Source organism: Dermacentor variabilis, chromosome 6 (genome assembly GCF_050947875.1).
Source record: "Dermacentor variabilis isolate Ectoservices chromosome 6, ASM5094787v1, whole genome shotgun sequence".
NCBI classification, from domain to species: Eukaryota; Metazoa; Arthropoda; class Arachnida; order Ixodida; family Ixodidae; genus Dermacentor; species Dermacentor variabilis.
In genome coordinates this window covers 196,554,705-196,698,883 of record NC_134573.1, presented here as the reverse complement: position 1 = coordinate 196,698,883, position 144,179 = coordinate 196,554,705, and the positions used below count along the sequence as shown (strand labels likewise).

General features: G+C 47.5%; 2 protein-coding genes across 5 annotated transcripts; one reads left to right on the top strand and one right to left on the bottom strand.

Annotated features, from left to right (window-relative positions):
* Window positions 1–46,323: 46,323 nt before the first annotated feature.
* Window positions 46,324–46,855, bottom strand: LOC142586405 (tubulin alpha chain-like). Its single transcript, XM_075697649.1, is given in 2 exon segments — window positions 46,324–46,602; window positions 46,604–46,855. Coding segments are annotated over 2 exon segments (531 nt in total).
* Window positions 46,856–62,519: 15,664 nt separating this feature from the next.
* Window positions 62,520–137,328, top strand: LOC142586044 (toll-like receptor Tollo). 4 transcript variants are annotated; one of them, XR_012829193.1, is made up of 2 exons: window positions 62,520–63,289; window positions 91,844–92,443. XR_012829193.1 is itself a non-coding variant. In XM_075697275.1 (2 exons), the coding sequence occupies exon 2, from the start codon at window positions 132,579–132,581 to the stop codon at window positions 136,140–136,142; it is 3,564 nt and encodes a 1,187-aa protein (XP_075553390.1). In that variant the 5' UTR covers window positions 62,821–63,289; window positions 132,322–132,578; the 3' UTR covers window positions 136,143–137,328. The 4 variants fall into 4 exon arrangements, 2 of the variants coding, with proteins under 2 accessions (XP_075553390.1, XP_075553391.1); XM_075697275.1 differs by lacking the exon at window positions 91,844–92,443 and adding an exon at window positions 132,322–137,328 and having other exon boundaries at window positions 62,821–63,289; XR_012829194.1 differs by lacking the exon at window positions 62,520–63,289 and adding an exon at window positions 90,075–90,325.
* Window positions 137,329–144,179: the final 6,851 nt, after the last annotated feature.

Here is a 144,179-nt window from a genome sequence, read left to right as displayed (position 1 = left end):
TTCTTCTTTCTTCTTGTGTCACGTATACGTGGTGCGTTTTCTTATGTCGATTTTTTAAAGGCCTTTTGTCACAATTACCAGCGTGTTCCGCTTCTTAGGGTTACCTTAAGTAGCGGACATTACATTCTGAATAAGTCGCAAATGCAGAAGCATCTAATTGAAAAAAATCGCGCTAACTGTATTTTTAATTAATAGCTTTAGGACACATGCTGTAATGGCGGAATTAGAGGCAGTGAACTGCAGAACCTATTCAATTGAAACCAATTTGTAACTAGTACCAATTTCGAGATATACGAAGTCACAGTCAGAAAATTAGTTGGTGTCCCGATTACTTCCCACGAGCATTGCATATATTCGCAGTGCAACAAGAAATAAGCTATGACACCAAGGCATTTCTGCCGCATACTTTGACGTATATCTTGAAACTGGTTGGTTCCAACGGAATATTCCCTGCACGTTAACGGACTCATTTCCACCATTTCAACATTTGCACTAAAGTTATTGATTAAAAAGATGGTCGGCACGATTTTGCCAATTAGCAGTCTGTGCACTACTACTCATTTCGAAAGTCCACCTTTTAAATGTAACCCAGGTGAAGAAGCGTAATGCTGGTATCGGCAACCGGAATTTAAAAAGAAGGACATAAGAGAAGACCCTGTCTAATTCGCTGTTTAATTCATATGCACACGTTTGTGTCTTAAAGCGCGCTACAGAAGGATTTGTAGACAAATTATCACTACAGTTAATTCTTTGTCACATTTTATTGAACTATTTCGGGCAGACAGAACAGAAATTGGAATATTTTGTTGTCAAATGCTATAAAAAGATGAGTGGTTTTGCCATAAAATGCGAATTAATTAATGGCAGTCCTGTATGAGTACTTGAAAATGTCTTTCCTTGAATTGCATAGGTCCATTCACCAGAGAACTGTGCAGCCAGGTCTCAATCGACTGATTCTGCTATGGTCCCAGTGTGTGTGGTAAAGACATGTACTGTGTACGTTCCAGAAGTTGGACATGTATAACTATTGTTTGGAGGCTGAATATAGGACCAGACGTTTTGTGGCCTCTCAATAACTCTTAAGCATTGTACTTATGAACAGGCTGTAAGGTCGTTGTGAATTTTCGCCTTTGTTAAACTCATCTGTGCATTCTTTTTGTCTGGATGAAGTGCGTGCTTGCCCGACTTCTGTGGGGTCCACTCCGTGTTTGCGTATCTGTTGCATTGCAATGTTGAGCTGTCGACTCGCACCCGGGCTGCTTCCAGAGAACGCCTGCTTCGGGAAGGCGGTGGCCGGACGCTGTTCGGCGAAAAAGGGAGCGGCAGGGGTTCTCGCGCACTGGTTCTGGAGCCTTTGCAAAGTGTTCGGGTCGGGCCGAGGCGACGCCGGCGGTTCGGGTGGTTCGAGCGGCGGCCACCGCTGGTGGGAGTTACGCAGCCCGGGCACGTGGTGCGCGGTGGAGCTAGCAGTGTGGTCTGGGACTTGGAAGACAACGGACCGATCTCGTCAAGTGCCCGATCGGAGCGACGGACTGCTCCGAGGCCTTTGCTCAGCCGCATTTGTTGATATGAACTCGTTTTCCTTGTTTATTATATAACCAGTGTAACCGCCCCCTCCCCCCCCCCGTTAGTGTCTGTCTGTAAATAAATTCAGTTCAAATTATCGCCATTCAATTATCGTTAGTACCGGAATACCGAAGCAGAGAACAGTGCAGCGGCTTACGAAGAACCGAGAACGAAATAAAACACGAAGAAGGAAAAAGTTGCTCAGGTTCTGACAAATCCACAATTTTTCATGACAAACACTAAATACGCAGCGCAGATGCAAACGCAGTGTCACGTTATTTAGCCTCAAAATGAGCGTCACAAAAATCTTACTGTCACCACCTACACGCCCGCCTCTCGCCGGTTCCTTCCCAGTGAATGCTGCCTGACCCGACTGCCACAGACGGTTGAGGCGGCAGTCTTCGTTCTTTCGCTCCCCGAGTGCACCCCCCCCCCTTCTTCGCCCTCCAGGTGCGAAAGAAGTCCGCGTGGCCAAGCGTCGTCTTTTCAGGCGCCGACTAGGCGGGGGCATCCTATATGATCGGACAGCAGCGTCGCGCCAGCTTGAAGCCGACGTCTCCTGGCCAGCCACAACTTTCGCGCTCGGCATTGTGCTGCCCTGAGCATGCGTGCTAGCATTCGTGGCCGAGCCAGCGCCGACGGGCTCGGCAACATAGGTCGGCCTTTTACGGTCCAAGCTCTTCGTGCTGACATGATCGGCTCCCAGGGATCCACCGAGCACCGCCTGATGGTCGGCCCTCGGCCAATTTTGCTTGGGATGATGCTACAACTTTAAACCTTAGGGCTCGAATAACAGCGGATAAATCACACGGGGACAAACCTAATGGTAAAAAAATAACCTTGACTACGTTCAAGGAAGATTACGCGTGTGTTCTTCAGACGATGACTCTTTTCGCACTGGCCCCATCTGCTCTCCTTCTCACACTTACTGTGTACCAGGCGTTCTTTTCTGATCTCGCACACCGCACGTGCGCATCGCTTCGTGGTCGCAGTATCGGGCGGCCGCGTCTGGCTTCACACTTGTGCACCGTGACCGACGCGTCAGTCCCTGAGAGAGTACGCCCGCAGACTGTTCCAGTTTACCGGATGTAGATCATATCTTATGTACCCCGTTTGAACCAATCCCAGCGAACAGCAATATATCTAGTGCTCCTCAGGCGCCCGTATCCCTGCGTCTTCTCCACAGCAACGCTATTTGGCTGTGACCTACGTTGAGCAGCAGATATGGCTTACTCCAATGAGGAAAGAGCTGATATGGTTTTGGCTCTAGGTGCGTCAACTGGACGTAGAAGGCACGCAGTTGAGCTATTTCAACGCTAGCATCAACGTACGCGTGCGAGCTCAATGAAGATTGTGCGTGCATATGAAATGCTGAGACAGACTGGGACTTTTACGAAGAAACGACATAAATCTTCAATCCTAGGCGAGGACATGGGCACAGGTATTCTATCAAAGTTTTCTTCAGACCCACATGCAAGTGTTCGTAGTGTGGGGGCTGAAGCTGGAGTGTCAAAGTCTTCAGTGTGGCGAGTACTTCAGAAGAGGCAACTTCATGCGTACCACGTGCAGCTGCACGAGATGTTGGAGCCCCGCGATTTTCAAAATCGAAAAGACTTTGCAAACTGCATTAACATCAAGACAGAAGAGGACCCAGGCTTTGCCAACAAAATACTGTGGACCGATGAAGCTACCTTCTCACGTAATGCCTAAGTGAACATCCACAACGCTCATTATTGGAGAGACGAAAACCCTCACTGGGTTTCGAAGACGCATCACCAATATCAATGGTCGGTTAATGTGTGGCGCAGAATTTTCGGTGGCACTATCATTGGACCCGTATTTTTTGAAAACATGCTTACAGGTGAAAGATGCGTCAATGACATCCTTGATGGGGCACTTGAGGATTTTCTTTGCGAAGTTCTATTGGGTAGGATCAAGGATATTTGGTATCAGCATGATGGTGCTCCCGCGCACGGCAGTAGCAAAGCTTGCAAATGGCTGCATGTATTCCCGCCGCAGTGGATTGGACGGCATGAACCCATTGCTTGGCCGGCATGGTCGCCAGATTTAACTCCCCTTTCTCTAAGGCTACGTCAAGGATCAAGCATACCGGTCACCAATCACAACATCAGATAAATTAAAAGAAAAAAATAAGACAAGTCTGCAACTCCATCCCTGATACCATGATCAAGAACGCCTCGAAAAATGTGCCTATGAGATGCCAAATGTACATTGCACCAGATGATGACCTCTTCGAACGCGCATCATTATCAAAGGGCGCTTTTTGATTGAAGCTCACTGGAAAATCATTCCGGTCCTAACGCTGCCTCCCCAACCAACCCCGTTACACTCCGTCGGCAGGTTGCCAGCTCTTGCCCATTTCAAGCATCAAAAAATAAATTTATGTTCCTGTCCTCTTTCGTCTCTTTAGACGCTTTATCGCTCCGGCACCGCTAGGCCAGCAACCCACATTTGCGCCGTCATGCGATAAAAGCCGCATGCCCAGGGCCGCTGTTTTGTAGCGATGCCTTTTCCGATTCTGTGCTTTTTCAGGCTTTTCGCGCTTGGCCAGTGGTCAGAGCGACGGTGTGCCCACATTATCAACGGGATCAGGCGGCTGTGTGTGGTGGATGATAAGAATAGCATAGAATAAGGCATAAGGCATCGCTACAAAATAGCGGCCCAGATACCTACACAAGGCATAACGCCCTGTCGCGGGCCAGTCTCGCTGCAGCCGACCTCGATTATCCATCGCCCGCTTGAGAGCAGCACAATAACAGTGCGCAATCGCCCCGTCACGTGGTATTCTTTTTCATATTTCGCGGGCTTCTTTGGAACGCCGAAAAAAGGACCACGGGAGATATATCGTGTTGGAGACAATTTATTGAGGTTTCTCAAGGTGTTCTACAACTTTGCGTATGACACTTGGGGTCTGCAGCCAATACTTAAAAAGTTGGTTAATTCAGCATAACTAATCAGTTAGTTAAGGGGACAAAAAATAGCCTGAGTAACTCTAAGCCAGTGCCAGCATTAGGCATTTGGTTCAACTCGCGTCCGGAGTGCCTTTCATTTTTAAAACTTTGGCTCAAGTTATGTGGGACAACCTGAATATGCAAGAGCGTGAAACACACTGACGCAGAGACGGAGCTTAACACGACAGCGCTCTGTTTCCAACTATTTTATTTGAAAATGGTTTTACATGTATATCGTTCCGGGGATCACACGTACGTACAACGGATGCGAGAGTGCATTTACATTGTATACAAGGCTGTATGCCGAGTAGCAGCGCGTGAGCATTTCATTCTGTCTATTCTGGCTAGTTGAAACGTCGCTTCTTGCCTTGCTGCGATAGTTTTGTCATAGTGGGGGCTTAATTGTGCTTCTTGGGCGAGAAGTCGTCGGAAGCGATGACAGATGACACGCCACCACTTGCGTTGAGCATGCCTCTTCGCACTGCGTCTCACAGCGATATATTGTAAGGCTTGCAACGTAGCCATGGAGATTGTCCGGTTCCTATTTCTCCAACAGCGAGCCAATGGACTCCGACAAGGACTACACCGTCGTGGAGGGCAAGCGGCTGAAGATAAAATGCCGCAAGACAACCAAAGACGTGAGTGAGCAGGGCCCCAACGGACCGCCTACTCTGACTTACAGGATTGCTTCTGTGCCGCTCGACGTCTCTAAGAATTTAAATTCTGTACACAGACAGATTCCGAACTCCTATCTTGGTAATGTGGCTCCGAAAGGAATTAACGAAGTGCGTTTCAACACCAAGAAAAGCGTAGTCATAGTGGAAGTAGCGACGCACGCCGCTCTAGAAAAATTGAAAACCGTGCGCATACTAGGACACATAGAAGTCCGGTCGTTCGTCGTGCACAGTGGTCGCACTAGGGCAGGTGTTATCTCCGATGTCGTGATTGACATCAGCGACGAAGAGCTACAAAGGCTTCAACAGTGAAGGTCATCGATTTCCACCGCTTCGGTCGCTCGACGAGCGCCAAGCTTCTTTTTGCGGGAGACACACTACCTGATCATATCAAGGTGGGCTACGTGAGACACCCGGTGCGTCCTTATGTGCCCCGACCATTGCAATGTCACAACTGCCTAAAGCTAGGCCATGTCAGCGCTGTCTGCACAGGCCATATGAGATGCCTCCGCTGTGCCTGCAGCCATGACGTATCTTCATGCACAGTAAGAGAAATGAAGTGCTAGAATTGTGATGGACCCCACGAGGCCAATTCCAAGGGTTGTCTTAAACAGAAAAAGGAGAAAAAGAATACTGAACCAAATGAGCAAGACAAGTGTGTCCCGCAAGGAGGCGGCAGCGTGAGTGCAATACCGGAGCAGATGAACGCGTCGTCGGCGTGGACAAGCTGTAGGTCCAGACGAGAGCTCCCTAGCTCCAATTCCGCAGGTCAAGCAGAAGGTAATTGAATCGGTATCGATAGATCTCTCCAAACCATTGCTCCAAGCGAGCTGCGCAAGGCCGGAACTGAATGTATGGTCACGCTTACTGCCGCGCACACGGACCTTAGACTGTCAGCGCGAGCAAGGACAGTGCACTCAGATATCACCATCGGACTCTGTCATCAAAGCCATGCTGCGACAAATAATCGCCGCCCTGCAGCTGCTACTGTCCGGTTAAATACGCCAGTGGCGCTAACAGCGGCAAAAATTATGAACGCTATATACAGTCTCTTTGCTACGCTGCAGTAACTTCTACCTCTTCCCGCGATGACGACTGTGCTGTACTGTGAAGTGTACACGTACGCATTGCACAGAAACAGTATGCTGTGCAGCCCTCATCATATTCACCATACCACCACCCTCCTTCCTCTTCACAACCTATCTCTCTTATTCCCCAAACCCCTTCCCCAGTGTGGAGTAGCAGGCTAGAGGCACTTCACTCAGGCCGAACTCTCCATCTTTCTACCATTAAATAGTATCTCTCTCTATCTCTGCAAGGCACTGCTGCATTGTCGGAGGGATCCTGCACAAACGACTCGTAACAATGTACGGCACATAATGTCATCGTTCCAGCCATCGAACATGAGATCTAACAACGAAAGAAATGGAAACAACAAATCACTGAACTTCGCGATCTCTACATGTAATGAAGATAGTCGAGCTGACCTCTTTCTGAATGAAAGTAATGGAAGGAGTATTCATTCATGCGTCACCTCCTGAGGCTATCTGCCAGAACTATCTCGTGCGTGAGGCAACCATGATGCATATACAAGGGATGAATCTATATACGTATATACTTATCAAATAGTGGCAATCAAGCGCGTGCTTCGAAATAGACAGAACGCCACGATACATGCTAATTTGTTATTGTAATTGTGCTCCAGCACGTCGTGCACACATCGGCCAATATCTCTAATATGATGTATAACGCATGACAGCGGAACCGGGTGAACCACATCTTCCGAACATTCAACGAAGTTGTTCCTGGTTTTTTTTTTAAATAGAATTCGGGTTTTGTTACAGAATTCGGGTTCTGCACAGGGTACCCAATTTGTCTGGCGCTGAAAGTACAACGGTTAATTTCCCGCTGCGCAACCTTTTGTAGCACTTAGCTACGTTTGGTTGGATGTCTCATTTTCTCTTTATTAATTACTTCTCTCCACCTTGCGAGTTTCTGCAGAACTATTACGTCGAATTCTCAACAAGGGCTGTTAAAAAATTCTCGGCGCCAACTGCGTGAGCGGACTCGTGCCACTCACTGCTCGTGCGTTCGTCGTCGTCGTCTTCTGCTCCCACAGCTGACTCCGTTGTGCAAAATAAATGACCAACCCTTCCCTTACCGGAAAATAGGGGTAAGCGAAGCTTGTCTTGTGTGCACCTGTCCTTCGTCACGGTTAAGTAACCTACAGGTAACGGTGCCGGATAACTTCGGCATCCCGCTCCTTCAGCTCTGGTTTTTCTTTTCGTTGCTGTCGGATTGCCTGGACTCCGACGGTTCTAACGGCTGGTTTGCCACGCCGACGGCGAGCCCTTTCATGGGCTAGTTCTCGCCGCCGCTCGTCGAAGGCTGCCTGTACCTCAGGGTAACGCACAACGCGTGGCCGTTCCATCCATTTTCAGAGGCTGAATCGAACGCAAACGAAGCCGGCGCAGCGCGCGCGATGCGGCTCTAACGGCTGGATCCGCGCGCCGACGGCGAGCCCTTTCACGGGCTAGTTCTCTCCGTTGCTCGTCCAAGGCTGCCTGTTCTCCCGCGGAATCGAGACGGCTCTGATTGGTTGCGCGCGTGGCCTGAATGGGCGCCTATGCAGCTGGAATCCTTGCTAATGACACGCTCCAGCGTCGGCACAGCTGTCAACTCATCAAACTGCTCTTTCCCGCAGGTGCTCTGCTCTGGGAGCAACTGGATTTGTCAAGCGAAGCTTGTATTGGCTTTGAAATTTCGGTGGGGTTGTCGTGATCACGCAGAAAAATGACCAACGCTTCAGCTACCGGAAAATGGGGGTACACACACCACCATCTCTCCACTGGCGGTGGAGCTCGCGCTTCGGGAGCCCTGGTCGGTTTTCAGGAAACGCTGCTGCTGTTGATGCGGCCAGTTATTCGCTTGTATTACATTCTGGTGGAGATTGCTGCGGCTTTGCCCACCTTGGAATTGTGCAGCCGAACTCTGCCGTCCATCAGGCCTGATGACGCCAACGAGGCTACACTACCGGCTTCGCTAACCCTTGTTTGTATTGGTGCTCTCCGTCTGCCATCCCGAGTGGCACGGATGACAACGACGTCGAAGATTGGTTTTCGTCATATGAGAGAGCTAGCAACCACCACAAATGGGTTGACACCATGAAGCCAAACGTCATCTTTAATTTAACTGGTGTTGCCAATCTGTAGTTTAAAAACCACGAAGCCGATTTTCGCACGTGGATCAGCTTCAAGTCAAGCGTCACAGAAGTCTTTGGCCGAACGGACGTGTGCAAGCTTCGCGCAGAACGTCTGCGAGGCTGCTCCCAGCAAACTGGTGAGATGTTGCCGATCTACACATAGGACATCGTCGACCTCTGTAGACGCGTTAACTCGACCATGACGGAGGCGGATAAGGCGCGCGACGTCATGAAAGGAATTTCGGACGATGTGTCATATGCTTCTGTCTAAGAACCCTGCCTGGCACTGTGGTTGAGATCCTCGAGCTTTGTCAAAGCTTTGACGAGCTCAGCAGGCAGCGTCTTCTCATGCGGTGCCCATCTGTCTCATATGAAGTCCTGTGGAGCATCGTCACCGCTCCCGACCTTGACCCATTGCTTTCCCAGATAAAAGAGCAGGTCCCCGCGGAGGTCGCTCAGCAGCTTTCGCTGCTATCCACTGCTGGGCAACCATTACGGAAGGTGATACAGCCACACCACACGTCGGATTACGTCTTTGTCTCCACACCCTCGGAAAGTGATACAGGAGCAAGTTTGAGGAGCTCTAGAATAGTTGATTGTTGGGCTAGTTGGTTTTCCATAATTGAAGCAGTAACTTAGCGCGATAGGACAGGATAGGGATAACGTTAATAAAGTGCCGGCAAAAAACCCAGGAACGAGAAAGGTGGACAAAGACAGGCGCTTTTCTTTGTTCACCTTTCTTGTTTGTTTGTTTTCATCGTGCTAAGTTACTACTTCAATTGAGAAACTCTGGCGAGCGGGCGCCGATGGCGAGGTAAATGCACTTATGCTAGGGCTGTCGCACGCACTGTGTCTTTGTCGCCCTAACGGTTAGCTGCACCACTACATCCAGCTCCTAGCTTCATGAGCCGAGCTAGAAGTGGATGATGGCGCACCCCTGGCCAACTTGGTTTCCGTCCTGTCTACCTGGCTACGTCGCGCGATTCTGCCGCCTCAGCGTGAGGTCACATCGGCAGAGCTTCCAGCCTGACCCCTGTGTCTAGCCGTACTCGTGGTCCTCTGCTCTTCGGGACGCTGACGACACATCCTCGTACTCTGGCCACCGACTTCTCGCTGACCGCCGCTCGTAATTACCTCGACGCCGCTCGCTTTCACCGATGCATCGTCGTCCCTCTACGCCCGAACAGGAAAACTAATCAACGCAGTTCCCGAAACCAAAATGTACTGCGTCGTCAACGTAAAGACCAAGGCCTCTCTTTTCTCCGACAAATGTGATCGACGAATGCGTGGATGGCGTCGCTGCACTTGGCCTCGTTGACAGTGGTGCATTAGTTTCTGTCATGTGTGCCAAATTTTCTCGCTTTCCACAAGAAGTTACGACACCATTGTCAAACTTTTCGCTTCGCACCTCCAGCGCAGCCTGTATCGCGCCTGCGGCCGCAAGCCATTCCCGTGTTGTCATTGACGGCCTACTCTACATCGTCGAGTTTATGGTACTGAGCTCTTGTTCCCACAAATTTATTTTAGGCTGGGACTTCCTTTTCGTTAATCACGCTGTCATCGATTGTTCCTGTGCTGAAGTTGAATTTACTTCTCCTTGCGAAGCCGCGTTTGCTGAGGAAGGCGGTGATCAAAGTACTCGTTGAGATAGACATCTCAATTCCACAGCACTCTTCTGCCCTTGCGACGCTGTACTGCAACATTGTTACTGGTGCAAGCGTCCTTTTTACGCCTTCTGCGACGTTCATTCGCCACAAATGTTCCTCGCCGCCTATTGCTCTCTTTGCGATGGCGCCACCAGACTACCCGTCAGCAACCAGTTCTCGTATCCCCCCACAATGCTTCGTCGTGAGTGCGTTTACCACGTCCAGAGCGTGTACCCATTTGCCATCATAGACGTGCCAACATTACCACTGAAATAGACGCGCAGACCTGTAGTCCTGCCCAACGGCCCGCGCCTCCCTATGGGGCGCACGTAAACTGTTTGTCACCGCATTGACACGGTACAAGTACGCCACTGCGACAAAGGCCATATCATGTGTCAACGTTTGAGCACCAAGTCATTGACCACCCGGTAGCTGATATTAAGCGCTGCGTCGTGCTACCTACCAGCAGCCCCTGGGCGTCCCCAGTTCTAGTTGAGAAGAAAGACGGATTGATTCGTTTCTGTATCGGTTACCGGCGCCTTAAGAAAACTCGCAAAGTTGTTTTTCTTTTGCAGAAATGTGAGGAAGCCCTTGATTGCCTCCAAGGCGCAGAGTTCTGTCAACTTACTAGCGGTTATGGAAAGTCCCCATGGCGCCAGACGACTAATCGAAAACGGCGTTTGCTACACCAGACGGCTTATGTGAATTTCTAGTCATGCCTTTAGGGATTTGCCACACCCCCGGCACATTAGAGCGCATGATGTTCTTCTGCGTGGTCCTAAGTGGAAAACGTGGCTCTGTTATCTATATGATGTGGTTGTCTTTTCCCCCGATTTTACCACCCAACTATACCGGCTAGAGCCAGTCTTGCAGTGCCTTACTGGCGCAGGCCTTCAGCTCAACCTGAAGAAATAATGCCACTTAGGCAATATTTCTAGTTTAATAATTGAGAGGAAGCACATTGACTATTACGGCGTTTCCTGTATCAGCAAGGCGTCCTTGGTGATGTCCGATAAAGAAGTGCATTTTTTGCGCATGTGTAACTAAATTTCACAGGACGTGCCCACTTTGTAGCACTGTATATGCTTCATTTGTCCTCCTAACCTCACTGAGCCCTATTATATACCATTTAATACCCACCAATTCCTCCAATAGCACTGCTATATTCACCTCAGTAGATAACGTTCTAACGTTAAACTTTGCCAGGTTCAGATTCCAATGGCGGCCTGTTCGGATGGAGAGGTAAGTTTTAGCACCCTCTGCTGCGTCACAGGTCTGACCGCCGCCGTGGTCAGTTGCTTCGCAGCCGCTGGGGACTGAAGGCCGGGGTTTAATTGTTGTATTCATATAGGAGGTTGTGGCCAAGTACTGCACCAGGGTGGCCAATCCTGCTCTGGTGATGGAGTGCGTTCCCGGTTCTAGTCACCGGGGTCAGGCCGCACTCCAGGCCTGTTTATGCAATTTTATCAGCACGCAGATTTCTTTTATTTAATTCGGTGGTAAATTTCGCGGCACCAGAATTCGAACCAGGGTCCTTTTGCACGCGAGGCGGATGCTCTACCTCTACGCCATCGCTGCACCTACCGCAGTTTTGCGGAGAGACGAGAATTAGGAGTCGGATTCATGATTGATAAGGATATAGCTCGTAACATACAGGAATATTATAGCATTAACGAGAGGGTGGCAGGTCTTGTTGTGAAACTTAATAAGAAGTACAAAATGAATATTGTACAGATCTACGCCCCTACATCCAGTCATGATGACCAGGAAGTCGAAAGCTTCTATGAAGACGTGGAATCGGCGATGGGTAGAGTGAAAACTAAATACACTATACTAATGGGCGACTTTAATGCCAAGGTAGGCAAGAAGCAGGCTGGAGACAAGGCAGTGGGGGAATATTGCATAGGCACTAGGAATAGCAGGGGAGAGGTATTAGTAGAGTTTGCGGAACAGAATAATATGAGGATAATGAATACCTTCTTCCGCAAGCGGGATAGCCGAAAGTGGACGTGGAGGAGCCCGAACGGCGAGACTAGAAATGAAATAGACTTCATACTCTGCGCTAACCCTGGCATCATACAAGATGCGGACGTGCTCGGCAAGGTGTGCTGCAGTGACCACAGGATGGTAAGAACTCGAATTAGCCTAGACCTGAGGAGGGAACGGAAGAAACTGGTACATAAGAAGCCGATCAATGAGTTAGCGGTTAGAGGGAAAATAGAGGAATTCCAGATCAAGCTACAGAACAGGTATTCGACTTTAACTCCGGAAGAGGACCTTAGTGTTGAAGCAATGAACGACAATCTTGTGGGCATCATTAAGGAGTGTGCAATGGAAGTCGGTGGCAACTCCGTTAGGCAGGATACTAGTAAACTATCGCAGGAGACGAAAGATCTGATCAAGAAACGGCAATGTATGAAAGCCTCTAACCCTACAGCTAGAATAGAACTGGCAGAACTTTCGAAGTTAATCAACAAGCGTAAGACAGCTGACATAAGGAAGTACAATATGGATAGAATTCAACATGCTCTCAGGAACGGAGGAAGCCTAAAACAGTAAAGAAGAAACTAGGAAAAGGCAAGAATCAGATGTATGTGTTAAGAGACAAAGCCGGCAATATCATTACTAATATGGATGAGATAGTTCAAGTGGCTGAGGAGTTCTATAGAGATTTATACAGTACCAGTGGCACCCATGACGATAATGGAAGAGAAAATAGCCTAGAGGAATTCGAAACCCCACAGGTAACGCCGGAAGAAGTAAAGAAAGCCTTGGGAGATATGCAAAGGGGGAAGGCAGCTGGGGAGGATCAGGTAACAGCAGATTTGTTGAAGGATGGTGGGCAGATTGTTCTAGAGAAACTGGCCACCCTGTATACGCAATGCCTCATGACCTCGAGCGTACCGGAATCTTGGAAGAACGCTAACATAATCCTAATCCATAAGAAAGGGGACGCCAAATACTTGAAAAATTATAGACCGATCAGCTTACTGTCCGTTGCCTACAAAGTATTTACTAAGGTAATGGCAAATAGAATCAGGAACACCTTAGACTTCTGTCAACCAAAGGACCAGGCAAAATTCCGTAAAGGCTACTCAACAATAGACCATATTCGCACTATCAATCAAGTGATAGAGAAATGTGCAGAATATAACCAACCCTTATATATAGCTTTCATTGATTACGAGAAAGCGTTTGATTCAGTCGAAACCTCAGCAGTCATGGAGGCATTACGGAATCAGGGTGTAGACGAGCCGTATGTAAAAATACTGAAAGATACCTACAGCGGCTCCACAGCCACCGTAGTTCTCCATAAAGAAAGCAACAAAATCCCAATAAAGAAATGCGTCAGGCAGGGAGATACGATCTCTCCATTGCTATTCACAGCGTGTTTACAGGAGGCATTCAGAGACCTGGATTGGGAAGAATAAAAAATTATGGGGTTTTACGTGCCAAAACCACTTTCTGATTATGAGGCACGCCGTAGTGGAGGACTCCGGAAATTTTTACCACCTGGGGTTCTTTAACGTGCACCTAAATCTAAGTACACGGGTGTTTTCGCATTTCGCCCCCATCGAAATGCGGCCGCCGTGGCCGGGATTCGATCCCTCGACCTCGTGCTCAGGAGCCTAATACCATAGCCACTGAGCAACCGCGGCGGGTTGGGAAGAATTGGGATAAGAGTTAATGAACACCTTAGTAACTTGCGATTCGCTGATGATATTGCCTTTGCTTAGTAACTCGGGGTACCAATTGCAATGCATGCTCGCAGACCCGGAGAGGCAAAGCAGAAGGGTGGGTCTAAAAATTATTCTCCGGAAAACTAATGTTTAACAGTCTCGGGAGAGAACAGCAGTTTACGATAGGTAGCGAGGCACTGGAAGTGGTAAGGGAATACATCTACTTAGGGCAGGTAGTGACTGCGGATCCGGATCATGAGACTGAAATAATCAGAGGAATAAGAATGGGCGGGGGTGCGTTTGGCAGGCATTCTCAGATCACGAACAGCAGATCGCCATTATCTATCAAAACAAAAGTGCATAACAGCTGTGTCTTACCAGTACTCACCTACGGGGCAGGAGCCTGGAGGCCTACGAAAAGGGTTCTACTTAAATTGAGGGCGACGCAACAAGCTATGGAAAGAAGAATGGTGGGTGTAACGTTAAGATATAAGAAGAGAGCAGATTGGGTGAGGGAACAAACGCGAGTTAGTGGCATCTTAGTTGAAATCAAGAAAAAGAAAAGGGCATGGGCAGGGCATGTAATGAGGAGGGAAGATAATCGATGGTCATTAAGGATTACGGACTGCATTCCAAGATAAGGGAAGCGTGGCACGGGCGGCAGAAAGTTAGATGGCCGAATGAGTTGAAGTTTGCAGGAACAACATGGGCACAATTAGCACATGACCGGAGTAGTTCGAGAAGTATGGGAGAGGCTTCTGCCCTGCAGTGGGCGTAGCCAGACTTCTGCTGCTGGTGATGAACTAAATTCCATTCTTCTTTGTACGCTCTGTCTGGTCATATTGATCTCCGGTGGCAACGTGGCTCACGTGGTCGGTGACTTTTATTCGAAGGCACTTTTGTTCGGCTCTGCCAATAAATTAAACTTCATTATTGTGAGTAGCACCCATGTGTCTCCTTTTTTGTCCTCTTCTTTACTAAGCGCTCAGCTACTGCCATTCAAGGTGTACCAACAAGCGCATTCCGCCACACTTGTCGACTTCGCCCTCCTTGGGCATGGTATATCCGAAGATTGTATTCTTCCTGTTGCCACCAAGCTCCGGGCAGTTGCCGATTTCCAACACCTTCGTCCTTGAAAAAACTCCTCAGATTCATTGGCCTCTGTTCATACTTCCAGCGCTTCATTCACAAGTTCGTGTCTATCATAGCTCCCTTGACTCAGCTTTCACGGAGCGATTCGAACAATTTTAGTTGGTCGCCTGCTTGTGCCGGGGCTTTGAAGAGCTTGCGTCTTCTCCTCACCTCACCGCCAACAGTTGGTCATTTTAACCGTACTATTATGACTGAAGCACACACCGACGCGAGTGGTGTAGGACTAAGCGCTGTGCTCGTTCAGTGCAAATCTAGATTCACCGAGTAGGCCGTTGCGTACGCAAGCCGGACTCTCACCAATGCCGGGATCAATTAATCTGTCACAAGGATTCTGGCAATCTCCTCGGCACCTGGTAAATTGGGGCCTTAACTATAAGGCCGTTGTTTGGTGTTTGTCGACACTGAAGGACCCTTCCGGCCGACTAGCTTGCTGGGCTCTGCGGTTGCAAGATCGTGACATGCGCGTTCTCTACCGATCTGGCCGCCGCCACACCGATACCGACCCATTTTTCCGTTCGCCTGTGTCAGCTGACAGCGCTGCCTGCCTCCACGCTTTAGACGAAATAATTTCGTTTCCAGCGGGTTGCGACATGGCTTCGGAGCAGCGCAAGGATGCTTGGATTTGCGCTCCACGTCGCATCCTTTCAAACCCATCGACTTTTTTTTCCTCCTCCTCTTCGAGCACTGTACTGACAAGCTCCTCACTTTGAGATCCGGGGTGGCCTGCTGTATGCTCCGCCTTCTATGCTGGTCCACAATACGCACGCGAGGGTGCCTTCAAAACATACAACCGGCTTCACTCCAGGTTTTAATGGCGTGGCATGTACAACTTTGTGCGCAAACACATTCAATCTCATACCTGCAGTGCCAGCACCGCAAGTCCCCTACTCAGCTCAGCATGCCTCCAGTACGTTCCAGCAGGTCCCATGTCCTGGCAGGCCTTTAGATCGCATTGGCATGGACTTGTATGAGCCTCTTCTATGCACGGCTTCGGGGAACCATTGGCATGCACCACTTGACGCGGTTCGCGAAACAGGTGCTCTACCCGCCGCAGCAGCCCGTAATGCTGCATCCTTCCTCTTGCGACAGTATATTCTCCACCACGATTCGCCTCGCGAACTTCTAGTGACAGAGGACGTGTGTTCCTTTCCGTAGTCTTGAATGCACTCCTCCCTGAAAGTCGCATCCTCCATCGCACCACCACCTCCTGTCATCCTCAATCTAATGGCTTGACAGAGAGATTCAACCACACACTTGGCGACATGCTCTCCAAACACGTCGCGTCTGACCATGCCACCTGGGACCTTATTCTGCCTTTTATGATGCATGCCTACAACACTACGTCGCATGCGACTACAGACTTTTCGCCATAGTTCCTTGTGTGAAATAACGGAACCTAGCCGGCGGGTAGTAGCAAGCCAAAGAATGAACGTTTATTGTTTGCTGTTACTGGCTTTATAATGAAGCAGGAAAGGTCACATGACTGGTCTCAATAAGCAAGAGTGCAACACGCGTAAACCGTCCTGCTCATGCTATACACCAGCACGCGTGCTTGATAACACTACATCCCTTCCCCCTAAGCTGGAGTAAGTGAGACGATCTTGCGGCTTCCGCAGGCGAGTCGAACGACGTGGTCGTTGTTTGTCTTAGGCTTGAGAGCTGACTTCCCGTGCGTCCATACCTTGATGAGCTTCTGCTTGCTCGGAGCTGCACTGAGCTTCACCGTTGCTCCGGACTTGGCTCGGCTTGCTAGGTGACGACCTTGCATCGAGCCGTGGCCGGAGTTGGTCTACGTGGCGCCGCTGCGGTCACTCCGGTGTTTCCAGTGTAACCATGCGTGCTGCCGTCGTGGATGCTACTGTCACCGGCACCCACTTCCGAGCAGACTTAAACTGGCGCGACCATGCATGCATTCCAGGTTGAAACTGTGTTGGTGGTTTTGCTGCTCCTGGAACAGGTTCGCCAGAACCATCATTTCCTGTCACCGTTTTGTCTGTGAGTGAAGTTGTCAGCCTGTTTAGGGGACGGAAGCCTAACAGCAGTTCTGATGGCGATTTTCCTCCTTGCAGTGGTGTCGTTCTATAACGGAATAAAAATTTGACTAGTCGCTCTTCCAATGGACCTGCCGTATTCTTTCGAAGCCCTTCCTTTACGGTCCGCACGGCCCGTTCCGCTAATCCATTTGACTGAAGATGGTGTGGGGCTGTTCTGACGTGTTTCACGTGGCTTTTCTGCAAGAAACGAGACATGGTGGCACTTGAAAACTGTGGTCCGTTATCCAATACTAAGTACTATGGCAGGCCAAAACGTGCGAAAATACCTTGAACTACTTGAATGGTGGTCTCCGCTGCAGCGGTCTTCAAAGGTGTTGCCTCAATCCACTTCGTCTCGGCATCCACCAACACGAAAACTTGGCACCCATTCGTGGGGCCAGCTAAATCCATATGCAACTTGTACCATGGTAACTTGTACCATGGCCAAGGAGATGGAACTTCAGCAGGCGGCATTGACCAGCATTGAATACATTGAGGGCAACTTTGAACCAACACTTCAATGTCCCTATCTAACCCAGGACACAAAAAAAGTCTCCCGCTGTCCGCTTCATAGCACTGATACCAGGGTAACTGTCGTACAGTTCCTTGAGCATGCATCGTCGCACCGCATCTAAGGTAACACAATTCGATGACCCCAGTAAATCAGTTCTTGACTGGCCGCGAGCTCGTCACGGCGAGAAAAGTACGGCATCAGATGTTGCGGTGCTGCAGATAACTGCCGCGGCCAGCCGTTTGTGATCCACCCTATGATCTGATGAAGCGGATCGTCCGAGCGACTCAGGTCCGCTAATTGCTGAGCGGAAAGGGCCATTGAATTTAGGCCTCGCGTATAAAGCACGTATTCCTTGGGTTCTTCCTCTCTTCGGTTACCCAAGCATGGCAGAGGTAGTCGAATGAGAGCGTCCGCGTGAGCATTTAGCTGTCCTTGCCGGTACTCGAGGTCATAATGGTAAGCCGACAGTACCAATGCCCACCGTTGAATTCTTGCGGCGGCCATGTACGGAATCGGCCTCTCCGGGTGAAAGAGCCCTGTCAGTGGCTTGTGATCCGTCAGCAGAGTAAAATGCTTCGCCAACAAGTAATGTCTAAACTTGGTAACGCCGAACACCAAGGCCAACACTTCTTTTTCCAATTGCGAATAATTCCGCTCAGCAGGTGTCATTGCTCTCGAACGGAACGATATGGGGGTAGTCTCTGTTCCCCAATTCGGTGTAACAGCATCGCGCCGACACCAACTGGCGGAGCATCGCATTCAAGCCACAACGGCTTTTCTCGTGTTCGGCTCTCCATTGCCATCGCACTGCTTTAACCAGCAGCCTACAGAGCGGAATCAACTTGCTTGCAAGGTTCGTCAAAAACTTGGCGTAATATGTGATCAATCCCAAGAAGGGTTTTAGCTGGCTCGGGCTCGCCGTCTCTGGTCTTGATGCGTTGGTGATGGCTTCCATACTTTCAGGGGGGTGTAAGCCAGTTACGTCGATCTTGTGGCCCAAGAACGAAACTTGCTTCTCGCGGAAGCTGCATTTTTCACATTTCAACTTGGGTCCAGTGTCGCGCAGCCGTTCGAAGACTTGCCGTAGAGTTGAGTTGTCGTTCTGCTTTTCGGCTATAATGATGTCATCCAAGTACACCTTGACGCGAGGGAGGCCTTGCAGAACGGATTCGAGGCGGCGCTGGAACAAAGCCTGAGCCGATGCAATTCAGAACGCGAGGCAGTTGTATGCAAACAACCCTTTGTGCGTGTTCAACACGGCCATTTCTCGTGCCTCGTCGTCCTGTGGAAGTTGATTATACGCATGCCGCTAATCCAAAGTTGTGAACACTTCCCAGTACAGCGATGAGATGTCCTAAATTTTCGGCAACGGGTACTGTTCCATATGTGTCGCCTAATTCACGGTTAGCTTGAAGTCGCCGCGCAGCCCATCACCGTTTCGCGTCATTACGTGCACGACGGGCATAGCCTACTCGGTAACTCTCACTTGTGAAAGCATTCCTTCCTGTACTTCGCGGTCGCTTTTTGCAGACACCATTTCCCGAAGCGCGCACGGCACTGGTCGCGCCTTGAGAAAGCGTGGTACAGCGTGCTCTTTTTTGTGTAGTTTCACGGGTGGCCCCTTGCAACAACACAACCGCTCCTCGAAACTTACCGAAAATTCAGCCAGAAGTTTCGCTGTCGGTACATCGCAATAAACCACATTTATATTCTGCGGCGCGAATTCTTCCAGTAGTGCCATGTCAGCATTCCGGAAAGCTTGGATGGTGTTCCGGTCGCACAACAGAGGCGTGTCGCAATCCACTACAACCAGCGAGCTGTCCACTTGCGTGTTACCGCATTGAACTTTCATGGCCACTCGGTGAAGCAACGGCAGCGGCCTCAGGAAGCACGTCAGGCGCAGTGAAGTCTTCTTCGGTGTTGGCCACCATTCACGATGATTCTCGAATACCCTCCTTGGAATGATACTGATAGTGAACTCTCTATCCACCAGCATGCGCAGTTTCCAGCCTTCCCCGATGAAATCCCTTTCGAATGGCCATGCGGGCTCATTACTACTGTAGCTGTGATCCACTAAAGCGTAGAGCATTTCTTCTCCACTTATGTCATGGCCGTCTAGCTGCTTCACAGCGTACGTTCCTGAAGCGTTAGCGCGACCACTGGAGCACATCCTTTCCAGGTGTCCCTTCCTGCGGCACTTGCTGCACGCCACTTTCTTGTGTCTGCACACTTGCGAAGCATGGTTCGAGCCACACCTCCGGCATTGAGTAGCCTCGGTCATGGATCCATGCCTGCGTCTGGACTTCAGCGGATTCATCCTGCACTTCTGTACGAAATTCACAGCACCGTTGCCGTTGAAGCTCCTCTTTTGCATTGCCCGTACATTCTTTTCTGCGGTTTCCGCTGCTAAAACAAAAGCTTCTGCCTCCGCCAGGCTTAACTTCTTTTGCGACAACATGTGTCGTGAAGCTTGTTCATCACGGATTCCGCAGACAATCCGCTCCCGCAGACAATCCGCTCCCGCAACATGGGGTCCAAGAGCTTATCGAAACTGAAATCCTTTGCAAGACGTCTTAGATCGGTGATGCAGTCCCGTACCATCTCGCCTTCCGCTTGCTTCCACATGAAAAAAGCGTAGCTGGCTGCTATCTTATTGGCTTGGGGATCGAAGTGGTTGTCTAGGTGCTGTACGGCGGCCTCGTAGCTCAGGAGGTTCACCGATTCTGACTGGCACTGGCCTTGAAGCACGCGAACCATCTTGTCATTCAGTGCCGACAGAAGCGTGCGCTATTTCCCTGGATCTGTGATGCTGTGGCCCTCAAAGAAGGCCTCCGAATGGACCCGGTAAGTGCTCCAGCTACTGGTCATATCGTCGAACTCGGGTGGCCTGGCTGCCATCGCGCAGCTATCCCATCTTCGTCGCCACTGAAATAACGGAACGTAGCCGGCGGGTAGCGGCAGACCAAATAATGAACGCTTATTGCTTGGTGTTACTGACTTTATAATGAAACAGCAAAGGTCACATGACTGGTCGTGATAAGCAAGAGTGCGACACGTGTGAACCGTCTTGCTCATGCTATACATCAGCATACGTGCTTGATAACAATACATCACGCGTTCTCAATAGTACTACATCTTCTATAGCTGCAAACCTTCCACTACACTGGACACCTTTTTAGAGCGCAGCTCTTTGGCGTCCGTTCCTGGGTTTCGCGTCGTCGTCGGCCTCGTAACCAGCTCCGCCCCCCTTTCATCCCCCCAGCGCTAGCAGCGACCGACTGATACCGCTGGATGCCGCTGACTCCGCTAGAGAGTCAAGATAACGTGACTGCATAGAACACCGTCGCCGCCATGCAGAAAGAGGAGGAAAGGGTCCCCTCCCCCCCTGTATCGGCGTCAGCGGCATCAGTCAGTCGCTGCTATCTCTTCCCTCCTCCCTTTATCGTGTTGTCCGCTTGCTGCGCGCGCTTCTGCCCCCATCGTTTGCCGCTGGGTGTACACGCCGCCCCCCTCACCCCTCTTCCTGCGAGTCTCCGGTTGTCAAAGCGCCGGCTCGAACTTAATTCCTTTCTTCGCTCCTCCTCCAATGCAACCCCTGTGCGGTGGCAATCAGAGAGCCAGATCGGTGGCGGCGGATCTGTATATGTGCACCGCCCGAGCCGAAATTGCCGCTGCCGTTCGCCCTGTGCGGTGGCAATCAGAGAGCCACATCGGTGGCGGCGGATCTGTATATGTGCACCGCCCGAGCCGAAATTGCCGCTGCCGTTCGCCACTGCGAAATTATCTGCCAGTTCTTTCTGAGCCATGAGCGAGACGACCGATGGAAGTCCTCCGTCTGCTGCTGCTGCTGCTAAACGAGCTGCCAGAGCAGAGGCCCAGCGCCGTCGCCGTCAGAATCCAGAGGTGCGTGCCGCCGAAGCAGAAGCTTACCGTCGCCGCCGTCGAGATGATCCAGGAGTACGGGAAATATAAAAAAAAAAATTCTGTGATAGCGCATACATGTGTTGCTCGATTTCTTTGCCTCAATCTATCGAAAAGGTGAAACAGCTTATCTGCTGCGCTCAAATTTCGCATTAGGAAGTAACGTAATCGTCGGTAATTTTTTCCGTACCGGTCAGACGCATCCGCATGCACGCCTTTCTTTCAAGCTGCCCACCAGGCGTAAGAAACGTCTCCTTCACAACCGCCGACCAACGGCAACAAGAATACCGACGGGATGATGCCGCTTTCTGCCAGATGTGTGGCTCCGGGTTCCAGCTGGCCTTTCATACAAACTTGTGTGCGCAGACGCCACTTGTGAACCACAATGTAAAAGATGTGCCGTTGTTTTTCTTGGACGTTTCCCGGTGGCATCGCCTATCAATTGTTTCCTGTAGAATGTCCAGGCGTCCGTAATTTCTTTCCAGAACACTGCAATAACGCGCTGCCACATTTACATTAATTTCTCTTAAAATGCACAGCCCTCTCTAATTTCATTCCACGGCAACGCAAAAAAGCACAGTGCCTTTCCACTCCGCGAAGAAGGATGACCAGCGAAGTTGTGTATATGGGCCCCTTAATGGCGAATTAACTTCACATCCACTGCGGGTCGGCCCGGCATTGCACTATCTTCGGTATCGGCCCACGTATGGGGTGTGCTTAACGCCTGCTTCACCTCCGCCGCGGGTCGTCCCGGCATTGCACTAACTTCGGGGTCGGCCCACGTATGGGGAGTTTTGCGTCTACACATGGGCACGATCCCGGGGAACTATCCCTTAACAGCTTCGCTGTAAAATTGTTTGCGTCTTTGTGTTTCTGAATAATTGATTAATTAATAATGACGACTAACGCGGGAGCATGGGCGCGAGCGCGTACGTGCACCAGCGCCGAGGGGCGCCAGCGGGCCCGCTGCGAAGCAGGCGCCAGTGCTGACAACGATAGTGGCCCTGAGCAGCTTCGCTGTAGAACACGTCGTGACATTTGCAGGAATTTCCCGTAAAGATACAGAGGCCGCTCATTTCATTCCATGGCACTGCAATAACGAGCCGCCACGTTTACAGTAGCGACCCGTAAAACGTACTGCCTTCGGTAGTTGCAACTTTTTTCGGTAAGTGCAACTTTTATCCGGTTCGAAAATAACCTTTTTATCCAGAAAAGTGGTGTGTGTATTGGTTCATGTGTGGCGCCTGCTCTTTGTAATATTTATTTTATCGTTTGTGAACCGCGCTCTTAAGAGTGCCTTAAACAATGACTTGGTTCAAATTTTTAGATATGTTGACGATTTTCTTGTTGTGATAAAACAGACTAACAACGAATGCTCCGTGACGGTAGCTGATATTTTACCTCTATTCAATGACAATGGCAAAGGTTTAACTTTCACACATAAGCTATCTAGGGACGGTAAACTCCAGTTTTTAGATTTGCAGCTATCCTTACAAACAGGCCACGCCTCTTGGATGTACTCGCCACGTGCACGTAAGGAACTTTTACCTTACGCGTCTGCGCACTCAAAGACTGTGAAACGCGCCATTGCTCTGATGTGTTTAGAATCTTCCTTAATGAAATCTTGTCATCACTCTGCGAACATGAGTTTCAGTGCACAGTTAAATAGGCTGCAGGCTGCTGGTTACCCAAGTGTGGTAGTGACGTCCGTCTCGGAGGTATTGCTTTAGAAACTGAAAGGGAAGCGGCACAAAAGTAACTGCATCTCACAAAAGAAGAGGCTTGAAGTTGTGCCGTATTGCCACAGAGTGGCTCGCAATCTAAAGAATGTCGCCACTAGATACAAAATTCCGGTAGTGTTTTCCGCTCCTCAGAAACTGTCAATGTTGTGCAGCCGTATTTCTAAAACAAGTAAAAAACCTGATTGTGAAAAGAACCACGTGATGTTTGTAGATTGCAGCGTCGGTGTGGTTTATAAGATTCCCTTGTCATGTGACAAAGTGTGTGTAGGGCAGTCAGGCCGCTGTGTTAACGAGCGCCTTAGAGAACATGAGCGATCCATACCAACAGGCACAGGTTCCCATTTGGCTCAGCATTGTAAAACATGCAAGTGCAAACCCATGTTTCGTGATACCACGATTTTGAAAAAGAGCCGTGACACCACCGCCCGAGAGTTATCGGAAGCATTTTTCATTCAGTCATTGTGGTCACAGTGCATTAGTGTGCCTTCCTTAACCTTGTACAGCGCTGAATTTGGTTTTTTGGATTCTGTCGCATGAGTGCGCTCTTGGGATCGGATGTTGGTGACTCCACCGCATGGTGCTCACTGCGCATGTTCCTCTGGTTTGAGCGGTCTATAAAGGAGTGACGCAATAAAATGATGTCAGTTGAGAGTAGCGCCTTGTCCTGGTCGTCTTTCTTGTGCCTGTCGTTTTGCGCTAAACAAAGTATTCATGGATTCGCACCAACTAGCCCACCAACGCATTGTGTTGTCCCCTTTGTCGTTGACCCATGAAGTGCCCATAGGCAATTTCACGAAGTTTTTGGTCTTGGGATTTTATTTCTCCCCACAAAAGGGCTGCTGGAGTTATCAGCCGAGAGGCAATAAGCCAGTCCTACCATTTCATTCCGCTCATTCAAAAGTCGTAAAACGGGCAGTAGTAACATCGTGTTTCAATAATTCTCTGACGAAGTCATGGGACCACAAAGTGGAAACCAGTTTCAGAGATAAGGCCAAGCGCCTAGCAGATTCTGGTTACCCGATGCGTATGCTTACCTCTGTCGCGGAGGGCGTAAGCAGTAAGTGTAAAAGGGCATCGAATCGAACCAGTGCCACTGCTAGAGCAAAGGAAGTTGCTGTGGTACCATACATTCATTGCATTTCACATAATCTCAGAATAATTGCGGCCAAATCGGGGGTGGAGGTGTTTTTCTCTGCCCCTGAACGCCTACAGAAGCTATTCAAACAGGTTAATACAGAGAGTAACAAAAGGCGCGCATGTTCTACTCAACATCGCAAACAATTTGTAACATGCTCTCATAACGTTATCTATGCCATTCCGCTTTCTTGCGGAAGAACATATATTGGTCAAACAGGCAGATGAATCAATCAGAGATTAAAAGAGCATCGATATAACGTCATTAGGGTAATCTCGGGTCATATGAGTATTCATTGCCGAGATTGTTACTGCAAACCCATGTTTGAAAGTATTTCCATTCTGTATAGGGCTCATATAGGGATGGCAAGAGAGATTGTGGAGGCTTACGAAAATTGAAAAATTAGAGGAAAGGTGCGTGAGCAAGCCATCAATGTAGCTATCTGAAAAGGAGATACCATTCCTCGGTTTATCATTGTAACCATTGCAGTCTATGTTTTCACCATGCCTTGCACACGTGTACGGTTCGACATGCACCACTGAATGTTCTTTCTTGCTGTCACATTTGTTTCCGCTCTTACGGTATATATTTCTCGATGCGTGCGAAAATAAAATCTACAGTATAGTTGAAAGTTGAAGCGCTGTCTCTGTGTATCTGTTTCTTTCTACGTCCTCGTTCAGTCGTGCTTATACGCCCCGTCGTACGCGCTGCAGCTACACAAGAACACGGGCGGGAAACGTGCGCTCGCGTGAGCCCCCGCGCCATTTGCTGGCCTTTTTTTTATACAGTGGGCAGGCGCGTCGCTCGACAAGCGGAATCGCACCGTTTTCGCTCACTATAGGCATAGTTACGTAAATTAAAACAAGAAGTGCGTGAAAACAACGGGCACTTTTTACAGCGTATCACGCCGCTTATGGACCAACGCTGTCGGAGCCGTGAAACTGTCCACGTGAAGCGCCTGAACCAGTGCCATGACTCACTTGTTCTATATTCCACTTGAGTCGCCAGACTGGCGACTTTTCTACGGCGCGCAATTGTAGTGAAGACGAAGGCCATGCGCTGTAGCCACACTGCCATCTCTTCGCTCGTAGCGGCGCTTGTCCTTCTGGAGCCCTGATCGCTTTTGAGAGAGCGCTGCTGCTGTGGCCACCGACATTTCCTTGCCTCATGCGCACCCAACAAATGCTATCGCCAAGACAGAACCTACCCCCGGAAGGCGAATGCTAGTTTCGGTCTCAAGGAACATGCGCGCTGCAAGCGGTTGCGGGATATCGTAACTTAATTTTTATTTATCTTTTTGTGAATTTTAAATCAGGCTAAGCGCGGGAAGTGGTTGTCTTCGTGCGTCCGCCGAGCTTGCCTTCTTTCACCTTTGCCACCAGCTCAGCGACAAGTCAGATCGCGCTTGGTCGTCGTCCCAAGTATGAGATGGGAAACAGAGAAGCTCGACCAGGCCTGCAACGAACGGAAGACGCAGGCAACCTGGGGCTCTATAACGTAAAGGTATTCCAATATGTTTTTATTCCAATCTCTCGACGTCAAAACATCGGGAGGTCACCCTCAGGGTTGTCTGAACAGACCAATCAAACCCTCTCTTCGTTCACAGGAGGTCGCTTTTGTTTGCTTGAAAAACGAATAACATTTCCTACACTGAGCGGCTTGTCTTATCTAATTGGCTAACAAGAGGCGAGGAGCACGCTCAAGTGGAGAGGGATTCGATGAGGCCGAGCCAGTGCACTGAAAATGGATAACCGGATGAAGAGAGTGGTGCCGACGTCTGCGCTTGGTCTGCTTTCCCTTACTTAGCATGCGGTGGCTGGTCGAAAATCGCAGTGGCATGCAACGGAAGCCTAAAAACGACCCTAAAACGCAACCTCAGCAAAGAAGAGTTGGCAGAACGAGGTCGTAAACGTGCCGAAAGTGCTCGAAAACGTTACACGGCCGCGCAAAAAGCTTTATTATACGCAAATAAACCCATGCTATCCGGCAGGTGCAAGTAGCCAATGCCTGAGCGATCGGCGCCAGCCATCTTTTGTTCCTTTCGGAACGGGGCAGCCTGCGGCTATTCAGAAGAAAATTCAGTTTTTTTCGGCATATTAATGCATCTTTAACGCGTACACGTCACTTTGACGCTGTGACCTTTTGCGGTTTAGTGACGTCGCGTGACAGGCAGGTCAAGTGGGTGCAGCCCGAAAACTTTTGACCTGTAGCCGAGGGTTAATCGCTAAAAGGCGTCGAATCACAAGTAACTATTTTTCTCTTTATCTGTGAAAGCATGCATAATCAGTGTGTGCACGTCATGTCAGATGGGGAGCAATCGCAGTTTTCGTGACATCGCGCGACAGACAGGTGAAGTATGGGTGGTCCAAAAAAGTTTTTGACCAATCGCGGTGGATTGATCGCAGAATGGGAATAGAAAAGTTTCGAATAGGGGCCGTATAACGTAAAACTATTCCAATATGTTTTTATTCCAATCTGTGACGTCAAATTTGCGTGACCGCAGGGTTGTCTGAACAAACCAATCAAATGCTTCCCTTTTTCATAGGAGGTCACTTTCGTTTGCTTGAAAAACGAATAACATTGCCTGCACTGAGCGGCTTGTCTTATCTAATTGGCTCACAAGAGGCGAGGAGCATGCTCAAGTGGAGAGGGATTCGATGGGGCCGAGCCACTGCACTGAATATCGATAACCGGATGAAGAGGGTGGTGCCGGCGTCTGCGATTGGTCCGCTTTCTCTTACTTAGCTTGGGTTGGCTCGTCGACAATCGCGCGGGCATGCAACGAAAGCTTAAGAATGACGCTAAAACGGATTCTCAGCAAAGAAGAGTTGGCAGAACGAGGTCGTGTACGTGCCTAAAGTTCTCGAAAACGTTACACGGCCACGCAAAAAGTTTTATTACGCGCAAATAAAGCCATGCTCTCCGGCAGAGGCGAGGAGCCAGTGCCGGAGCGATTGGCGGCAGCCATCTTTTATTCCTTTCGGAACGGGGCAGTCTGTGGTTATTCAGAGGAAAATGCACTTTTGTTCGGCATATTAATGCATCTTTAACGCGTACGCGTCACTTTGACGCGATAAGCTTTTGCGGTTTTGTTACGTCGCGTCAGAGGCAGGTGAAGTGGGTGCAGCCCGAAAACTTTTGCCGAATAGCCGAGGGCTAATGGCAAAAAGGTGTCGAATCATAAATAACTATTTTTGTTTTGTTCGATCAAATTATGCATAATAAGTGTGTACACGTCATATCAGATGGGGAGCTATCGCGGTTTTCGTAACGTCGCGTGACAGACAGGTGAAGTGGGGGTGGTCCAAAAAAGTTTTTGACCAATCGCGGTGGGCTGATTGCAGAATTGGAATAGAAAAGTTTGGAATAGTTTTAAGTTATGGGCATTTTGCGCTGGAGTTCGAGGTACACTAGCGGCGCCTGGTGGCGGCGCGCGAAACGTTATCTGGGTAGTACCAGCTTGGGTCGTATTGAGCCCTGGCTGTGGCGAAGCACGTTTCTAGCGCGAGTTTTGCGTCGATTCGCACTTTTTTCTGCCGTGTTGCGAGCGCGAAAAGTCTCGTCACTTCTCACAGACCACGCTGACCACGCTGCGAGCTAGCCGCAGCCTATAGTTTAACAAAACGGACACTCCGTGGGACGTAATGGTGGAAGCAGAAGCAATCGGCGACGCCGATCCGGAGAGATCTAGCTCAGCCTCGAAAAAGCGTCATCGTCGTTACTGCTGCGTCATGGGCTGCCATGAACAAGAAGGCCTGAATCCCAACACCAGATTCTACCGTTTTCCTTCAAGGCCTCGCGAAGCGGAGCGTCGGGCGCGCTGGATAGCTGCAGTTCGTCGCGCTGGGTAAGCGAAACTTCGCGCCATGCTGACTGCTTCGCCTGTCTTGAAGCTTGCTTGATTATCTGCGTTCTAAAATTCGGCCTTTTGCACCTACAGTCCCGACGACAGACCGACATAGCAGCAGGCACGGCTGGTGATTCACGATTCGAGGCCCGGCCACAGCGAAAATTAACCATTCGACCGGTGCGAAGTGGTGAAGTGACCAGGTGTGTGCAAATGACCACAAATGGTCGCGCTGATTAGGTGACAATTCACTACCCCACTACGAGCAGCACAGGTTAGAGAGTTAAATGTGCTCATCCTTGACCTCAAGACAGCACGTTGAGGCAGCGCAGCAAGGTAGTACTGATTGCAGCACATCGGTGTTCGAGCGTTGTCATTAAAAGCTACATCAAGCGAGCAGCGCACGAGCTCGCGCTGCAGCGCGATCCACACGTACGTTACTGCGAGCTCATATGTATTGCATCAGTTACTAAAGGGACAAATGGCCGCTACTACAGTGCAGGCATAACTACTTGCCTAGCGGCATGCAGTCAACAAAGATTGCAGGAGGCCCGCCTTTTCGCGGCCGGCTGAAAGACCGCTGCCGTTGCGGCGCGTACCGTCGTGCGCTCGAGCAGTTCCGTGCACGTGTGCTTATCGCTGCTGTGAATTCATTTATAGCAAGCATTTCCTCGCGTTTGTGCGCCTGAATCAAGCAGCGTGCAAACTTTACCCGAAGTTCAACTTCGTACGCGACTCGCTTCACTTACGATTGAGACCGCGCTAAAAATTCGCCGCTTATTTCTTGAACGGCGTACACGTATTCGGCGTTGCATAATTTCTTGCCTTTACGCAACGTGCCACTCCTGAAAAAATCTTCGGCGCCCGATATTCGCTGCAAGCCATGGTACAACAAAACCGAAAGTGGCGGGTCCATATTGTAAACGTGCTTTCTGAAGCAGACGACCCAGCTTGGTACTACCCAGTTCTGGACAGAGGGCGCTTTTTAGCACCATTTTCGCAGCGCCCCCTGGGCAATGCTGGAGCCCCATAGCGCCCAGTTTTACGTTATAGTGCCCCAGGTCAACCACGCATTAGACGAAGATGGGTAAATCACGGCATCACATGTGTTGCGCAGCTCTGTGGTGTTCGAACACCAGGAATTCCAGTTCTGCTAACTTTTTCAGGTTTCCTAATTACAGCTGGTAAGCACAAATATTTCACTTTATTTTCCGAGCAGGTATTCAGTTGGCATGAGTAAACCAGTTCTGTGCAAGCCTGAGTGGACTGACATACCTGTAGGAGCAGCGTCGCTTGACTGATTCGTCATGACGGCAGGCCGTGTGCATGCTGTTGTTGAAATACTTGTACTGAAGGGCTTGAGTTCGTGTTTGTTGTGCTATACATTTTGTGCAGTATTTACTTTGTCGACACATACAGCCAAGACTAAAGTAAAGGAAAAAGAAGCCGTAATGTTGTATCAAATTTCAAGAACAATGATGGCAAAGCGATGTATGCACGTAATTTCTTGTGGCGTTTTGATGCACCATTACTAAGATATCGTACTGAAGAAGGTTGAAACTCTCTATTTTATCTGAATTTTGGAGCGTAGACGGTACCCTACGCTCCGTTACCTTGCTTTAGGTACAGCTTCGGTGTGTGCAAGTTTTTGAGCACCTGTATTATAAGGAGGAGCAATGGTATTCGTTTTGCCAGCAAAATGTATTTAATAATACCAGTAATACAAGTATAGAGTATTTAATGCTAATTAAATGCGAACTGCTAATCCCCCTGGCGATGAAGATTGCTATTAAGCTTGTTTTTATGAATTGTTGGTTGCTTGCGTTGCTTTTGTGTCAAAATAGTGTACTAATACTCGCTATGCTTTTCTGCATATATGAATATGACGCAAAGTATGACGACAGGCAGATTATATGCGCTTGTAAACACTATAGAAATATGCTCCCTCATTTGGAATGTAGTTTAAATAATGAGCGCAATTATAGGCCACTTCCTGTTCACGCAGATGCGTGTAATCAGTTTAAATTTCTGCGGATCTTTACTTCTCATACTGTCAACGAATTGCATGTACGGTACTCCATCTTCTTTCTGTAAGCCACAGATTAAGTCGCCGTCATAACATACGTGATAGTGAAGTTCCATGGGACCAGCCCGTGATGGTTAATTTTCGCATTGGTGTGAATCTTTTGGAATATGTGTTCGCACATTACATACAAACTTCAGTTGTGAATGAAAATTGTTTCTGCAGATTGACGCTTTCGCACTGCGTGAAGGTCAATCTCTTTCCAGTACGGAACGTGTGAATGCAAACAAAAACGTTCAACTTTTACTTGCGCTGAGTTTTGGCTGACTGAGAAATCGGCCAACTTTAGTTGATCCGTGCACTTCACAACACCCGAACAAAATTAACGACTGATGGTGCCAAGGCGTTATTTTCTTTATGCTATCCCCGCTATATCTGTGGACTAGTTCAACTGCAGCCCTAAACTTAGCCACAAGTTAGGAATTTTAAAGCAACTGCTTTAATGAAATGACGAAATGTAATGTATTACATGTGATATTGGTAGCTAACCACGGTTTGCTAGATAAATATTTTTCATTATAATTGTCTGGCACTTCTGTTTACGAGCGCTGTCTCCGTGAATTAAAAATGAATAGAAGCTACCGACGTAAACGCGGCAGAAAAAAAGCGCTTCATGAACACGACACACTTCAGCGGGTTCTGCTCCGCGATTTGGCCTATGTCGCCGCGCGGCCAGCGGACCTGCAAGAGCACACGAACACAGCCAGCTTGCATGCCAAGTGGGAAAGGAGAGCTTCGCGGCAAGCCTTTCCCGGTGCAGTGACCTGCGGTGCGGTGACCAATGTTGCCTGCCGAGCTTAGCAGGCCACCGAGCCTAGCGGCGAACAAACATTATGCCTGAGAGGGCGTCACATGCTTGCTACACCCCCTTACCCCCAGTTCGTTTGTTAAATTATGTTATTTATTTTATTTTACAAATACTGCTGTCTCAAAATTGAGACATAGCAGGAGTGGGTAAGTACATCAAGATAACATACAATCAACATGTCACATGTAAACGAACTTCGTCTACAAAACCCTCAAGTGGCAATTCTCGGAGATTAGTATGTAGCGTGTTCCACAATTCAATGGTAAATGGCAAGAAAGAAAATTTGAAGCTATCTGAGTGAGCTCGAAAGGGAACAATATTCAAGGGATTGGCTCTTCGCGTTACACGTGCCGAGGAGCCAACAAATGTCACAGGTACGTCGACAATGACAGAAGCATGTACAATTTTGTGCAACATTATAATCCTTTCACACGTGCGCCTATGTGTCAACGGCTCAAGCGATAGCAGGCCAGCATGCAGACAAGGGGAGAAATTGCGATCGTATCGATTATAAATAAATCTAATAGCTTTCTTCTGCACAGCCTCAAGCTTTGATACATCAGATACGCAGTGGGGTGACCAGACAACAGATGCATATTCTAGAGTGGGCCTCACGAGGGATCTGTAAGCTGCTAGTTTGCATTCCTTGGTTGCTAGTTTTAGTGTTCTTTTTAAATATCCAACTCGTTTTAGAGCCCTGGAACAAATGAAGTCGACGTGTTTCTGCCATTTTAAGTTGGAAGAAAAAATTACACCAAGATATTTGAACTCGGTGACAGAAGTCAAAATTTTCTCATCATTACTGTAGGCAAATTTCAGGGGTTCCTTTTTGTTCGAAAAGGTCATTGATACCGTTTTATCGAAGTTGATTTCCATTTGCCAGGTCTTGCTCCAGTTGCAGAAGGCATTGAACGTGTTATTCAGCATCTCCTGGGCATTAACGCTGACGATGTTAGAGTACAAGACACATTCGTCCGCATACAAACGGAGCTTAACAGCCGTGTTAGTAGCAACACTCTCGACATCATTAAGGTAAATAATGAATAAAAGTGGTCCCAATACGGAGCCCTGTGGTACGCCGGAAGAAATACCGACTGAAGATCAGTGCGCCTGATTAAATGAGACAAACTGGGACCGCAGATGCAAGTGGTCTCTTATCCAGCCAAGCAAGTGATTGCCGTGTATGCCTCTGAATAAAGAGTCAAGCTTCATAAGTAACTTAGCATGACATACCTTGTCAAATGCTTTGGAGTAGTCAACAAATATGGCGTCAATCTAGCCACGATTGTTAAGTGTAGTAGCAACGTCGTGAGTGAATTCAATTAGTTGCGTAACCGTGGAAAAACCCGATCTAAAACCATGCTGATGATGTGAAAGAATGTTGCTATCGTTGAGGTACTGTATAATATGCTTATGAATTATGTGTTCTAGTAGTTTACAACAAGTAGATAATAATGAAATTGGTCTATAATTAGAAATTGTTTGCCTAATGCCAGATTTGTGTATCGGTACAACTTGAGCAACCTTCCATACACTGGGAACAGTTTGCGATTCGACAGATTTTTGAAAGATGATAGTGAGATACCGCGCACAGTATTCGGAGTATCTCTTTAAAAACGTGTTTGGAATGTTATCTGGTCCTGCACTTTTACTAGTATCAATATTTAACAAGACGCCATGACAGAAACAAACGTCTATGTTCAAAATACGAGACCCTGCCTCCACCCTAGCTGGGTCTACGGTGCCTGCTATCCAGGCGAGTAACGGTCCGGTGGCCTCCGCCGTCGAGTACTCCGCCTGGGCACCGGTGTTGATGGGTCGGGTGTGGCAACTCCTGGTGCTGCCTGAGCCAGCCTCGCTCCAACCGGAGTGTCCGTAGTGGTCGGCCTCGTGAGTGGTGCCAGGCTCGACACCGTTCCAACGGGTGCCGCACCACTGGCGACGGTTGCCGCCTCCGAGGTGGGTGGTGTTCCGCTGGAAGCGACTGGTGCTGCCGCATGTCCTTTTGCGGGCTGGAACTCAGAAGTGGCAGTCGAGGGTGCTGGCCAGGTCCCGAGGCGAGGCCTGACATGGTTGGCGTGTCTGTGCCACATAGCCCCGTCTGGCATACGCACGAGCAGCGATGAGGCACTGGCATGAGACACCACCTGTCCGGCAGACCAGGGTGGGCCAGGACGGAAGTTCCTGGCGAAAACTGGAGCTCCCGACTCTAGCAAAGGCCCGGGACGGCATCCTTGGTCAGCAGGCAGCTTCTGCTTCAGCTGCTTCAAGAGCACTATGGACCGGAGGTCCGGATGCAAGACGTCCAAGGGTGTCTTGACCATCCGACCCAGCAGGAGCTCACAGGGGGCACGTCCAGTGACATCGTGAGGTGTGGTCCGGTACTGAAATAGTATCCGGGCAATCTGCGTCCGGAAATCCCCAGTCTGGCTCTTCTTGAGCTTGCCTTTGATGGTTTGCACCACCCGCTCGGCTGCACCATTTGAAGCGGGGTGGCACGGCGGAACCATCATCCGGCGGATTCCGTTCTTCGTCAACCAGGCCAGGTACTCTGCGCTGGCGAAAGCAGGACCATTGTCGGACACGATGACATCCGGCAACCCCTGGGCGGCGAAGACCCGTCGTAGCGCTGAAATGGTCGCGCCTGCTGATGGAGTGGTGACAGGTAGAACCTCCACCCACTTTGAAAAGGCATCCACAACCACCAGGAAGTAATGTCCCTTGAAGGGTCCCCCAAAATCACCATGTAGGCGGGACCAGGGTCTCTGTGGGAACGGCCAGGGGGTGATCTCCACATGACGCGAGGCTCGCTGATTCTCCTGGCAGATTTGGCAGCTCTGCAACAAGTGAGCGATGTCCTGGTCCAGGCGATGCCACCAAACATGGGACCGGGCCACCATCTTGGTCTTTTCTATCCCTGGATGACCCGCGTGCAGCAACTGCAGAACCCTGGACCGGACTCTTTGTGGGATCACCACCCTCGAACCCCACAGCTCAGCTCAGCGGCCTTGTGGCTATAGGACTGCTGCACCAATTCCTCTCCGCGGGACACCGCCTTGACCACCTGAGACAGGACTGGGTCCCGGCTGGTCGCTTGAGATACCGCAGATCTGGAGAGCACCTCCGGGTTCGCATGTCCCAGCATGAACACTTCAGCAGGTTCTGGAACAGCATTAGGCACCTCTGGCAGGGGCAGGCGGCTCAGGGCATCAGCAGGTCCCACGTCCTTTCCCGGACGGTAAACCAGCTGTTAACTGTAAACTGCCAGGCTCAAGGCCCAGCGTACCACTCGAGGTGATGCCTGCACAGGAACTGCCTTGTCAGGCCCCAGAAGCCCCAACAGCGGCTCATGGCCCGTGAACGCCTCGAACTTCTGGCCCCACAGATACTGGTGGAAGCGTTCGACACCGAACATGAGGGCCAAACCTTCCTTGTCCAGCTGCCTGTAACGTTGCTCTGCAGCATGAAGCCGTCGAGAAGCAAACGACACATGGCGTTCCTGGCCATCATTGTCCCGGTGTGCCAGGACGGCTCCCACACCGTACGGCGACGCATCTACAGTGAGGACAACAGGCTTAGCAGGATCGGAATGCACCAGCACTGGAGCCTTGGTGATTAGCTTCTTGCTGCGCTGAAAGGCGCGGTCCTGCTCCTTCTTCCATACCCATTGTTGACCATCTCGAAGCAGATGGAGCGGCTGTAGATGGAGTGGTGACAGGTAGAACCTCCATCCACTTCCTCACCCATCTTCGTCGCCAGTGTCACGAGGATCCCATCCTCGTCGCCAGTGTCACCATCCACCCGGGTTCGTGAACAAGGGAGGGCTCGAGGCACCCTCCGATAGATGGACGCTCCGCAGCGTGGTGGTGCTGAACGATGACTGACCGCCGAGCAGCCGTGCTCGTCGGTGTTTATTGCGGTGTGGTCACCAATGTTGCCTGCCGAGCTTAGCAGGCCACCAGGCCTAGCGGCGAACAAACATTATGCCTGAGGGGGCGTCACATGCTTGCTACAATTTCTTTTTAAAAATTTTCAAAAAATTCGATAGTTTGAAAAAAATAAAAGCAGAAAGTTTACAAATTAATAGATCAGCATCAAGAACAGATATCGCGGTTCTGTAAACGGCACACATTAGATCATTCAAAGTGCACAAATTGTTTGTCAATTTAGAGCATACCTGAATTCGTTACATTGTGTACAAGGGGTCTGCAAAAGCTGCCTTTCCATATTACAAAGTTTTTGAGATTCATCTGTAACATATCAATTTTGTCTGCTTTAGATGTACTATTAGTCGCAGTTCCCATAATTGTGATACCATTTTTCATTGCTGTGTTACAGAGTTGTAAACTTGATTGTTTCGTTTTCTGAAAATTTGCGATTTTTGCCAATTTTTAATAAAAGATTGACGACTTAAATAAAAACTTTTAAACCAACAGTCACTAGATTTTAGGCATTTCCTTTAAATGCAACGCAGTGGTTGCCGAGAAAAACGAATTATTCGTTTACATGTATTTAGATAGGAGCACCCCAGCGAAGCTTTCTCTTAAAATATCGGACTCAAACGTCTTTGCATCATTGCGAAGAAATGTTAAAAAGGTCATCATAATCATCATCCTATTTTTATGCCCATTGCAGAACGAAGGCATCTCCCAGCGACCTCCAATTACCCCTGTCTTTCTCTAGCTTATTCCAAATTGCGCCTGCAAATCTCCTAATTTCATCACTCCACCTAGTTTGCTGCTGTCCCTCGACTGCGGTTTCCTTCCCTTCACTCTATAACTCTGATTGTCAGCCGGTTATTTACCGTACGCATCATATAGGCTGCCTAGCTCCATATATTTCTCTTAACGTCAACTAGAATATCGGCTATCCCCGTCGGCTCTGTGATCCACAGTGCTCTCTTCCTTTCTCTTAACGTTATGTCTAACATTTTTCGTTCCATCGCTCTTGAAGCAGTCCTTGACTTGTTCTCGCCCTTCTTTGTTAACCTCCAAGTTTCGGCCCCGTATGTTAGCACAGGTAGAATGTAATGATTGTACTCTTCAACGACTGTGGTAAGATCTCAGTCAGAATTTGGTTATACCTGCCGTATGCATTCCAACCCGTTTTACAGCGAAGCTGTTTACTTCTAGCCCCCATACGCATCCCTCGCGTGCGCTCCCAGGGGGTGCCCTGGACGGCTTACGTCCGTATCGGGGACACGGCACGTGGACAGGAATGGGGTAAGGCAGAGGGGGGAAAGAGTGTGGCGCCTGTGGCCTGCGCTTCTGCGGTCATGACGTCCCGCGCGACAGAGTTGCCGGGGCGGCTGCTTCAGCGGTTGCGGCCGATGCACGGCAGCAGGCGCAGCGACTTGGGGCGGCGCTTGTGTGGTTGCCGTATAGAAAAAAAACACGTCTGATTTCTTTATATATGCAGCCCATGTATGCAGCCTAAACAACTTCGATGGTAGCGCGTCCCCTTAAGAATGCTGCGGCCCCACAAATTTTAATTTCTAAATTTACTTCTCATGGTCACATGTCTAAAAAGTTTTCCCTCTTTTATACCTCGCAAAAAACCCAAGGCGGATTTGTCAAGATTGAAAAAAAAGGAAAGTAACAGTTTATGACTGCGATTGAGGAACCAGTGCAGACGCATTCATTGTGAAGATGAGGTTTACTGTTCCAAATGTGAAAATCGATTTCAAATACAAGGCTAAGCAATTAATGAAACCACCAGTTTAAACATCTGACGCATTTTGGAAGGCAATACCACCGAATTCATTTATGGTTTCGTCAATGCAGTGACGTATTTTGAAAGGGAATACTGCCTAATTCATTTACGGTTTGGTCAACTCAGGCTCTAGTATCGCGCGATGTGGAAGAAAGTAATACAGATCGTCCATGTCAATAGAAAAAGCTGACAAACCGATGTTACCACATGAACTGAAGATGTCTAGCACATTCACATAACTTCTAACAAGGATTGGATGATCAAGTTCGAACAAATTCACATTTTTTTATGGCGTGACAGACGTCTACCAGGTAGCTTCCTCAGAAATTATTGACCTAAAGAACATATCTACGTCCATTGTGCATCTTAAAGCCAGAGAAAGACGTGGAGAAATACCTTCCTATCACCCGATATGCTTTTTCTATAGAATTGAAATTTAACTTCTGTTTTAACTGCTTGGCTGGGCTTTTGATTTTTTTCGTGCAAGCCGCTTCACGACAGAGAAAAGAATATGACACTGTGGAAGCTGCCTTTTCTTTAATAAAACTACTGGGATCCCACCTTCCTTATCAGCAGAAAAAGCTACGTAGACTGCTCTATGAGAAATGTCTGCTACATGGTGTTGTGGTAGATTTGAAGTCCTGTCTCGTTGCCAGCCCCCTTAAGTGGACCAATGTTGCAAAATGAATATTGCTGTCGATAAAATAACGACATCGTCTATAGTTCACCATGGAGGCAGTTTAGGCGTTGTAGCATTCCAAATGCCATTCCACACGTGTGACTACCATTGTTGGTATTATTTAAGGGTAGACTTGCTCATGAATGCTCCATGTCTAAAACGACACCGATACCGCCACTATCAGCACGGGATACGCAGCTTATAAGCAATCATTCGGCGCCGCCCGGATGGGGCACGACACTGTTTTAGACATGGAGCATTCACCGATGCTTCTGTTCCAGGTTAGTTACCTGAATGGTTGTTCTTGCCTGAAGAGCAGCAATCGCGGTCTTTTTGTAGTGTCGTGGCCCAGCGAGCTGCTACTTGCTATCAAACGCTGTAAGAACTTGTTGTGCTTGTTCATATGCCGGGTATGCTTACTTCTTTCTGGAGACGTCGAATAAAATCCTGGGCCCGTTGACCTAGCTGACATTTTGGAATCGTGGCGACGTATCGAAACCGGTTAAGATGAAATTCGATATGACCTGCGAGCCCTTAAAAGTTGGCAGGCATCTGTCGACGGTCAACTGAAACAGTTATCCGTTAGGCTTCAGACTGCTGAGGGCGATCTCGAATCGATTAAAAGTTTTGGCAATAGGTCATCACACGAGTCTCCTGAAGAATGCCATGCTATCTCGAGGCAGCTTAAAACAATAGAGATGCGTTGCGAGGATGCCGAAAACAGACTTCGGCGGTGTAATTTACTCTTCTTTGGCATCCCTGATGATTGAAACGAATCATGGTCATCATCTGAATCAAAAGTTATCAACTTGTGCAGGGAACACCTTGGCATCGCCATCGAACCCACCAAAATAGAACGCGCACACCGCCTTGGCCAGTTCAACAGAGAGAAGAACAGGCCAATAATTGCTAAATTTAAGTTTTTTAAATATAAACAAAGCATAATAGAAAATGGCTATAAATTCAAAGGCACGGAATTCGCTGTTCGCGAAGGTTTTTTCCTCCAAACGCGCATCGCCCGACGCAACCTCATTGCCTTCGCAAAAACCAAGGGCGTGCCGTTGAAGTTAACCCTCGACAGACTGCGAGTAGATAACACTACTTACAGGTATGACTCGCTGTCCGATATCGTGGTACCAATTTCGCGATAGCTAGAACTTAACCCGGTAACATGCGCGTCTGACAGCCCCTCTGCTGCGCAACATACACACATCGAACCTTCGTACCTAGCTTTATCATTTACTAACATTCGTAGTATAATTTCTAAACGCACCGAAATCGTATCGTACTTGGAAAATAGTAACTGCGATATTTTGGCACTAACAGAAACTTGGCTCTGTGGCGACGTGAATGACAGCGAAGTTTTTCCTGATACGGAGGACTACGTCGTTTATCACCGAGACTGACATAATCGAAGGGGAGGTGGTGTCTTGCTGGCAATAAAGGAACACATCAATTCGTTTATAGTACCGATACCCTCCGCTATTGAGATAGTGTGAGTTTGTATAACATCGACACTATCATAAGAAGCCAACAAACACTGAGACCAAGGACAACATAGGGGAAATTACTTGTGCTTAATAAATGAAATAAAGAAACGATAAATTAATGGAAATTAAAGTGGATGAAAAAACAACTTGCCGCAGGTGGGAACCGAACCCACAACCTTCGCATTTCGCGTTTTCTTTATTTCATTTATTAAGCACAAGTAATTTCCCCTATGTTGTCCTTGGTGTCAGTGTTTGTTGGCTTCTTATGATATGACTAATAAAAATCGGGACTCTCGGTTAACCCCCTCTCTTCTCGTTTATCGACACTATCAGTCACCTTACAAAGTGTGTTATAGGCCTCCTGACAGCACTGATAACTTCGTTTCTAACTTGCCTGAGAACCTTACTGATGTTTGTTTGAAATTCCCTAAAGCTGATATATTCATTCTTGGCGATTTTAATTTCCCGGACATAGATTGGCCTAAGAGGCAATTCGCGTGCATCTAATGACTTTGCCCAACTCATCTTTGATTTTTCTTTTGAGCAACTAGTCCTCCAACCAACGCGCATTACTAACGTCTAAGACCTTGTTCTAACAACAGCACCTAAAAGAGCACCATTTCAATCACTGATGGGTTCAGTGACCACTCGTTGTTGGAATCTACAGTTCGCACACCTTCGTGTACACGTAATCTAACAACAAAACGAATATTTGACTATAAAAGAGCAGACTATAATGCCATTAACCGAGATTTACAAAGCTTTTCATCTAGATTTATCGCAACATTTTCTCAACGATCAGTCAACAAAATTTGGTGCCTTTTTAAGAACAACTACTGGGTCTAGCAAATGAATACATACCTCAGATCTCATTTCGCACCACCTGCTTGCTCCAAACCATGGTTTAATAAAACTTTAAATGCGTTAAAGAACAAAAAGAAACGTTTATACAGGGCAGCCAAAAGTGTCAACACGTTAGATTCGTGGAATAAACATAAAACGTGCGAAAAAGCCTACTGCAGTTCCCTTCGTCGTGCAAAGCATAAATTCTTTTCCGATGATCTTCAGTCACTGATAAAAAATAATCCTAAGAAATTCTGGAAAACCATATCTCCTTCAAACAGCACTGACACTCCCGCACTGGTGGATAGCACTGGTCTTCCCATACCGCGAGGGCACTGCGCCATCTGTTTTCAACAACTATTTCCTTTCCACGTTCACGAAGGAAGACCATTCCATTATGCCAAAGGTGGCAGACTCTGATTACCAATATATGACTCCTATTACCGTAACAGCCGCTTGAATCGCTACTTTAACAATCTCAAATTATCGAAAATAACGTACAGCGCAAAGGACAAGGACAGCGATAGACGACATACACAGCGCTGTGTATGTCGTCTATCGCTGTCCTTGTCCTTTGCGCTGTACGTTATTTTTGATCATGAATTACCAACTAGCCCAAGCAACCACCCTAGTTCAAATTATCGACTAGTTCCGGATTTTATGGCATCAACACGAAACTCCTAAAGCATACAGTAGTCCCTTCCAGTACAATCCTTAGTCATATATTTCAGCAGTCACTGTCAACAGGGGAGCTGCCGAATGATTGGAAAGTCGGCAAAATCATACCCATTTTCAAGTCAGGTGACAAGAGCGATGTGAGTATTTACCGTTCCATATCACTAACTAGCGTTCCCTGCAAGTTACTCGAACACATCATTTTTACTAATGTCGTTCATCACTTAGAATGTAATAACTTCTTTTTTAAACATCAGCATGGATTCAGAAAAGGCCTTTCATGTGAGACACAACTAATAGAATTCACTACGGATCTTTTTCAAAATATGAACGACAATGCTCAGACTGACTCAATATTCATCGACTTCTCTAAAGCATTTGATCGCATGGCTCACTGTCGCCTCATTTCTAAACTCTCATGCTTAAACCTTGGCGAAGTAACAATTTCTTGGATAAGAAACTTTTTGTCGTTTCGAAAGCAGTCCACTGTCATTGACCAGTACTCTTCCCCTTTCAGTAACGTAACATCAGGCGTACCTCAGGGAAGTGTTATTGGACCCTTACTCTTCCTGATTTTCATCAATGACTTGCCATTTAACATTACCTAAAGTGTTCGACTATTCGCAGATGACTGCGTTATCTACCGCCAAATCCGCTCCCCCGCTGATCATATTGCTCTTCAACATGACCTTCAATGTGTCACTAACTGGTGTTTGGATTGGCAAATGACCCTAAACACTAACAAATGCAATATAATGACATTTACTCGCAAAAAGTCTTACTCTATTTTCAGTTACTCACTTGGCAATAGTATCGTTGCTCGCACATATTCATACAAGTACCTTGGAATTATTCTAACACCTAGCCTTTCATGGTCATCCCACATTGAGAAAATAACGGCTAAAGCATCACGCACACTCGGATATCTAAAACGTAACCTTCGCAGCGCTCCTTCCCTCACTGGAAAGATAGCCTACCAAACATTAGTGCAACCGCCGCTCGAATTGGCAGCTTCTATATGGTCACCTCATCAGGCGCATCTAATCCATCTTCTCGAGTCGATCCAAAACCGTGCTGCGCGTTTAATTTCCAGAGATTATAGCTCAGTTTCGAGCATATCTAACATCAAGCTGTCGTTGTCGCTTTCATCTTTGGAATCGCGCAGGAATGTAGCATTACTTTGTCTTCTGCACAAAATCATGCATAATGTACGCCTATCTACTTTACTACTCGCTTGCCCTCCCGCACATCTAGACGCCTGCATAATCATCTCAGTTTCCAACGCATCTTCGGTCACACCAATGCATTCAACTGCTCAGCTTTGCCACGTGCGATTGCACTGTGGAATGGTCTTCCTGATAACCTCGCTGACATTAACGACCCATTAACCTTCAGACAAAAAATCACTGCATCTTTGGCTAGTACTTAGCTAAAAACAAGTATCTGTTTAGTTTTGTTACCTTTAACTTCATTGTTATTTATTTGTATAAGCATTTGTTCTAAGGTTGTTTGCTTTACTGTATACTGAAAAGCTAACTACTGTTCGTTTACCTTCCTTTCTTTTTATCTTTGTTTATTTCGTGTCCTTTGTTTATTATTTGATTCTCGTTCTGTTCATATTTATGTAACAAAAAATTGGAGGACGCTTAAGCTTCGCCTTCAAGAGAGGAACGCGGCAGCGTTCCCGTCGACCCGCCAAGGGGTGTAAGACAATGGGCTACGGCGCAGCGACTACGCGCCCCGCATCGGACGCGGTGAGCGTCGAGCAACGCAGCGTTCGGCGCGACAACGAAATGTGCGCCTGAGCAAGTGACGCACGCCTGAGCCGTAGAAACAGCTAGTTTCTAAGGCAACACCGCGTTCACTAGAGGCGCTTTCGTACCGCTTAGTGGCTCAGTGGTAACGTCTCCGTCTCACACTCCGGAGACCCTGGTTCGATTCCCACCCAGCCCATCTTGGAAGTTGCTTTTTATTTAGGAAGTGCCTGCCGTGATTTATCGCTCACGGCCAACGCCGCGGACGCCGACGCCGACACCGACGCCGACGACACCGGCTTTTCTGCGACACGAACTCCTTAACGCTATCGCGTTAAAACGATGTTTTTGCTCCACAATTGTTATCTGTACCGCCGCCCCTCACGCAATACTCCTTCTGGAGCCTGTGAGGTATATGCAATAAATAAATAAATAAATAAATAAATAAATAAAATATTGAATGCAAGAAAATAAATTCACACACGCCTCTTCAAGCTCTTTAATAAACACTCTGCACTGTACATGTGGCAACTTTTTCTGTCTGTCATTAGTTCCATAATAAAATACTAATCATAATTACGATGAATGTAACCATGTTAACATATAAAACATATAATCACCAATTACTCACCCATAAGAAATATCGTTAATCACAGTAACGAGGCAAATAATATCCACAGCATGGACGCGCCGGCAATCTTTTAATGCGAAGCATTCTTCGCCTCATTCTGGGTGGCAGGGAGGTAGGTTCCTGTCTCGCCTAGCTTTAATACAAAGAAAACATTCTGTGACCGAGGTGGAATCGAACCACTGGCGTCGAGTCCGGTACTCTTACCATCACACCACGACCCTATTGAAAAAAAAATGTGAACGAGAATGTTGTACGCGATTATTACTCCGTAGACTCTACGATTTCTCGTAAACTGCACGATTTCTCGTATACTGAACAATTTGTCGTAGACTGAACGATTTCTCGTACTACACGCGTGCACTAGATTGCGTTCTTGCCACTGAAAGAGATTCTCGTACATCATGAACGAATATGTACTAGCAGCGTGCTCCAAGATGAACGAGCTTGTACTACATCCAAAAGTATGAACCCTAAAAAATATTGGCACTTCATTTTCATATTTACCTTATTAATGCAACTACAATTCTTGTAACTGTACTACAGGCATGATCAATTGGGCTGACCTTACTGCAGTGTTGTCTTGCTGTGATGGTTTGTTAACAATTATACAGCGAAGAGTAATTTCGAGGTGAAAAAATGTCAGATGAAGTAATGTCTTGTATTTGTAAATAAAAGAGTATACTTTACACAAGTTCTTTTGCACAGCCATTCAAGCTTTCATTAATAGTGACTTCCTCTGAATTTAAGCAACGGCATGTCATACATCTCACAAGCGTTGTTTGTTGGTCATTCTATTCGTACTTTGATACACCCAGTCTGCTGACAGATGACAAGTGGAATGTGCTGCTTGAGTGAGAGCTTGCAGGGCACCTGGCAAAGTAAAGAGAAGCCAACAATTTCTTTTCACTTATGCAAAAGATAACACATAGGCAAAAGCACCTTCACCTACATTCACGCAGGTAAGAATGCTCCAGCGTTCAGAGTATGTAGGATACTGAACAAAGTTCATTAAATATAAATGGTTTTCTGCAATTCTTATGACTCCTAAAGGAGCATTCATTACTTTGGTGGAATAACTTGTCACATTAGCAGGCCACTGAAACAATGTTATCGCAGTAAAAAAAAAAGAGAAAGACAAACACAGTTTCATCAACAATAATTACTAATATTGGAGCAACAGAAGTAACAAGCCTAAACTGTAGTTTTAGAAAGCAGCACAAACAGGTAGAGCGAACTAAATTACTTAGGAACTACCTTCTGCCAGCAATATAAAAACCGTGGTGGCGTGCTTTGACATTGCACTGCTAAGCCAAATGGCGCAGGATAAAATCCCGGCCACAAAGCCCGCATTTCGATGGCGGCGAAATACAAAAATATAAGATGTATTGGGCGCACATTAAAGAAGCCGAAGTGTTCAAAATTAATCCAGAGTCTACCACTAATACGTTCCTCATAATCATATTGTGGTTTTGGCAGATATAACGCCAGAATTTAGTTTAATAGGGCCAATTGTATATGCATAAGGACAAATACTTATATGGAATCATCTGACAGCAGCTACATTTAACAAAATTTCATCATCATCATCATCATCATCATCTTCATCATCATCATTGTACTTTATGTCCACTGCAGGGCGAAGGCCTCTCCCTGCGATCTCCAGTTAGCCCTGTCCTGCGGCAACCGATTCCAACTAGCGCCCGCGAATTTCCTAATTTCATCGCTCAACCTAGTCTTCTGCTGTCCTCGACTGCGTTTCTCTTATCTTGGCACACATTCTGTAACCCTAACGGTCAAACGGTTATCTAACCGCTGCATTACATGACCTAACCAGCTCCATCTTTTTTCTCCTAATGTCGATTAGAATATCGGCTATACCCGTTTGCTCTCTTGATCCGTACCGCTCTCTTTCTGTCTCTTGACGTTATGCCTAGGATTCTTTGTTCCATCGCTCTTTGCGCGGTCCTTAACTTGTTCTTAAGCTTGTTTGTCAGTCTCCAAGTCTCTGCCTCATGTGTCAACACTGGTAAAATACACTGATTGCACACTTTCCCTTTCAATGATAATGGTGTGCTTCCAGTCACGAGCTGGCAATGTCTGCCGTATGCGATCCAACCCATTTTTATTCTTCTATGAATTTCCTTCTCATGATCAGGGTTCCCTGCGATTAGTTGACCTAGGTAAACGTGCTCCTTCACAGACTCTATAGGCTGACTGGCGATCTTGAACTCTTGTTCCCTTGCCCGGCCATCCATCATTATCTTTGTCTTCTGCATATTCATCTTCAAACCCACTCTTACACTTTCTCTGTTAAGGTCCTGAATAATTTGTTGTAACTCGTCTGCAGTATCGCTGAATAGAACACTGTCATCGGCAAACCGAAGGTTGCTGAGATATTCGCCGACGATCCTTACTCCCAAGCCTTCCCAGTTTATTAGCTTGAATACTTCCAAGCATGCAGTGAATGGAATTGGAGAGATTGTGTCTCCCTGTCGGACCCCTTTCTTTATAGGTATCTTCCTACTTTTCTTGTGTAGAATTAAGGTAGCTGTGGAACCACTGTAGATATTTTCCAAGGTATATTTACGTAAGCGGTCTGTACTCCTTGATTACGTAACGCCTCTATGACTGCTGATGCCTCTACTGAATCAAATGCCTTTTCGTAATCAACGAAAGCCATATAGAGAGGCTTATTCTACTCTGCGGATTTCTCGATCAACTGATTACTGACGTGTATGTGATCCATTGTAGAGTATCCCTTCCTGAAGCGAGCCTGTTCCTTTGGTTGACTAAAGTCCAGTGTTGCTCTTATTCTATTGGAGATTATTTTGGTGAATATTTTATATAATACGGAGCGTAAGGTAATGGGCCTATAATTTTTCAATTGATTAGCGTCTCCTTTTTGGTGGATTAGTATTATGTTTGCATTCTTCCAGTTTTCTGGGACCCTTGTAGTCGATAGACACTTCATATAAAGAGCCGATAGTTTTCTAAGCATTATGTCTCCTGTATCTCTGATTAAATCGACTGTTATTCCATCTTCTCCTGCCGCTCTTCCCCGTTTCATGCCTTGCAAGGCCCTTCTGACCTCATCGTTAGATATAAGAGGAGTTTCTGTATCCTGTTCATTACTGTTTCTAATGGAGGCGTCATGGCTTCTGTGGGTATTGTACAGGTCAGTATATAATCATTCCGCTGCTTTTACTATACCTTCAATATTGCTGATGATATTACACTGCTTATCTTTCAGTGCATACATCTTGGTTTGGCGTATGCTAAGTTTCCTTCTCACTGATTTCAGGCTGTGTCCGTTTTTTACGGCTTCTTCAGTCTTTTTCACGTTATAGTTTCGAATATCACTTATTTTCGCCTTGTTGATCAGTTTAGACAGTTCCGCGAATTCTATCTCATCTCTTGAGTTGGACATTATTCATACGGAACAGCCCCCACAGTGTGGCTGCACTGAGGAGGAAGATGACGACGCGTGCCCGCTTGATGTAGCGTCGCCATTTTGGCCTCCGTTATTTCCCCTGTAAATAAATTGTAAATAGCATTGGGCATCAGCTACACGTAGCATTCATTTTGTGGAGGTGCTGGGCAGATGGCGAGCTCAAGCTTGGACTTCTTGCCGTAGTCAACAGAGAGGCGCTCCATGAGGAGCGAGGTGAAGCCCGAGCGAGTGCCACCTCCAAAGCTGTGGAAGATAAGGAAGCCCTGCAGGCCTCTGTACTGGTCTGGCAGCTTCCTGATCCGGTCCAGCACGACATCCACAATCTCCTTGCCGATCGTGTTGTGGCCGCGAGCATAGTTGTTTGCCGCATCCTCCTTGCCGGTGATCAGCTAGCTGCTTTGGGTGGAACAGCGGCCTGTAGGTTCCAGTGCGCACTTCGTCCACGGCGGTTGGCTCCAGGTCGACGTAGACGGCGCCCGTCTCGCTGAAGAACGTGTTGAAGGAGTCGTCGCCTCCACCAATGGTCTTATCGCTTGGCATCTGACAGTCCGGCTGAATGCCGTGCTCCAAGCAGTACAATTCCCAAGACGCATTGGCGATTTGTCCGCCGGCCTGGCCGACGTGCACAGAGGTGCATTCACGCATCGTCGCCGGTTAGTGAGGACGTGGGGCCCAAAAAAACGTTCACTCCGACGTCGACAAGGAACGTCCGTAAACCGTGAAACAAGTGACCAATGTCACGTATGAAGTCATCCCTGCCGACCTCTCAGCGTCATCGTCAGCCGCAAGTGCCATCGTTCACGTGGCGAGACTAAAGCCGTACCACACGCCTTTCACCGCGGATGTGTATATTAAGCACCCGGACGGTGCTTCTACAGCCGGGGGTGATACGGAACAGCCGCCACAGTGTGGCTGCACTGAGGAGGAAGAAGATGACGTGTGCCTGCTTGATATAGCGTCGCCACTTTGGCCTCCGTTAGCTCCCCTGTAAATAAATTGTAAATAGCATTGGGCATCAGCTGCACGTAACATTATCATTCTTTGTCGTTTCTTTATTAGGTCCTTTGCTACTTGGGAGAGCTTGCCTGTTGGTTGCCTTGGTGACTTGCCTCCCACTTCAATTGCTGCCTCTTAAGCCAGGCTAGTTACGGTTTCATTCATTACCTTTATGTCAACTGCATTTCTCTGTCATAAGGCTGCATATTTGTTTGCAAGTATCAGCCTGAATTTGTCTGCTTTTACCCTTACTGCCTTTAAGTTGACCTATTCCTTCTTGACCAATTTTACTCGTTCTCTCTTCAGATTGAAGTGAATCCTAGCCCTTACTAACCTATGATCACTACGCTTTACCCTACCTATCACTTCTACATCCTGCACAATGCTGGGATCAGCAGAAAGTATGAAATCAATTTCATTTCTTGTTTGACCATAAGGGCTTTTCCAGGTGCACTTTCTGTTGCTACACTTCCTAAAAAAGGTGTCCATTATTCGAAGCTTATTTATTTCTGCGAAATCTCTCCTCTTGCGTTCCTAGAATCGACGCTGTAGTTGCCAATTGCTTGTTCACCAGCCTGCCTTTTCCCCACTTCGCCCATTACTGCAGCATACTGAGTTTGCATTTTTCTCCTCGTTAATTCAACATGTTCATAAAACTGATCTACTTCATCATCATCGTGACTGGATGTTGCAGCGTAGGCTTGGACTACATTTAATCTATACCTCTTGTTAAGTTTGATTACGACTACAGCTACCCTCTCATTAATGCTGTAGAATTCGTCAATGTTGCCCGCTATGTCTTTATGGATTAGGAATCCTACCCCGTATTGTTTCTTATCTGGGAGACCTCTATTGCTGGACACATGGCCGTTATTCAGAAATGTATAAGCCTCACCGGTTCTTTTATTCTCGCTAAGGCCAATGATATCCGAAACAATGTCTGATATTTCCTCAAAGACTCCTGCTAAGCTAGCCTCACTCGACAGAGTTCGGCTGTTGAAGGTTGACAGGGCCAGTTTCTATTGGCGGCCTGACCGGACCCAGAGATTCTTAGCACCCTGTGCTGCATTACAGGTCTGACCACCGCCTTGGTCAGGTGCTCCGCAGCTGCTGGGGATTGATGGCCATGGGTTAATTGTAGGAATCATTTGGGAGCTAGTGGTGGAATACTGCACCAGGGAGGCCAATTCCTGTTCTGGTGAGGGAGTGTATTCGTTGAAGCTTAGCGGGCCTTCCTAATTTGGTTGTATCTCGATTAATATAGCCCCACTCGCTCTCGAAATCTTTCGCCGATGTCAGGCGTCACTCCAAGCCTGGAGGTGTAGTGCACTTGATGAGGTGAAGTTCAAGCTCACCATCGTCAGATTAAAAAAAAAACTTATAGAAGGATTCGAGCTTCCGACTATGGCAACCAAGCATTCGACATAGCACACCAATAAATAAAAAAAATTCGACATAGCTCCGTCAGATAATCTCGTAGGTGGCGGGGCTGCATTATCGCCCACAAATACACCCCAGAGTGCCCTACGTGCCGAAAAACTTCTTTGATTTATCCACGATAGATGTGTTTTGCTGATCGCGACGTGTAACTCAATATACAACGACTTCTAAACGGTACTGGCCTTGTAGCTCCGGAATCTCACGTGCGTAGGCGGCCGTGAACTCGGCTAGGCGAACTATGCAGGCATAGCGACGACCTTTTACAGTTGGGAATACATTCTCGTCATCTACAGGAGTACAAACGGAAACTCACGATAACGAATATAAGTGCAAATGTAGAAGAAGTAAATGAACGCAAACTACGAACTTTTGTTCTTTACTTAATGAAAATCTGTATGTGAACTTTGCAACTGTTGTCGCTACGTTATTATTTTTCTTATTCTTTGCGTGGTACTGCAAACCTTCTCATCAATAATTCTCTTCCTTTTCCGCTGCGATCTTCTTTCTTTTGGGGGGGGGGGGGGGCTCCCACTAGAAAGTCACCGCGAGGAATGTCGGTAGAGTCAGTTGAATTTAATGTAGTATATCTCAAATCCCTGAAAACATGCTTGAATTATCCGTGGTATACGGGTTTCGCTGATTGCGGCAGGTGGCACGGTGTCGTATTTCTCAATGGTTCTAACATCGTGGTTTCAGAGTTTCCAGTACGCATGTGGCCATGAAAGCGGCTAGATACACGATATATTTTCGGCGAAATTGAACAGCACTTAAAAATGTCATACTTCCTAAAATAAGAAATTGTCGTATGGTTTGAACAAATATCTACTTATGCGAAAATTATTGCTATTAGATTTATATGGCCCATTCTGCCTTAGTTTCTTTTTAACCAGATTATGTGCAGTGCAGGTGTTCACTGCACCTAAGAAAATTGGCACCACTCCTTAATATGCATGGTACTATTTCAAGCGACAGTACAAGTTTGCTTTACGATAGTTAGCCTATGCAAATGACTTCGTGACATCACGAACTCCTGGGTAGGATATCTAGTCACAATAGGCCCCCTTTCATCTGTTTTTCACGAAATTATTCAGATAAAGACATTAACCTGAGTTTGCAATTGTTAATGAATCCTGTTTCATAATGATGCATTTATGGTCACTGGTTCAAGTCAAGTCAAAAGAGTTCCTGTTCTGGCAGATTAAGTTCATGGTCTTGCTTGAGAAAGAGCTTACTGTTGGCTCGTCGTATGGTGCAAGTCACTCTCATCAGGGTTGGGTGAATTGCCACAGTGTTGAAGTTCATTCCTTTGCGCAGAATGGCGGTTGCAGGTTTAGTGGGCTTGTAGGAAGACAACCTCGAGGTAACTTTGTGGTTTCAACGGGCTCTTTCGGTTTTAATACTTCAAGTTTTCTTGAGACTGTCTGCACAGGTGGTCGGTTAGTGTCGCCGTGAAGTTGACATTTAGCTGTATGTCCCAGAAAACACAAATAATGATCTGCTCTAGTTTGCTCCTTGCGAAGAATGCTTGAGTTTCCAAGCCCTTGATTTCCGGTCAGCACTGAGCTCTTGCTGGCAGTTTTGGAAACGCGCATGTGAACAAACGTTTCTGGGTTCAACGTTTTGCGACTTCTGGCACCACATTGCAATACGATCAAAATATTCCTGGAGAGAAACGCCGTCACCTGCGTTCCTAACCTACCGATATAAAACACAGTCGTCGGCAAACAAACGTATGCGCGACGAAATACCCACATAAATATCATTACTGAAAATAAGGAATAAGAGCGGCCCACGGATGGAGCCTTGTGGCACGCCTGATATAACATCAACATAGGATGAACACCTCCCACTTAAAAGCACGCATTGAAGCCTGTCGAACAAGTAATTGTTTATCCAAGTTAGTACATTCTGGTTTAGATTTGGAATGTGCAGTTTGGCGAGGAGAAGGGAGTGCGACATGGTGTCGAAAGCCGATCGAAAATCTAAAAACGCACAATCTGTTTGCCCACCCTCAGCAATGTTGGAAGCCAGCTCGTGAAAGAACTCTAAAAGTTGCTTGGTACAAGAAAAGCCTTTGCGACAATCGTGCTGCTCATTTATCAGCACATCATTGACATAATTATCTTTAAGATGGGTCAATATGTGCTTAAAAAGGATATGTCCAAAAATTTTACTTGATATTGATGTTAATGAAATGGGCAGGTAATGTGTTACATCCTTAATTGAGCCATCCCTGGGAACTGGAACATGGGGAATTTTCTAATCATCGGGCAAAGTGCCCGTTAAAAGGGACTTTGAATAAATTATGTAAAGGGAAATTGGCGCAGCACATCACTTCAGTATAGTGCACTAGGACCATCGGGACCAACTGATTTGAATTGGCTTCTCTAGAAGAAAACCGGCGGCATACAATGTTAGACGCGGTTGGGAAGGAACGTCATGCTTGGGCAAAAACACGCACTGGAAATGCTTATTTAAACATGTGGATTTATTTTCCTCAGAGCAAAATTCATTTGGGCTACATGGCGCATACTTCAATTAGGAAGCAACAGCGCCAACTAAGACGACCACGACAGCGAGAACGCTTGCCCTGTGTCGTTCTCCCACTCGTGGTGGCCTTAGTTGGCGCTGTTCTTTCCCAATTCAAATTAGCTTCCTCGTCGACTATAACCGTATAACTAAAGTTTAGTTCGCTGACTGCAACATGATCAAATCCACACTCCTTGATGTGATGCCAGAACGACTTGGTATTAATTTTCATTCTATTACTCAGCCCTTCGAAATATCTTTGTTTGCTTTTTCCACAGTTGATTTGTACTGCTCCGTTAATGCTTGTAATTCTTTCGCGTGCTCACTGCTTCCAGTTATCTTTAATTTATGGAAAACCCGTCGCCTTTTCTTGGATTTCTCTCAAGATACCTGACGTCATCCATGGCTTCTTTCATTGATTAATCTTGCCTGCTTGTATCACAGGTATATACTTATCCACAAAGGCTAACACCTTATCCCTAAACTTAAACCATAAGTCGTTTAGACTATCATTTTCAGCAAGGCACTCAAACACGGGCAAATAATCTTCTAGCTTTTGAGCTATGCTTGAGCAGTCACCCTTGCTGAATAGAAAAACCTTTCTTGTTGCACAATTTAAGGTTCGCCTGCTCTCATTTTTAGTATCTGCAACAACTGCCATGAGGACACTGATACCTGGAAAACCACTGACATTCACCAAATTGTGGGAATGTGAGAACACGAGGTCTAGAACGTTATTATTTCTAGTTGGGCAAGTAACAAACTGAATAAGGCCAAAATTGTCAATTATATCTTTCGTTTCTATGTTTACACGGCACCCAGTGCTGCTTACACATATTCCATCACGCCATTCTAAGTCTGGCAAGTTAAAATCACCAGAAAGAATGAAAGGTCGGCTTGAAACTTCCGAGATAATTTCATTCAGCGATTGAAGTGTATTGTAGTCCGAGTTCGGTGGTCGGTAAAATGCACCTACGGCGAACGAAGAATTATCATGTAGGGTAACTGTGCACCAAACTGATTCGACATCACACGGGATGTCTAAGGCGGCAGATTTCAGGAAACTTCTCACAAGTAAGAATACACCGCCCCCAAGGCTCTGTTTATCTCTGCGATACGCGACAAATTCGCTCGGGAAGACCTCACGAACGCTGACATCGCGGTTTAGAACGACAGAAAGCTGAGCTAGTTGGTAAGGATTCATTATGCAAAAAAGAAGTGAGGCGTGCAGACAGGACACAAGAGTAGAGAAGTGGACAACAAGGCGTTCGTGTTGTCCACTTCTCTACTCTTGTGTCCTGTCTGCACGCCTCACTTCTTTTTTGCATAATGAATCACGGTTTAGCCACGATTCCGTGCTAATAACTACGTCAGCTCTCATCGACTCGATTAGTCATGCCAATTCTTCGGTCTTATTTGTTGCACTTCTACAGTTTATTAAAATGGTGGCCAGGTTGTGTCGAGCTACTTTTTTTTCAGGCAAGCATCATTGTTTTTTTTTTGTAGCGGAGCAACTACCTTCTTTTCGTCGTCCCATACGTAAGCTTTTTCATCAAGAGTAAGCCTATAAAAATTCAGTCTAACTTTTGTTTTCTCGCCTTTGGGCGCTTTACCGTATTACCATAATCGTTTTCGCACTTCCCGAGTGGCTGGCGCATAATCCTGATCAACTGAATATTGACATCCACCCGAATTATAGCACGAAGCTACAAAGGAAATCCTGTTTAAAAGTTGTGTCATCTTTGTTGATGTAATAAGATGATGACAGGCAATGCAAGGTCGGCACATTATTCAATGCAGCCAAAATCTAAATATTTTTGTGCATAAACATTGTTTTCCAATGACTCTGCTTTAACAGTGTCTTCTGCTCATAAAAAATGCAACCAGCTGTACTGAAACTTATTTTGCTGCTTGCGCTTGCCGCTGCTACGTCAAGAATAATTTTGGCAACCGAAGACAGTCTAAGAAACATTTTTTTCCGTGAGCTTTCTACTATTCAGGCAGATGTCCCATCTGCGCAACGTCATCGCACTCCTTATACATAAGTCGTCATCATTTTGAGATGGAAAATTGACATCCACCCGAGTTTAGCACGAAGCTACAGAGGAAACCCATACGGATTTCACAGACAGGAAACTTCATTGCTTACATTCTTACAGCGACAGAGTCTTCTCTAGACTCTTGTCCTCTTGGAGAAGAAACTCTCACAAGAGCCGCGGAAGATACCGAGAATGGGCTGCTGGAAGAGTAAACGCAGTGTAATACTTTCTTAGTGAAGGTGCTCTGTACAAGCGGCTGTAGATTAGCGAATAGGATGTCTACCATAGATTCTTATAGCCTGTATATTTAGCAGTTATGATATACGTAGATAGCTAACGTATGTACACGTTTTCATTTAGTTAAGAGTATCCATATAGTGTCCTGCGCATAGTGTATGTGCTTATAACAGGGGGTGGCCCACGTAACCTGTGCCGAAATTAAAGAATATGCTAGTGCCACGTAGTTGAACAGAATAAAAGGTAATATTGTTGACCGTCGCTTGAAGCAATTCAGACAATTTTTGTATTGCGCCTAATTAAACAATTAGTTATCACAAAATAATCAAGATCATTCAATACTATATGTTCAGAGAAAAAGTGGGAATGAGAAAATTGTGGACCATGTTGAAAACTTAGGGATCCAGCTTCTTGTTGCTCAATACGTGCTAAATGGCAGTTTTTTCCAAGCCAGGAAGCAGCCTGCAACAGAACATTAAGTGCCACGCGATTAGTCGCGGGCTTTCGCGGGCTTCTTTCTCGATTTTTCTTGTCGTTCTACCATCTGAGTAAACCAGGATGACAATTTTCCATTTCATGAACTTTCCTCGACCTTGCGAGCTTCCGCAGAACTGATTTGCCATCGTCATTTTTTTCACACTGTGAGACGTCTTGCTGCTCTTAACAATTCGTCCTATGCCGCCAAAGCACTTTTTTCTAAATTCGAGAGGAGTTGAAGCAATAAGTGTGGAGATTAAAGGAAGGCCTAAAAAATTGGCTGAAGGCTTAGCTTAGCGTGGAAGATTGGTTCGGCTGATGGTGTGGACATGGTTGCCCTTTGTTAAACTTATGGCTATACATCATCCGACATAGCGCAAGGCAGCGCGCCGACCACTGCGAGGAGCCGAGCTGTAGCCCCATTTATCCTCCTAGCGTGATGGATGGAAGGTAGGAGCGTCCCCTTTGAAACGGGGCGATGGCAGTTGCCACCATGCTCAGATTTTTATTTTGCCTTTTATTTTTATCTGTGTTGTGTGTTATTGAATTTCTCGATTTTCTTTAAATACGTCTTCCTACCCTTTTAACCTTATGTCACCCTCTGCTTTTGCGCCACCAATCCTCCAAGCGCCTTTTGCTAATTTCCACCGCATATTTATTTACATGACTATCATCTCTGAACCCTAGGGCCTCAGGAAGGGTGACTGTGGCCGCATCGACATCGGGATTGATACCATCACATTCTAGTATGAGGTGTTCCATCGTTTCTACATATTTACCACACACAGTACATGTGTCTTCTTCTTCGTTAAATTTCTTTTTATAGCTCCGCGTTCTAAGACATCCTGATCTAGCTTCAAAGAGTAGGGCACTGCCTCTTGAGTTATCACAAAACGGTTCCTTCCTGATCTGCTGTTTCCAGTATCGATATAGTTCTACACTATGCTTCTTTTCCATTGAATTTATCCAATTTTTACCTTCCGCATTTTTAACCTGTCGTTTAATGCTCCGTCCTTTTTCGTCCTCGTGTCTGGCATACTTACTGGTTAGCTTCCTAGTTCTTTTCCGCCATTGTGAGTCAACGCTCTTTCTGTATAGGTATTTAAACACCTTAGCTGCCCACCTGTTATCATCCAATTTCCTCAGACGTTTTTCGTATAGGATTTTACTCTGAGCTTCCCGTGCTTCGAATGATGCCCAGCCCATATCTCCCTGTACTGCTTCGTTTGTGGTTTTCCCGTGGGCACCTAGTGCTAACCTTCCCATAGCTCTCTGATTTACTACTAGTCTCGACTGAACCTCTGCCCTTAAACACAGGACCGCATTCCCGAAAGTAAGCCCCGGCACCATTACTCCCTTCCAAATGCCTCTCAGTACCTCATACCTGTTGTAACCCCACAATGCCTTATGTTTCATTATCCCGGCATCTCTTCGCCCTTTTGCTATCAGAGACTGTTCGTGCTTTTCCGTGTACATCTGCCCTTTGTTTATCCATACCCCGAGATACTTGTATTCGGCCACTCGGGGCATTTCGTGGCCTTGTAAGTAAGGTTGGCAGCGAGCGCCATCTCTCCGCGACTATCCTGAACTGCAGAAACCTCCACTCCATAGAGCATAGAGTTACTATACTGACTCCATAGAGTTTCTCACTATCATAGAGTTTCTCACTACAACACCTAGACGGTAATGTGGCGCCACCGTCTATAGGAGTTTCTTAACGGGGCACCGTGCCGTCATGGGAATAACGGTATGTGTGTCTGCGAGGCTCGTGTTGGCTGGTGTTGTAAGAGGCTTCGTCTAAAACGTGGATATGGCTACACAAATAACGCGTTCTCAAAGTAAAATCGTCATAAAATGTTTCCGTTCACGCATATTACATCTTTACTCACCCACAATGCATGACCAAGCGAAGAAAACCAAGAACAGACGACCAACTGTTCCAAAGCGAGCGCTAACCTTGTCGTCTGTCCTCCAACTTCAGCGGCTCGCTGACACTTTTTACGTAACATGTAGTCGTACACACAATAACAAGTTCTCATAGTTAAACAAAACATGTTTTCGCGTAATAATAAAGCTAAGACAGCTTTTCACGTGCTGTTCTAGTAGAAAATGAATCATTGTGACAGACGGAACTGTACTGGCCAAGCGCGTCTTCAAGGTGTCCTGTCTCTACGAGAACGATGCCAATCCGAATCCACAATATACCGGCATTCCCATAGAGTTTCCTACAAGAATTACTAGAGGGAACTCTGGCGCTAGTGTCTACGGGAGCTGCAATGGGAGCGGTTGTCCCAGCATGGGAATTATGGGAAGTACACGGATTTGCCTAAACTTCGTCCTTTTTGGCTTCGAACGGCTTTGTGACTTTTGAAACTCGTCATTTTCAACAGCGTATTCCGTAATAAATAATTAAATAAACATCATTAAAATTGCCCTACGGCAGGATTCGAGCACAGGGACTCTAGTACAGAAGCCTGATATTGAAACCATTAAGCCACGGACGCACGTATCGACAAGCGAATGAAACACCCTTATGAATTTATCGTGGGCATGCCAGTGCCTTGAGACGCTTGGCGCGTTTCGATTTGGCCACCTGGACAAGCTCAATCGTGGGAATTAATAGCATTTGTACGCGTTCCCCGCGTCTTCTGCACTTCGAAGAATATAGATTGCGCTGAAATATACGACAATAAGATTTATATAGCCTAATATACAAAGCTACAAGAACGTCTGAATCCACAAGCACGAAGATCAGACAAATCCATGTACTTCCCATCATTCCCATGGTAGGACAACGACTGCAGCGCCAGAGTTCCCTCTAGCAATTTTTGTAGGAAACTCTATGGGCATTCCCATGCATACCACCATACAAATTTTTGTAGGAAACTCTATGCCACCATAGAGTTTCCTACAAGCCAATGCCTCCTTTACTAGATGCCAGCCGCGTTGTCCGTAAACTCGGTTCCTGGCCCTCTCCCTTTACTCTCCTCCGCGAAAAGGCAACGAGCGCCGCTTGTGGCGGACGTCTGCAACCTAGATCACGTGCTGCGGCCTCTGAGATTACCATGGCGTCTGTTGCCATCTCGGAGGCCGCAGGCGCGGCGCGTGGCGGCACGGTTGCGGACACTGTAGTTGCGGAGCAGACGACGTCGGCTGCGGGAAGCGCGTTGCGCGGAGCCGCGCAGACGACAGGCTATGCTACATTTTTTGTTTGAATGTTTGAATAAAGAAATGAAATCTCGATATGTGTTAAGAAATGCCATGAAACATGTTTTTAAGTTTTCGAGAGTGGTTTACACAGTTGTTAAACGCGCTTTACCAATATTGCGACGACAGTTGGAGTTAGCAGACGTGTTGCTTTGCAATATCAGTTTGTGAAGTATTTCGAGTTGACAGACGTACTTCGTCGCAGGATTTGTTTAGGTGAATGCTGGCTCTGTACGCTCGTAGTTCCTGCGCCTTTTATCTGTCATTAATCCATCAATTTAAGACCTCCTAAATGTGAATCCTTCTACCCGTGGTGTCCAACAAAGACTGCAGTCGTCATGCCTTATTGCTGTGTGCCGCAATGTAAGTCAAGCACTCAATGCCGACGTCCCGGCATATCGTTTCATGAAATACCGGTCGACAGCAGTTTGCGTGAAAGATGGCTTGAGGCTATTCCTAGGGAGAACTGGATGCCCACACTAACTTCAAACTCTTCGGTAGTTTGCAGTTTGCACTCTCGGGAGTGCGATTTCAGGGAAAGCTGCAAAACGCGACGTCGACTTAAGCCTGGAGCGGTCCCCAGCTTGTTTAGCGAGCGCTTTTCGCGAGAGCCAGACGCCGGGTGTGCCATAGCGGAAAAACGAAAGCGAGATTCGGCGCCCACAGGCGCGCTTGGCTGCATGCTGCTCTCTGAAAGCAAAGTACTTCGCTCGCAGCCACACGATGAACAGTCAGTTGAGACAAACTTCAATGAGGACCCTTCTGGAACTGCCACAGAATTTTGCCCAATAGCTGTTCCCGGCTGCAGTTTGGAACTTGTCCAGCGAAACCAAGAACGACCCGCTATGAGCAACTTTTTGTTTGGCGTGGCAGCCAGTAAAGGTACACTAAACGAGGACTCGGCGCCTGATCGGGGTCCTGGCTGTACTATTCCGATTGGTTCCTTGCCATTTGGTGGCTTGCAAGTTAACTCAGAAAACAATGGAGCGCATTTTTCAGAGCCTGCTGCAGGGGAGGACAATGACGCACAAACGGAAGACCAAAGCGCTCTAACAGATTCAGTGAAGTTCGCATCTAAGAAGAAAAGGCAACCAACAAAGGCTTTGCGCTCGTTCAAGACGCAAACACCATGGAGCTCAAACCCGTCAAGCGTGTTTGTAGAAAAAAAGCGATGGCGACGAAAAGAACGTGCGCTGCGAGCAGAAAATGATAAACTGCGCAGAACTGTAGACGCCTACAAAGAAGAACTTGAAAAATTGAAAGAAGAGTGCTACGTCTCTGCATTTCTGGAAGTTGTGGCTGACGCCGAGGAGGGGACGGCAAAAGCAGTGCTGCTCCTCGACCAAGTAAAAAATTATAAAAAGAAAACACCACGCTGGTCGGAAGTAACAATCAGGCATGGCATCGTCACACCAGCGAGTGCCCTCTCTCGGTAGCGCCGCAGCAGCGGCGCGCAAGGCTTCGCCTCCACCACCGCTCTAGGATAACCTTCTAGCCTCTATACCACCGCTGCCGCGAGCTGGGGCCCCGTCTCTCGGTCTGGCGTGACGTCACACCAGCGAGCGCCCTCTCTCGGTAGCGCAGCAGCAGCGGCGCGCAAGGCTTCGCCTTCACCATTGATGCCGCGAGCTGGGGCCCCGTCTCTCGGTCTGGCGTGACGTCACACCAGTGAGCGCCCTCTCTCGGTAGCGCCGCAGCAGCGGCGCGCAAGGCTTCGCCTCCACCATCGATGCCGCGAGCTGGGGCCCCGTCTCTCGGTCTGGCGTGACGTCACACGGTCACGTGACGCGCAGCTGTGTAAGGAGGCGCCGCGACCACCGATGGGCCGAAAGTGCGAGCAGTATTGCTTTCGCAATAAAACAAAAACATCCACTTTGCAGCAAAACTACTGCAGTGTCTGCGCAATGCGTGGCAATTGCCTGCTAATGCGATGTTGTCCGGCGGGCCGCTGTCGCTCACCTCTCGAACGTGCATTCGAACGTCGAGTCTCATCTAAGCGCAAACTTTAACCCGAGGAAGCCCAACTGTCCCGGCGATTACGCTGACCAGTTTCCCCAATGTTGCGAAGACAGTGAGGCCGACGGGTCAGCCGATGGGGGCGCGCGCCACTGCGAAGGCGCATCACCGCCGTGCCTGACGCCCGCTGCCGGGACCGAGCCCGGCCAGCAGCAAAACCTGCTCGTCCTGCCTGAGTGCGGGGCCAGGCTTATTGCCGAGCCCTTGCAGTGCTCTATGCCCAACTTGTACAACGCCCGTGTTAAAGGTGAAAAACCTGCATCGATGTAGCGCGAAACGGCGCGATAAATTCTTGCTACCTAATAATAATAATATTTGGGGTTTTACGTGCCAAAACCACTTTCTGATTATGAGGCACGCCGTAGTGGAGGACTCCGGAAATTTTGACCACCTGGGGTTCTTTAACGTGCGCCTAAATCTAAGCACACGGGTGTTTTCGCATTTCGCCCCCATCGAAATGCGGCCGCCGTGGCCGGGATTCGATCCCGCGACCTCGTGCTCAGCAGCCCAACACCATAGCCACTGAGCAACCACGGCGGGTTTCTTGCTACCTATCACAGTGAATGATTTAAAGGGACATTAAAGGTTAATATTAAGTCAACGTGGACTGTTGAAATACAATCCGGGAAGCCTCGAAACGCTTGTTTCGTGCGAAGAAGAGACTTATTTGAAGAGAAAATGCGTTCTGAAGCCTCCGCGTACCTCGAGCGCAGTTCCAATCACCCGCCCTCCGATCCGGGAGTATTGACGTCACGGTCTCATAGTGACGTTGCGCCGTCGGTGAGTAAAACGACTCCCGCAGACGGCGCTACGGCTTTTCTGCACAAAACGCAAACGCGCGGCCAGAAACAGAGCCAAGACAGAGCCGACAGTAGCGCGAAAGCGGAACTGTGGTGTCTAGCGGAAGGGAAAGCGCAAGACGATAAGCTGGTTCTTTATTTTATGACGCCAACTTCGACGCTCGTTGAAATAGATGACCCTGACAACGACACATTAGCTCGCGACGCTGGGCTCGAGTTCAGCGATTTAAGCACTGATGAACGTGACGTGCTGTTGAGGGCTCGCGCTGCCGGCGTCGTTGCGTATACTACTACGACATAGGCACTTCACGCGACTTCAGTAAGTCGGCGTTGAACTCGTAATCCTCTGGAGGAAAGTGCAGCGAGCACACTATGTGATTTCTCGGCTCTTTGTCAGCGCGCTGTGGCAGAGGTACGGCACTTAACCACTTCGAACGGAGAGGTTCAGTCGTTGGCACACAGTGATAAGTAACATTGGATTCGCCGCTGCAACTGCCCTTGGCCAAGTTCCGCGGACCGTTCGCGCATCCCAGGACATCACATGGACGTGGCATTCTCGCTGCTTGTTCCAAATGCAAGTTTCGCGAGCCAGCAGGACCAACCGCAGCATGACGCGATAAAGAAACAACTGAAACTCCAAAGCGCGCGCGGCGCGAAGTCGAGCGCGCAGAGTCGAGCGAAAACGAAACCTTTCGATCACCCATACTATTCAAGGGTAACGTCAAAATGTTATTTTTTCTTAGAATCGAATAGAAGTAGACAAGTAGCATTTTCTTCCGTCTTATAATCTAATGAAATTATCTTTTTAATACGAGTAGTTGAGTACTAGTGACATAAATTATGATGAGGAGTGCTTTCGTCATCGGGCTAGTACCGGAATGTCGCTGGGGGTCTCAAATCGTGTCATGCATTTACGTCAATTTCTCGGTTACTAAAGCTCTGTTTGCGATTATATTGACGCCTTAGACGTTCTAAAGCATTGCTTTATCACTTTAACTTGACTTTCTGGTAACCTTTAGTGTCCCTTTAAGGCTGCAAAGCATTTGATTATGCCTTTTCTTTTGGAGGGGGGCGGGTTGCGGCAAAAGTAAGTTTTAAAAAGCAGTTATGTCTCGTATGGCTCAATTTTTTCTTTCTCCATTGACATATTTGTTTCGTTCGCTGAAATGTGCTGGATATCATTGCAGGCTTGGAAAATGACCCTTTCGAAAACGATGTATCCATTACAATAGGAATGTGTCTCGTCGCCATAAGTACCGGGCGCTTTCCTAGGCTAAGCAAGCAGAGACGCCACAAACAAGCACTGCAGAGATAACGAGAACACAGAGATGAAGTAGGCCAACGAAATACAGGCACGTTTAGCACAACCGGATATGTACACGGACTGTTAGGTCTGTTCGCAGAAAGCTGTGCAGCTGCATACCGGATGCGTGGGTTTTCTTGACGGCTACGCAGCTTCTTTCCATCGACTGTGGCAGAGGGTGTAGCTATTACTGCTGTATTGCAGAAACTGAAGAACCCAGAGCTTGGTCATTCTCGTCGACTGAAATTGCGCACAAAAAATATAAGAGAGAGAAAAATGTACCTTTGAAAGACATCGAAAACAAGGAATTTACGACCTGCACATATTTGACTTTCGGGAACGGCGAAATCAATTGCACCGCACGTGCAGCGCTATCAAGCGTCATGAAGGTACCCAAAATTTACCAACCTTATTCTCTCTTTTCCAGAAAATCTGGATGCAATCGCATGAGCCCATCGTCATCAGTTGTCTAACCCACCTCTAGGCCACACTACACCATTACAAATCTTTACAACTATGCAAATTTTAATAAAAAGGTGATATCGTAGCGAGCGTGCCATTATTTAAAGTCCCTGTGGGCGAGTTGTGCATACCTTGCCTTAATAACGTGAATTTCAGTGCAGTAAACAGAAATTTCGCTAATGAGTAACTTTATTTTTAGCACCTGGGAAGTAGAACGTATGTCTATAAGGCAAATTTGGAGGTACTCACACGTTAATGAACCCTTACTTTCTTTGTTTTAAATATTGCACTTGATTTGAACTATGAATAATCGAATTTTAATACTCAATGCAGGATATTAACACCGAGCGTGCCCCGCTGCTACGCAAGATGGAAATGCCCGCGACAAAATGTGTGACGAAGTCGGAATACTGCACGGATACGGCAGCAGATCGCGGCTACACTAGCCGTCGGTATAGGCCATGGCGTTCAGATTCATTCGACTACGCTTTATCGTCATTGCCGTCCACTGATTTCCGGCGACCTTTTCTGGTGCTCCTGGCGAGCTCGGTTTCAGTGGTGGAGCTGGTGGAGGCCTCGCTGGTTCAATCTTTTAACGCAGCGTCGATCAACTGCGCCATGTGCCGGTAAGGCCGATGTGGTGCAGGGACAAAGGCATCGAGAGTCGTCAAAAATCGTTCCCGCCCATCACTGCGGGATCATAACGCCCATCAGAGACGAGCGCATGCTCCGCGCACCCAGTCGCGCTTCACCAGCGGCGCCGCACAGTCGCGAGCAGACGATCAAGCGGTCGCAGCCGTGAGGATGGCGGCTGCGATAACCCCGAGAGCCGGGGCAGGCCCGGGCACGAACCGCGCGCGACGGTTCGGCCGCTGCGCGCCCCTGACCTGCAAGCTTGCAGCAGACACGCTGCGCCCCGAGCAGGCACCTCGGTTGGCACGAAAACTCGGAGGAGGGCCGGAACCGGCGTGCGATCCCCTGCAACGAGATAAAAGCGGGGAGGGGACCATACTGGCGGCAGCTCTCCGAGGCCGGGCGCCGCGTCATTCCAGCGCCTTCGTGGGCCGCGCCGCCGTTCCGTAAACTGGAAAAACTGGTCGCGGTCGGCGCCGCCGGTGCAGCAGCCGCTCGGACAAAGAGTGGCCGCCCCTTCGACGCCCGATGTTATCGGCGCGGTTCCCGGAACGCAGACGCGCAGCTGGAGGACGCTTCCGCCGGACCTTCGTCGGTGAAAGCAGGCACGCCAAGAAACAGTGAAACCATGGCGAGTGACATGGGATGCGCGCCCACGTCACTGTGCACGCCGATTCGCGAGGTCAGCACTGAATGCGCTGTGATAACGCTCCCTGAAGCCGTGGCCCCCATCGACTGCTGACTTTGTGTGGGAGAGCTTGCGCGAAGGAGTCCCTGCGCTTATCGTGTGAATTCTCGACTGACGTATTGTTGTGAAGCGATTGTTTTTTTCGCCATTGGATGGATAACAATTGAAACTGGAGACGCGAACAACGATCGACGGTGGGAGGAACGACAACGGTACCGCTCAGTATTGAGTGATTGCATCCCCTGTAACATGGTAAGGGCCGTCTCGTGTCTAATCTGCGAGATTTCGAAGACGTTTCTTTTCCTTGGTTCTTTTGTGGAATTAGCTTTCGAGTGTGAACAAAACATTTTAGTGTTGTGGTTCTTGGTCTTCTTTCAAGACGCTCATCGTTTTGAAACACCCTTCCTTATGAGGTGTGCTTTCTTGGTAGTGCTGCTTGACATGAAAAGTGATCTCTTTTGGGTGCGCCAACTGGCCCTTCATTTGACTTTCTCTCCGCTTCAGTAAGTGGTCTCTACGTTTCGCATTGTGTAGCTTGTGTCAAAATGGTGGTGGTGGTGAACTCTTTATTTCGCCCAAAAAGAGGGGACCAGTCCGAGGCACTCTGGGACACGTCTGCTGCTCCCCGCAGAGTCGTGCCTCGATGGCCCTACGGGATTCTCTCGTAATCAGCAGCCTTATTAGTTTTATTTGATCCCCAGATGTCTTATGATGTGTACGCAAACTGAGTGTTTGACGCCAAGGCTACTTCAAAAATTACGTTCGTGTGTTACACGTAGCGGTTTATTTGACCCGGGTACACTAAGTTTTACTTAACGTGGGTGCATATGAGTCCCTCCTGCGGCCCTGTTTTTTTTTTTCTCTTTCTCATTTACGTTAATTTTTCTATACTTGGAATGTTCGCTTTTCGTGCATGTGTGTTATTATTTATACGGAAATGGCTCTCCACTGTGCACAGCAGATGCTGGCGCTAATTGAGCCAACCTTCCCATCTGTGTACACTTATTAAACAACAACCAATACTCCCTTCTTTCAAAACCAGCATCATAGTCGTGACGGCTCGTGTAAGAAAGAAAAGTCCGCTTTTTCTTCTTGTCTTTTGAATGACCCTCAAGACGTGCCAAGTTTAACCATAGTAGTATTACAATTGTAATATAAACAATGCATCGCTTTTCATAAAAAAGGATTGATGGCGTAGGATGTAAGGAAAAGCTGATTTTCATAGTGGCTGCTTGTCAAGAACTTAAACTAACAGCGCAAACACCTCAGACGAGCCACAAAAGGAAGATACGACATACACTGGCGCTGACTAACAACCTATTTCTTCGTCGTCGATGCATATGTACACCTTAGGCCACACAACCACGCAGGCGCACAGATTTCATTACTGAGATCTGCCAAAGTATCTCTTACGCAAACGTAGAAATTCAAATTCAGATGGGTGCAGAGACAAAGATGTGTCGCTGACGCAATTATCACCTTGTCTTTTTATGTGGTAGGCCTCTAAGGCAAGCCGCGCATGCTCATTCTTGCTTTTGCCAAGAATCGACGTCCGATCAAGTCGCGCCTGACAATTGCTGCAAGAGTTTATATGCGCAACAAGGTGCGCTCCTCTATCTACGTTTTTGTTTACTTTTTGCGCATGTTCCCTGAGTCGCTCATTGACGCAACGCCCTATCTGGCCAACGTATGTACGTCTTACCACATGAGAGTGGAATGGCATAAACCACGCCGACAGCGCACGACACGTATGAGGCACCATGCCGAATTCGGCGTCCTCCTCTGCTCTCTCCGCAGATGCGGGAACATAGCTTTGAAAGCTTGTTAGGCGCAGAGAACGCCAAAGAAACACGATGCCTGCGAGCAACTTTCTTGAGTTGATGGGTGACCTTATGTACATAAGGGACCGCCGCAGGCCTTTGCGTTTCACGTTCGGCGGCCGGCCTTTTTGTGGTTTTTCTTCTCTGAATCAGAGTTTTAGCCACGGCAGTCAAAAGCGACATAGGGAACCCAGCTGCCATAAGTCGGCTGATCTAATTATCAAAACTTTCTTGCATCTTGTGCACACACGAACTCTTAAGAGCCAATTCCATACATGACGACACAATACCTTTTTTCACTATTTTCGAGTGCGCAGACTTAAAGGACAGAAGTTCCTTTTTCGCACGGGGTTGATACGCCCAACACACATGGCTTTCACTGAACTCAAGCTTCAGTTCCAAGAACTACAGTACACTGTTTTGTGGACTCTCGTGAGTAAACACAACACCTTGTCCATGTACCTTAAAATAATCGAAAACCTTATTGATCGTATCCTGGTAGGACGAGTCAAGCGATGAGAATGCAAAAAAATCATCGACATATCTAAACACTTTTAAAACTTTCCGCTCAATAAAAGCATGGTCTAAAGAATGGTCCACACTAGACAAAAGCATATCGACAAGAACGGGAGCAACACATGACCTAATACAAACACCGTTCCGTTGTATATACGGTTGGTCATCAAAAAGAATAAGAGTAACTCGAAGGTAATATTTTAAGGACTTAAAAAATTACCCACTGAAAGTCTGGCATGTTTCTGGAACGAGATTGCACCACTATGCTCAACACATTCATGTACCGAAGACAGGAGTTCACGCTGTGGAACTGAATAAAATAAATCTTCTACATCATAAGAAAGACCAGAAAGACTTTGCGAGTTCTCCCTACGCAAAGGACTTGTGCCGACAGATGTGAGTGCCTTGTTCAGACCTGTGTCTGCTTCGTGGGGCCATGTCAAGAGACTGCGTAAACTTTTACGCTCGGAACTGTGGCGGCAAATCCGACTTTTCAAGAACTGGCTTTGTTCTGTTTGCCATGTTGCTGACCCCGAGTGGATAGCTCTTAAGAAGTACCGATCTTATATTCGCCTTGCGGCTCTGCTCCCGGAAGCAAGGTGGAATTGCAGGTTAAAGATTTTGTGTAGATCTGGTGAAAAAATTACCCTAGAGGAAACAATAAGTGTTAAGGTACTTGGTAACGCTGTTCTGCCTGATGATGTTAACCGTTTGCGAGTGAAAGCCCCTAAGTTCTGTGTTCCTTCTAGTGTCCCTGCTCATGAACTCATAGCTATTAATATAAATGTTGCTTCCAAGGCGACTCAAGAAGTCCGTGATCGCTGCCTTCTTGAAGGTGTCGAGCGTTTGGATAAGGTAGTGCTTAAAAGACCTTCACGTTGTTCTGATGTCAGTGTTCGAAGAACGTTGTTTTTCCTAAAAGATACCGACCCCTGCCTTTTGGAAGCAGATAAAGAAGGTGGGTTTGGTGTCGTCGAGAAGGGCATCTTTAACGAGAAAGAGTTGCAGGCTGTGCTAAAAACTTTGTTCATATAAGAAAAGCGCAGTTAGGGTAAAAACAAAGTTTATTGACTTTTGTAAAAAAATTGGAACTGATGCCGCTTGCAAAAAGCATAGAGAGCAGTAGGGGCAGGTGCCTATCGGTATATTTTAACGCTGAGACCCACAAGCCAGATTTCCCATTCAGGGCCATTATTAGTGAATCTGGTTGTTGGCAGAAGAATGTGAGCCAATTCCTGCAAAAGAATTTAAAATTACTAACAGTGAACGACCCTTTCCGAACAAAGAACTCGAATGGCGTAATGCAGTTCTTGCTTGGGAATAAGAATGTGGGTTTGGTTTTCCTGTTGATATTGAAGATTGATTCTATTCAGTTCCACAGCGTGAACTCACGTCTTCGGTACATGAATGTATTGAGCATAGTGGTACGATATCGCTCCAGAATCATGCCGGACTTTCAGTTGGTAATTTCTAAGTCTTTTGGAATATTACCTTTGAGTTAATATAATTGTTTTTGATGACCAACCGTATTACGACGGAATGGTGTTTGTATTGGGTCATGTGTTACTCCCGTTCTTGTCGATATTCTTTTGTCTAGTGTGGACCATTCTTTAGACCATGCTTTTATTGAGCGGAAAGTTTTAAAAGTTTTTAGATATGTCGATGATTTTTTTTTTTGCATTCTTATCGCTTGACTCGTCCTACGAGGATACGATCAATAAGGTTTTAGATTATTTTAAGGTACATGGACAAGGTGTTGTGTTTACTCACGAGAGTCCACAAAACAGTGTACTGTAGTTCTTGGAACTGAAGCTTGAGTTCAGCGAAAGCCATGTGTGTTGGGCGTATCAACCCCGTGCGAAAAAGGAACTTCTGTCCTTTAAGTCTGCGCACTCGAAAATAGTGAAAAGAGGCATTGTGTCGTCATGTATGGAATTGGCTCTTAAGAGTTCGTGTGTGCACAAGATGCAGGAAAGTTTTGATAATCAGATCAGCCGACTTCTGGCAGCTGGGTTCCCTATGTCGCTTTTGACTGCCGTGGTGGAAGCTCTGATTCAGAGAAGAAAAACCACACAAAGGCGGGCCGCCGAACGTGAAACGCGAAGGCCTGCGGCGGTCCTTTATGTGCATAAGGTCACCCATCAACTCAAGAAAGTTGCTTGCAGGCATCGTGTTTCTTTGGCGTTCTCTGCGCCTAACAAGCTTTCAAAGCTATGCTCCCGCACCTGCGGAGGGAGCAGAGGAGGATGCCGAATTCGGCATGGCGCCTCCTACGTGTCGTGCGCCGTCGGCGTGGTTTATGCCATTCCACTCTCATGTGGCAAGACGTACGTTGGCCAGACAGGGCGTCGCGTCAATGTGCGACACAGGGAGCATGCGCAAAAAGTAAACAAAAACGTAGATAGAGGAGCGCACCTTGTTGCGCATATAAACTGTTGCAGCAATCCGCCTCTTTCATTTTCCTGTGCTGCCCTCTGCTGCACGCCGCTGAAAACGTTTTGGAAGGGTCCCGGGGCTCTCGCCGGTTGATTTGTGCACGTGCGCCCACGTTGAGTGCGCGTTGGTTGTTCGTTTCGTGGATGGCGAATCATTACTAATGGCTTCTTCGGGACAGCATGTTGTTCCTGGAGCCATGTAGCACTCACTGACTACTGGTTGAGCAGGCCTGTGTGCGCTGTTCTGCAAACAGAGCGGCCGATAAGGGCACACTGAGTTCCGTTTGGCGGCACGGCTGCCTTGGGATTTGTCGCTGATTTCTGCACTTGGACATCACTTTTCGTATTCTTTTTACTGATTATTTAGATATTTCGCATATTCAAAAAGTCTTCGAGCGCAACCTTCTGCGTCGGATTTATTAAAAAGGGTGCACTTGTTTACATCGATATCTACAGCCGCAGGTCGTTGTCATCGTCAAATATTCTGGAAAAGGTCCATCGTTGATATGAAACAGTGCCAAAATGTAGCAAAACATGCATATCTGCGCATATGTGCCATGTTGTTACGCCATGAGTCGAGTCAGTATGAGCGGCAGAACCACTTAAACAACGGCAACTGTGATACAGATAAATATATTACGGGCTGTTAATTAATTCATTCTCGCTTTTCTTTATCTCCATCATACTTACAGTTTTAGCGTGCCATAGAGCATTATTAGAGAAAACAGTGCTCGCATAAGTGCTCATACGTAGGCCATGCTGTTCTCTCACGAAAACGCGCGGATGCCATCGCTCACACGGCGTTGGTATAAATGAGCGAGGCGGTTGTTTATGCTGCTGTATACCGAATACACCGTCTCTTGTTTGCCACGTGACGCAGAGGCAAACAGTGCATCTCTGAAATTGAGAAATATGTCGGCAAAGCAACACGTGCAGGCCCACCCATTTACGTAGCGTATGCGGCCAACAGCCTACATGTACGGTGACGTACAGATGTTGGCACAGCGCTGTGTCGCCGCTCACCGGTTATTGTGTACGCGCCGTGCGAAGTGAAGTGTAGCTGATTTCAAATCGCTAAGTCCAGAATTGAACTATAAAAGCAGTTTCGTTCGACCTAACTGCTCACATTTCAGTTCAGGTCCGCCGGTAGCGAGTGCACGAACTCGACGGCGCCAGGTTAACCTTCGCTGAACAGGATGGACATTGGCTCAACCTTCGTGGGCATGGCTTGAGAGGGTTAAAGCTTGTGCATTTCAACTTGGCAGGCGTGCTTGACCCATTTTGAGCACGATTAATTATATATGGAAGTGAAGACGCTGTTTCTATTGTGTTGTCGGTTCGACGGCCGATCGCGCGGGGTTCGGTCGAACGATGGTCGGCACGTTGATTTTGCCGGTGCCTTCGACAAGAACACCTGTCGCAGTACAAACCGCGCTCGTCGGTTGCGTCGTTGTCAACCTGATATGATAAAAAGGTTTCAGTGACGCACAATAGTCGGTCAATCATTGGAGTGAGCGTCTTGTCGGTCTCGTATCGACCCAGTGTTGCGGGCCTTACAAGTACGTACAGTATGGAGCGCGCTGCCACCACCAGCAAGTGAGGACCGATGCTGCAAGAAGGCTTCGTCAGCAATGTGATGTACTTAAGTGTCGCCCAAGTGTAAGGCATAGTTTTTTTGTTAAATAAGCGAGTCATTCATGAAAGGCGGCAGCTACCTGGCTCACGGTGCAGTCCCGACAACTCGAACGATGCCCTGGCCGGTTTCTCTTTTAAAGTGGAGTTGCGGTCTTACGCTACGCACGTTTTCGGCACCGTACCGATGTCGAGCTACCAGTAGAGTTTCAACGCGGTACACGGCACGAGTGTTTGTAGCAGCGCGCGTCCGAGCGCTTTCTTTCTTTATTTTTTCGGGGGACTTCCCGGCGCGCGGCCACGCGCGCGACCCTTCCAAAACGTTTCGCGACTAATCCGCTAGGGCAGGGCGCATGCGCCGTAGCGCCATGAAAGAGGCGGATTGTGAGGCGCGACTTGATCGGACGTTGATTCTTGGCAAAAGCAAGAATGAGCATCTGCGGCATGCCTTAGAAGCCTACCACATAAGAAGAGAAGGCGATAATTGCATAAGTGAAACATCTTTGTCTCTGCACCCATCTCGATTTGAATTTCTACGTTTGGGTATGAGATAATTTGGCAGATCTCAGTAATGTAATCTGTGCGCCTGCGCGGTTGTGTGGCCTAAGGTTTATATAAGCATCCGCGATGAAGAAATAAAGAAGTTCTTAGTCAGCGCCAGTGTGTGTCGCATCTTTCTTTTGCGGTTCGTCTGAGGTGTTTGCGCTGTAAGTTTAAGTTCAGAATTATGTACCAACTAGGCCCAAATGAAGTTTTACTGCTTGACAAGAGCACACAGTCGTCTTTGTGCAAAGCAGTTAACAGCGATAATTACCGCGAAAGATACCATAGAAGTACACCGGAAGAATTTCAACACAATTCAAGCACCACGCCCTTTCCCTACTGAGATCAAGTCTCGCAGGGTCGTCGTTGAAAGTTTCTACAGCTCCTACCGAGGACGAGCTGTGCCCGTGCGGACATAACCTGTAAACACAAGTTCGGCTTCACTACGTGTGCATTGTCAATGTCGCACAAAGGTGATACCACATTCATTCATTCACAAAACTTTATTAGTGTCCTGAAGCCCGGTCTTTTCAGACCGAGGCCACAGAGCGGCAGGTATTTGTTTCAGCAGCCAGCTTTCCAAATTGCCTTGTCGTCTTGCCGGGGCGCCTATTGGCGAGAACTCACAATCTCGCATTTAAATCGATGCTACTCCTCAGGATAGGATAGATAAAATTTATCAAAAAAATAATCAGAATAATCACTAATGGTCGGGCCCCTGGTCCAGGGCTCCGCTAGCTCTTGCCATCTTTTCAGCTCTCTGGATCAGCTAGGGCTGGTCGTCGAGGGCCGAGCTGCACAGCAGCGCCTCCCATTGCTTCCTCGTGTGTCGTGGTGCTCTATGTTGTGTAGCGTGCACTCCCACGTAATGTGGTATGGAGTTGGCGTGGCCGCGCACCACAGGCATTCGTCCCTGTAGGCTGTGGGGTGTATGCGACGTAATATGTGTATGTTCGTGTAAGCGCCTGTCTGGAGCCTACGCCAGGCAGCGCCATCCTCTGTCTTTAGATTTCGATGGTGTGGTGGATATCGCAAGCGACTCCCACTGTGGTAGTTCACGATGGCTTAATACTCGAGGTCGACAGGGTCCGGGTCTTCTGCAGCCGGCGTGAAGCCTTGTTCACAAGCATTGTGAACAAGGCGTTTGTGGGGAAGCTGAAACGCTTTGTCTTTTAATAAGTTTACTTGGTCGGTGTACGCCTTTCTTTGTCATGTGTCATCCCGACCAGACAGTCTTCCGTCAAACTCTCGATTACATCAGTTATGTACGAATCCTCGAGCTGCTCTGTCAGCCTGCAGGTTACCCATGATGCTAGTGTGGCCCGGTATCTAGATGATGGTTTGGGTGGTGATGTTCTCAGTGTCCTTACCGAGTATTTGGGCTAGGGCTTATGCAGGATGTATTCTGATTCTTCCCTGTAGGAAGTTGCGGCAGGCTTGCTAGGAATCCGTGAAGACCGTCAGTAGTTTGTGTGCGTGTTGGCCTTCGCGGATGGCTAACGCTACTCCTCAGCTGGTCATGTCACGCGACCGCCGTGGGCTCTGGTGTGGCGCTGCTAAGCACGAAGTCGCGGAATCGAATCCCTGTCACGGTGACCGCATTTGGATGGGGGCTTATATTTAGGTTCACATTAATGAACCCCAGGGAGTGAAAATTAATTCGTAGTCCTCTATTGCGACGTGCCTCACAACCGCATCGCGGTTTTGGCACCTAAAACCCCATAATTTAATTTAAATCATGTTGCGCTCGTCACTTCCCTAAGTCCGTGTCGCCAACGGCTAAAAGTCGAAAGCCAAGATGGGGATGCTTCGTGTCTGAAAATTACCTTCAAGGGATCGGAAGAGAAGCACTCGAAAGGAAAACGTTGCTGTGCGAAGTTTCACAGAATTCCTTGCTCTGAAATGCACCGCACAAAGGCCAGCTTTCAGAATGATTGAAGCAGAAGTACACGGGCCTTCATAAGAGTTGTAGTATCGCTTTATTTTAGTGCAAGAGAAAACAGACCTTTCAACTAACCTTCCAATTGTAAATCTCCACAGTCAAGTTTTTGCTAGTACTACGGTTACGCATACTATTTTTTTCGTGTTTTTTTCTTCAAAGCCATCTTCTGAACTTGGGATATTAAGCAGTAGCATATTTGTAGCTCTTTCTTTGCATATGTTTTCTGTAGCGAAAGGGTAATTTGCATTTTCGGCCGGATGTCCGCATGCCGCTTCTCAGGAGCGGCGTTAGAGGCGTCGCACCTCGGTGGAGGTAAGACCACCGAAAACGCGACAGCATATTCACAGATCCCGGACCGCGTCTCACGCTTCCCGGCAACTAAGCGCACGTAACCGTAATCTTCACCGGGAAACGCTGGCGGCGAACGCTATGCACGAAGGTGAGCTTTCTGGTAGAATCGCGGCACCTTGCGTGGGCCGATCCCGGAGGCGGTAGTAGCCGCGCCAAAAAAAAAAAAACATTTTCAGGTTTTGGTTATTGTTTCGCACTTTTAATATTTACGTCTGACAAGGTTTTCATAAAAGGCATGTGCTGTGGGTGTTTTGTTTCACGACATTTGTTTGCGGGCTGTTATTCTCGAAATTCCGAGGAATAACTTGGTCAAGACTGTAAGCCTAGGCGTATCTACCGGGGGGTGGGGGGCACTTACCACCCTTCCTTTCGTTCCCAACTGCCAAAAGTGGGGGATGGGCAGAGTATCTCATTCCCCGCCTCCCTTTTGAAAGTGGGCACTTCTGGTTGCACGCTGGAAAGTTCAACAAAACTACAGCTGAACAACGAGGATTGTCTTTTGTGGGGGGGACGCCCGTAGCGGAGGACACGCGGCATTCGCCATACACGCTCGCGTTTGCGGAGAACGCCTGGCAGTTCCCGCCCTAATGAATTGTCAGCTTGAGCAACTTGCATCATGTCCATATTTTTAGGACCACTATATCCGTATTCGAAAACACAATCAGCTTGCTGCATTCTACCTTGGAGCGAGGGGGAGGTCCCGATAAAGTATTACAATGAGCCGCGCCCAACGATTTACGGCATGAAAAATTATCAAGCGCTAGATCTATTTAATTTCTGTCTAAAAATAGCCTGCATAGCATTGCAGTCTCGGTATCTTATCACCATCAAAAATCTATTCAAACCTTTTACAGTTATAACTGTCGAATTTCATTGTAGAACCCCGACGTATCGTAGATATTCTCGTGAAAATGACCGCGGTCGAAAGTGCAGAGCCATTTCAGTACCAATAAAACAATTGATTTAATCTGTAAGCATCGGTCACTTCTGACATTGACGATTTCATCTTCAGGCTGACTCTAAATAAGAGCTGTGCTATTACTTGTGTCTCGACAGGAATAAGAACCGTGGACATTTCGCATTTTGAAAAAATTAGGACCACTTTCTGGTGACGTGTATCAAAAATTTGCGCTGTGTTGATTGCTTATGTGCTCTGAAATCAATGACCGAATAGTCGGTTTCTCCCAACCTTTATGTCATATACACGGCATTTAGTTAATTGGTATCCTCGGTAAAATATGAGGGACACGGTGTTTCTATTTACCTGAAGTACGAAGCAGTGTTCTGAGTGACGAGTGGTATATGCTGATTCTGTGTAGGCTAATTACAGCCTTTGTAGAAAGTTACTCAATGAAGCGTTTTAGCGTGTCATACTGCCTGTAATCGAAATGTTTTCCAGACTCTGTAAATAACAGCACAAGAGACGCTTGACATTTCGTGAAAGTAGAGAGAATTTTAAACGCAATACGTTGCGATACTTTCATTTTCCTGCTTAGAATTAATGAAAGTGTTGCAGATAATTACTAAATCCCTGTTTTTCCATGTGCTTTCGTGGGTCATACGAGATCCGTAATTTGTTTCTCCAGTGTGCTGGGTGAGCTAAACAAGGCATCTTTTTTATATCTGGGGAAAAATGAGTGGCCTGGTATGGCCAATGTGAAGGCAATGTTCCAAATGGGTCGGCTAAATGTGCAATTTCGTGTAGAATATGTATGCAAGTGGTCTATAGCGTTATTAGTCTGTTTTACAAAAGGTGTAAAACTTGGACGGGTGCGAAGGCATAACTACAACTACAATTGAGGTCAAATTTCGCGAACATAAGGGGAACAATACGCCAAGTTTATGTGCAATGGTAAATGAGTGTTGAGCAAGTGCAAGGTTAACAAAATTGTAAGCAAGTCTTCGAAAGTATCACCCTTCTGCTAATAGCTAGGTTTCCCAATGTCCCAAGAGAATTGTGAGTTTCAGATACTTTTAAGGAATAGCCAGCATTTCAAGTGCAATTTGTCGGGTGGCTTTAACGTTTCTGGCTTATTTAGAACCGTTACGAATAATTATTGAACCCTCATCTCTTTTTTTCTTTTAACTTTTTTTAGGCGTGATACATTAGTTTCGCCTGGTGCCCTCACTGAAATAAAGCAGGCAGCTTCGTTATGTTTGGTGACTTAAGGAGAAGTTAATGGGTGATGTGGAGTTCAAGATAGATAGGTATTGGGGCTTTCGCAATAAATTACATATGCAAACACTCTAGAGTGTGATGAGCGTACCTAACGAGCCGGGAAGAATTGAGCCCGCTACCCTGGCAGAACTACCAATGCCGCTGAGACAAAATTTACCTAAAATTGGTGGTACACTATAGAAGCTCTCTCATCATCAGCCTGGTTACGCCCACTGCAGGGCAAAAGCCTCTCCCATACTTCTCCAACTACCCCGGTCATGTACTAATTGTGGCCATGTTATCACTGCAAACTGTTCGTATAGGAGGTTGTGCTGCATCAGGGTGGCCAATCATGCTCTGGTGAGGGAGTGCGTTACCGGTTCTGGTCACCGGGATCTGGTCACACTCCAGGCCTGTTGGCCACACTCCAAGCCTGTTTATGCAAGCATATTTAGCAAGGACGGAAGGGAGACGACAACACAATGCGCTGTTTATGCAATTTGATCAACACGCGGATTTTTTTTAATCCGGTGGAAAATTGCCGGCACCGGGATTCGAACCGCGGACCTCTTGCACGCGAGGCGGGTGTTCTTCTTCTACGCCACCGCTGCCCTAATCTCTGTGAAAAGGTAAATGCGGCTGGATCAAACACAGCCATTGTATAAAAAATTCTTATTCAAGTGTTAGAGCCTGCGATATCGCCGCTATCAGCTATGCTTCCCCGTGTCCCGACATAGTTATACTTTAGAACAGGTTTATATTTTGTGGTAAGGGATCGAAGAGGGACACGGTAACTGCAATGTGTGCCAAACTTTTTACGTTCCATGTCCAATTAGAAGCGTTGCAAGTAATTACTGAGCCGTCGTCTTTATTCCCTATTTTTAGGCGTCATAACACGTTCCGACTTGGTTTCAGCGATGTCGTCGGTAATGTAACCAGATATTTTGTTCATATTTGGCAAAAAAAAAATCGCGTTATGGGCAGTATATGTAGGTAAACATCAACGACAGGGGTCTAATTACGACATTTGCAGTGAAATACGCATGCAAGCGATCCGGAACTTTATGAATGCGAACACAGAATTTATCCCGTTTCCGTGGAGGAACTGTTAACTCAACCGATATCAAATGTAGTGGAAATTGAATGGCGGGGGGGGGGGGGGGGGGGAGTATGACACCATGGTAAATGTCGTGGCGAAGTAACCTTTATGAAATTCTGGAATTTTAAAAATTCCCAACAAGAATTGCTCGAAAGCATTACATGTGGGCAAGCTTTAAAACGGAGCTGTCGTACACATAGGGCCTACTTTTTGAAGTATACGATATCATTACAAGCAACTGACACTTTTATTGAAACTGTTCAAAAGAAATAACTTCGCTGAAATCCGGTTGCAATTCTTCAAGGTCGCACACATCTGCTCTCTTTCTTTTTCTTGTGAATATTGCAAGTAATATATGTTGATTGTACTTCGTTGCGTATAACATCGACAATATTATTATGCAAACCAGCGATACATTTATGCTGTACACTTAAACATCAAGTACAATTCGTTGTTTAATTATTACAATTTTTTGTAGCAAATTTGCACTTTTTATGTGCGCTGTACTGCTCATACTGAGCGGGACCCAGGACTTTGTGAGGCACTCATTGCTTTTGTCCCTGCATCACCTTGAGATTTGATATAGTTGCAAGAAATAAACTCATATTGAAATAATTTTTCGGGCCCCCGTGGTATATCATGTGTGATTGCTAAATAGGTCTATGTTTGTTAAATATAAATATAACTTAAAGAAGCATTTCCAGGCTCTTTCAAAGATTTCAATAGTAATTCGCAAATGCCGGGTGTTTCACGCAACTTTAACCAAGGATCTTTAAAAGGTGGTTAACCGCAGCTGAATTAAACCAACGACATTTGGTTTGCCGTCATGTGGCGCTATTATGAATATCTTTATATGCTGCTTAATTAGGTTAACTACGATCAATTATGCAAAGTTTGTAATATTGACTTAAAGGCCAAGTGCGTTTCGTTGCGTTGTAAGGTGCAGGGTTGGGGGGGGGGAATTCAGAAACGACCGATCCAATTTGTTGTGGCAACGTACATGCTGCGTAGCGATTTTTTTCAGCGTTAAAAGAAAGCCCGCGAAATGTGACATAAAAGCTGAGCTCGTGCGCTGTCGTATCGCAGCGCTCCCTCCCTCCCCACTCGAGAAATAGTTGGTACGCCATTTAATGTAAGACAAGGTATGAGCAACTTTGGTGGTAGAGTGGCGAGGTAGTATAACCCGCACACGGCATGGCATATAGCAAGACCTGGCATATAACTAAATATATAGGAGAATTTTCGCTCGATTTTGTGCGACACGGGAGGGGCGGGGGGAGACATTCGAATATTGCGCGCAGCTTAACGTTTGCTGCGACGGTCTCCTCATTCGCTACGATGAACCCCCAGCCACGGTGGTGGGCAGCGTGGTGCGCGGTGGCTTTCGCGTAGTCGAGCTGCAATGCACTAAGAACGCCTCCAATTTCACGGTCCGTGGCCACGTGAGTGAACGCTTCCCGACGGCAGACAATACTGCCAGTGAAGCACGGGGCCGAAGGAGCCAGCTGTTCTTGCGAGTGCTTCTGCCAGGAATCTTCTCGATACTTCTGCGACGGCAGAACTACGTTTCAAGCTATACAGGTTTGCTTTGCTTGCCTGGATAACGTAATGTGTGCTTTAAGTTACGCTTAACAACACCTGCAAACGGGCTAGATGGTGCATTGCAGATCGAGGGAAAATAAGCCCACGGGAAGACACACACGAACCGCCGAGAAAGACACAGCACAGGCTTAACACGGCAAGCTGGACGAGTTGGCGATTGAACATGTTGCTAGGGTAGGCAGCCCTTTCACCTTTGTAAGCGTCACTTTAGACGTGTTTACATTTTCTGTATATTTTAGTCACTTGTTTGAAAAAATAAACCAGTTGTCAGTCTGCGCCCGCATAGCGTATTTTCTTTTGTCTTTCGTCCGAGTTGCACTGCCCGCCCCTAGGAACGGCACAGGCGCTAGTTGCGCAACTCTTTTCACAGAAATCTCCGTGACAACGCTTCAATTCTCCTGCGTAGCAGCAAATCGCGAAATTCGCCAGCCTTTAAAAGATGTGTACAGCATCTGTATTACTGCTCGTCGTACTATATTCCACTTGTGATAAAACGGCCTAAGAGAACTGAATGTTGTTATTATTATCATCATGTTATTATTATATATCAAAAGACAGATATACAGAGAGAGAGAACTAGGGAGGGAGCAGGTTGGGGGGCTACCGAGAGGGGCACAAAGCGTGCTATGCGTTTTAGGAAGGAGTGGATAGAAAAAGAAAGATACGGAGAAGGGAAGAAGAAAGTAAGGCAAGAACGTACACGCAGGAGCTGACCCTTGGTCACATTGCATCTTAAGGCAGGCAGAATGCTGCGCGGCACTTACTAGCGAACAAGATTACATCTTTGCAACTAACTTATTTATTCATATGTTTGGGTGCGCCAAAGGCCCCAGATGGCATTACATGGGGCGGAGGAGAGAGCAATACAAAATCATTGTATCCTTAATAGAAACACGTTAACAAAAGAGAAAAACACAGATTGGAATTGTGTAAAAGATAAGCACCGTGGCAAAAAAGCAAGTTTAACGACACATTCAGAATGTTATTCATAGTTAAGTCAAGCGCAACGAGAGGAATATTACACAATTCTAAATGCGCATAAATAACAAGAACAAAAAAGAAAAGAAAGGCACTTCTACGAATCCCGAAAATGGTAAACACGGCATTATAGTATAAAGGTTCAGTGACACATTCAAATGTGCAGGAGCACGAAGAGCAGGAAATAAAACAAACGTTATGCAATTCTGAAGAACGCATAAACATAAAACAGCAGTTATTTGTGGAGAATATGCTCCAGAAGTTACTTGCCATTGAAAAAAAATAGCCGCTTCAGTGCGAGTGTTTTCTCCTAACGCGTCCCACTCGTTTACGGGTTGCACTGGAAGGGAACATTCCAGTGTTCGAGCAAATAGAGGTTGCACTCTATGTTCATGATCACGCCTGGACGAAATGTGACGGGCTGGTTTAATGCGATGGGTTGCAAATGCCTTGCCGTAATATAAAGAATGAAATAATCTTAAACGCGAATATTTGCGTCGGGTGTTAAGGTCAGAAGTGTTGATGCTGCTTTTTAACAATGATACCCTCACATAGGGTGATTATGAGAAAAGTATGAATCTTACCGCCTTATTCTATATTGAGTCGATGCGATTCTTTCCCAGGTCTACTCGGGCCAACATTCGATACGTATTGACAGTTCCTGGCCCAGTGATGGCCAAAGATTAACAGCGTGGTTCCAATATGAGCTGTGCCATTCTGATTGCTTGGCCGATGATGGCCTAAGATAATTCATCTTGGGTACTAGGCGCGAACACAAACAAGACACAAGGAAGGAGACGGTACAGAGCGCCTTGCGCCTTGTGTGTGTTCGTGCCTAGCACCCAAGATGAATTGCGACGAACTCGCCCAACAAGGCGTACTTTTAGGCCTAAGATAAACAGCGTGAATCGAATATTGGCTGGGCCACTGATCCAAGGCTGGCCCTGTTTGCACATGCAACAAACAGTATTAGCACTGCCATTCAAAAAGGCGCGAAATTCGTGTGGATTTGCCAACATGGGCAACTAAGCTGGCTTTCTTGGAACAACACAGGGCTTGAAATAAGCAAATGCGTTAAGCTTAAGGGACATTTAAATATGTCAATACAAACTTAAAATATGGGGCCGAAACCACAATTCGATTATGACGCGTGTCGTAGGGTGGTGGTGAAGGGAACTTTAGATTTGTACTAATCTTCCACGTTAACCCCATGCATGATACACGGCCGTTTCTGCACTTCGCCTTCACCGAAAGGGGCCCCCTAAAAAGAAAAGACAATGCACAACGTAGCAAGCAGGGGAAGTCGCAAACTAATCGCTGCTTTATTGATCGTGCATGGGAACATGAGCTTTTCATAAGAAACGACGGTATTACGCATTTGCCTGCGCATTATATATGTTGCGTATGCGCTCCTACGCTTTGGATCGAGCATCAGGATTCTGAGGAGAATCGAGAATAACAGCGCCACAGAGCTAATGGAACCATTTTATATTGCATCGAGATGGAGCGTATATGTATTAGTGAAACTTCTGTTTCTTTGTTTAACATGCACGACATGTTGCGGTGACAACTCGCCTACCTCAATAAAGCCAAGTGCATTCGTTCTGATAATCGCTTTCTGCCGCTGTTTTCTCCCGCACACAATTCCATATGTGCTTTTAGTTTTGTGTCCTTGTGCTCTGACCTTATTTTCTACGTGAACAGTCTCCTTTTGGGCGTTGATGTGGAACTGAATCCTAAGCCTAACAAGGGTGAAGATTGCCCGGCGCCTGATACTCGTTTGCGAAGCTCGTCCACAGCCGATGACGCGGGTAAATCGGATGGCACGGGTGCTGATTTGCCTTCAGTTACTCAAATGCTTGCAGAATTATTTAAGGGTGAGAAACGTATATCACAAGAAGTCGCAGGCATCAGGGACTTCCATCAGGTTGTTAATTCAAGGTTTGATGGCTCAGAAACGCGGGTCTCCGCTTTAGAATCTCCCCCGACACACACTTCATTCTACAATAAGCAATGGTAACATAAGTAGCTGAGTTCACCAGCTACAAATAGAAATCAACCAAGTTGTCTTCCGTAATGATGATTTAGAAAATCGATCTCACCGCAACAACTTGCTGCTGCATGGCTTCACTGCGACAGTTGATGAAACCCACGATCTTCTGTTGTCTAAAATTTCCTCGTGGTTGAAAGAATAGCTTGATTGCCCGAGTATTGAAAGGTGTCGCAGGAGTGGTCGAAGGCATTCCGATCGCACACGCCCCATTATTATGAAACTCCTCAACTGTCGCAACAAGATAAACGTCCTTAAAAACTGACACAAACTTAAGGGTTCTGACTTCCGTATTTCCGAGGGTTTTTCTATGCGCATACGATCAATGAGAAAGAAGATATGGGAAGCATCTAATCCCTTTCGGGATAATGCCTCCTTCGTTCACTTAAGCTTTGACCACGCACTTATTGATAGAGTTAGGTACAATTGGAATGATAATACTAACACCCTCACTAAGTTTCTTTCTCCCGGAACAAAAGCTCTTTCCAACTTCTCCACTATTACCCCCTGACGCCTCGGTAACCAACCACAAGGACACCTACGTGTATTAAATGTTGATGCCAGAAGCTTAAGTAACAAGTTTCCAAATTTTCTTTCACTGATATCCGGGAGACGCTTGGCGCGTTGAGTCGTGCGGATGTGCTCCGTATGGGCTCCCGAGTTCTTGGTCTTTTCCGAGTGACTTTCTGTACCAGAAGACCGGGACCTTCTGCGAAAAGGTCACAGAAAGTGCCTGGAACCCTGCCGCTGTTTTTCGAGGCCCGCAATACCACTTTTGCCCATTTAGGGGCACTTTCGTTCAGCGGCCGCAACTAGTCGAGCATGGCCTACTTTAGGCGTAACGCGATTAGGGGCGCTATCGGCGTCGCCGCCGGCCCCTCGAAGTCGTCACCGACGTAGCCGCGATAGAGTGCGCCGTAGACGGAGAAATATCCCCGGAGGAACATGACGATCGAAGCCTATGGATACAGGCTGTCATCAAAGCGCATGATCGAGCTCGCCCGAAGCATGGGCACGGCAATGCCCCACGGGATGCAGCTATACATGACACCGACCGACGGACGCCACCGGCGAGGTCGTCCAGACTAATGGGGTGAACCCATCGACAAGACGCCGCCCATATAGAAAGAAGCCGCTCCCGCGTCTGCCAGAGGGCGACTACAAGATCGTACACCGGCCGAGAGGCGGACTTCGGCTCCGAGACCACACGGCCACTAACTACACTACTGTACGCCCTGTGCCTGGACATCGGAATGAACTTTGGGGAAATCAAACAACACCACCAAGTAAGGAGCAACCCTTTTAACAATTCCTTTACGGTGAGCACCCCTTCGATGGAGCGCGCAGGAAAATAAGCGGAAGTACAACGCATCAAAATCCTAGACCAAGTCTATTCGACGTGCGCCTACGTAGCGGCACCAGACACCAGAGTGTTTTAGTTGAGCGTGTTTACGCTCCGCTAAGCAGTTAAGCGGAGCGGAAGCGCGAATGCGCATGCGCCATCCGCTTAGCCGTAAGCGGGAGAGCGGAGCGAGGAACACGGTCCGCTTAGAAGCTGCCTGAGCGGAGCGTGCAGCGCAGCACTTCGGCTAGCGTTGGCGTCAGAACGGATTGGATTGGATGCAGAAAGTAAGCGCGCTGGCTAACACGTGGCGTTCCCCAACACGGCGCTTTATTTTCCATTGGATAAAATGGACCGGTAACGCATTACAAGCGCACGTCTAGATACTTCATGGAGAAATAAGTTATATATATACACACATATACGTTTTACTGTATGAGAGTGATCATAAAGTGTTTTTATATTCTTGCATTACCCTGAATTTAGCCAGGGGGCGCTGCAACCACGAAAGGTCCGCTCCGCTACGCAAAACGTATAACTAAAACGTGAAAATCGCCCGCCGCTCCGCTGTGGCTTAGCGGGGCAGCTCGGAGCGGAGCGTACCGTAAAGACGCTCAACTAAAACACTCTACCAACATCAAGGGGATAGCGTATCACGTTCTAGAAGACCAAAGCCACGCCGGGATCATGGACGACACCGTTAACGTCAACCCACAGCTAGAGATTGTGGACGCAAGAAGGATGGGCAAAATCAGCAAAAGCCCTGCTCATCACTTTCGCCAACACCAAGAGATTCCTGGACTCCATCCCATTAGGCGAAGGAATCCACAGCTGCTACCTCTTCAGACCCAAAGTGGAAGCATGCTACAACTGTAGATGACCGGGACATCGCTCGAACATGTGCCCAGAAGAACGAAGAAACCTCTGTTACAGGTGCGGCGAAGAGCATCCAATCCAAGGTGAACCCACGTGTACGACGAGGTGCATCCTGTGCAAGGGAGAACATTTCACGGGATCCAACCAATGCAAGATCACATATGAGAGACCGACCGCCAAGGGAAACAAGAAACGGAATGGCAAGCCTCAAGTGGAATTTCAGCGACCAGAGAGGCGGGGAGCGCAACCTGCGCACCCGAAACAGCAGCAGCAACAGCGAGGCATAAGCAGATCGAGAAACCGAGCCCAGGGTAACGACCGAGGAAAACGAGACCGCTCAGAGTCTTACCCGGCGCTACCGAACGCCTGGCGGGAAGGAGCACCACATCATGCGAGCGGGACGCCGCAATCCTCCCGCGAGAGTAATGAAATTAAAGAACTTAAAGCAATCATACAAAAACAGGAAAGAATCATTCAGGAACTAGTGAAGGCAATAGCGCAACAGCAGCAAGCAAGTAAAACACATATTGCTCAGCAACCCGCGATCTTAACACAGGAACCGCAGAGGGCCTCCCTCGCCCCGTTAAACGCATCCTCGAGGGCACGCTCACCTGCAAGAGGGCCACTGGCAAAAAATAGGTTGATGGTAAGACTGCAAAATCACGACAAACGGAATCGCGAAGAAGTAGTGGGCCTATTAAGAACAGTGGCAACTAGATTAGACAAAATTGAGGAAAGGCAACACAATATTGAAGCAAACATAGAAGCATGCTTCACAGCTATCAGAAACGAGACCTGAAAACAATATAACACCTTAGCAGAACAAGAAAGAGTCCTTACAAACGCAGCAAAGACTACAAACGAGCTATAGTACGGAAACATGACAAGCAACTGGTTAAAGTGATGGGCAAACTCTTTTCGGCCCCAGGACCCATGGCCTCCACCACAGCGCAATCCATCTCCCTCCCTAAAGCCAATCATGGGGAAGGGCCAGACGGAGATAAGAATATGGCGATGTAACTGTAGGAGCTTCCGCGGAAAGCGGGAGAACCTAGAGCTCCACATTCAAAACATTGAAAAAAAAATCCCAAATGTCATAGCCCTACAAGCAACCGAGAAAAAAAGTAAAGGTTCGGGATTATAAAACATATGAAAACTGCAAGGAAGAAATACTACTCACGGCCTTCTTGGTCCATAGAAAACTAACGGCAATAGAGCACAAATTAAATCGAACGGTGCAGACTGCCTGCTGATAGAGGTCGCACCGCTAAAAGGAAGCGAGGCCCCGCTCTTCATTCTAAACATATATAGCACCCCCAAGGCGGAATCCTCCTCCACTATAAAAGCCATGAACGAAGACAGAAAAATCAGTAATACGAATCCCTTAATAATAGTCGGAGATATTAACGCACAACACATGGCATGGGGTTACAGAACAAATTTAAAGAAAGGAACTAGCCTCTGGCAGCATGTTCAAGATGAAGGATACAAGCCCTGGTGCCTGTATGCAGATCCGCTGGTGCCAACTAGGATAGGAAACTGTGCAAGCCAGCACATGCCCTGACATGACCCTATCCAAAAACATAGTAGATGCACAGTGGCACAACACGAACGAAAACCTAGGGAGCGACCATTACATTACAGAGACCACTATACCCAGCAGTACGCTCAAGAAGGAAAGAAGGACGGTGACACGAGTGGTAGACTGGGATAATCTTCAGAGAAAGGAGACAGGTTAATGCAGATGGCAAGAAGATTGAAAACCCAAATGAATGGATTCACAAACTCTTGAAAGACGCAGAGCACACCACCAAGACGATAGAGATAGAAGCCGAAAACAAAGCCGCTGACAGTAGGTTATTACACTTGTGGCAGGCACATAATAGCTTACAAAAAAGATGGATGAAACAGAAACATAACAGAAAACTTAGAATAGCCAAATTGGAAAGAGAAATCCGAAGTCATTCTCAAAACTTAGTAAAACAAAATGGGGACAAACATGGAATCAAATGAGTGGAAAATTGGGGCTCAAAGACACATGACACCTTCTGAGACATCTTTTAGACCCAGAAAACAGCAGAGCCGCTCACCACAGGGATGTAGCACGCATACATGCAAGCCCACTTAATGACGAAGAAATGATAACGGAATTACAAAACCGATACCTATGCACAACGAAAAACCTGAGGCTAGAGACACGCTCTCCAGGCCGACCTCTCCTCCTTTCTCTCCATTAAAATCTACTCCTCCTCCTGACGCTTCCCAACTAAGCGGCGACCCCAACCCTGAACTTGACGAAAACATGACGGTAGCAGAGGTAAAGGCGGCCATGCAGAAACTTAGAACATCCTCCGCTCCAGGAGCAAATGGGGTGACGAACAAAATACTAAGAAATCTAGACGAGGACTCTATTCAAGGGATCACGGAGTACTTTACCAAGTGCTGGAAGTATAGATGCCTGCCAGAGACGTGGAAAGACGCCAAGAGAGAGACAAAAGGGAAGGAAAGACAGGGAGGTTAGCCAGTGTAAATACTGGCTGGCTACCCTGCGCTGGGGAATGGGGTAAAGGAAATAGAAGGAGAAGCAAGAGAGAAAAAAAACAAGCAGAATGCACACAGTAACGCGATGTTACGCACAACAATAGTCAAAGGCGTTCGCACAATTCACATGTCCTTAAGAACTTGAGCAAAGCCCTTAAGGCCTTGAGTGCCGAAACCCGTCTGGACCAGTGTCCTAGAACTTTCTCTTCTGTGAAGGGGCGATTGTCCAGTTTTTCGAGCACGGTCACGAGCACTTTTCTTTGCACATTGTAACGTGGACAGTCACGGAGGAGGTGCGCGATCGTCTCTTCGCAGCCGCAGGTACGTGTCGCAAGCAAGGCTATCGGCCATTCCAGTGCGGAAGGAACAGGAGTTCGTGAATGCCACGCCGAGCCATAGGCGGCACGGCAGTGTTGCTTCCGCTCGTGGCAACCCTGGAGGAAGACGGAGTTGCAAACTTGGATCCAATCTGTGAAGACGTGTGTTCGTGAATTCACTGGTGTTCCACAGAGTTAGCGTAAGCTCGCGTGCTAGGGAGCGAAGACTTGTGGCTGCATCTGTTCTTGACAGCGGTGTGGGTACAATCTGGACACCATCATGGGCCGACCGGGCAGCGTCATCCGCACTGTCATTTCCCGAAATTCCGCAGTGACCCGGTATCCACTGGTAGATAATGTTGTGCCCCTTGTCGATTGCGTAATGGTGGAGTAGTCGGATGTCTGCGACTAATTGCACATTTGGTCCGTGGTTGAAAGGGGACAGCAGACACTGGAGAGCTGCCTTTAAATCACAAAAGATGGACCATGAATGTGGTGATTTGGGACCTATAAACTCCAGAGCAGCACGGATAGCTGCGAGTTCTGCAGCCGACGATGATGTAACGTGAGACGTCTTGAATTTGATAGTGACAGATTGAGCGGGAAGTACCACTGCTCCAGCTGAACTTTTAGAGAAGACAGAACCGTCCGCGTAAACGTGGGTGCGTTCGTTGTGTTTTTCATGTAACAATGGAAGGACGGTTTGTTTGAGGGCGAAAGATGACATCTGCGTTTTCTTTTTGATGCCGGGAATAACAAGAAGGGCCTGGAGTGGATGCAGGCACCACATCGGTAGAGATGGTCGTGCTGCAGGTGTGAAGTTTGACGGTAAACTTCCGTGGTTGGCGGCAATAATTCAGTTAAACGCTGAACGAGGTCGAGTGGCTGGAAGGGAGGCGAGATGATGCTGTGGAAGACGGGCGAAGTGCCTGATGTGCACGCTTAAAGAGCCAACATGAATATACGTATTGATAGGGTGGTCATGCGCGATGGCTATTGTTGCTGCCGTTGATGCACACCTGGGAAGGCCAATACAAGTTCGCAAAGCTTGAGCTTGTACAGATTGGAGGGCTCGGAGCTTGGTCTTACCGGTCCCACCTAGTACAGGTAAGCTGTAGCGTAGGAGACCCAAGAACAGTGCATTATAGAGTTGGAGCATTGCACTCACAGACGCACCCCATGACTTTCCTGCAAGAAATCTAATCACGTCTTTTATCATCACTAGTTTCCTTTTTAGGTAAGAGACGTGAGGACTCCAGGAGAGGTCTCCGATCTATTATTATTCCTACAAAACGGTGCGTCTTCACGTAGGCAATAGGCTGTCCATTAATTCTAACGTATTGTCTCATTGCTTTGCGCGTGAAAGCGACCATAGAGCACTTCTGGGGGGACACCTCCAAACCTCGTGCTCGAAGATAGCTGGATGTTAGTGTGGCCGCTTTTTGCAGTCTGGCGCGCACCTGTGGACGCGTCGCCCCTGATGACCAAATGCATATATCGTCTGCATAGATCGACACATGGACGGATTGTGGAAGGGTATGAACCAGGTCGATTAGCACGAGGTTGAATAGAGTGGGGCTCAAGACTCCGCCTTGTGGTACTCCGTGGTAGGTGTTGTGTTGTGATGATGCACCATCCTCTGTTTGCACACCAAGGTAACTCTCATACCCAAGCCAGGCAAGAAACTCGAACTAAGCAACCTCAGACCCATATTCCTAACATCATGCTTAAGGAAGCTATTGGAGCACGTGGCGCTATCTAGATTACAAGACCACATGGACAAGCACAATCGTTTTCCGCACACGATGATAGGCTTCCGGCCCAACCTGTCTACGCAAGATATAATGCTCAGGCTTTCGGAAGTGGTAATAAACACCGAATAACACCAACACTAAAGCAATAATGGCACCGGACCTCACCAAAGCCTTCGATAATGTCACTCACAATGCCATCATGAATGCCCTCGTCTACTTAAACGTGGGAGAGAGAACATACTCGTACATCAAGGCTTTTCTAACCGATAGAACCGCTCAAATAACATTCGGAAGCATAAAGTCGGATACACTACAATTAGGAAGTAAAGGCACACCGCAGGGGTCGGTGCTGTCACCCTTTCTGTTCAACATAACCCTCATACCCATAGCCGAGCTTCTTGCCGCCATACCAAACTTGTCCTTGTCACTCTACGCAGACGTCATCACCCTCTGTACAGTCAGGGGACACTAAGCTGACATCGAGAGCGCGCCACAGACGGGAGCGAATATAATGACCGGATATGTCAGGAGAGTCGGACTAACGCTCGCCACAAAAATCTGAACTCCTAGTTAACAGACACAGGCCAAAGAAAAACGATCCCCCGGCACAATTGAATGTTAGGGCTGATGGTACAAAAGTTCCAGAAGTACAAACCTTGACAATCTTGGGAATACACACTCAAAACAGCGGGAAAAACACAACTACGCTAAACAAACTAGTCGCATGCGTTGGACAAACCAACAGGCTCATAAGACGAATAGCTAACAAACACCAGGGAATGAAAGAAACAGATTTGAGGAGGCTAGCGCAGGCATTCGTGCTCAGCCGTACAGTATATTCTGTACCCTATTTCAAACTTCAGGTGACGGAAAAGAACAAGGTTGAATGCATCATAAGACAATCATACAAGCCAGCTCTTCATCTCCCTAAGTATACATCAACAGAAAGGCTGCTAATGTTAGGCATACACAACACGCCTCCCGAGCTTGTCGAGGCGCACAGGATCGCACAGTACGACAAGCTAACAAAACACCCACTGGAAGACACATGCTAAGGACCTTGGATATCAGGCAAGAATGCATAGGGACGGATGTCGTGAAAATGCCTAGAGACATACACAAGCATTTGAGAATAAATCCAGTCCCGAAAAACATGCACCCCGAACACCACGCATAAAGGAGGAAGGCGAGAGCCAAAGCCCTCCACAGGCAATATTCTAACCATAAGGAGGCAGTCTGTGCGGACGTTGCAGCGCTCCGTGGTCACGACGCCTTTTCGATAGGCGTCGCGGACCTAAAACCAATCTCCGCCGCCTCCGTGCGGAAGGCACACGAGGCGGAGGAAGTGGCCATCGCCATCATGAGCACTGAAGCCAACACGATTTTTAGCGACTCGAAGGTAGTCCTTCGAAACTTTGCAAAAGGGAGGGTCTATAAACCCGCCAGACAAATCCTAAAATCGCAAAATTTCAACGGCAGACCCATTAGATTCATATGGGTTCCGGCCACGCGTCGCATCCAGAGAACGAGGCTGCCCACCTTAGCCTGAGGTTTAGTCAACCGGGCAGTGGGCGAGCCGGTCCTGAGGTCGGCCAGAGAGACCTTCACCTACTACTACGAGATAACATTTTATTATACAAACAACAGAAGGACGCTGCCGCCGCCGGACAAGACCTTTAATATACATCAACAAGTGGCGCGGCGGAAGCTACAAACTAACACCTTCCCCAACCCTATATATATTCCAAGGCCTGCCCAGGAGTCTACACCCCCGAATGTAAGCTCTGCGGGGTCACAAAGGCAGATTTAAAACGCATTTTATTCGAATGCCACAGTCCAAAACCGAAAAGAGTGGCAACTCTCTAACGAGCAAGACTGGAAGGATGCGGTGTCCAGCTCAGACCCGGCGGTTCAACTGCAGGCCGTCAGCTGGGCTTTGGAAGTCGCCGACAGACAAGGCCTCACGACCATAACTGGTGGCACTGGAGGAACTGATCGGACGGCCACCTCGCGCACCCTGGAAGCCCACTAATGTCAACCAAATCCTATCTGTTGACGAAATAAAGTTGTTACCACCACCTCCACTGATTCACCACCATTCGCCACATATTGCAGGTGTAACAGAAACATGGTTGCATGATGAAATTTACGACTGCGAAATAACACCTGCAGGTTTTGCAGTTCTTAGAACTGGTCGACGTCATGGAAGAGGAGGTGGCGTTGCATTGTTTTTATGGCCTGACCTTACATTTTGAATAGTCCCCAGCCCACCTGATACCGAATCAGTTTGATGTAAGGTCTTTTTAGGAAGCATTTCTATAGTATTTGGTGTTACTACCGTCCGCCGTCATCGAACTTAGCTCAGCTGCTCTCTTTAACGATATTCATGCACGAGCATATCTTGTCTTCCTCAAGATTGATTTGTCTTGGTGATTTTAACGCCCTCGGTATTTTATGGCATCTTTATCCCAGCAAAGCGCTGTTATATTTTTCGTTATATTTTGGTTTAAAGCAAATTGTTGAATTGAACACAAGAGGCGCTGCAGTTCTAACTTAGTTTTTGTTCGTACCCGCTTTTTAGATGATGGTTTCGAATGTTAAGTTACAGATGCTATTTCAGACCACAAGGCCGTTCTCGCATCTTTTTCCGTTCCAGTTAGTAACAATCCTTTTGTTTATTCTACCTTTCCTGATTTTTCACACGCTAACGATGCGTCTATTATTGATCTTTTATGCGATTCTTTTGATGATTTCGAACGTCTCATCTATTCCAGTGATGTCAACTTCTTGGTGGCTTCTCTTGAAAAGATTGTGGCACGTTGCGTCCAACGCTTCGTTCCTATGAAAAAAAAAAAAAAAGAGAAATCGTAATCTTCCCTGGATTTCGCGTGAGATGCTTCACCTGTCGCGTCGCGTTGTTAAAGCGTTTAAAACGAAACGGGGGCACGCCGGCGGGGTCCCTCTTGTCTCCCTCCGTCGCTGCGGCCCAAAGAACGCGGTCGGGCCGGGCCTGCGAGAGAGAGTGCGTCGTTGACTCCGTTTCCTTCATGCACCCTTTCCTTCTATAGCGCGCTGGCTGGGTGGCGTGAGCGGCACGTGTGCTTGCAGTCTTGTCCGTTCTCTTGTCAGCGCACTGATGTAGTGAAAAATGCTCGGTCGTCATTCTTACTGAGAAGCCTACATCTTGAAATACGCAGTAAAGTGGCCACGGATTTTCGCGAGGATTAGAATTAATTATAGGCGAAACAACAAATCGGAAAAAGTCGGCGCTTGTGGCCATCGTCTTCGATGTGGAATGAACTCGGATACACATCAGCGTGGACCTTACAATGGTGAGTGCATATTGTTTTGCGCATGTTATAAGATTTATAATGAGCCAGACGGAGCGAATTAGAAAACGATGCATTAAGTTGTGTGTTTTACAAGTAAGGTTGTTTCAATGGGCTGAATTTCAGGATACTCTTGCCTTAAAAATTATGTCAAGCTACTCGAGCGCTTTTTTCTTTTCTTTTTAATTCCACGATTTGTGTGTATATTACTGTTGAAGTTCTAACGTTTCTCATGGTTTCGCTGCGTCCTTAAAGTTGAATTTTTTTGCATTCATGCTCAGCACTGCATCGATTTTGGACCGCCTAAAAAACAATGTGTGGGGGCGATTGCAACGTTATATTGCGTTTGTCTGCTATAATATTGGGGCATTGACATGCGGATTATAAGTTTACATTGGCTAGAAATTTAAAAGTCTTTTATGTGCAGTTGTTACATTTCAAATGTGGTAATACATATTTTTCAATACCCTTTATTTAAATGAATACATTTTCATATAACCGCTATATCGTTGTCGAGTTCCCTGTAGTGGTGGAACGCAATTATTTCAGGAATAAGCAGGCAATCTAAAATGAAGTGGTGGTCTTCACAGCTGGAAATTGCTGCTATCACCGTAAGTGAGCGCATATCCGAAAGAATCACTCAAATATGCTGTCTTATTTTATTTATTTCTTGCCCGCGGAAATTTAGCGGCTGATAAATTGCTCGTGTAGACCCATCAACTTTATTGAGCAGGAACGCTGTGAGCCGAATTGACAATTCTTTTGTGATGTTTTAGGATCAATGTTATAAACTGCTGCCAACCCAAGTAATATCACTCGGGGTATATATTACTGAAACAGCCCTGACTAATGTATAGTGCCTGTAATTACATAGCTCTTTTTAATCGCAGCCTTTCAATGGTGCCCGTAGTAGCGCACGCGTAAATCTATGTTGTTGAATTTCACCCAAATTCCGGGACTTTGATTTTATCAAGCCATACGCGCTGCCTGATCCTTCTAGCCATACCGAGGAACCGCGCTTCTTCTCACTGTTCTAGGTCAAGCATCATTTCCAGCCGGCAGTATTTCTTTCTTTTCGTATAATAAATGCCTATTTTTCCTAGTGCTTCCTGACGCAACTTCTCCAATTTCGTATGAGAAATTTTGCACAAAGGACGCATTGTGTCTACACTATTTGAAACTAGGCTCTTTGTGCTGTAGCAGGTTTGGCTGCAATCTTTAAATTAGAAAGTGCTACGCTGACTAGGTGCGGGGTTTAAACAAGGCGGACGGATCCAGCGCATTTTATGTTTGTGTTCTATATATTCTCTGTTACACCTTCTACAAAATATGCCATGTATGTTGAAGTATTAAATAGTGTTACCAGACAAATCGCTTGCAAGAAAATTTCTTTATTCACCCCTTTGAACTCTCTGCTCAAACTTATATTCTTGCAGTGTGCCGATTTTTCAACATGAAAACATATTGGCACATACATTTGTCATACCAACATCGCTGATAATATTTCTTTTTAATTTACAGTGCAAGCATCTCCTCCATGTAAGGGTGAAGGCGCCATGTGAAGCAAATTCAAGGAAACGACCGCGTTATCGTGGTCCTGACCAGCCCGCCGTCATCCAAGCACTGACCAACCTGCCTACCGACGTCCTGCCCTGAAAGCCCTGATCAGCCCACCATCCTCGGCACCTTGCCTAATTCCTATCCTGAGGGCCCTGCCTGATCTACCGCCATCCACCTAGCTTCGCGAGAACAGGCTCTTTTGGCGCCTGCGTGTAAATAAACTGTTTGAACATAACCGAGCGTCACCCATTTAGGTCCACAGAAAATGCCTGTTTATGCAAATTTATTCGTAAACTGCAGTAAAAGTGAATTTCAGTAGTATTTTTGTTATTATTTGCATGTATAGAGGACTTCTTCTTCTCGACATAATATATTTCCATCGAGCTTTCCTAGCTACTATTGAGACAGACGATATGGGGAAAATTGCTATAAAAAATGCCGCTAGCAAAAGGTTCGCGGTAAAAATGGCTGCGTACCCTAGAGCCAGCGTATTTACAATACTCATCATGTAAAGGGCATTGGCTCAAAGCTGGGATTAATAATGGCAGCAATATGACTTAACACTGGTATTACGCTGGCAGCACAATGGCTGCTACATTGGCACAATATTCGTTCAATCTTGGCTTTAACTCTGGGCCAGCATTGGATTGGGTTGCACTTTGCCAACATGCCAACATTGGTTGAAGATTGGAACCAATTTCTGCCAGGATTTGGCCATGCTTGGACCATTGCTGGTGTGCTGCCTGGGGTAAAGTAACAGCTATTTGATGCCATGTTATCGAAGCATATTCTAACCAAGACCCGATGAAAGATGTGTAAGCGTGAAGCTTCGTTTCTGAGTTCGCAGGACATAGACGATGTTTGATGGACCCGAATTTCTTTGCCTTCTTTGCTATGTATTCTATGCGTGTATGCCAAGCTATATCTTCAGGTAAATAGATGACCAGGTATTTGAAACTTTGCACTCTCTCTATAAGTGTGCTGTTTCTCTTGTAAACGTTTAGAGGAGTATTAGTAAGTTTAGAAAATGTCATAAGCTTTGTTTTTTCTACGTTAGTGCCTCTGTGTGCCAGGGCTTACACCACTGGCTTAGTTGCACTAGGCCCGCCTTTAAGCTGGCTGATATCTTCCCACAAATGACCGTCGCAAATAGTGGCATTCTAGAACCTGTGTTATTCGTTACATCATTAATGCAAATGAGAAAAAGCTATGGTCGTAGACCCTGTGGTACTCCTGAGATGATATACGTGCTTCCAGATGCCTGCCCAGTTGAAAAAGACATCAGAAACATCTGTCACAACTACAGAAATTTCTGTCGTACGACAGAAGTTCCTGACGTTTCTGAGTTACGACAGACATTTGCGACGTCACGACAGAAAATCTGACGTCGCATCAAAAACATTCTGTCGCGAAGACCAAGAGTTTTGAAGTCGCAACACAAACGTTCTATCGTGACAACAAGAGTTCTGAATTAACAGCGACAGCTTTCTATGGTGACCGCGATTCTGACGTTACGACATAAATTCTGAAGTTGCAACAGAAACATTCTGTCGCGACGACCAAGAGGTCTGAAGTCGCAACAGATACGTTCTGTCGCGACAAGAGTTCTGAAGTCGCAACAAGAACTTTCTATCGCGACAGCGATTCTGACGTCGCAACAGGAACTCTCTGTCGCTATGACACACTTTCTGTCGTGGCTTTAGAAATGTGCCACTTTCTGTCGCGACGACATCAGTTCTGACGCCGCGACAGAAGCGCTTTCCGTCGCGACGCTTTAAAATTGTATGTCACTTTCGCATCGGTGGCGCACACTGTACTTTTCTCTTGCGCGGTATTCAATGGTGCGTTCTCTGAATCCGGCAATGCTGATAGCACCGACACCGGTATTAATGTCGACGTCGCCAATTGTCGCAATTGTGCCGTGACGACGACTCACCAGCAATGCTCTGCCGGTTTGCTCAAAGTCGGCTGCTGATGAAACTCATACCATCTGCGGGAACGGCTGCGTATTCATTTTGTTTTATTTGGTAAGATGTGGCACACAGGCCTGTGGACTTACACGTGTTGTTACGTTGACACATTAGTTTATTCTCCAGAAGTATTGCATAAACTTTTGCGAAGCGAAAAAGAATTTTTGGGTTGTTCCACAAAGTTGCGTGAAAAGCTGTCTCGCTCGGGTGTCAATATTCTGGCACAGCGCTGGCGTGAGAAACCGATATGCTGTCTAAATGAGCACTTATCCACGATTGATTATGTGGCTATTTTGCACGGAACGCACGAATTATATGCTCGCTCGAAAGTGTATAGAGCGAGAGACAGCTGTCGAAATTAGCAGTAATGACCGTAACAGTGTCCCTGGTTGCCGTTATTTATTTCTGAATTTCTTATATAATATGGATATCTTAAAGCAAAATCGATGTTTTAGCACTCCACGATGTACTTGTCGATGCTAACAACACGTTTGCTCTTCTAGAGGAGGAGGAGTAGATTTTAATGAGGAGAAAGGCGAAGAGGTCGGCCTGGAGAGCGTGTCTCTCGCCTGCTGCTCCTCACTGATGACAGAGGAAGTGGGAAAGACAGTGAGAGGTAGGTGGCGGGTGATTATGTTATGTTACAATGAGATACTATATATTCTAGAGATACTATATACAGAGAGGTGCCAGTGGACGCGGCGGAGTGAAAGCGCATCTTGGCTCTCAATATACAAACGTAAACATCAACGCAGACAGAGATTCTTACTGTTGACATGGCCAAAATGTACATGTGCAGTCACGTTCGGGGGAAGAAGCTGATTCGAACGGCCACGTCTGCGATGAACTCCGCTGGAAACAGCGCAACGGCCCTGGGCCGAGGATGACAGCCACCGTCAACTACTGCTTCCGGTAATTATATAGTTGTTCTCCGTCGTCTACCAACTGGCAACACCGTTCTCTACTCAGTTTTTCTGCATGCTGACCTGGCAGGGCGGCCGTATCGGGCCCCGGACTTTCGCGATGCACTCCTTTCAGTGCTAAATGCAACTGATATCCTCGGCGCTGGACAATGCTAGCTGAGCCATTTGTGGTTAGTGACATGTGTTAATAGCATCGCGAAACAGAAACTTGTCGACAAAGGCGAGTTGTTGGTGAAGGGCCTCAAGTGCCTTCTCATAGACCCGGAATGCAAGAAAATCAAGCTGAAGCTTCTTTGGCTTTCCCGACACTTCGAACAGAGACGGATTGTTGAAGCGCTAGAACCATATGGCACAGTGCAGTCTATCACGAGAGAAATGTGGCGGTGTGACGTCATTGAGTGCTGGCAAATGACTAATCGAGACGTAACGTTTACATTGAAGGATGGAGTTTCTGCCAGTAATCTGCCTCATCTATTGAGCATATACGGGCCTCATCTTGGTTGCCGGCCGACCACCACTTTGCCTTCGGTGCAGCAGAGTTGGGCATATCCGGCAACAATGTAGAACACGGCGCAGCAGTAACTGTCGCCTCTATGGTCACCTCGCAGATGCATACATTGGAAGCTACGCTGACAAGCTTCGTGGAAATAGACCAGCTGAGGATACCATCACGGATCATCTAATGGACGTGAGTGAAGTCGTGGATGCAACCGGCGAAACACTCCCTGAGGCTCATCGACAAGAGCAGATCAAGCCTTCATCGGCTGACAACCAGAAGCTTGCTAGTGAGGATGTGACTAAGTTGCCCGACGACGAACGAACTACGTGATGGACAGAATCGCCACAAGTTCAAGATCGCCCACCGTCAATGGAATCTGGATCGATGTGCGAGGCCGCTAAGAAGCGTCCAACGACATCTGACACTCTATCGACCTCGGGAAAGGAGGCTCGCGTTCCCAAAGTGTCAAAGTTGACAAAACCGCTTCGGGGAACGCCTACTACTGCAGATGTATCTTGTGTTAAAGTGCAACAAAAGGTTACCAGTGCATCACCTCATCAAGAAGGGAGTGGTGCACCTCTGGAGCAGCGTTTAAACGCTGCACCTACATAGGCAATCATGGCGGGCGCCTTTCCCTTCCAGTTTGGTACTTTAAATGTCTGTAGCTTACGCAGTAAGCGACGGCAAGTGCAGCTTCTTTGTTTGTTACGCGATAGAAAATTAAATATTCCTGCTATCCAAGAAACAAAGATTGAATCCGACGAAAACACAGAATTAGCTCAATCCCCATTCCTATCTGACTATCGTGCTTGTGTAAGCCATGCAGCAGGCGTTTCCGTAGGTTATATGTTATTTGTTAGAAAACATTTACAATGTGATTTGCTACACTTATTTACATATAAGGAAGGACGCCTAATATGGTGCGATATTGATATCAGTGGTATGAGCTTTAGATTTGTGTGTGTTTATGCCCCGAACAAGTAACGTGAACGAGAATGTTTCTTCTTATCTCTAGACATCATTTCTGTACTGGTCTTGCATGGTCCTCTTTGGAAACTTTGATTGTGTGTGTAACGCGCAAGATCATACGTCATTGAAGCTGAGACATGATTCAAGTAGTGATGCTAGAATAGCAGCTTGGGCTTGTTGGTTTTCCATCCTGCTAGTAACAGCGCAAAATGTAGACAAGGGACGAGACAAGAAGACACCACAAGCGCTGACTTTCAACAACGTTTATTCCGAAAGAAACACGGCTTCTTATAAACATTTTGCGCTGTTACTAGCAGGAAGTAGTGATGCGTTGCAACGCCTGATATGTGAGTATCGGCTTGTGGATATTGGAAAATGAAAAGGCGGGATGTCGCTATACGCATTTCCAAGGTACCTCTCATGCAAGGCTTGATGGAATTTACGTTTCACTTAGCGCGCTATCTCTTATTTATGGTTACACTGTGCACCCTATATTCTTTAGTGACCATTGCCTAGCCTATGCATCCTTTGGTAGCTGTCGGCACCAAAGTCGGCGTGTGTGCTGGGAGTTGTGGATGTTCAATACCCAATTACTTTCACGTGAGTGCTTCTTAAAGCGTGTTACTGAGCTGATAGCTCATGTGTCATGCCGCAAGGGCTTGCCACGCTTTGCTGTGTGGGAATTATTCAAACAGGAAGTTAAAATGATAGTCATCAAAGAATAATCAACACCGGCCTCTGAAAAAAAAAGAATAATTACAGAACAGTGTACAGACTTCTGAGTGAATTACATGAGCTTGAATCTCTACACCCGGCTCAATATATTGATGATATTCATGGTGCCAAGGCACAGTTACAAGCTTTGTACACATAAAAATACAGAGGTGCACTAGTGCATGTGCGAGAGCAGCGTTTCCTGGAAGAACAGCCTTGAAGTAGGGCCCTAGGTGATGAGCGCCGACACGCGCTGTCTAAACAAATACTAGATATAGAGTATGGCGGAATCATTGTTAATGAACGGACTCTAATAACTAAAACGTTTTTCGAACATTAACAAGAACTAATTCGAGGCCATAAGCCATTGGATACAGATGCTGCCAGAAAACTTGTATCGTTGCTGCCCCAGTTAAATAAGGATGATTATGATTATGCAAATGAAACCGCTGATAGTAATGAGGTAACTGCATGCATCGATTCGTTAGCGAAAGGCAAGACGTCTGGCCCGGATAGCCTTCCTGCCGAATTTTATCAGCGTTTTCGTTCCCTCTTGTCACCATTATTACTTCACGTGCACCGTGAGGCCTTGGAAGTAGGGTACCTAACCGCCACAGTGTACGAAGGGCACACCGTCCTTATAGCCAAAAGCAATGATGAGACTAAATTGCAAAATGTGGACCAATATTGGCTTATCTACTTATGCGATGTGGATTGTAAAATTGTTGCTAAGGTATTAGCTAACCGTTTGCAAGTCGCAATAGGATCTGCGGTTGGTGATCATCAAACATGTGGCATCAGGGGCCGGTCCATTCAGACTAACATTCACGATCAAAGGCTTTTCTAAACTCAATTAATATTGCGGCAGTGTATTTTTGCTCAGGCATGTAGCCATGAAGGTCAGCAACTAGTTTGAACAATTGTGTTTCACAATATTTTTTGTGCCTGAAGTCATGCTGACTGTCCAAAAGTAAATTATCTGTATTTAAATGAGTTATAATGTGTGAGAAAAAAATGTGTTCTAACAGTTTGCTGCAAGTACAGGCCAGTAATATCGGTCGGTAATTTGTTAGGACTTGTTCTATTGCCGGGCTTGAATATGAAAATGACATGTGCCATTTTCCAGTTATCGGGAATGCTGCCACTGTCTAAGGACTGCTGAAAGATGAGCGACAGTAGAATGGGTGAAACGCGCACTGTAAATTTCAGAAGTATTGTGTTGATGCCGTCAGGACGAGAGATTGAATTAAGTGCCAGCCGCTCAATAGCACGGGCTACACCTGGTACGCTTATGGTTACCTGAACACATGTGTGACGAAGAGCTGGATTCTCAAGAATAGCCTGAAAAGGTAAATCACTAGTGAAATTTTCAGGAAAGGATTTTCTTACATCGAAACCGCAGGGGCAACATTACCGATTTCGTCGTTTATTGAAGGAACTGCGTGTTGTTCTTTAGGATTAATCACTCGTCATTACCGCTTTCGTCGTTTATTGAAGAAACTGCGTGTTCTTCTTTAAGATTAATGACTCGTCAAATGTATGCAGGGTTACTATTTAACAAGTTGGGATCATCATCATCAGCCTGGTTACGCCTACTGCAGAGCAAAGGCCTCTCCCATACTTCTCCAACAACCCCGGTCATGTACTAATTGTGGCCATGTCGTCCCTGCAAACTTCTTAATCTCATCCGCCCAGATAACTTTCTGCCGCCCCCTGCTACGCTTCCCTTCCCTTGGAATCCAGTCCGTAACCCTTAATGACCATCGGTTATCTTTCCTCCTCATTACTTGTCCTCCCCATGCCCATTTCTTTTTCTTGATTTCAACTAAGATGTCAGTAACTCGCGTTTGTTCCCTCACCCAATCTGCTCTTTTCTTATCCCTTAACGTTACACCTATCATTCTTCTTTCCATAGCTCGTTGCGTCGTCCTCAATTTGAGTAGAACCCTTTTCGTAAGCCTCCTGGTTTGTGCCCCGAAGGTGAGTACTGGTTAAATTCTATAATTATTAACTGGTTTAAATCTATAATTATTTAAAGTGTTTTTCACTTCATTGATTGCTGTCTCAGCAATAAGGTATGCCTCTGTCAATCGTTTTCCTCAATCACTGTCAGAGTTTGTCGTGTTCGCCGCTGTCACATCTCCTGTGAACGCATTTCCTGTGAACCACGCAGCATATATTCTGGTTTTAATGTTTATCTTAGGCACGCAAACGAGTTCAATTTCTTTCATTGAATCGCGAATGACAACTCAGTTCTCATTTGTTGGGTGTGTATTGAACGCGTCTTCGAATAAGGGGACAAACACATCCAACATCTGGTTCAGTTTCGTGGTGTAAGCTCTGGAATAGTTTATTATCTGATATGTGGCAGTACATTTTGCTTCAAGGGACAGTGGAAGTACATAGTGACCGAATCTGTGGTCGCTTAATTCCTGAGTTACGTTGGTATGGGCTTTGCCTGGGAATTTCGGGTCATCTTCTCCAATTTGTGCATAATTTTCTATCGGAGCGCCGGATGAAATAGCGTGTTGGAGGAGTAACTAGTGAATACCGAAATGTGAAGTGCGGTGTTCCACAGGGCGGCGTATTATCGCCGCTTTTGTGACCTTTTTGCTGTCAAGTAGTATTAGTGTTTTTTTTAACATTATAAAAGGTCCCCTTACAGTGTTTACACTATGGGACCTTTTTCTGTACTAAATATCAATATTTTTGTATCTGCACTAAGTAGTCAATAAACTTCAAACTTCAAACGCGGTACTCGCCGCGTTTCCAAGTCGTTTGCGTCGAGACACTGACTTCCCTGTGAGCATAGCTGTCTACGCAGATGACATTGCTCTGTGGATAAGCGGCCCTTCGCACCTTGGTCCGCGGCTTCATGCAAGCTTGCAAAGAGCTCTCAACGCTACCTCGGAGTACTTGGGTGAAGTTGGCATGCTCATATCAACTGCTATGTCGGCTGCAATAGCATATCACCTTAAACAACGTGCTCGTCGAACAATGAGCCGACTGTATCTTGACGAAACGCCTATAAACTGGGTGCGACATCACCGTTATTTGGGGTTAATTGTGGATGATCGCATCTCTTGACGTCCTGCCGTTAAATCTGTACGACGCAAATCGCACTCCCTCCTGAAGTATGTGGCCAGCTTGACTGCTCGAGGTGCTAGTTGCGACCAAACAACGGCTCTTCAGGTGTACCAGTCATCTGTACTCTCAGGCATGCTGTACGCATTACCAATTTTGAACATACCACCTAGTTTGATGGCCCAATTGGAGCGAGATCATCGCGTTGCCCTTCGACTAACGCTTGGATTACCTCGTGAGGGGCAATCTATTGCATTACTTACTGAAGCGCATCAGTTACCCCTGAGGCTGCAAGCAGATCAGAGAGCTATGTATCATATTGAGCCTCTGCACTGCGCATCGAATGGTCAATCGCTCCTTGATCGTCAGATTCACCGCCCGTTATCTCGCATGGGAAAAATGGTGGCATTATTTATGGATATCACTACCATTTCTGAACATGCTGCTTCAGATACGTCTCCGCCTCCAAAAGGTATCACGAAACACGTATTCGCCATTTACCTCACAGTCCCTGACATGCACAAAAAGTCTGATATAGCTGTTTTGGCAATATTACAATTGGCTCAGTCTCACTTGTTCGAAAAGTTTCCAGATTATCTTCAAGTTTTCACAGATGCATCTGTACACAACGACGGTCGAGGCGCCTCTGCAGCTTTTTACTGCCCTTCAACTCAAGCACGACGTATCCTTCAAATACCTCATCTAACTTCGTCAACAACTGCGGAACTAGCAGCGATTAATGTTGCACTGAAATATGTGCAAGAGGAGTTAATTACATCGAAGGTTGTCATTTTTACGGACTCCCGTGCTGCCCTTAGCAGGTTACAACGCAGTGAGCTTGATTGTCCACTTGTGCGCAGCATTACTGACTCTGCGAGCAAAATTACATCACGTGGGGTATCTCTCGTTGCTCAATGGATACCTTCACACGTAGGATTTGCCGGAAATGAAGAGGCTGATCGGCTCGCTTCGAGTTGCGTTCATAACAACTGTGACTGCCCAGAAATTTTGTGCAAGCTTGATGACGCTCGTCTGCTGATTCGTCGCCAACTACTCAAGCAGCATCCAGATCAGCGCGTGGCAAATGGAACGTTCCCGCCCCGTGTTCGTGGTCGAGGGTTGCCTCGTCGTGCTAGAGCACAACTGCTCAAGCTGAGGGTTAGTTGCGTGAACGTGCATGAACGTTTATACAGAGAAGGGCGTGTGGAAAGTGCATTGTGTACGTCTTCGGGATGCTACGAGACACTTCAGCACCTTATATTTGAGTGTCCCGCTTTCAGTGCGCAGCGCATGTCGCTAGTGAGAGACTATCATCTCCTTGGCCTGCGGTGTGCGACACTCGAGGAATGTTTATACCTCAGTGGTTGTGCATCTAAACGTGATCAGGCCCATCGCGCCCTACTAACCTTTGTAGAGTTAATTAACTTGGGTTCACGTTTGTAGCAAGAACATTCAACATTCTGTAGTAAGCGTGACCTTCAGTGACCGGCTCTACTGTGTGTGATCAGTACTGTGCCCTAACGCTTCTTCCTTCGAAGATGGGAGGTAGCCGGTTCAAACACCTTGTGGTGTATATTGTGAACCGACTACCGGTGAAACGGTGATTACGTGCAGCTGTACTTGGCGTCTCATCGTGGAGAACACAATTAGCCGCATAGCGAACTAGCCGTGGATGTGGTTGATAATTGTGGAGGCTGTTCGACGCGGCGTCACTTTAATTCCGGCTGCAGAGTTCTACTTTAGTCTTTAGATTTGTCATATTGCTCTTCCTTTCCTCTTTCCTCTTTCCTCCCCTCCTTCCTATCTTCCATTTCTGTGTTGCTGTCACCTCCCTTCAGAAGAATAGGCAGGCGTTGTGCCCCTTCCGGTGGCAGTTGCCAGCCTGCTCCTCGCTTTCCCTTTCCTGTTAACTGTGTATATGTGTATATGTGTTCAAAACAAATAAAAAAAATGCCTGGAGTACTTATATATAATAAATCTAGAACGTGTTCGCTTCTAGTTGGCTAGTGTACCAGTCGAACCAAGTCAACTAACTTGTGGGGCTTTACGTGCCAAAACCACGATATGATTATGAGGAACGCTGTAGTATTTCTACCACCTGCAGATCGCGCCCCGAATGCACTCGACAGCTAAATCCAATCGAACATGCTTACTGTGTAAAGAAAGTGGGAACGCTGGGAACGATTAGTCCAAGAGTTCACAGATCACGTCGTCGAATATATACTAGGGTAATTAAAATCTACTCCTAATATTAAAATGCATTGTGGGTGCACACTGCATGAATTCTAATGGGTGATGCAAATGATCAGTGAAGTCCGGCTGGCTGTAACGGGGGCAGTAACAGGCACCTACAATGCACTGATATCTTTTTGTCGAAAAGTGAGCCACAGTAGTTCAAGCGGCGTGTCAGTGGGCATAGGTGACGGTTCGTAATCGTTCTGTAGAGCGATCATTACATCCCCCCCCACACACCCCTGCAATCTTTGCGAAAGACTGTGAAGTTACTTGCAAGGGTAGTTCACAATTCGGGATATCAGCGGTCAGCCATGTCTCGGTGCTGATAATTCACACTGCGTCAAGTTTAGGACTGCTAAATTTGCGAGCAGCACAGACAAGAGGACGTACGGCTTTGACTTGCGTCACTTGTTTGGAAGACGCGTCTCTTGCCTCGCTCACCCTATACCCAAGACTGCGTCCTATTTGAACATCTTACCACGCAGCTCAAGTTTGTTGAACCTGATTGTGAAGCGCTCGTTTTTCCTTGCATTTGATTTTAGCGAAATACCTAAACCCTTAGTGGGCTAATTGTATTTTTGGCGAGAAGTCGCCTTCGAGGCATACTTTGGGCATTGCATTTTCTTTTCTTTTTTAGTTTCGCGGCATTGCGCAGTACGTCTTCCTTCAACTTGAAGCACTTTGTGATAATCTGTGCGGTTCGACGCGTGCCAATGCAGTGAGCTTGTCCAATGTCGTTTCCCTGTAAGTGCAAACCTAAATGAGCTGAAATAAAATCCGAGACTTGGCTTTCAGTGATTGCGCAGTCCTTTTTTTCTGTCTCTGGTAGTCCCTTTATCAATAAGTTGTTACTTCTCAATCTGTTATTAAGATCATCTACAACGTTGCCGAGCTCCTCATTTGTCTTTTATATGGATTGCCTTAATCCATTTGTTGTGCCCTGAGCAGAGCCGACATTATCCCTAATTTCGCGAATGCCACTTGTGCTTTTATGTCCGTTATATGTTCTTTTTTTAAATTTCCGTTAGGGTAGCCGCAGTTTCCTTTGCCTCATGGTCACCCGCGAACTCTCCGAGGAGGAGTAACCCACCACAATGGTAATTAGCGGCTGCGGTGTTGCGCTGCTCGAGGGATCCCTGCTGCGGCGGCCGCATTTCCATGGGGACGAAATGGAAAGGCACCCGGGTACCGTGCATTCGGGGCACATCAAAGATTCCCTGGTGGTCAAAATTTATGCAGAGTCCCACACTACGGCGTTCCCAGTAATAATATCGTGGTTTTTGCACGTAAAACCCCACATTTCAATTCGGTTCGCTGAGGTGGATAACAACGTCCCGAGTGCAAGGCCTGCAGTGTATTAGGAAAATGACAAGCGCCCAACTCGTGCGGCGCCTCGGTATCCGGTGGCAATAGTCGCGACGGGTATTAGACGCATTCCTTGATGGCGGGAGCTGCAATAAGCCATCGTTATTAACTAACGCTATTCCGCCGAGCACAGCGCAGCACATATTCCCTGCTACCCGGCATATATAGAGTAAAGAAGGACGTTGCCGTGGTGGTACTGACACCTTTGATTACGTGGTTTCATATTCACCTCAAAAAAGTTGAGAGAGATAATTCATCCTATTTACCAATCCTACTTCTCAGTGCCAGCACACACTACTCATATTGATGTTGACAGATAATATACGCTGCATATGAGCACGGCATGTCTTGTTGTTTGTGTTTCCTCGCGTATGTGCTGAAATAACTGCAGTAGTTTCACAGTTGTTGAGCAGTCACGGCCGTGGATGTCTACTGGGTGAAAAAGAAAAGGAGGTATCGTGCGTTTCAAATATGTCGAGAGCACATTTTGCTCTGAACGCTGATATTGACGATGGCCCAGGTAATTGACGTCGCCACCATCTGTCGCGTATCTGGCCAACGAAGCACGGCGAAAAGAAAGCGAATGAGCGCACGCCGAGAGACTGTTCAAACACGACCGGTTACCATGGCGCCCAGGCATCGTTGGAGCCACAGCAAGCGACGTGCCTCCCTATGGCTACCGAATCGAAAGCCGTTCGGGGCCGCCCGCGGTGCATAATGCACGCGGCACTATTACCGGCGGCGGGGACACGCGCGTGCGGCCGAGAAGAACAATCGAGGCTGTCGGTTCCGTGCAATGCGCGCGCCCGAGCCCGGAATACCGCGGGGAGAACGTCGCATTGTGAGAACATGAAGTTGGCCAGCATTTTGTGCTCCGAGACGAGGCAAGCTTATGGGAAAACGCGAAATGCACGGAACGGGAGCTAGATACCTATCGGCGTTGCCACACAAATGATGACATTCCGGAAAGCCTCACGTTCGCGTTAAAATTTGACAGCACTCTCCGGTCGCCCGTCGGCGTAGCTCTAGATTTCGAGAGCCTGTATTCCTTGTTTCATCTTCTTCAGTACTGTGACCACACGATGTCAGTAATCAGCTTTCGACAAGGGTAAATAACTTGCTGGACGTCCCTGCGGATGGCGTAGGACCGTCTCTGCGACGCCGTTGTCAGTAGTACTTTTACCATCAGGTTGAGCCCAAATGCACTGTCAGTCGGCCACGCTAGAAGCCAAGTCTTTAGTACCAGCAAGTCGGGCGTTCATAGCGCAGAACTGAGGCTTAAGCGTCCAAGCAGCGTAGTAATTGAACTCCTCACTAAACTTAGTAGCCCCGGACAGGGGGCCGGAATGAAATAAATGTTTCTCTCTCTCTCACTAAAGTTAGACGTCTAGTTGTTAAGAATGCCGGCTTGAAAATGTCCGCGTGCCCCTAACGTGCTCCTATGGTGTCTGGCTGTAATAATAGCAATAATACCCCGCGACGCAGTGCACGTAATAGTCCCAGTAGCAAAGAAACGGCGAAGCACGGTCTGCAACGATCGCGCCCCATGGCGAGATTCAGGCTTCGCACGCAGGCTCCGCGCGTGATGCGCAGTGGCGAAAAGGTGGCGACAGGCACCGGTGGCAGAGCCGGCCGTTCCGTGCTGCGAGCGACGTTGCGAAAGATGGCGTCGCCGAGAAGCCGGCCCAAGCGAGCGACTGTTTGCAACAATGTACTCACGTGGGCAAAGAGCGACCACAATGAAGTTTGGCGAAAGTGGCGCAAAGAACGTTCTTGGTCATGGGAAGGCTCGTAATTCCTTAGGTTTTATACTGAATTTTTTTTTGTAAACCCTTAGCATAAACAACACGGGAGCTGGCTGCGCTGCTTGACGCGATGTGAGACATGCACTTTCACGACGTATACACGTATAAAGGATCCTCAGAGGCAGACTATTTATCGGTGGTTTTAATTACTTCATTAGATACAGTACTTTCTTCTGCAGCTTATTTTGTATATATTAGTTACAGTCAGCGGCAGTGGTTTTCCTCCTGTTTGTCCTCGCGACCGACTAGTATTCATAAGTTACTGTAGGAAAGAGGCAAGGCTAGCACCAATACTAAATAAGTCAATATTGCGGCTTTTTCCTTGACAGCGCACATGACTCGCAATATTTTTGAAATGAGGTCATATTTTCAGAGCTCAGGTGGGCTTAATATCAAGATGGGTAACGAGCAGATCAATAAGCGACTGCGCAGTGGTCGCGACTCCGGTAGGCGAAGTAGCGGTATTTGCACTACTATTTGGTGTAGTTGACTACAGAAGAAAACAATTCCGGTGGTGCTGCTGTCGGCTACGAGGTTGATGCTAAAATATCTGAAAACTAGTGCACTGAATTAACGCCGCGGAGTTGAAGACGACACGCTCGTGTTCGTTTTCATTGAACGCTTTCATTCATTACTACGCCGCATAGTTTCTGTGCCGAGAGGACAGACGGTGTCGCTCGGAAACTTCACTCTGGGGCGTCGATTACATTTTATTGCGAAGCAATACTACTTTAGGTCGCACTTCAGCCCGTTCCGTGGCGAGGCGGTGGTAGGCACCATTGACCTTTAGCGTGACCTCGCTGCGTGACGTCACACCACGTGACCTAGAGTGACGTCACACCAGCCGTGTAAAACGGGGCCCCATCTCACGCCGTCGCGAGGCGAGGCGGTAGCCACCAACGGCGGCCTAACTGCCGCTCCTCTCACCAGGGGCGCTACGGTCGGTGTGACGTCACACCAGCTGTGTGAAAACGAGGCCCCATCTCACGTCGTCGCGAGGCGAGGCGGTAGCCACCAACGGTGGCCTAACTCCCGCTCCTCTCACCAGGGGCTCTACGGTCAGAGTGACGTCACACCAGCTGTATAAAACAGCTCCGCTCCTCTCGCCAAGGCAGTCATACAGCCAGATGTTACGATGGTGCCTACGAACAAGGCAGCTCGGCAGAATGCAAAGAGGAAGCATCAGCGAGCTACGGAGACGGAAGAAGAACGAGAAGAACGACTTTCTAAGCGGCGTGCCCAGTATGCAGCTCGGCGACAACGTGCAACCTCCTCTGTGGAAACAGCAGAAGCAAAGGAAGAAATTATGAGTTTGCCCGACAGTGAGTCTCCTTCTACTAGTTCAGAACGCTGGAACGCGACTAAACGGCAGAGGCGTGTCCAAGAAACCCCGGAACAGCGGCAGCAGCGGCTCGAGAAGGAACGTGCGTTTCGAGAGAAGGAAAACGAAAAGCGAAGAAAACAGCGTGCAGAAGAAACACCCCAGCAGAGACAAGAGCGTTCGAAGAAAAGACAGGAGAAATCTCTCACCAAGGCTGGCCCGACTCAACCCGAAGGACACATTGCAGTAGAACGACGTGAAGAACATGCGAGAAGAGTAAAGGAGTTTGAGACGGCAACGCGGGAATTCAACAGACGCTTTACTAACAACCCGTTCGGCTATGCGTGTACAGTGTGTGACCGGTTGTGGCATAGGGACAAACTTACGCCCGTGAGTGCTCTCATGTTTCCCACATTGCTTAAGGCTTACCCGGACTGGAAAGAAGAGACTTTAGCCGGTGCCGTGATGTGCAACACATGCAAGAATAGCCTTAAAGAGGAAAAGATTCCTTTGTACAGTGTTTCTAATGGCTATAGATACCCGCCGATGCCAGAAGGGCTACCGCGTTTGAACCCAGTTGCCGAGCGGCTTCTGTCTCCGCATATACCGTTTGTACAGATTCGGAGACTAATGAATTGGAAGAACGGTCAGTACGGTATCAAGGGACCAATCGTGAATGTGCCGGTAGAGACTGACCATATGTTGAAGCAGTTGCCCAGAGACGTGGACGATCAACAGCAAATATTTGTGAATATATAGAGACGCCGCTTTGCTAAGACCGTGTACCTAGCCGATGAGGTTTCACGTGAACAGTTGCTGCCCTGGGTAGAGGTACTGCAATATTCTCCATTGTATAAACACTATGACATTAACATCGACCTCGCCAAGGTAAACAACTTCATTGATATGGCACAAGACAATGAGATGGAGTTGGAGGAGTGTGGTGGTGATGACGACGAAGGTGACCCCATGTCAGAGGCAGTTGCATTAACAATGGATCAACACACTATAGTGTATGACGAACAAGCAACTCTGAATCCTGTGGTAACAATGGCTCCCCGCGAAGGTCAGAAGCCTATAAGCATTCTGTACGACACGCATGCTGAGGAGCTGTCGTTTCCACAGATCTATTTCGGTCATGCAAGATGCATTAAACCTGAGGCTAGGCCTACAATCCTGACCATGGCATCGTCCGAGATTAGAAGAAGTGATAGACGAGGAGCTCTACCGATGCATGTTCTCTATATGGCTATGAAGGTAATTCGACACCATGTGTGCGATAACCTGAATGCCATGTTTAGGAACAAACGAGGCATCGAGACGTTGACCAGAGGTGATGTAGAGAATCCTGAGAAAGTGGAGAATCTCATTGAGAGAGACATGGGATTTATGAAGGGTGTACCGAATACTATACAGTATTGGCATACCCGTAAAGCCGAACTGTTTGCGATGATTCGTCAATTGGGCAAACCAACGGCATTCCTGACTCTTTCGGCATCGGAAGTACACTGGCCGCGGCTTCTCGAATTACTGAAGAGCTTGAAGGCAACCCCATCTGATATTGGTATAGATGAACATGAGATGAATAGCTACTTTGCTGCAGTCTTGGTGAACGAAGATCCGGTGGTTTGTGCCGTGTACTTTGAACATATGGTTCGGGTAATTATGCAAATCCTCTGCAATAAGCGGCTTAGCCCATTTAAGCCTAACCACGTGGTTGAATACTTCAAACGCATTGAATTTCAGCATCGAGGCAGTGCTCATGCTCACCTTCTACTTTGGCTAAACGATGCGCCAAACGAAGAGGTCGCCAACAACGACATGCCGGAGACGGTAGCGCTGGCCGAACGACTGCTTTCACTGAATCACGATGCTTTGAGTAGGCCTAGAAGCCAACGACACGAACATACTCATACGTGCTATAAGGGTAACAGGAAGAATTGCCGATTTAATTACCCACTGTGGCCGATGCCTTGCATCAAAGTGCTGACACCGTTGGTTGCCCCGGACAAGGAAGCAGATCCCGAGGGTGCTAAACGATTCTAAGTACTGAAGGAAAAGCGAGATGCGCTTCATGAAGCCTTAAACACAACGATTTACGACACGTACGAATCAATGTGGGAGCAGCACGGCATTGAAGACATTGAGCAGTACGAAAAGGTTATCCGGACTGGACTTTCACGGCCTACCATGCTGTTAAAGCGACATTTAGACCAATGTAACATGAACGCCTTCAATCCTTGGATAGCCGAAGTGCTAAACTCGAACATGGATCTGCAAATCATTCTGGATGTATATGCCTGCGCTGCCTACGTAGTCGAGTACGTGAATAAGGCTAACCGCGGTGCATCGTCTCTTAGCAGAGCCATTAAGAATGTGATTGCCGAAGACCCAGAGGCTCAACTGTCTTACGAACAGGCGTTGCGAAAACTGGGTGTACACATGCTGAATGCCATCGAGATGTCTGCCCAAGAAGCTGGCTGGATGCTACTTCAGTTTGAAATGAGCCAAACAAGCACAGATGTAATCTTTGTGAACACTGTATGGCCGGAAGAACGGGTCAGAAGTAGGAAAAGTGGACGCGAAATGGATGCTGAACACTTGGAATTAACCAGCACTGATATATGGCGAAAGAGCGCTGTGGAAAAGTATGAAGGACGCCCCCCTGAATTGGAGCACGTCACGCTCGCAGAGTTTATGACAGATTACAACATCAACAAGATGACCAAGCGAAGAAAAACGGTAATACTTCGGTGCCGGGACTATGGTATAAACGATGTCGTCAACTACAAACGAGAGCACGTGACGTTGTACTTACCATTTAGAAGGGAGAACGACTTTCTGGATGGCAATGCATTTGAAAGCATCTTTGACGAGAACAAAGAAAGAATCATGGAGGTGAAAAGCAAGTATAACAGTGGAGTTACGAAGGCTGAACTACTGGAATACATTCGTGACATCAATGATCAGAATGGCCAAGAGGTGTCATCCACAAGTGTGCAGGAAGAAGACGAAAACGGGGATGGGGTAAGCGAACGAACTCGCGCTAGGCTGGTCGAAGAGAACGACGACACGGACATTGTACCAGAAAGCACAGTTACAAGCGTCGTCGTGGCTGCAATGTGCCCAGGCGTGAAGAAAAGGGAAGACTGTATGCCTTTGGATGAATTCTACGCAAGAATGATGACCAACCATCGCCAAAGAATGTTAATCGAAGAGGTTATAAATCGCGTCACCGATGAGGACGCCAAGCCTCTTAGAATCTTCTTCACTGGACCGGCCGGGTGCGGCAAGACCTTCACTCTCCGTTTAATTATGGATGTCTACAATCGGTACTGTAAAAGTCGAAAGATTGGTTACGGAGATGGTGAAATATCGGGAGTAAGCGCCTACATAGCGTGCGCCACAACCGGTAAGGCTGCCGTTGCACTTAATGGTATAACTGTGCACTCAGCCTTCAAGATCGTCATGACATCAGGCCGTGAAGACAAGGGCCTTTCTGTCTCGGATCTGAACACATTTCGAACCCTGTTCAGAGGAGTGAGATGTATCATTATCGACGAGGTCAGCATGTTATCTTCGGATTCGCTTCGACAAGTGGACCGGCGGCTTCGTGAAATAAGGCCGGACAGGATGTTGGAACCCTTTGGGGGCTTCGATATCATTCTATGTGGAGACATGAGGCAGCTGCCGCCCGTTAGAGCATCCGAGGTGTACAAGCGGCCAAAGTCGTGTGGAGCCGTGTATAACACAGATGTTTTACCGTGGCGTCACCTGGAATACTTCCCCCAACCCAAGTTGTCCGCCAAAGCGACGCAGTCTTCTCAACTCTCTTAACCAAGATTGGCGATGGCGAAGTGTTGGAGGACTTTGAAGTTAAACTACTGGAATCTAGATTTATAGACCCGGAGGATAATGCAGCGCAGTGTTACGACGAAGTTCGTCTGTACTACAGCAACAGCGAAGTGGATGCATATAATGAAAAGGTTGTCCGTGCAAGTCGAAACAAAGTAGAACATCTATCGAGAGACTTGGTAATTGGCCACAGGTCACAAGAGGAGAAAGATTTGGCTAAACGATCATTGGAAACTTTTAGTCGAGTTGAGGCGGGCTACTTGCCTTCACTAGTCGTCTTGTGTGTGGAGAAACCGTACATGTTGATACGGAATTTAGATATTACAGACGGATTAGTGAATGGCATGGTAGGGACACTCAAGCTGATTGACTATGATGCACAGGAAGAACCGTGCAGAATTTGGCTACGTTGTCCACCTGGAGTTGGCCTCATAGCTAAGGCAAAGCTTGCACAGCGCGGGTACGGTCGTCATATAAACAGCTGGATACCCGTAGATTTGGTGTCCATGCAGTTTCAATTGAAGGGAAAATTAGTAAAGCACATGTCAGTTAAGCGGACACAGTTTCATTTGATACCTGCCAGCGCCATGACCATACACAAGTCTCAAGGAGGAACCTTCGATGCTGTCGTGTATGAGTACACATCAAACCATCCACAGAAACTTGTCTATGTAGCCCTGAGTAGGGCTACAAGTCTAGAAGGGCTGTATCTTACCAACAAGGAAGGATGCCATAAGTTTACACACAGAGGACCTAATGCAGACAGGTTCCTCAAAGCGGAGTTTGAGCGTTTAGAGAGACATAGGCTAGACACTGCGTTTAATCGATCTGAGCAGTCGGTGGCGAACAGCACGATTACAGTGGCCACACTGAACGTTAGATCACTCGATGCTCATAAACAGGAAATAGCCATGGACTCATTGCTTATGTCCGCTCATGTCTTAGTCTTTACTGAAACTGGATATTACCCAGGCGAGTGTCCTTTGGATATGCGTGGTTTCAACTTTGTGGGTGCAGCCAGACGTGTTGACCAGACTAGAAATGCAGGAGTTGCTATATATGTAAGACAACCTCTGCAAGCTACCGTTGTGACGCCTCCAGTACCGACGGAACAAGGAGAAGCACTGTGTATAGCAATTTCTGCCTTGGACTTAGTTGTGGCTGGTGTTTACATCTCGCCCCAAACAGGAAATGATGCTGCTCTTAACATCTTGGCCAATGGTCTACCGGAACGAACTGACAGAAGAATGCTCGTCTGTACAGGAGACTTCAACAAAGATCCTACAAGAGACCCATCGTTCATCGAAGCCCTCGACACCAGATATTCCCTTGACCTATGCCCACTACAGCCAAAGTCTACAACTCAGTGGGTAAGCAGTTTAGATTTAATCATGTACAGACATTCTGACAAATATGTAATAAGTGATGTACAAACCAAAAGTCATTACTTCACAGATCACCAAAGCGTATTTATAGGTTTAAATAAAAGATGAAACAAAGTAACACGTGTGTGTCGTCATTCTTTACTACGACTTGGTAAAAACTCCGGCGTTGGGCATCGGGTGTCATTCCCAAGATGAAATTCAGCTAAAAACGCGCGTGGTAGTTGACGTTCTAGAGATAATCGCACAACTTTACTAATACGTGGTGACAGACCCAGGGCCCACGATGCTCGATTACTACTACATCAATAAATACGCCTATCAGAAGTTGCTCGAACGTCGGCGCGCCAAGGGAATCGACGACTTTAAGTTTTTCGGCGACGACGCCGTAACGTGGGAACCCCTTCCAGTGGATTACCCGTGCCCAGACGGTTTGACGTGTAGCAGCGGTCGATTCGTGCTCACGAAAAGTGGGTGTGAAGCCACGTCGTGCACGCCGTTCGAGCCATACCGTCGTCTCGGCGGTCCGCCAAAGACGCCGCCCAACCCCATAAAGCGGTCTACTCGAACCATGTTCAACAAAAACAAAATAAAAACGCGTTTTGCTACCTGGACGAGGTCTCTTTAGGCGACGCGTACGAGCGCGTACCGCGCTACAAGAACGACATTGTAAGACGCAAGATGGGTCTACCGCCGGACCCTGGGGCAACCAGCGACACGCCGGACACGCAGATGCACAAGTGGGGCAAACTTAAGATGACCGACGAACGATGGGGGTGTTATGCAGACAACTTGGCCATATACAACGTGGCCGAAACATACAAGCTACCGCTAATGCATCGTGAAGACGACGAGGAGACGTACAACAAACTGTATCGCATTTTGGACGGGGACAATAACCCCAACATTTATTACGGCGTAACGCTACCGTACTTTAACGAACGCTACTGCAAGCACCGAGTGGGCATATCTTACGACGCGGAGAAAATGGAGTGTTACCGCACCGTCGGCCAATCGATACTGGAAGATCTTGTAATGGGCACGCTGGTGATGGGAAATGTTTGTCGGCATACACGGATTCGACGGATGACTTCCTCTTAGATGATTCACTGTAAGCCGTAACACTAGCATAACCCAAGACTACCACCAGCCATACTACCAGCTGATCCGAGAATAACACACTATTGCTTCGCAATCACCTGGCTTAACCGAGCTAAGCCACGGCCGTTTTTTTGCCACTCCATAAGGATGAATGTATGCCACTTGACATAATAATGCTTCTGTACCTACAGAATATCCGGAGGTCCGGAAAGGCCGTTCGTCGACCTGGACGCCAGTCAATGAGGAGGGAGACGTTTGCGTGTTTACTGTTAAGAATCCAAGCGGGACTGGCGTTCAAGGTTAGAAGTGATGTAGGCGCGAATGCTTTTCCTCTGCTTCTCATACCATGTGCCTGTTGACTTTATATATCTTCATATATTCAGTAAAAGAACCTTAAAAGAAGGCGACACAGATTAACGAGCCAACGGGTGTAGTCGACACTCTAGTTAATGCATTTAGTAGTGGTCCAGACGAACAAATAGAGTTGGGCAAGCGATCTAATGCGTAAAGCAGATAAACAGTACTCGATTATTAGCATGACCGAGCGGGAGCCAAGAGAACAGAGATGCCGTCAAGGATAGAGTTTATATACGCCTCGATTTCGGCGAGGGAAAATTGAAAGTGTTGTGGATGTCGCCAAGTCACTTTCGCGTAGGTATAAGGCTGTGACGCTGAATGCAAGGGTTTAACAGCTTATTAAGATAGAATAGGCAAGCGATAGAACGGAAGCTATTTACACAGGCATCAAGAGAGTCAAAAGTCGCAATGATGAGTCGCAATGTGCACAACCTGTCCGTGCGACAGGTTGTGCACGGTTTCGAATATACGTCTGCGAAGGGATGCCGGAATGTATGGTCTGGGTGTGTCGTTAGAAGTGTCGCAGACGACGGACGTACCATCTGAGGTCGCAACGACGTCTTCCAATTTCAGGGACGTTGACGAATTCCGGAGTGTACGAAGTTCAGTGTCGTCACGCTGTTGTCTGGCGAGTAAGTCGGCCTCGATCATGAAAGGTTCCGATGTCAACGTGGAAACGACATTGACACGACTCAGAACGTCAGCTGGAACGTTGTCGGTGCCCTTGATGTGGCGGAACGTTGTTGTAAACTCGGAGATGTAGGAAAGGTGTTGAATCTCGCGAGGCCAGTAACAGGACGCCGAGCGGTTCGTTGCGTACACAAGAGGCTTGTGGTCAGTCAAGACAGTAAATGCACGGCTTTCTGGGAAATGGCGAAAATGTCTGATAGCCAGGTAAACGGTAAGTAATTCTCGGCCGAACACGCTGTAGCGGGACTGTGCAGGCTTCAGTTTCTTGGATTCAGTTTCGCAGGATTCAGTTTCTCCGCGCGAGCGATCTTGAGTTCCTCCGGGAACAAACACCGGGGTTGGAAATAGACTGGTGGGCCGGAGGTGACGATGTGATGGCACACGTCATGTTGCACCGGTTGCGTCCAGTCAGGCAGGCGCGTCAAAGCGAGAAACTCGCGTAGGAGCGCGGCCAAAGGTTCCTACAACATGGCAGAAATAGGCGCGATCGGTGATGTGAGTGATGATGGGACGCCGGGAACGGATAGCTGGATCACGGAGTCGATGAGACGGCGTCGTTGGACGTCGACAAGGAATCCGCAGTTGTGCAAGAAGTCTGCTGCAATGACTGCACGATGGATGTCTGCAACCAGGAAAATCCAGCGCAACGCTTGTCGAAGGCCAAGGTTTAGCGTAACGGAGCATGAAGTGGAAACTGGAATCCTGGTGCTGTTGACGGCTTGCAAAAACGACACAGGTGTCGCTTTTCGGTCGGAGAGGCGGGCGGGGAGAATGTTTACGTCAGCTCCTGTGTCGACTAAGAATCGTTAATTTTTCCGAGGACCATAGTGTGTGGCAGCTTATATTTGCCCTGTCATAAAAATATTCTTCTCGCGTTGCAGATTTCTGCTCAATGAATGAGCTATAAGGGGAACGTTCCATGCATTGCCCAGAAGGTGTTGCTGTTGAGTGGATTTTTTCTGTTGCATATTCCAGCTAAACAGAGCGGGGAGAGCGTTCTATAAGACATGTTATTAACGGATCGAGAAGCAATTAAAGGAACCGTTTCCAATGGAGCAGTTCCATACTCGGCTCTAGCAATGTTTTTCCTCACGCGATTGCCCGTAGCAACATTTCTTGGCTACGTTTTAAGTACCTGCAGTAAAATATGGCTACATCATTTTTGCTACTGACCGAGATTTCCTGGCTACTGTTAACATTTTGTACCTGGCAACCTTGCCTCCGCGCAGGCTGCGTTGCTGCATCACTACGTTAGCTTCCGGCGCCGCACCCGTGCAAGGGCTTAGCTCACCTGCAACGTGGAGCTGATATTACGCGAAGTGAGAAACAAAAATATCGGAATACAGGCTATAGAAAAATTAAGCGGCGATTTAGTGGCAGATGCGATAGAAATGCGTTAGCATCACGTCTCGCAGTAATGCTAATGTCCTTGCTATCCCGGATCCATGATTAAGCCGCATTCACTCACCATACTGCAAAGTGTTGTACAGAAGGTCACTCGACACACGTGCTGACTCCGACGAGCGAAGTGTGCAACTGACGGAGGGCTAGCCTTGCATAACTCTAAGCTCTCCCATCCCTTCGCTACCACGTGACTGGCTTCCCACACATGCACTTTTTCCCACTTCGACACTCGTAAAGCTAACGCCTAAAGAGAAAGAAAGAAAAAATGCGTATCTGTTGTTTTCTATTTCGATGAGTTACAACCAAGGCGGCTGCCATTATTATTACGTTTCAAAACAAATTCGGGCCTCCGACACGTATCCAGCTTTCCTGGACAAGAGGGTATAGTTTTCGTGAGTGCCACCACGTGGCGTACTGACCTTAAACTTTTCAAGCTTCCCGCGGTGAAGCGGTGATGACGTCACCAGAACAAAAATAAAATAATTAAAAGTTGTCCCTGCGCATTGAACTTCGCCCGGCGTTATCTGTGTTGTGATATCCCGACCCCACGAGGTGAATCCACGATGAATCCCGCGACCTCGTGATTAAAGGCCGAGCCCCATACTCACTAAGCAACTACGTCGGGTAAGGAATGTTGGCACTTCGAGTAAGGTGATAGTCGGCACCTCAGACAATTTGTTCTCAGCCTCGTTGCTCGAGAGTCGGTACAAGCGTAGCCGCTCGTCGCCTGGAAATGACTTATCATCCTAAGAGCGTTTAGTCGCGACGAGCGATGATTGATTCTGGGCTTTTGATAGGGTTCTTGTTAAATTTCCTTTTTTTTCTCTTTCCGAAGCTGCGAAGTAAACAATAAGCTAGGGTAACCGCCAGACGCACTCCGTGGCAGCCTTCACTTCAGTCAGCAAATATTCTTAACGTCCGAACATCGCACAGCGTCTACGAGAGACGCCGTCGTGGACGGCTTTTGCTTTGGACCTATCGATTTAGATTGTCACGGGTATAAATCTATTTACAAGATGTATTTACAAGTTATATATAAACAGCAGCCGAGAATCCCGAGAGGCTCTTGCCACTTCGTCGTCTTTACGATCGACGACCTTGTCCTCTTTTCCACCGTAACATGACCCCCTGCAGAATAAGCACCGGGGCCGTCGGTGAGGCTATAGTACGGCTTAAGCCGAGAGACGTGTACGACGTCAGGTGATGTGGAACCGGGTGGCATGACGGAGGTCTCGGGGACTATCTCGTAAGTGGCATTGGTCACTTGACGTAGAACACGGTAAGGGCCTTTCTAGCACGGAAGGAGTTTCTCGGAGAGCCCCAATCGACGGCAAGTGGACCAAAGTAGCACGAGAGAGCCTGGTGAAAATATATATCACGATGGCGGCGATTGTAAGCGTGTCGTTGAGATTCCTGCAATGCCAACAGATGAGTACGGGTAAGCTGGCGCGCATGGTCAGCGTGGGCGATGGCGTCGCGGGCATACTCGCTCCTCGAATCCTGTATCAAGGGGAGGGAAGCGGCTAAAGGTAATACTGGGTCACGACGGAAGAGTAAGTAAAAGGGGGAATACCCAGCAGTATCGTGGCGTGATGAATTATAGGCGAACGTGACGTAGGGCAGCGCCACATCCCAGTCCTTGTGGTCAGGTGAAACGTATTTCGATAGCATCAACTACATTTCAGAAATCATTTTTTGTCCACACAGCTCGCGACTGGAATGACCTCCCCTGCGACTTAGCACTAATCCCTGATCCAGCCCATTTCAAGACTGCCATCGAGGAAGCCATGTCATCGTCATGATTCTCATGTAACATTCATTGTTAACCGCCGTCCTTGCGCCCACCCCTCATGTAATGTCCCGCCAGGGACCCTTGAGGTACAAATAAATAAATGAACAAATAAATAAATAAATAAACCATAGCACGGCCCCCTGACCACGCTGCTCAGAAAGTCATTTTATTTTCCCGAGGTCTTGTGCTATCTTCTGCCTTCTTGCCGTTCATCAACCTCCTCATTTCCCTGTCACTTGTACCCCATTTTGACGACTACGATCCCACGGAAGATGACAATGTTGTAATGGCCATGGGATTGAAGCAGTTTAAATCAATTGTACCGTGGACACGACAGCCGCTTTTGCTCACTGCGAATGAGAATATTGAATTAATGAGCGCCATTCTTAGGCATATAGCTTCACAGTATAAAAAATTATGCGACTACCATGCACGTTGCAAATCGATGCAAGCCAAGCTTTCTGTGTTGTTTGTTTTCATTGACGTTAATTATCGCTTTATGCTGACTGTGAATACATTTTTTCTTCGGCGTATAGTGCAATGCAAGAGTAGCGAGTTGATGGCAAACTTTAGCTTGCGTATGCTACTGCTCTTTATCTGCGCAGTACACAACGTACAGCGCGCCGTGTTTGCTTGAGGCGTTGATGCGCGCAATTGTTTGTAACGTGTGAGAGGCTTGAGCATTGTTAGATACTGGACTTTTTCCTGAGCCTCCTTCGAGTTCACCAGACCACATCGAATCGCGCCACAGCTAATTAAGGAGCGCAGAAGCACATCTGCCCCGTTCCCGAGGCGCGGCACGTGCAAACGAGTTGGCGTCCCCCACCTCGTGCGCCGCAGGTGGAGCTATTCACTGCTTGACTCTTCCCGAAAGTGTAGCGGGAGCCTGGCACGGTTCCAGGTAACGCAGGTCCCGAGCAAAGCTGCTTTGCAGCACTGAAACGTCGCCCCCTTCCGCCTATTGTGACGGTGCTTGCAAGCCAGCAAGGCAACACCGCAGGGAGAAGTAAGCCCTCGGACAATTGGGGCCCAAGGAGCCACCCTCTCCGCCGGGTGTGACAAGCGCACGGGCGCTTACCATTGGCCGAACGTGACGTGACTTCGAGACACCTAAGGGCTTAAAAGCCAGAGACCGGGAGCAGCAAGAGAGCATTCCTTCTTTGATCTCTTTCGAGCTTCTTGCCACGGGCCGCAGCGTCCGAGTTGCTGCCGGCCCGTAATGACTTTATGACTGTTAATTTCTTTGTACTCTCACTGGCATGGCGTGCAAGACAGCAACAGTACCAGTGTAAAAGTTGAACGAAGAAGCAAAGAAAGCTCCACTTTAAAGAAGTTGTCTTTATTTCTTGGCCTACAGTGACGTGTCGTCGTGGCGTCAACGCGTCCTTTTCGGGATTTCTGGTGCCAAAAAACCTGCACTCGCCAAGAATAAAAGAAATATATTTCTGTTATTTTTGGCGAGTGCACGTTTTTTGGCACCAATACGTTTCCTCGCCAGACGAGTTCTGTCGAACACTTGACTTTTTTGGATTTCTAAGCGGCGAGAGCCAACAGGCCGCCTTGCCCTCTAGACTTTCTGCCTTCAGGAACAACATCATCCTGTTGCCAACACACGAAGGGTCTCTCCAGTTTACGACAGATCTGCAAGGCTGTTTTTTCTTTTAGCCTGTTCATTATTTGCGCCCTCCACAGCTATACTCTGGAACTACTTCCTTTTTACTACACTGCATTAATAAGTGAACTTGTTTTTTGATTATATTCTCTAATAATGTTGTATTCTTGCGATCATTGTACGTAATCTACACAGAGTACTCAGGCACCCTCTAAGGAAACGCGTGCAATTTTTGAGTAATTACGCCCGCCATTGTGATGCAAATAAACTTAACGAACTCATTTTTTCAAATAAACGTTGAATGAAACGCTCACGTCATCCTTAACAAGATCAACAAGCGTCGTCGTACTCGATCTCATGATGCCCCTATTCGCAAGTTCTTTTTTTTCGGGTGGGGGGGGGGGGGGGGGAGTGAGGTTATGTGATCTTGTACCGTAGAGACGTCCCTCAGACGTCTGTGATGTACTAGTTTTTATTCTCAAGCACCCAATGTGAACTGTCACCGCCGCAACTCCATGATGTCCTGGTGGCAGGCCACCATGGCGCGTGGCGCAAATATGACCACGCTGATTTATTTGGGTTGGCATATACTATTTTGGTGCGTCATACTTCGCCACATTCCTTTTTCAAACCATGCCAGAGCTCTAAAAGGCTATCCAACTCACTGGGCCCCTTTCCTCTGTTTATTCCCGCAAAGTGTGTATCCCTGTGGTTACCAAATATGCTACCACTCAAGCCTTTCTGACGACCTGAGCAACTGAAGTCGCAGGCTTTCTTCAATACGGCGTCGACGATCAATATCGCTGTCCTCAAGTACTTTTCGCGAACTTTGCTCACCCCTCTATCCATTGTCAATATCTTGCACTACTCGCTAGTGCTAGACACAACACAAACACGCAACGACCTTAATGAATTATGAATTACACGCTAGCTGACATGATGTCGATGTACTTTCCGCTGATCACTGGACAGGAGCGTGGTCCAGCCTTTGGTGACATTAGCTTCCCCGTCACCAGAGAGCACAGAAAGCTGTCTTCACAAACAAACCACCGGGATTCGAGTCCACACAGAATTCTGCATTTGGGAGCTGGGCACGCTAACCATTCCGCTACCACGTCCTCCCACCACTTTCGGTATATCTGCCTTCCCACTTCCCGCTTTCGTCGCAGAAGCAGGCAGAACGGATGCAGAAGCGCAAAAAAGGTAAAAATTCCTTGAGCCGCTGGCTGACACGTGACCTTAACTTTGGCAGGCTACTCTCATCGGAGCGCATGTAGGCTTGCGGCTGCGTGCACATCGTCGTCTTAGCTTTGTTGTAAATTTGCTTTCGCTTACTCCTTTCGGTTAAAACGCTGGACAAAAATGAGAACTACCGTTGGGTTCTTTTTCTTGGTTTCTAGGTTTAAGAGGAAGCTTTTGCTCGGGTGCTCCTATTTAAATACATGCAAAAGGAGAATTCGTCGTTCTTGGCAACCACTGAACCGAATTTGGCAAAGTTTGTTGCATTCAATAGAACAACTTAAGATCTAATTACTGTTGGGTTTGAATTTTTGATTTAGATCGTCAATCTTTATTAAAGATTGGTGAAAAAGCAAATTTTCTGAAAACGACACTATCAAGTTTACAACTCCGTAACTCAGCTGAAGAATGATTTCAAGATTCTGTGAATTGCATCTAATAGTACATATAAAGCGGACAAAATTGGTATGTCACACATGATTCTCAAACAATTACTAATATGGAAATGCAACTTCGGCAGAACCCTTGTGCACAACGTAACGAATTCACAACAGATATTTATTTATTTATTTATGTATTTATTTATTTGTACATACTGCAACCCAATAAGCGATATATCAGGAGTGGATCAACAGAGGAAAATTATAGAGAAAAGTACAATACAACGATGAGGGTGATGTGCTAGGACCATTCAACCTGGATGACAGATACAGACCTTCTGGGTGAGAATGAGCGAATGGACCCAGGTAAGGAATTCTATTATCTTATGGAACGAAGGAGAAAGCTGTATTTAAACACATTAGTGCGTACAATGTAGGGCATCAAGTTCAAGTTGTGATGTCGTCTCGTCGATGACTCTGTTATAATTGGCATATACCCGTGTAAATTGGCATATCCAATTTGTATGCTTTCAATGATCTAATAGGTGGCGTTTACAGATACGCGATATCTGGTCTTGATACAGAGGTGTTAGATTGTAAACTTGGTGCCTCTGTTTCTTTGAACTTCCGAATTTTTGAAAGATCTTGCAACAAAATTAAAGACATAAATTGAAATTCCGCTACCAAGAGTCACTAGATTTTAACTTTATCTCTCAAGTACAACAAATTTAATTAAAGTCGGCCCAGTGGTTATCACAGAAGAGCGTTTCTGCGTTTTACATGCATTTGAATGGGCCGCATCGGAGTTTGGCCCGCGGTAAAGCTTCATGTTAAACCAAAAATGCCCATTCCTAACTTTAAGGCAGTAACAGCTTCATCATCAGCGACTTGAACGCTCAGTTACACAAATCGTGGTTTTATAAGAAATGGCATAAGGATATTATATTTCGAGGTCACGTCGCTGCCAATACAGGCCGACACCACGTATGGACGAAAGTCACGAGTGTGGCAACCGTAACCGCAAGCGTCACGGTGTGGTCTTAACTTGTCGCGGCAGTGCAGTTGTAATGCACAGACCCTGCCACTAAGGAATACGCGGCGAGGTATGGCCGATGAATAAGTAATTGCCAAGATTGGTTTTCAGTAAACGTTTATTACCAAGAACGGCGGGTGCTTACGTACCGCAAGGGACGGATGCTGGGCGGTGATTACAATTATTTACTCGCCACATTACACATTTACACTGGAATTAGAAACTCTCGCTCTCTCGCTTATAATTAGAAACCAACTCTCGCTTACATTCTCTCGACCCTAAACTACAATTTCGAATGCCACCCGGAAGTTTTTTTCTCTTTTTGTCCCCCGCTCCTTTCCCAATGTGCCGAGACGTGCTTCCACCGATGTTTCGTCCTCCTTCTTCTCAATAAATGAAGTTGCTGCAAAAATATGGTGTCAGAAAATGAAACATTGCTGCAAAATATAGGCTGTCTTAATCTCGATAACCACCCTGTCTCTCACCTGGATTCTCCCATCGCAAAACAATGTTGCTGTGTTGCAAATGACTGGGCGTCGCATATATAGTTTCTTAGGAATGGCCATCAGCGCGGCGAGCAATTTTCGGTGGGTGACGAGACAGTATAGAGCACCTTCTCTGCCACTTCCACGCTCAGCGCTCTGCTCCTTGGGCTACCATTAGCTGCTAGGACTAAGTACGATATGAGAGAAACCTAGCTTGGCTGGTCGCGGGCAACTCTTTTCGGATTCGTGATGCGTCGATTTGAAATATTCGCGTCTTATCTAAGCCTGAATGACTGCGATACAGGCGATATGAGTTATAGTAGCTCGTGCGTTTGGACTAACGACGCTCTTCACGCAGCACTTTCGTCTAATGAGTGTTTGCGAACCGGAGTCAAGGGCAGGAAGGTAACACGCCTTCCTGAAATGAAACAGTTGAGATAACCCTTGGTTTGGCGTTTGGACATATGTCAAGGGCCCACGATAGATTATGGGGTTTTACGTGCCGAAACCACTTTCTGATTATGAGGCACGCCGTAGTGGAGGGCTCCGGAAATTTCGGCCACCTGGGGTTCTTCAACGTGCACCTAAATCTAAGTGCACGGGTGTTTTCGCATTTCGCCCCCATCGAAATGAGGCCGCCGTGGCCGGGATGGGCCCACGATACGAACCACATTTAAGTCGTCATCGGCGTGAAAAGGGCGCACTCAGATTAAATGTTGTCAAGCAAATAGGCTTTTAATTATCATAAGGATAGTTTTATTGAAATTTACTTCCTTCTCATGAGGTGAAAGCTGACTAATAATCATTTAAATTTTCTTTGTTCTTAAGATCTCCTGTTAATATAAGGTTGTTGTTTCTTATAACCTCCTAAATTGAAACGTAAGTTATGAAAAATAAATTGTTGCGTTGAATGTGTAAACTGACACGAAAAAAAAGTCCTAGTCCCATTTCCCAGTATTCACTCAATGACGATGTAGAACGTCTATACTGTCAAGTTGTAGTGATGTGGAGAAGAAGGCAGTTCCAAAAGTCAGTCACGAATATAACTCATTATAAGGCCTTATATGCGCAAAGTAGTGCTTCCTCTGAATCTCATCAGTGGATCAAGGCATTGTTTCATCAGATTCGAATGCTCGCACATTGCAGCGCAATCTCGGGTCCGCAAATTTGATGGAGAATGTACGCCAGTATTCCCTTCACGCGCGCAATCTGATAAGATAACGATATTTTACTGTTGTATCCATGGCAAGATACTGGATATTAGAAACACATTCAGGCGCGCCTTGAACTAACCGATAACTTTGGAACAGTGGTTAGACGCTAAAGAAAGCGCACCCCCCCCCCCAAAAAAAAAAGAAAGAAAAGAAAGACTAGTGTGCAGTTGCTTTAAAAATTAGCTGAAACATTGTGCTCGTGGTAAAAAGCGCCCCAAGGCTGCACAGCGGTGCCGACATACCAAAAATTCCAGAGCTAAGCACTTTCCAATTACTCATGTTTATCAATAATAATATTTGGGGTTTTACGTGCTAAAACCACTTTCTGATTATGAGGCACGCCGTAGTGGAGGACTCCGGAAATTTTGACCACCTGGGGTTCTTTAACGTGCACCTAAATCTAAGCACACGGGTGTTTTCGCATTTCGCCCCCATCTAAATGCGGCCGCCGTGGCCGGGATTCGATCCCGCGACCTCGCGCTCAGCAGCCCAACACCATAGCCACTGAGTAACCACGGCGGGTGCATGTTTATCAAACCAGCATTTCGTGGTTAAATATAGCCCTAGAGTCTAGGGGCCAGTTCCTCCACGGGTACTGTGTCGGAGACTGTACGTGTGTTAGTATTATTTGTCACAAAATCACAGTATTTTTTTTCTTTAGATCTTAACATTAGACAACCAAAGCATATGCAGCAAAACCCTCATCTCAATATTTCAGTACTTTTCGTTCCAACGTACATATCCGCGCTGATCCATATGTTACAAAGTACTGAAAATGTGTCCATTGCTTTCCCCCAGGCAGCTGTTCTTATTCTTCATGATGCCAGGAAACTGAGCCTGATACCATTAACGCTCAGAAATCTAATCGGGAGCGTGCACAATGTTCTGGCACACCTTGTGTGATGTACCGTAGCTCTGAGATCCTTCTTGTATAGTGTAGAATAGTCCATCGTAAAGGCAGAGCACGGTTGGGCACATGTGCTTAAGTTCATGAACTTGATTTGCGCCAACAAAACCTGTCCAAGCTTTCATACTTGCTTTATAAGAAGCCTACAGCACAATCAATATGCCGGATGCATTTAACTGCACCAAACATAACTATTAAACCAATGCACGTATTGCTGACATCATTTTATCATTCGAGTGTTCAGATTGGTCATTTCTGCATGCGGAGTAAGTTGAGAAGTTGTGTGCATAATTAACAAAGGTAGGTTAATTAGATATTCAGTAATTGATCTTTGGTGGCTAATGAAAATGAGCAGTTTGGAGTCAGTCCTCGAGATTATTTAGCCCAGCAAAGAAATTTTGATTAAAGATGCTTCTGTAACAGCTATGCGTACAAAAATTTACCAATTAAACGCTCTTGGAAAGCGTAACTGACGTAGAAAAAGAACATCTGTAAAATCACAGAAAGAACAGCTCTTCAAGACGGGACACAAAGTGGGAGTCACACACACACTGCACTAACAACTTGAAGCGCTGTTCTTTCTGTGATAATGAACCAACACCCGCCGTGGTTGCTCAGTGGCTATGGTGTTGGGCTGCTGAGCACGAGGTCGCGGGATCGAATCCCGGCCACGGCGGCCGCATTTCGATGGGGGCGAAATGCGAGAACACCCGTGTACTTAGGTTTAGGTGCTCGTTAAAGAACCCCAGGTGGTCGAAATTTCCGGAGTCCCCCACTACGGCGTGCCTCATAATCAGAAGGTGGTTTTGTCACGTAAAACGCCATAATTTTGAAATGAACCAACTAGCCTGTCAGTCAGTCCTTGCAAACCTGTAAAGTCAACCTTACCGCGCCTAGCCTTTTGTGAGGTTTTCATCAATAGTATGGCCCCGTGAGCATGTTCCTTGTGGCCTGTCCACTTTCAATTTTCATTCACGCTGTTTTTTCAAAGGCAGGCAGTTGAAAGTTTTAGTGTCAATATAGGAGTGAACGTGTGTCGCCGGAAGCTTGCTTGGTCGCAGAAACGATGCATGACGCAATGATGGTGCAGCAGATTTAGCGCGTCCCTGCCATTTTAAGAAAATGCACTGCCGCCGAGGGAAGGAAGATAACGAAAGTGAACAGCTTGGTAGCGGCTCACGGAGCTGCGCCGATGGTGACGGTGCCATCGTGACGAAATCTGAGGCGGTGATATTGACGGCTGAGGCCTTTTCTATTTCTTTTTTTTTTTACAGCGAACGTGATAAGGGCTACTTTCCTCACTATCGTATCGGCGTGTAGAACAAAATCAAGAAGATATTGCAATGCCGGACCTACCCGCGGTGGAGGTGAAACAGGCGTTAAGAATTCCCCATACGTAGGCCGATGCCGAAGATAGAGCAATAATGGGCCGACCCGACGCCGAGGTGATGCAGGCGTTAAGAGAAAGGTTTAGCTCGGGCTCAACTCCGATGCGGCCTATTCAAATACATGTAAAACGCAGAAACGCTTTTCTGAGCTAACCAGTGGGCCGATTTTAATAAAATTTGTATTATTTGAGCGAGAAAGCTAAATTCTATTGACTGTTGGTAGCGAAATTTCGATTTGGGGCTTTGATTTTGTTACAAGAATTTAAAAAAATTCCGAAGCTAAAAAAAAATAGAAGCACGAAGTTAACAAATTAATAACTCTATATCAAGAGCAGATATCGCGATTCTGTAAACGGCCCCTATAAATCATTCAAAGCGGACGTTCGTTACGTTGTGTACGAGGGTTCTGCAAAAGTTGTATTTCCATATTAATAATTTTTTTCAGAATCATGTATGACATATCAGTTTTGTCCGCTTTATATGTACTATTACATGCAATTCACAGAATTGTGATATCATTTTTATTGCTGCGTTACGGAGTTGTAAACTTGATAGTATCGTTTCCAGAAAATTTACGATTTATACCAATTTTCAATAACAAATTCAGTATCTAAAAAAAAGAATTCGAAAGCAACAGTCACTAGATTTTAAGCTTATTAAGTTTAAGCTTTATACAAACCTTGTCAAATTTGGTGCAGTGGTTGCCGCGAAAAACGAATTCTCCCATTCCGTGTATTTGGTTAGGGACATCCAAGCTGAAGCTTCTTACAGGCGCCCGCACACACAGCTTCGCTGGTCATTTCACAGAGTGGAAGGGAACTGCGTTTTGTTGCATTGATTTCGCTTTTAGAAATTCTATAAATGCAATGTCATTCCTTCTTTGGAAAGGTTGGATGCGCTGTGTAGGCGATCACAAGGAAGAAGACAGGACAGGCACAGTTGCGCCTGTCCTGTCTTTTTCCTTGTGATTGTCTACAAAGCGCATCCAATCTTTCAAAATACAATGAACCAACTTGCCCAACAACGCATTCTGCTAAACTTCATTCGTTCTTGTCTCGTAGATTTAAATATGGGTTTAATAAAACTCTCTATTCCCTTCATCACCAAGAGCAGGTGTAAGCGGCGAAATGCTCGCTATCTAGCTCGCTTACACACACACACGCACACACGCACGCACATTGCACGCACACAGAGATACGACCCATGCTCGCCCGCTTTCACATTTACACGCGCCCACGCGTGCACACATGCGCAAAAATGTACGCACGCACTCACACGGAACTGCATGCGCACACAATCACGCGTATGCTCGCAAACGTATACCCGCACTCGTTCGCACGCATATTCAAATACTGAGACACAAACACGCGCGCACTATCAAATACAAGTACACACGCATGCACGCTCAAGGCGTGCACACCCGTATACACTCCCTCACCTGCTCTGTTGCCTCACAAGAAGATGCGTGTGCAAACAGACTTAATGACACTCGCTCTGCAATTACCGTTCAAAATTCCAGCTGTAATATTTCGCCTTATGGTTTAAATTTTGTGCTTCTCCTCGTCCTCTTCTGAGAGGGTGCAGAACCATTTGCTCCTGTCTTGTGACTCAACTGCCCATCCCCGACCAAAAGACTGCTTTAACGCTCCACCAATGTTCCCACTGAGTGCCATAAATGCATATCTTGTTACAATGGACTGCCCTCTTGGTGCAGACAGTTAAACCTTGTTGATACTCGACTATTATATATAAATATAACTGTTTAAAATTTTGCCCATAGAGTTACGCATGTGCATTGCCGTGAAGTTCCACAGGATGGTGAAGGTGCAATGTCCGGAATTCCTGAGCATGTCCATGCTACAAGGCACAATAGTATTTTTTCTTTAACGTAACACAAAGGCATGCGCATGGTTCTTGTTATGTTGTCCAAGGAAGAAAATCTTATAACAAAAGCGATGACTTAACAAATAAGCAACCCAATGCTACGTTTCAGGAAGTAAAAATAGAGAATATAATATTTGAAGTGCCTTCCTGAAAAAAAAAAAACTCAAATTAAATCTTGAGTTTTGTGTTACGGCCATATGGTGGGAGACTGTCGAACTCTTTGCCACGTGGCGTTAAATAAGGAAAGGTGTCATGCAGCATGGCGTCGAACCGCTGCCAGCGTGACGCGGAACGATAGGTGCTAGTGTTTAAACGACTCGCCACGGCTTTCAACGTTTCCGCTAGTGATACGCTCGGGTTTTTATAGATACCACATGAACTTGCATGACTGTCTTTCAGAAATCGCTTTTGGGAACAGTGTTACGTCTGTGTAGAGAGTTGAGATAGGCATCAATCCAAAGCTGAGTCTCTGGAACACATACTCTGCAGCCAGGGGCGTAGCCAGGGGGGCTTATGGGGCTTCAGCCCCCCCCCCCCCCCGAAATTTTTTCGTGTTGTCCATGCGCCGCCGGCCAAAACAACCCCCAGCGCCGGAAATCATGCTCGATTTTATCTAAAATGCCCTTTTCACGCTAGAAAAAACATTTTAGCGCGAACATTGCGAAATCGGGCTGGATTTCACGGCAACGCCCGTGCACCGGGAGTCGCATATCGTAACGCAAGGAGCTCCATCCGAGCACAAAGTTCCAAAGGCGTGGCGGGCGGGCTCGTAGCGGCATCTCCGTGAGGCCGCGGAATCCAGGGAGTGCTTGGATTTCAATTCTGACACTTTATGGGTATAAAGTTCTAACTTTTGATGCGAACGGTGCATTGACATTTCCAAAGTCGTGCTTTAGATTTTCAGTTCTGCAACTTTGTGGGCTTAATGTTGTTATAAACATTTGACGCTAAATGTGCATTGACTTTTCTAGTCTTGGATCGGAACATACAATGAGACAAGCCAAATCAACACACTATCAGACAAGTTGACAAAACACGCAGCGAGGTCCGATGAGATGAAGTGTTGTGGTGGTTCATTTGTGCCGTGATGTCGCGTAAAACATTATCAAAATTTTTTTTTCACCTCCGCCAAAGCATCCATGTCAATACACTAAAGCCAGCCAGGGTAACTACTCTCTTATTTATTGTTTCTATTTTAGCTTTTATTCGTGAGGACACATTGAGCCTCTTATATTTTTTTTTATTCTCGCTACCCTACCCGCGGGCTGCCAGAGCCAGCCAGAGCGCATGCGTTTTTCTTGTGTTGCCCCGACCGCTGCGCGGCGTACTTCGGTGCGCGTGTGGCTTTCACTGGCCGAGTGAATTTTTGCCTGGCAGAGTTTTGGACGCCTTCTGGCTAGCAGACGAGAAAAAGAAACAATGGTCGCTCACCGCCATCACTGTGAAGACTTGACGGATTACACCGTCTTCGCTTGAGCGCAACCTCTCCGGAAAGTCTTGTCTCGCCGGTGTAAAATACCGAGCACTATGCGTATGGTTCTCGGTGGACCAAGCGTCGCATGTTTTCTTCGATATTCATTCGGTAGCCATTGTTGCGGCTCAGCGAATTGTCGCATGGTGACAGTTTGTTGTTTCTTTTGCGGAAAGTAATCGGCCACGGCACGCTTCGGTTGCCGGATGCTATTATTATATTATTGTGATAGCAGTTATGTGAAGACTCAAGGCGCATTCCTGCTGTCGCCGTCACCGTCATGTTTCGTATGAAGTCTGAGGGCAATAACGTCGTGACCGCGCGCCGCATGCTGTATGTGCGAGTGAAAGAGTAGGGGGAGGGGGGTGGCTCAGTCTCGCGTGCGCAAAGGAGAAAAGCGGGGAGCGAGCGTGCCGCCTTCCGTCGCGCGCGATCCACTCGGACGGAGTGGATGGAATGGGGGCGAGATCTGTGTTTCTGTGAACCTGTGATTGGGCTGCATGTTTATTTGCCTTGTTTGACGCATTATGTACAGTGACTTTGTCTTAGATACGTAGATTTATTGGAGACTTATACGTATATTTAAAAATCTTGTTGCGAGGTTTTGTGTATACGTGCAGTGAACTTTGTTTCCAGTGACACTATTTTGCCCTTTATCAAACATTTATATATTCCATTGTATCTTCGCATTTCTAATGAACGAGGGCGAGTTAAAAGAAAGTGAGCCTACCCACCCCGCGCAATAATGGTTCGGTTCATTAGAGAGCTTTAGAATAGGGGCCCCAAACGTTTTGGGGCCCCAAAGAAATAGTGTCGAAGCCACTGCGCATGCGCAAGACGCAAACTCCGTTCGGGTTTTGCGTTGGGAACGCTATTTCACCGATTTAGCGGGAACCCAAATAGCGGTCCCAAAAGCTTTGCGTCTGCAAACATGGCGGCACCCATCGAAGCGACGGCTCTAACCTAGCACAAAACTGGGTTCGATTCGCGGTAACGCGTGAGGTTCGCAAGCTAGGAGAAGTGACTGCGGTTATCGCTTTCTCTCAACTAGCGTGTGTTATGAAGATTGACTCATTAGACGCCGCTGATTTTGAATTCGATTGTGGATTTTATGGTTCGTAGGCATAACACGGCTAAGCTTGGCTGGTGAAGGCTAGTAAAGTTGGTTTGCTCAAAACTAAGCGCACCTAATTGTTTGCTGCTTACAGAATAACCTCTAAATTGTAATTAAACGCGAATAAACGCAAGTTAAAATTATTATTCCTATAATAAAATGGTATATTTTATTTAATTATTTCTAATAGCTTTTCTTTGACGCCGTAGTGGCGCTGTCAGCGCAATACGCTATCCGCAAACGTAAAACCCTATTCTAAATCTCTTCACTCCTACGTGCCCCAACGCTAACACCCGCAAAGCTCTTTGGGGCCCCAAACTATTGGGGCCCCTATTCTAAAGCTCCCTATTATCTGCGAGGCATGCGCGTAGCACACAGGCATCTTTCATTTACAGAAGTGACACGCAGATGTGAGAGTAAATGTTCTTTTAATGCTCTCATACACTGGATTGAACATGGTTGCGTGACGTAATGGACACTTTAGAACTTGAGCAGCGGGGTGCCGTGAATGTTGTGACAGCTGAAGGTGTTTCCCAAAACGAAATTATTCACCATATGGCTGCCGTGTACGTTGAACATTTAATTTCATTGGCCACTGTGAAGCATTGAAAACATCATCAAAACAGATATCATCAAAAACAGATATCGCGGTTCTTCAAACGGCATCTATTATAGTAGTCAAAGCGGTCAAATTCGGTATCTCAATTTGTATCTTACCTGAATTAGTTACGTGGTGCACAAGGGTTCTGCAAAAGTCGTATGTCGATAATGCTAAATTGTTTGAAATTCATTTGTAACATATCAATTTTGTCCGCTGTAGATGTACTATTAGATGCGATTCACAGAATTGTGATATTATTTTTCATTGTTGAATTACAGAGCTTTAAACGTGATAGTTTCGTTTTCTGAAAATTTGAGATTTGTGCCAATTTGTAATAAAAAATTACAACCTAAATGAAAAATTCGAAACCAGAAGACAGTAGAATTTAAGTTTTTCTTTTAAATGCAACAAACCTCATCGAATATTGTGCAGTGGTTGCCGAGAAAATCTAATTCACCTTCTACATGCATTTAGATAGGAGCATTCGAGATAAGGCTTCCTCTTAAGGAGGAGGCCAAGCTGCAACGTGAGCCCGCCCCCCCGCCCCCTCCCCTCGAACGAAATTATTGGCTACGCCACTGTCTGCAGCGGCTATTGCAATAGACGCTGTAGTTTTATCACAGCTGCAGCTTGTCTAGGCTTCCATTCCTGAATCTTTGAGCACTGTGGGAGCGAAATTGTGACTTGCCGCAGCGTGATTACAGTACTTTGCTCGTGTGGATTGTCTTCCAGAACATTTCCGTCACCTGCCTTTTTCAATAATCGATCTGCAGCTTTTGTTATACGCGAAAAACCCGCTCGTTCCATTGCAAACCCGCTAGCTTCGTGCCGGGGCCGCTTGCGGCGCTAGTTGGTACGTGTTCAGAAAAGCTGGATATGACGTGTTGCAATTACATCTAATAGCGACCACGCCGCAACACACCGACATTCACCGGCGCGCGAAAACCGTTGCGGAACTTAAGCGCTTCGCTGCAAAATCGGAGCGCATTGTACACGCACAAGCGTCACTGCACAGTCTGTCCGCCGCGATTCTGAAGAGAGCCCGAATACTTCACTCCTTGGCGGCTACTTGGGCAGCCCTACGGTCGGTGGCTCACGTGAGAGATAAGTATAAATGAAAGCACGCGGTATAGTCATGATACGGTTGTGGCACTGTCCTCCGATCACGCAGCGTTTCTCCACCGGGCACGTGGCCCTTGCGCGGAAGTTTGGCATAACGTGCGACACTACCACCTGCGCCCCTCCACCGGTCAATACTAAGCCCCCCGCCTCCTCTCCCTTCCCATAGGACAAAATTCCTGGCTACGCCACTGCGGGCACCGACTATTGCTGTCGCCCTTCTATCCTTAACGTTGCTTTTTCAGAAGAAAGTGTAGATGAAGCAAAAGCTTAGTTAGCTATACTATTCTCAACATCAGGGCAGCATATTCTGTGCTACCCTTGCGCTACTCCTCACATTATCGTATCGCCCAAGAACGGTGCAATTCGCCCGGATCGCGCGGGGAAGCCGCAATGAATTGTACCGCCGGATCAGAGCAAGAATCGCGACGGGCAGAAAAGACATGGTAGTCACACTGGGCCTCGCCTGGCGAGGCCTGCGGGGACCCAGTTGAACAAAGAGAATTTCCTCGTCTCTCTCTCGCAGGTCTGGGGACCGCCCGAAAGCGACGAGGGGTGCGCAACGGCCTGAGCTGCGGAGGCGGAGCGTTCCCAACCAACCTCCCCCCGGCGGCACGCAGTGAGACCGACCCAGCAGCCCGGCGACGCGCCAACCGGTCATTCCAGTCGAGGAGGCCAGCGGTGCTGTTCGCGTGAAACCTGTGATGTGCCGCCGCGCCGCCGGGTGACTGGCGCCGCGGCGATGCGCTCTCCGCCACCACCCCCGCTGCTGCAGGAGGCGGCATGAGGCGGTCGGCGGCCCTGCTGCTGGCCCTGCTCTGGTGGCTGCGAGCGGCCGCGCAGCCCGGCGTCGTCGCGGCGCGTTACGTGGCGCCCGAGGACTGCCGATGGGAGCCGCTGGACGCCACCGGGGTGGCGCTCACCTGCGCCGTGCGCGCGCTCAGCGGAGGCCCCGAGCCGAGCAACTTCAGCCTCATCCAGCCGGGACACACGGCGCGGCTCACGGTGCGCTGCGACGACCTGCTCTTCCAGAGCGACCTCACCAACGGCTCGTTCGCCCACCTCAGCGGGCTGCGCTCGCTCAGCATCGAGCGCTGCAAGCTCGAGGATGTACCGGCACTCGCGTTTGCCGGCCTCGCCGAGCTTCAGAACCTCAGCCTGCGCACCTACAACACAGAGTGGGGAAAGCTGTCGCTGCGCCTGGCGCCCGACAGCCTGGCGCCCCTCCGGCAGCTCGTCGCGCTGGACCTGAGCCGCAACAACATGGACTACTTGCCGCCATCGATCCTGTGTCCCCTCGTTCAACTCTCGCAGCTGAACCTGACGCGCAACCGTTTTGCGGACGCCACCAGAATGGGGTTCGCCGAAGCGCGTTGTTCTCCGCTTGTGCAGAAGCTGGACGCGGCCTACAACCGGCTGCGCCTGCTGCCGGAAAAGGCGTTCGCCTCGCTGCGGCAACTGCGAGAGCTCAAGCTGGACCACAACCAGATCGCGCGTGCCGAGCAAGGGGCGCTGTTCGGGCTCTCGCGCCTGCACAACCTTGACCTGGCGCACAACGCGTTGGTCGCGCTGCCGCCGCGCTTCCTGCAGCCGGCGGAGATGCTCTCGGAACTGTACCTGCGCAACAACTCGCTGAGCGCCCTGCCGCCGGCTCTGTTCGCGGGGCTGCACCAGTTGACCATGCTCGACCTGGCGCACAACCAACTCAGCTCAGGATGGCTCGGAGCCCCAGACACCCTGGCGGACTTGACGCGGCTCGCTGTGCTCGATCTGTCGCACAACCGGCTCACGAGGCTGGACGACGCTGCTTTTCGGTCTCTGCACAATCTTCAAACACTTCAGCTGCAGCACAACCTGATCGAGTCGATCGCGGACTTGGCGTTCGCGTCGCTTTACAACCTGCACACGCTAGTCCTAAGCCACAACCGCCTGAAATTTGTGGGAACGCACATGTTCACCGGCCTTTCGTCGCTCGGTGGCCTTTACGTGGACCACAACCGGCTCGAGTCTCTGGCACCAGACGCCTTTCACAACGTGACCAACCTTCAGGAGATCATCCTCGCTGGAAACAGGCTCTCGTCTGTGCCACGGGTTGTGCAGACTCTGCAGCTGCTTCGCTCCCTCGACGTGGCCGACAACATGGTCGCGGACATTCAGAACGCGTCCTATCAAGGACTGCGCCAGCTGTACGGCCTCAATCTGATGGGAAACCACATAGGGAACTTGAGTCAAGGCGCTTTCCACGAGCTGCCGTCGCTGCGTATTCTCAATTTGGCTCGCAATGGAATTCAGTCCATCGAACAAGGCACATTCGATGACGTCCCCGACCTTCACGCTTTGCGTTTGGACTCCAATTTCTTGGACGACGTTAATGGCCTTTTTAGTAACCTGCACGACCTCATCATGCTGAACATCTCGGCCAACCGTGTGCGATGGTTCGACTACGCTCTTATTCCCATCGGACTGCAGTGGCTCGACATCCACGACAATCAGATAGAGGCGCTGGGGAACTACTTTGAGCTGGAGTCCATTTTGAAACTGAGGACGCTGGACGTGTCGCACAACAGGCTCACCGACCTCGACTCATCGTCTCTGCCGAATGGCATAGAAATTGTTTTCTTGAAGGGAAACCAGCTGCGTCGCATACAGCCCTTCACTTTTCTCGGTAAACAGAACCTCACACGTGTCGACCTGACGGACAACAAGCTGGAGACATTGGACATGACGATGTTCAGGCTGAGCGAGGTTCCAAGCGGTCGGCCGCTGCCGCAGTTCATGGTGGCCGGGAACCCGTATCTCTGCGACTGCCACATGGAGTGGCTCCAGCGCCTGGGGCATCTAGACGATTCGAGGCAGTACCCGCGAGTGATAGACCTGGCGGACGTGGCGTGCCACCTGAGTTTCAGTCGGAGGAAAGCCACCCTGGCGCTCGTCACGGCGCAGTCGTCCGAGTTCCTGTGCCGGTACCGCAACCACTGCTTCGCGCTCTGCCACTGCTGCGACTTTGACGCTTGCGACTGTGAGATGGTATGCCCAGACAACTGCACCTGTTACTACGACCAGAGCTGGAACACCAACATCGTGGACTGCAGCGCCAGGGCGCACGGCGCGGTTCCCAAGCAGCTCCCGATGGACGTAACCGAGCTGTACATGGACGGTAATGACATACCGACGTTGTCTAGCCATACCTACATCGGTCGAAAGAACATGAAGGTACTCTACCTGAACAGCAGCAACGTGCAGACCATCAACAATCGAACATTCAGTGGTCTGCGCACGCTCCGAGTGCTGCGGCTAGACCACAACCGACTGGCAACGCTGCACGGCTACGAATTCGATGGGCTCGGAGAGCTGAGGGAACTCTACCTTTCGTACAACCACCTGACGAGCATCAACAACGCCACATTCCTGCCGCTCAAATCTCTCGAGGTGCTGCACTTGGACCACAACTACATCCTCGCAATGGCCGTCGGGAACCTGCAGCCGCGCCTCAACGACGTGCGCCTCTCGGACAATCCGTGGTCGTGCGACTGCCGTTTCGTGCAGGAGCTGGCGGACTTCCTGCAGAACCGCGGCGCCGACCTGGTGGTGCGCGACCTCTTGAGCGTCCACTGCGTGCACAACGAGACGGCGGTGCTGCCCCTGTGGGAGCTGAACGCCACGTCGTGCACCAACGCGTCGGCAGCGAGCACGCACGCGCGCCACGTCCACGACCTGCTCCCTCTGCTCGTCGTCGTTGGTGTGGTGTTTCTCCTGCTGGTGTGCGTGGTGGCTGTAGCCTTGGTGTATCGCCGCCAGATGAGCGTGTGGTTCTACACCAAGTACGGCGTGCGCGTGTTCCAGCGCGCGCCCGCCGAGGAAGAGAAGCTGTTCGACGCCTTCGTCTCGTACAGCAAGAAGGACGAGGCGTTCGTGGCCCAGATCCTGGCGCCCGAGCTCGAGTGCGGCAGCCCGCCGTACCGACTGTGCCTTCACTACCGCGACCTGCCCATGGCCGGTGGCTACCTGACAGACGCCATCAGCGAGGCCGTCGAGAGCAGTCGGCGGACTATTGTGATCCTCTCGGAGCACTTCCTCAAGAGCGAATGGTGCCGCTACGAGTTCAAGTCGGCCCACCACGAGGTGCTGCACGGCTGCAGCCACCGGCTGGTGGTTGTCTTCCTCGGCCGGGTCTCCTTCAGGGAGCTGGACCCGGACATTCGGCTGTGGCTCAAGTCCAGCACGTTCCTGCGCTGGGGCGAGAAGAGGTTCTGGGACAAGCTGCGATACGCCATGCCAGACACGCGGCATCGCAAGGTGGCCGCCGCCTCTGGCAGCCGTAGCGACGTCGCCAGCGTGCACATCTGACGCCGCCGTGTACAGTGGTGTGCCAGTGCCAAGGTGTATGTGTGTGTGTGCGCGCGGTGGCTGCCTTGTGGATTACATGTGGCCAGGATATGCACGGGCTTGGCCCCTTTCATCTAAGTCAAGTCTCCCCCCAGTTTGCGCTGTGCAGGTAAAAACACCTTCTCTTGCTCTGCTGCCAACGAACTTCGTGACTTCCTGTTTTTTTTAACCAATGACTATCCGTCTAGAAACTGTACCAACTCCTTTAAGCGGTCGCTGGTTGTATACGTGAGAACGCTTTCAAACGAACTGGTGGCATAGGGAGGCCTCTGGGGTCATGTTTCTCTGTACATAGAAGTGTAATATAGCCCCTGTATGTCATTTTTTTACTCGTAATTTATGAATTCGTTTCCTCTGCGTCGTACTTGCGTTGCTCTGAATGACTACCAAGAGCCGAAACAACACGCTGGCACTTCGTGGGACGTAGGCATTGGACTGTGATGTACATTCCTATGCAGTTTGCGACATATTGTGGAGGACTGCCTAACTTGCACAGATTTCTTTCTTTTTTTTTAGGAAAATGCTGTGACTTGAATGTCGGGGAGAAACCGTGTGCCACCATTATTTATTTATACTTATTTAAGCGCGATTTGCATCCCTACACTACAGTGTTTGTATCGCGCATCCTAGACTGTACCAAGTGGCCTCGGTCCTTGGACTCCCGTACTACGAGGAACCTCAGATTTATTCGGAAAGTAGACACGCTGCTATAGAGATGCCCTGTGAAAGTTTCGTGTCATAAAAAAAAGAAAAAAAAGGACAATTCAACCGTAATTCACGCCTCGAAAAAAAAAATGGTATTGCGAAAGCCCATAGGCAAGTAGATATCTCTAGGTGTGAGTCTACAAGAGTGTGCGTAATCCACGTGGTGTCTTAAGGCCTCAGATATCAATTTAGTCCCGCTATCTCTTGAAACGAATATTCCTACGAATTTTACTCGCCAGCGACCCGGTACCTTCAATCGCATAAATTTTTAGCAGCAGCCTTCTCATTTTCTTCCATTATTTCTCGAGAGTTTACAGTCACAAGGCAAGCCTTCAAGGTAATGTACTTAGTTGTGCTATGGATGTGACGCAAACAGCAAAGAAATCTTTTGGAAGGAACTACGGCAATAAAGCGAAGTGTCTCAACACTTGGAAATGTTGAACATTTGTCTCGGCTGCTTCTTACTAGGGCTTCGTTTAGTCCTTAAATACAGGAAAGATCACCACTGTAGAAACCTGTGAAAAGAAGTTGCGTGCGGTTGTTCGCGTATCGGCAAGAATATTAACACTACCTTTTCTAAAATCACACAGCGGCTATTTCCTGAATGCACGCTTGATCCCGGACGGGAAGAATTTGAATATAGCCTATTTACTAGAAAATTGGTCTCACACGAATATATGTCGGCCGCTAATATTGAACTCTCTGAGAAAAAAAGAAAGTAACTTGAATATAGGTCGTCCATATCTTTTCAGAAAAGCATTGAACATGACGCACCTTTATGTACCGTGAGCTTGACAACTAAATCTCGCTTTACACAAGGAGCATTCTCGTCAGTATTTGGTAACTCAGCATTTTGGTTACCTTTGTTCACGAACGTAAGGCGAGATTTTTTCGTCGCGAGTAAGGGCAGATAGCTCGTTTTTAAGTACATTTCTGATAAACAATAAGAATGTTGGCTTAAGCTCGAATAAACACGGTACTTCTTTTGTTTGGTTTCAACATATTTGGGATCTCATGCCGATCACCCCAGGACAGCGCGTGTATTGCCTTGTCGCGCACTTTTTCCCTTTTTTCACTTCGCTTCAGGTAATCACTGGTGACAAGTAAGAACTTCCTTTTTGCAAATAATAAACCAGTACATGGACAAAGCCGAATATTGTTGCCGAAAGATGCAATCGCCTTGATGCCATTCTCGTATGTGTGTCGATAATCGCCCAAACATGGAAGCCTGGTGGCCTTGTAGACATGTGCGCAAAAGTTGCTGTCAAGCGAAGCGAGAATGGGGATAATGCCAGATTCGGGGTACATGTACGTGGCGCCATCTGGGTGTAGACCGAATACTACCACGGACGTTGTCAGCGTGCGCGTGATAATTGGAAGGGGGCAAGCGAGGACAAAGAAAATGTGGCGCTCTCGGGACATGCCCGCTTAGCCACCTGAATAATACGAAAGGTAGCGACGTTCCTCCTCGCCCGGCCTCTCCTCCTCGCCGGCTGCCCTCGGTCGTTCGCTCCGGGACGCCTCTGATGCCCTCTCTCTTTCTCTACTTTCATTGCCTTCTACCCTGTGCAGCGCGGTTGAGGTGGCCTCTACTGAGAGACAGTTACTGCGCTGCACTTTACCCCATTTCTCCCACTTTTCCGCGTCGGCTACGCCCGTAGAGTTACGCGAGGTGAGATATCAAAAATGGTTGTTGCGTGTTATCGAAATAATTTTTTTCCGTATTTAAGGATTTTTCATTGTGTGCTGCGCTAGGAGCGATGACGGAACGCAATGGAACTGGCAGAAGCACATAATTTTTGTGCTTTTTTCCGCGAGCAACTGCGCACTTGTATTAGCGCTTCGGATTGGCTAAATGGAAGCCTTTTGAGGCTTGATTCGTGGACATATTACGTTTAGTGTCGAATACTAGCACGTAAATCACAACTGTTCGTCTCGCCAATAATGTATACGTAATGTACACGATGTTCATATACCTGCCATATGAATGTTATCTCTACGACTGGTGCACCTGCACGATTGGGCCCCGGGTGCAAGAGGCTAGGGCGGGGGGTGTCATATACGTCTGACACCCCTCTTTCCGTCGGCTACGCCAAGGAGGGGGGGGTTGACAAAAGACGTATGGGCCCCGGGTGCCAGACGACCTAGCTACGGCACTGATCCACACTATTCTTGTCGTTTCGTCATGACGGTGGCATCTCTTTATGCAGGGAAACTGGTTCTACGCGTTTATACAGACTCGTGTCGTTGGCTCTGATGCGCAAACGTCACATTGGAACACGTACTTCATTTGTGAACAAAGCGTATGCAAGGGCGAAAATTGCACATAGAAATGGTTTGCATAAATGAGCACTTTCGCCCTTTGCGCAGTTCCAAGTCAATATGAGCCAACAAACCCGTGCACCACTTTATTCTGCCGAGACGGCGTAGGGGGAGAAAGCCTATTCAGAATAGTAAAATTGTTTACACTTGGCAATGAACAGCTTGTCCTCGCAAAATATATTTGCAGCCCCTCAGAAAAGAATAGAAAGCTCAAAGTCGCCTAAGAACTGTCAAGGTCGTCTGTTGTACGGAAGGCTCTTATCCGTATTGTTCTGCTCAGCTCGTCTAGCCAATCTTAATTTTTACCCGGGAGCGCAAGTTTCTGACGGCAGGAGGTAGGCAGACAAGACAATGAACGGACAATATGCAGCTCGGGGATTTTCGGTAAGCGCTGAGAACTTCTTCCTTTGCTTACTTTTACACATAAATTTTAAGCGCTGCTGAATTTCACCGAAAATATATCGTGTACCTAGGCGCGTTCAAGGCCGCGTGCGCGCGTGAGATTCGGGAAACACGATGTTGGGACCACTGTGAATTGGTACTGTGTCGTGCAACCTATGAAGATCGGCCAAACCCGCTGAGGGCGGATAAATCTACGGATATCTTAGGCACGTAGGGCCCTCTGGGCTGTACTTTTCGGCGATAAGGTAGCCTCGCCGCCTGCGGGATTATCGGACTGAGCTATGTCGAATGCTTGGTTGCGATAGTCGAAAGTTCGAATCCTTTTTTTTAACATCTAACGATGGTGTGCCTGACTTCGACGTCCTCCAGTGCACTAGATCTGCAGGCTTGGTGTGACGCCCGACACCAGCAAAAAATGCCGAGAATGAGTGGGCTTATACTGATCCAGGTACAACCCACTTAGGGAGGCCCACTAAGCTTCAACAAGATACTCCCTCAGCAGAATAGGAATTGGCCTTCCTGGTGCAGTATTCGGCCACTACCTCCCTGATGATTCCTACAATTAACCCATGGCCCCCAGTCCCTAGCAGTTGCGGAGCATCTGACCAAGGCGGCGGTCAGACCTGTAACGCAGCAGAGGGTGCTAAGAATCTCTGGGTCCGTACAGGCCGCCAAGGGATACTGACCCTGTCAACCTTTAATTGCCGAGCTCTGTCGATTGAGACTGGCTCTTTGAGGATATATCGGACACTGTTTGGGGTATCATCGGCCTTAGTGGGACTAGAAGAACTGGTGAGGTTTATACATTTCTGAATAACGCCCATGTCCTCTCCTATAGAGGCCTCCCAGATAAGAAGCAATACAGGGTGGGATTCCTAATCCATAAGGACAGCGGGCAACATTGTCGAATTCTACAGCAGGAGCATGGAGGAGGCACAGGAAGAAGAAGGCAGTAAATGTGGGGTTCATCAACATGCAGGGGGGAAGAAATCGCATTAAGTGGGGCGAAATAGAAGAACAGTTACAAACGGAAAATTTTCAGGTATATGGAGTGGCCGAAACCCATTTAAGAGATGAGGAAGAGCCACCATTCATTCCAGGATACACCTGGGTTGGGTGCAACAGAAAAAGGAAAGAACGCAGAGGAGGAGGCCTTGGGGCGCTAGTGAAGGGACAGGACTGGGAAAGGGTAAGGGAGAGCTGCAGTGAGCACGTGTGGCTCAAGGGCACCGTAGGCAATGTTGAAACAATCCTGGGAGTTGTGTATCTGAAGACGGGCAATGAGTCGAAAGAGGAGAATGCAAAACATTTCAAATGTATGGCCAAGGACATCAGGGAGTTAGCTATGAAACGGGAGATAATCATCCTAGGGGACATGAATGCACATTTCGAATTCTTTGACGGGGCGACAGATGCAACAGGGCAGATGTTAGTAGATTTTTGTGAGGCTCATGATTTTGTGATAGTTAATACTGAAATTAAATGCGACGGGAAAATAACATGGGAAAGAAATAACACCCACTCGACAATCGACTACTGCCTAATGACCCACAAGCTGTATGAACGGTTGGGATGTATGGAAATTGATGAGGAAGGTACAAAAAGCCTGGGGAGTGATCACAAACGAATCAAAATCAGCTTTGGAAGAACAGTACCACTGGTAGAAACTAAAGAAAGGAAAGGTATGAGCAAATTGAATGACAGGCAGCTACAAGAAGTGGCGAAAAACATTGAAAGCATGGTATCCAAGCAACCGCAAAGGGCATGGGCATACGACGACTTAATAGGTATTTTTAAACGAGAGCTAGAGAAGGGACAGATTAGGAAACTAGGAAGTAAGCAGGGAAGACATAAACCCAAAAGGTGGTGGGACCGAGAAGTTAAGGAGGCCATAGAGCAACCCAAAGATGCGTGCAGAAAACACAGAGCAGCAAAGCAAAGGGGAGCCAGACCAGAAGAGGTGGAGTCAAAATGGGAAGATTACCTTGCAATGAAAAGAGAAGCATTGGCATTAATTCAAGCCAAGATAGCAAAAGTTGGGGTACAGTGGTTGTTGGAGATACGGAAAAAAGACAGAAATGCGTCTAAGAAATTTTGGGAACACATAAGGCAACAGAGTAAGAAGACAGAGGTGGTTCAGCACTCACTGACCACACCAGAAGGCACAAAGGTAGAGGGAGAGGAAGCTCAGGAATATATTTGGTTAACAATAGAGGCAGCATTTGCAGAGCCAGTGGGTAGCGAAATGGAGAACAATGACAACAGCAGGACAGAATTAGAGGAGGAGTACAGAGGGATGCCAAGTAAGGAATGGGACAGAATTGAACACAAGGTCCCCGTGGGAACAGCGACAGGACCTGATGGCATACCTATGAAATTGATAAGCATATTAGGCCAGAAAAGTAAATTAAAATTACGACAACTTATTGAACAAATAGTAGTAGGGGGAGATGTCCCGCAGGACTGGAAATCAAGCAGAATGATATTAGTTTACAAAGGTAAGGGAAGCAAGGACAACATTAAATCCTACAGGCCAATAGCTGTCACATCAGTCATATAAAGAGTAGCAATGCAGATGGTGAAAAAGAATGGAGGAATGGGCAGAACGTGAAGAGATCTTGGGAGAACTGCAGGATGGATTTAGAAGGTACAGAAGGCTAGATGATAATTTATTTGTTATAACACAGTGCATAGAGATAGCGGCAGCCAGGCAGAAACCGCTATGGATAGCTTCTTTAGACATTAGAGGAGCCTATGATAATGTAAACCGAGAAACGTTATGGAGCCAGTTGAGGGAATATGGTCTAGATAGAAAGGTGATTGGGTTCCTACAACAAGTTTATACAGATAATGAGGTAGAGATAACATGGCAGGGGGAAACTACAAAGCCAGCTAAAATAAGAAGAGGTCTCAGGCAGGGCTGTCCATTGTTGCCTCTGCTTTTTATGATTTACATGAGCCAAATGGAAAAGAGACTAGAACAGAGCACAATAGGAACCGACATAAGCTATATGCTGGAAGGGCAGAAGGTAGCTCAAGTACCAGCCGGACTGATGTATGCAGATGATATTGTACTGCTTGCTGACACCCGAGTAGGGTTACAGGAACTAATGAGCATATGTGGAGAGGAGGGAGAAAAATTGGGACTGCAATTCAGTAGAGAGAAGTCTGGGATAATAGTATACAATGAAGAAAGGGGGGAACCATTGGAAATACAAAGCACTAAGATTGATCATGTTGAAAAATACAAGTATTTGGGCATATGGCTAAACGAGGGCAAAAAGTACTTGGAAGAACAGAAAAAAAATTATGATTGAAAAAGTGAATAGGAACTCAGCTGTAATGAAACACAAGGCACTATGGAACTATAATAGGTACGAGGTGGTTAGGGGCGTATGGAAAGGGGTTATGGTACCTGGCCTCACATTCGGAAATTCAGTACTGTGCATGAAATCGGAAGTTCAGGCATGCGTGGAAACGAGACAGAGAAGTGTAGGCAGGTTGGCCTTAGGAGCGCACGGGAACACCCCTAATGAGGGAGTGCAGGGGGACATGGGATGGACATCATTCGAAGGTAGAGAGGCAATAAGTAAGCTAAAATATGAACAGAGACTCCCAGCACTGGAGGAAAAAAAGTGGGCAGGTAAAGTGTACAAATATCTATACATGAAAAGTTTGAACACAAAGTGGACACTCAGAACGAGGAAGCTGAGGGATAGATACCTACAGCCGAGGGAGGATGCCCAACGTGGTTCTAGTGTGGGAAAGGAGGTGAAGGAGGCGGAAAGAAAAATGTGGGAAGAAAGAATGCTCGGAAAGCCAGCGCTATCTATGTATAGGTCACAAAAACAGGAGATTAAGAGAGAGCACTTATTTGATAATTCGCGGGGCAGCTCACTATTATTCGAAGCTAGGACGGGGGTTTTGAGAACGAAAACATACAGGGCTAAATTTGAAGACGTGGACCTTTGGTGCACAGCTTGCGGAGCCGAAATGGCGACCACAGAGCATATAGTGCTGACCTTCGCCCGACTCTGGCAGAGGGTCAGTGGTAGATATGGAAGGGGCATTGGGTTTTCCCGGGGAACGAGGGCAAATAGACGAGAAAAAAGTGGCAGTAACGAAGGGGAGGCTAGAGGATTGGTGGAGGAAGTCAAGGGAGAGATAATACCATAAATCGGGGAGATAATGTTTCCTATACTTTTTTAGATAGTTATTTTGGGGGAGGAGGGGAGTGAAAACTAGTTTAAGGAGAAGAGGATATAAAGAAAGAAAAAAAATAGGAGGGGGAGCAAAAGGCTAGGTGGCGCAAGCCACCGCCCGTTACAAAGGGTATAGCCGCCATCCATCCATCCATCCATGCATTAATGAGAGGGTAACAGTAGTCGGAATTAAACTTAATAAAAAGTATAGATTAAATGTAGTACAAGCCTATGCCCCTACATCCACTCACAATGATGATGAAGTAGATCAGTTTTATGGAGATGTTAAACTAGCGATGAGAGCAGAGCAAACTCAGTATACTGTAGTAATGGGCGACTTCAATGCAAAAGCGGGGAAAAAGAAGGC

Excerpts from the sequence above, each read along its gene's own strand:
- LOC142586044 (XM_075697275.1), top strand. The coding sequence starts at position 132,579 with ATGAGGCGGTCGGCGGCCCTGCTGCTGGCCCTGCTCTGGTGGCTGCGA.